Below are 144,179 nucleotides of genomic sequence, written 5' to 3'. Positions count from 1 at the left end.
GAGAAACAACTAAAATCGCTCAAAAGAGGAAAGGCCGCTGGACCTGATGGGATACCAGTTCGATTTTACACAGAGTACGCGAAGAAACTTGCCCCCCTTCTTGCAGCGGTGTACCGTAGGTCTCTAGAAGAGCGTAGCGTTCCAAAGGATTGGAAAAGGGTACAGGTCATCCACGTTTTCAAGAAGGGACGTCGAACAGATGTGCAGAACTATAGACCTATATCTCTAACGTCGATCAGTTGTAGAATTTTGGAACACGTATTATGTTCGAGTATAATGACTTTTCTGGAGACTAGAAATCTACTCTGTAGGAATCAGCATGGGTTTCGAAAAAGAAGGTCATGTGAAACCCAGCTCGCGCTATTCGTCCACGAGACTCAGAGGGCCATAGACACGGGTTCACAGGTAGATGCCGTGTTTCTTGATTTCCGCAAGGCGTTCGATACAGTTCCCCACAGTCGTTTAATGAACAAAGTAAGAGCATATGGACTATCAGACTAACTGTGTGACTGGATTGAAGAGTTCCTAGATAACAGAACGCAGCACGTCATTGTCAGTGGAGAGAAGTCTTCCGAAGTGAGAGTGTTTTCAGGTGTGCTGCAGGGGAGTGTCATAGGACCGTTGCTATTCACAGTATACATAAATGACCTTGTGGATGACATCGGAAGTTCACTGAGGCTTTTTGCAGATGATGCTGTGGTGTATCGACAGGTTGTAACAATGGAAAATTGTACTGAAATGCAGGAGGATCTGCAACGAATTGACGCATGGTGCAGGGAATGGCAATTGAATCTCAATGTAGAAAAGTGTGATGTGCTGCGAATACACAGAAAGATAGACCCCTTATCATTTAGCTACAAAATAGCAGGTCAGCAACTGGAAGCAGTTAATTCCATAAATTATCTGGGAGTAGGCATTAGGAGTGATTTAAAATGGAATGATCATATAAAGATGATCGTCGGTAAAGCAGATGCCAGACTGAGATTCATTGGAAGAATCCTAAGGAAATGCAATCCGAAAACAGAGGAAGTAGGTTACAGTACGCTTGTTCGCCCACTGCTTGAATACTGCTCAGCAGTGTGGGATCCGTACCAGATAGGGTTGATAGAAGAGATAGAGAAGATCCAACGGAGAGCAGCGCGCTTCGTTACAGGATCATTTAATAATCGCGAAAGCGTTACGGAGATGATAGATAAACTCCAGTGGAAGATTCTGCAGGAGAGACGCTCTGTAGCTCGGTACGGGCTTATGTTAAAGTTTCGAGAACATACCTTCACCGAAGAGTCAAGCAGTATATTGCTCCCTCCTACGTATATCTCGCGAAGAAACCATGAGGATAAAATCAGAGAGATTAGAGCCCACACAGAAGCATACCGACAATCCTTCTTTCCACGAACAATACGAGACTGGAATAGAAGGGAGAACTGATAGAGGTACTCAAGGTACCCTCCGCCACACACCGTCAGGTGGCTTGCGGAGTATGGATGTAGATGTAGATGTAGATGTAGATGTTCGGAGACTGCAGTTTCCAGATTGGGCTTATATCCAACACCTAAAAGACAGATATGAGTGAAAAGTCAGCATGTGCATTTCACGTCGCAGCAGATAGGGAACGTGGTAAGGTCTTACTGCAAAAGGAAGGGGATTTGAGGGTGGTCAGAAAGATCAGGCGCGTATTCGTAAATTAATGGGAACTTGTTCCAGGACTGTACTAAGTAACTCGCGGCTCACTAATAACTCAGGCGTTCTTGGTTTCGGCATGTGACGTCCTTTACCCAACAGCAGATCGAAGCAATCATGTACCTATCAGAATCGCGTATTTGTTTGGTTGTCCGACAAACTATGAATCAGTAATCTGCTCCTCCTTTTAGCCAACACCTTCAGGCTTTGTCGCGTCTTATTACGTCTTTTAATCGTTGTGTGTTATAATTCCTTCAGATTATCCGGAGTTAATGTTTTGCCACTATCAAAATCATGTTTTTGTCCTTAAGTGATCTCAGGCTAATAATAAACCTGGGTTACTTTGGAACAGTCTTTAATTTCAATAGCTAGACGAACCCCCTGTACTCTCTTAGCCACGCTGATTTTTTTAAAGACCACACCCCATGCTTACTTGTTACTATTTTTTTCATTATGTGTCATCAATCATGCTTTTATTGTGTTTCGATTGGGTGGCAGCTTCTTGATTTCACGTCTGACTGTTGGGGAACTATGTGCACTTCAATAGGGTTCTGTTGATGTAGACTGTAGATTAAAACTGAAGAAACTGAAAAAAGGTGGGAATTTGAGGAGATGGGACTTGAATAAACTGAAAGAACCAGAGGTTGTAGAGCGCTTCAGGGAGAGCATTAGGGAACGATTGACAAGAATGGGGGAAAGAAATACAGTAGAAGAAGAATGGGTAGCTTTGAGAGATGAAATAGTGAAGGTAGCAGAGGATCAAGTAGGTAGAAAGACGAGGGCTAATAGAAATCCTTGGGTAACAGAACATATATTTAATTTAATAGATGAAAGGAGAAAATATAAAAATGCAGTAAATGAAGCAGGGGAAAAGGAATACAAACGTCTCAAAAATGAGATCGACAGGAAGTGCAAAATGGCTAAGCAGGGATGGCTAGAGAACAAATGTATGGCTGTAGAGGCGCTTATCACTAGGGGTAAGATAGATACTGCCTACAGGAAAATTAATGAGACCTGTGGAGAAAAGAGAACCACTTGCATGAATATCAAGAGCTCAGATGGAAACCCAGTTCTAAGCAAAGAAGGGAAAGCAGGAAGGTGGAAGGAGTATATAGGGGGTCTATACAAGGGCGATATTCTTGAGGACAATATTATAGAAATGGAAGAGAATGTAGATGAAGATGAAATAGGGGATATGATACTGCGTGAAGAGTTGGACAGAGTACTGAAACACCTAAGTCGAAACAAGGCCCCGGGAGTAGACAACATTCCATTAGAACTACTGACGGCCTTGGGAGAGCCAGTCCTAACAAAACTCTACCATCTAGTGAGCAAGATGTATGAGACAGGCGAAATACCCTCAGACTTCAAGAATAATATAATAATTCCAATCCCAAAGAAAGCAGGTGTCGACAGATGTCAAAATTACCGAACTATCAGTTTAATAAGCCACGGCTGCAAAATACTAACACTAATTCATTACAGACGAATGGAAAAACTAGTAGAAGTCGACCTCGGGGAAGATCAGTTTGGATTCCGTAGAAATATTGGAACACGTGAGGCAGTACTGACCCTACGACTTATCTTATAAAAAAATTAAGGAAAGGCAACCCTACGTTTCTAGCATTTGTAGACTTAGAGAAAGCTTTTGACAACGTTGACTGGAATACTCTCTTTCAAATTGTAAAGGTGACAGGGGTAAAATACAGGGAGCGAAAGGCTATTTACAATTTGTACAGAAACCAGATGGCAGTTATAAGAATCGAGGGGCATGAAAGGGAAGCAGTGGTGGGTAAGGGAGTGAGCCTATCCCCGATGTTATTCAATCTGTATATTGAGCAAGCAGTAAAGGAAACACCAAAAGAAAAATTCGGGGTAGGAATTAAAATCCATGGAGAAGAAATAAAAAATTTGAGGTTCGCCGATGACATTGTAATTCTGTCAGAGACAGCAAAGGACTTTGAAGAGCAGCTGAACGGAATGGACAGTGTCTTGAAAGGAGGATATGAGATGAACATCAACAGAAGCAAAACGAGGATAATGGAATGTAGTCGAATTAAATCGGGTGATGCTGCGGGAATTAGATTAGGAAATCAGAGGCTTAAAGTAGTAAATGAGTTTTGCTATTTGGGGAGAAAAATAACTTATGATGGTCGAAGTAGAGAGGAAATAAAATGTAGACTGGCAATGGCAAGGAAAGCGTTTCTGAAGAAGAGAAATTTGTTAACATCGAGTATATATTTAAGTGCCGGGAAGTCGTTTCTGAAAGTATTTGTATGGAGTGTAGCCATGTATGAAAGTGAAATGTGGACGATAAATAGTTTAGACAAGAAGAGAATAGAAGCTTTCGAAATGTGGTGCTACAGAAGAATGCTGAAGATTACATGGGTATATCACATAACTAATGAGGAGGTATTGAATAGAGTTGGAGAGAAGAGAAATTTGTGGCACAGCTTGACAAGAAGAAGGGACCGGTTGGTATGACATGTTGTGAGGCATCAAGGGATCACAAATTTAGCATTGGAGGGCAGCGTGGAGGGTAAAAATCGTAGAGGGAGACCAAGAGATGAATACACTAAACAGATTCAGAAGGATGTAGGTTGCAGTAGGTACTGGGAGATGAAGAAGCTTGCACAGGATAGAGTAGCATGGAGAGCTGCATCAAACCAGTCTCTGGACTGAAGCCGGCCGGAGTGGCCGTGCGGTTCTAGGCACTACAGTCTGGAGCCGAGCGACCGCTCCGGTCGCAGGTTCGAATCCTGCCTCGGGCATGGATGTGTGTGATGTCCTAGGTTAGTTAGGTTTAATTAGTTCTAAGTTCTAGGCGACTGATGACCTTAGAAGTTAAGTCGCATAGTGCTCAGAGAAGAGCCTGGACTGAAGACCACAACAACAAACAACGATGTAGACCGCAATGGCATGTACGAAAGAGGCCACGAGATTGTTAGGATCTTACAACTTTAATACACACTCGGCTCACAGCCGCGCAAGCTCTTACCACTTTATCCGACCAGAAACAGCAAAGAAAAGACCACGCTACCTTACCAAATACAGCGATCCAAAGACCTCAATAGTTCCCCTGCCTGTTTCCTCCTCAATGATAAGGAGGTCAAATGAGTTTCTGCACGCCTGACTACCACTCCAAACACAAATTTATGCAAGTTTCAAGTATTACAACTATGTACAAAACGGATGTTTCAACAGTATTAACTAAATGTTATTTTCTTTTAGTCAGACGATGTTAAAATATTAACATAACAATACCCATTATATTCTACATAAATCAGAATAGCGGTTTCTAGTCAGCAGCCTGTCATTTATTCTTCCTGCTTGTGTACTACATTACTCATATATCGTCTTTATAGTTGTTATTCCATAAATTTCTTATTAAATGAATATATCATTAAAAATCGTAATAATGAATTGACATGAAGACTGTCTTTTCGTGTAACTGAGGAGAACTATTTCTTTTGGCACTCAGCAATCCTACCATACACTTTGTAAAGGGAAACGGGTCTTGAAACGAGCGATGAAATGCCAGGACAGTAATTAGACCACTTGCTGGAGTCAAGTAGGCGCTGTTCAGTGACCCTCAAGATGAGTGGACTTCAACTACTTCTACGTCACAAAACTAGGCTGGTCGCCAGGGAGAACTGCAGCTCTACCTGCTGCCTACTACGACAGCTGGTCATTGCCTTCATTCCAGGCAATTCAGTGCGGCACGCTAATTCTGTGTCTCCCGCAAAATCAGATATCTGTAGCAGTATTTAAGCCCACCCGAATCAGCCCATCAGCATTCAGCCAGCTGGGTAGTGTGTGATAACCAGTCTTTGTCAACCAGAGCCGCCACCATTGTCACTGCCACTGCTTGGCCATGTCCCACAGAACTCCTTCCGTCTGCTCATTGGGCAACCAACACTCCACTAGCTGCCCGCCCTTGCTCTTCAGCGACAGTCCAGACTGCGACTGTGGGCAACGCCATCGCCGTGTAGCTGGGACACGGCGATCTTCTGCTTCCCTCGACACTACCAGCAGAGCAAACCTCATCTTCCGTTGCAGGGGAACTGCTGACGATTAAGATGACGATGGACAACCAGAAGACAGCTGCCAGCACCACAGCTCCGTAGCAGCGCCTTTCCGAAGGGGGAAAAGAAGTGGATGGATAGAAGACAGAGGATTCGACAGGAACTGCAAGTTATACAAGTAGAAGCCTGAACTTTAATTTCACTCATTGCTTTCTCTACACCTTTTGGTTTTACCTTTCTCTTGTTTCCCATACTGTCGGGGTTAGATACTATTGTAGTGTTCGGTAATGGACTAAGTGCCAAACAATAAATGCCAATAACATGCTTCCAGTGTAATACACCAGAGCACACTGCCCCATAAACTGAGTCACGTTCTGTAGTGTGTGGGATTTGCTATAAACAGGGCATTACGCCGGCCAATGCAGAGAATGGGCATGGCTCAGGCATGGAAAACGGTGGGTACCCCGAAAATTTCGGTAATTTCGCAACGATAATCCAGAAGAGGCACTAGGTATTTTGCTGTAAATGGTAACTGTATAAAGTAAATGCTTAAGGATGAGAAAGAACTTAGGAGTAACATGTACATTAGTAATTAAAGATAGGCATTATGCATGGTTTAAGATCATGGCTAAGCCAAGAGTATTAGAAAGTGTACTATGGGAGATGCTGACACTCAGAGAGAATAGTTATTTAGTTAAAGTAGATGAAAGCCGATAAATTAGAACAAGAGTAGAAAGCCGCAACGGTATTGTGTGGTTAGGTTTGACTGTCTTCACATCATGCGGCATTGTCTCAAAACAGCAAAAGCGTTGAGATACGACACACATGGTAGATGGTCGTTAGACATAACATCATCAATTAAAACGCTCCAGGTCCGTCGAGAATCGACGTTCGTGATAGTGGTAGACTCACCAGCGATATCCGACCAAACGAAAGAAGTGACAAACTGAAGTGTATAACATGTTGCAAGACATGTGATGGTAAAGTAATTAGAGAGATTTTTTTATGCCCGTCATAGTGGCTGTAGTTGAGGAATAATTAAGGACAGCAGAGATGCGGCTCTTATAGTATCTGTAGCTTATACAGTGATAGGATTAATGTACAGCACAGGTGGAGCTGGGAGGATTATAGGATTATTGTACAGCACAGGTGGTCCGGGTATAGCGCCAGTAGCTGTGTCAGTGATATCAGAGCGCTCATGCAGTAGGGATATTGGAAAATTCTCTCGTACTGAGAGGTACTCTTGAAATTAAAAGAGTAATAGTTGTTGGAAGTCTGAATACCTTCCCCAGTTATGGTGTCGTGAGACATGGATCTCCTACTGTTGTCAACAAAGCTTTCCGAATTATAAGCTGTACGAATTTGGAGCAAAAGTACAGTGCACAAACCATAGATTTCAAGCAAGTCAGTATCATCAAACAATAGGACAGGACACATACCATTCTGCTTGTATAGGTCATTTCTGTTCAACATAGGTTAAGGCAGTATTGAGCCAACAGTTAATGTATTCTCCTTGTCAGTCAACAATGATAAGTGGTAAGCTATTAGCATAAACATGTAGAAGATGATACGAGGAGGAACAGAAGAGAGAAAGTCAGATTGTAATGCTAGGAAGCCCTTCTGATACCTCTTCCCTCCCACACATTGGAGCTAAGAGCTGCTCTCCAATGAGAAATAATTTGACGAAGGACAAGTAAACTGTTTACAAAGACATCTGTGTAGGACCAGGTGCTGGTGAAGTTGGACAGAGGGTGTACATTGTAGAAAGGACAATTTGACAGCACGAGAGGAAGTGGGAATGTGAAGTGTAAGTAATTGTAAATAAAATAGTATCTGTGTTTCAGGTAAATCAGAGAGCGACTATTCTTCGTATAAGGGGTGAAATATAAAGGGAAACGGAACTTGAAGCCAGCAACAGGTGACAGGCCATGTACTACACACAGCTAGGCATTTTCCAGCGACTCTTGAGTTGAGTGGACTTCTAATATTCACTCGCCTCAACTGTCTGTGAAACGAAAACAGGCCGGTCAACAGGAAGAACTGCAGCTCGAACCACTGTCAATTACGACAACTGGTCATTGCCTTCATTTCAACTAACTCGCCGTGGCACATTAACACCGTTCCTCCCGCAAAGTCATTGAGCTGTAACAGCGTTTAAACCCACCTAAAAGCAGCCCATCAGCATTTGCCCCGCTCCACAGTATATAATACCCTGCTCCTGAGTGTCAGTGAAGACTTTTAGACTGGGCAACACCATCATCATGTAACTGGGGCACCAAGACCTGCTATGCCAGCCACCAACACCTGCTGTACAGCACCACAGAAAGCCACAAGTGGTGCTTGACTGCTGCTGCCAGTTCTGCATCAGCATACCAGAGATGCCAACTCAGCAGTGTCGCCAAAGCAGCACATGTTTACCATACTCTTCACTATGTTGCCTGCTGCTGCATCACCAGAAAATTACGTGAAGACGGAAATGCACTCAGATGACTGTATGAGTTGCTGGATTGATTAAAAACTTAATGAGTTCACCCTCATGCCTGTCTACAGCAATTTCGGATCAGTCACATGATTTGAGTCCAAGCTGTATAAATTAGTAAAGAAGTAATAGAGAAACTATTATACTCCCACCAGAAGGTTCTTCTGCTGCTCCACACACCCATCACATCTACACTGGAAAATCACATGCCCATCACGTACAACAAATTTTTTTCAATAACGATTTCATTTATAATGAACAGTTTCAGTATTACAGCAATATAGAAATGCACTCGTTGTCTCATCTTGACGTTTGCCCATTGGGTTTCCTACACGCAGGGACAGGGGCTTGTCTACATGCAGGAGCAATGATGTCACAAACTACACTCCCTTTTCTGTCATGTGACAAGCCGCATACACCCTTACTTATCACATGACAAATCACGTCCCCTCTCATCCCCTTCCTTCTAACCTCCCCCTATCTCCAGCTAATCAAAATTCAAGATTGTAAAAATAACTCAGTTGAAACTTCCTAGCAGATTAAAACTGTGTGCCCGACCGAGACTCGAACTCGGGACCTTTGCCTTTCGCAGGCAAGTGCTCTACCATCTGAGCTACCGAAGCACGACTCACGCCCGGTCTCATAGCTTTACTTCTGCCAGTATCTCGTCTCCTACCTTCCAAACTTTACAGAAGCTCTCCTGCGAACCTCAGTTGTCCTAATAGGGAATTAAAAATCCAAGATGGCAGAAGTAGCACAATTATGCTTCATACCCCAACCACTACCCTCTCCAGCATACTACGTAATATCAGTATGACCTTATTGTAAAGTTGTCTTTGTAATGTCATTTAGCCTGAAGACGTGGTTTAACCCTCGAAACATGTCGCTAAATAAATAAGTAATATACTAGTTGACAAAGTTTGTGACTGGTAGCGGTAATTTAAAAAACGCTTTACATATTTTTTTGAGACAGTCTCGGTCGAAAAATAGTGAAAATGGCTTCAAATTCTTTAATACCAAGAAACCAAGATGTTCGAGTATTTCAGGCATACAAACACATTAAAATAACAATACTGAAAACTAACCTAAGCATAAAGTTCAACAAAGTCTGTTTGAAAGAGGATTTGACCCCAAATACGTTAAACTAAAAACAAACAACAATTCTTTCCTTGCCAAATTGGCTCAAAAGAAAGGTGAGAAAATATGGTTGAAACCTGAGGTGAAACAACAGTACAAAAAGAAAGACCACTTAAATATGTTAGCATATAAATTGCACTTAGAATTACTACTACTCACACACCCACCTCAAGTACCTTACTTCCAAGATGACATAAATGAAGCTCTAAACGAAAATTACAACAGAATTAAAGCAACACATATGAAGAAACTAGGTCAACTCAGACAATAAAACACTTACCTCATCCACAACACCAAAAGTCAGACTTCCCATAAATTTTTCCCACGAGTAGTCAATTCCACAAACATTCACTCTAACAACAACGAACTCTCTGTACTAAACAATGGCCTTAAACATTACCTTAAATCTGAACTCAATCAGCAGAACATTAAAGACATAATTTGCTCAGTCAAAATGGCAGCAGATATAGCCAAACTAAATAAAAATAAACAATCAGTAATAGGACATAAAACTACCAAATTAATATAGAAACACAGTTTTAATCTGCCAGGAAGTTTCATATCAGCGCACACTCCGCTGCAGAGTGAAAATCTCATTCTGGTAATATAGAAACACCTTAACACTAATCCACTAAGAGGAGCTAAAGAAGAGAACCAGTTACTTAAAAACATTAACAAGTACGTCAATGAGGGTAATGTACTAGCAGTAAAATCCGACAAAGTCAATACAGTAGTTATCATGGACAAACGTGAATATATTAATAAAACACTTGAGTTCTTTCAGAATAACCATATACAAGAAATCTCTCAAGACCCCACACAGAAATTCAACAGTAAACTAAAGAAACAGCTGAATAAAACATGCTTCTAATTAACAAGGGATGAAACACAGAGATTAACAATTATGAACCCAACAGCCCCAAAGTTAAGAGCCCAGTATAAGATCCATAAACCTAACATCCCTATCAGACCAATTGTCAATGCTGTAAATCATCCAGGCTACAAAGTTATGCGTAAGCTGCATTCAATTTTACAAAAATATATAAATTTAAAACCTTGTTTTCAATGAAAAATGCTACCAAGCAATTCAAAGTATTAAAGATCTTCATATCCCATCCAATGCAAAGCTCATCTTCCTTGGCATAGTAAACCTATATAGCAGCATACCCATCAAACAATCCATAGGTATAATCTAAAATAATTTATTAAAAGATCAGACTATGTCCACAGCTGAAGTAGTTGAATTAATAGAATTGCTAGGGCTTGTTCTTTCACACAATTATTTCACATTCAATGGCAAAATGAACAAACAAGATGTAGGCCTAGCAATGGGAAGTCCTCTAAGTGGAATCATTGGAGAAATTTTCATTGACTGCCTTGAAAATAAACTTCTCAACAACAAAGACATAATAACCCAGAAAATATTACACTCGTTCAGATATGTTGATGGTACATTTATTGTATAGAATTGAACTGATGAAGAAATAGAAACTCTATTAAACAGATTCAATAATTTACACGACAACATCCTGTTCACCATAGAACATGAGAAAGATAACAAAATTAATTTTCTAGACATGACAATAAGTAACACAGACCAAACCCTAAATATCAATGTATACAGAAAACCAACATACACAGACACAGTCATTAATAAATCTTCCACACATCCCAACTCACATAAACAAGCTGCATACAGATCCTTCTTGAACAGAGCACAGAAATTCCCACTTAATGCTACCGATTGTGAGGCGGAAATGAACACTATCAAATACTTGCACATAATAATAGCTATCATGAACATGAAATAGAGACACTATCACAACGCCCAAATAAAAATAACAACAAACATTGTGACAGAGATTCCTCACACAACATCCAAAAACCCAAGTACATTAAGTTACCATATTTAGGCGTCATATCAGACCAAATAGCTAAGCTGTTCAAAAAACAGACATCAGGATCACCTTTGCCACCAACAAAAACTTAAAGAAGAAACTGATACATGACATCTCACATCCCACAGAGAAACTTAACAAATCAGGAATTTATAAAATTACATGCAGTCATTGCAACAAATATTACATTGGCCAAATGGGAAGAAATTTTAAAACCCACTTTAATGAACACATTGACTGTTTCAGACTTGGCAAACCAAATAAATCAGCTATAGCGAAACATATAAATGCATCAGGACACAGTGTTACAATAGACAATGATCTCAAAGTACTACATAATTTAGAAAAGAGCTGAAAAATGGACATCATGGAAGAAATGAAAATATTCATCCCTGGCCACAGGGGGAATAACGAGATCCTGAATGAAATAACAGACTGCAAAAATTCACGTTTTTTCCAGTTTCACTACAGTACTCCTAGAATAAAAGATACATAACATGACAGTCGGTTGACTCTGGCCCAAGCAATAGCTTAGAAATATGTAAAATTAAATAGTTTATATCATGATGTGTTCAATAATATTGCAACAGGTGCTCAACTTGTAATGTATTTCGTCAACCTACATCTGTAATACGATAACAAGACGTGCAGACGACATGTAAACATCTGACACCACATAGATCGACAAATCGTTAGTAAAATCGAAACCAGCTGTATTTCGACTGCCATCTTGTCCACTGCCATACAGAACTGTTTGTGATCGTGTTTTCAAGTTACTGCTATATTAGTGACAATTTATGAACGGTGACCAAGAGAGCCACGGAAATGGATACAACGTAACACATCACAATGAGACTGGCACGCCAGAAGAACAAAGTGAGTGACCGTTACACAGCATTTTCGTGCAAACATCAGTCCTGCTTCCAAAGTGACATCGCCTCTTACTAAGTTTTCTCTTCTTCCACAGGATGACCACAGCATTTACAAAAAGACTATGTAATATCAGTATGACCTTATTGTAAAGTTGTTTTTGTGATGCCATTTAGCCTGAAGATGAGGTTTAACCCTCGAAACATGTCGCTAAATAAATAAGTACTATAATAGTTGACAAAGTTTATGACTGGTAGCGGTAATATAAAAAAAAGACAAAAAAAGAACATGGATCATGTCACCAGTTGTATCTGTAAATTTCATTGAAAACTGTATAACATTTGCTATGGAATTTTAGAATGAGTATAAAATACACTCGCATAAATAGTTAAAAGCCAGCATCTGCTTACGCAGTGTAATTAATGGATTAGTAATATGTAGTTGATAAATATGAGTTTTGTTTTAAATTCTGTTCTGAAAAACTTCAAAATACGAAATAAAATCAACTACTGATTTATGTTCTCACTGGTTGTCATTGTCAACTGATGGTTGCACTTGCAAGCCTTCTAAATTCCGTTAATGTACCATAGTGTAAGGTACAATAGAACCTCAAGCAACTATTTTCCATAGCTATGATATTTTTGAAATGTCACAGTGTTCTAAAGTGTCTGCAAAAGTATGTGAGTGTTGCAACAAAACGTAATTTTTACATCAAGTATTACAGTGTTATTTATCACATACACTTACATATCTGTCAAACTGATATCTGAAGCATATCTGTGGACTCTCGAATTAAGTGCCTCAATCCCATTTTCATAATGACACACATATGGTAGGCCCAAAAGATCGGAAATAACCTGACCAGGCCAAAAATAAATGTTTCCTAAAATACCAAGCAAACATACAGACATATAGGCATCCGAATGTAATTATTTAGGCCTGCCCTTGGTGTAAGCTGACCTCAAATTAAATATTTCAGTTTTACAATGATATCTAAATGTATAAGGTGTGTTCGATCTCATGCTGAGTAGTGTCATCACTTAACATTATTCAGTGAAAGTGTGTAGCCAGTTGACTTTGAAGAGCAGCCATAAGTATAGCATACTCATTTCTTACCTATATAAACACTTTCTTCTTTTTGAAGTGTATGATAGGTAGTTTGTATTTATGACACTGAACTGTTTCTGTTCCCATGCAGGAAGCTGGTTGATGTTTACATTTAGGATAGACTATTCATATCGTGTGTAGTTTGCCTGCAAAAGAAAGTTCAGTGCTACTTCGATTTTCTGAAGCCAGATGTAGAAGTGAAAACTTCGTTGTCTAATAAAAATGTCTCAAATATTTACTCGGCTTGTAACAACGTACTGTTTGCAATTGCTATATTATTCATATCACATGTAGCTTGCCTGAAAAATGTAGTTCAGTGCTAGTTCGATTTTGTTAAAGCAGATATAGAAGTGAAAAATTGGCTATCTTGTAGAGATGTCTCAAGTATTTACATGGATTATAATAACCTATTGTTTGCAATTTATTTCTAAAAACTTGTGAAATATGAAGTAGACCTTGAATTAAATGTTAATTTTTCCACTGTGTGTTACACCTTTAAAAGTCAAAGTTAGTTCTGAAATTTTTACTATAACATTTATATCTAATATTTTTCCTTTCATTCACTCTGCAATATCTTATAATAATGAGGCTGACGGAGAATTATTTTCTGCTCACACACATGTGAGATAAAATTTAATGAGGCAGAGGTGGGAAGAGAGAAAATATTTTCTGCAATGAAATGTTAGTGACGAGACAGTACAGAGAGCAATTTATTGTAACATCATTTGTAACATAGGTCAATTTGTCGTACGGAAGGCAATTTTTTGCAGTTTTGAATGCAATTTGTTACAGTTTTGAGGACATTTATTACAGATTTGTTGTAAGATGGATTAAATTGTTTCATAGAAGGCATTTTGTTACAGTTTTTGGTGTAACATGGATGGAAATTTGTTGCAGTTTTGCTGTATCATAGGTTAATTTCTTATATGGAGGGCAATGTTTGCAATTTCGCTGAAACATGGAGGAAAATTTGTTACAGTTTTTAGAATAATTCTTAATACCTTGGGACCAATTTCTAACAGTTTTGTATGAAGTTGATACATTTCTGGGATAAATTGATACAATGTGGGTGGAGGGAGGACGTTAATTCAGTTAGGAGCAAGTTGATACAGGTAAGAGGAAAGTTGACAGGTTTTTGGGGGCATGGTAATACAGGTTTGGGCAAGCTGATACAGTTTCAGGGCAAATTGATGGAGTTTTGGGGCAATTTATTACAGTTTTGAGGGCAGTAACTTCTAGTTTTGAGGGAAACCATTTAACTATTTAAAATTGTAGATCTGCAACATGTTGCACATAACTTTTTCTTTATTTTTAGACGTTACACTTAACCATTGTGTCTGTGTTGATGATTTATGTAGCAGAGGGCTAATGCTGTGCTGTGCATATTATTGCCCTCAGACATAAAATGTTTATATGTGATGGCAGTGCTATACACAGTCCAATATTTGTAACATGTAGCCCTCCGTTAAATAATTTCTGACGATGCTTACATTGTTCAAGTGAAACATGTAAAAAGTTACATGTGGTTTGTAACTTCTCAGCAGTTTAATTTCTAATGGTCGCTGTTCCCCAGCAGGCAAATGTCTGTGCTCACTACATTTAACTATTTACCACTTAAGATTTACTATTTACTGCTTGTCGTTCATCATTTGTCATTTACCATCTACTGTTTGTCATTCATGATTTGCCATATAACAATTTTCTGTTTAACTGTTTACCATTTACCATTTCGTGTTTAACTGTTTTATTTTTTCTGTGTGTGTGTGTGTGTGTATGTATGTGTGTGTGTGTGTGTGTGTGTGTGTGTGTGTGTGTGTGTGCACATTTCGAAGGCAAATGTCTTTAACTTCCAAGGAAATAATGCAACCTGGTGCCATTTATATGCATCAGTTTAATATTATGCTGATTAAATAAAGAGATATGTTTGTGCATTGGAATATCACAGAAATAATGAGTGTCTTTGAATTTGGTGCCACTTTTATTTTAATATTACGCTGATGAAACACACAGGTATGTATGTGTACATAAATATCTTTACACCATTTCTACAGCTCATGTTAGTTCTAAACTCATGAATTACAAAGGTTTATATGTGTACACAGACTTTAACAGAAATAATGCTTATCTCTGCCCTTCAACTGAAGGTTTACATAATTTTATACTTCTTCTCTGGCCCCATTTTTAGAAATAATTTTAATACTTTGCTTTGTTTGGCTGGAGAGGATGCAAGACAGGAACAAGACCGAATTGGGCTCTTTGGATTTTTTGAATTTATTTCATTTTTTTATGTAGTGGAACTATATTTTGACAGGCTGCTTCATTTTAATACTATACTGTAACTGGCTGGAGAGGAGCGGGAGGGTCATGGCGAGCTCAACTAGATTAGTTCCGCCATATTGTATTTTTTTTTAATTTCCCACTATCACAATTGAGTTAATAGCGCCATCTTGGATTTCGATTGGCTAGAGATCAGGGGAAATTAGAGAGACAGAAGCTGGTGTAGCTTGTCACATGATAGGTAAGAGGAAGGTGTTGTTTGTTACGTGATGCTTAAGGGGGTGGTGGCATGGCTGCTGCCATCCTGAACTGAAGGGCCAGTGACCTGGATCACGTGTTTGTAATTTGCTTATAGACCAATCTGATACAAATGAGATTTCGAGAATATTTCTCGCTTAAGTCGGTATCATAAAATCGTATTGCTACGAGTATTTATCGGCACATGGGGAATGAATGATACATTAAGTACCTACTCAAATGCGAAAGTTATGTACACATTTATATACCTTTTCTGAATCACCTGTTGGCCGCGCGGGATTAGCCGAGCGGTCTCAGGCACTGCAGTCATGGACTGTGTGGCTGGTCCCGGTGGAGGTTCGAGTCCTCCCTCGGGCATGGGCGTGTGTGTTTGTCGTTAGGATAATTTAGGTTAAGTAGTGTGTAAGCTAAGGGACTGATGACCTTAGCAGTTAAGTCTCATAAGATTTCACAGACATTTGAACATTTTTTTGAATCACCTGTTCATTTATCGTCAACCACAGAGACAATGAATCAAGGCATTAAGCAAAGCACTATGAAGAATCTCGGAAACTTCAGCGTGCGCTGCGTGCTATATTGAATAAAACTTCAGATGTTCATCAGCTATATTGTGGATTACATTCAAGTTACTTGCAATTTCAGGAATTGTGCATTACATGAATCTAGGCCAACAGCTGTTAAAGGTAAAGGTAAATCACGACGGGGGGGGGGGGGGGGGGGGGGGAGCAATGATGAATGGTCAGTCAGGAAAGAAACGCGAACTTTACACCAAAACCGAAGAAATAACACACAAGCATCATGCGACACTTTCGACACTTTTCGATACTTTTCTACTGGTTTTCAATTTTCAGCCTCCTATTTTTGCCATCATAAATCTTAAAGTCAAATTGTGGTTCTGGCGTATCTCTCCAGCCTAATCCTTATAGTTTTTTTGTCCGGACTCGACAAGTAGTCTCTTCATCCTCTTTACAGCCAAAGTACATTACACGATTTTTTGTGCTCAGGACTCGAACTCTTCCCTGGAGGACACAGGCTTGTCAAAGGCACTTCATTACGAAGAAGGGATGGGAAGAGACGCCCCCGTCCTCCAATAAACCTGAGTGCCTCGCCAGCGGCGGCGCAGCTGCTGCAGACAGCGGCAACCATCCTTTGGAGGAGAGACGGAGGAAGTCGTCGTGGGATTAGTGCTGCGCCGTAGCGCAGACGCACAGCAGACGGAAACCTAAAAATAAATAGCGCCAAGTCGCTGTCGCCCGCAGCACCCGTAACTACAGGCACTTCCCTTTCTGACGGATTACATAGCCTGGCTGGTGGCGTAATAATGACGTAACTCCTAAGGTAGCTAACGACTAACGAACTGTAATAATAAGAAGTAAACTAGTTTCCAATGACCGTCTCACCCGGAAGGGAAGTACAGTGTTTATAACCGTAGTGTAAAGGTGAGAAACAGTTCAATGTTAGTTTCGACAATGAGGGAAAAAATATTACACATTTTTGAACACAGCTGTTTAAATATATATTTCATAATCACGAGCTCACCAGCTCAACTCAAATACAGTAACTATAATTAAAATGTCACTGAGAATGTAAAAGTGAGATATGTATGGGTATTGAACATAGGCAAACGTCGAGCTGATTTATGTAACATGTTTTAATGAAACCAATGTAAGAGCGTGTACTTCTGAAGAAGATACTCATATCGAAAGCCAGGTCACGTTATAAATAAGCAAACTTCTGGCGACTGGTTGGGTGTTTTTTTTATCAATTGGAGATAATATTATCAAAGAAATGATTGTTATTACATAGCGCGTCTCCTTTACAGCATAAATTGACGTAACACGATTGTGTTTAGACAATTGTTGCGCTCCAGGATAGCTGGCGTATACGAGACGTGTTCAGAACTTAAGTGTACTGTGACCATAACGGGATGTAGTTTTGTCTTATTCGAGGATTGGCAGCAAGCAGTAACACGGAAGTAGAAAACTCACGTTGTAGTGTCCAGCTACGTGAAAGAGGTGGGTAAGAAATCCCGCCAAGTGCGAGTCACGTCCTGTTGTCAGCTTCCTACTCGCGGAAGAAATTGCATCCAAGGAAATTTTTACGCGAATCAAAATGACTCATGCAGATTCGTTATGAACAGAAAGATTATGTTTAAGTAGTATAGGGAGTTTAATGAAAGCAGAACAAATGTTCATTACGAACACAGTAGTGGAACACCTTAAAAAATCGAGGAACCTGTTCGTGAAGACCGCCGATTGCCAGTGGATGAAATTCCCGCGTAAGTTGGGTCCCAAAACAGCTGAGGCAGCAGCACAAGAAAAATAAGGTCAATTGCGCCCGTTAGTTCAAATATTTCAAATGGTTCTGAGCACTATGGGACTTCCTTCTGAGGTCATCAGTCCCCCAGAACTTAGAACTACTTAAACCTAATGATATCACACACATCCATGCCCGAGGCAGGAAGCGCGTAGAACCGCTCGGCCATCCTGGCCGGCCATTGCGCCCGTTAGTTTCTTGTGTGACTTGAATTGGGATGTGATGATTTTCTGAGCTCTTTTGTGATTGGAGATTAAACGTGGTTGGTTCTTTACACGCCTGAGAGAAAACGACAGTCGTCACAGTGGCGTCACACCAAATGTACACGTGTCCAAAAAGTCAAAACAACAATTTCGACGAAAAAAATCATGTTCTCACGCTTTTAGGGGCGAAAACGCATCATTTTGGTCGAAGTGCTGCCTCAGGGGGAGACCATCAATGCACAACGATGTTGTGAGATACTAAAAAAGCCCAAAAGAAGCACTCAGAACAAAAGGAGGGAAATGGTGACGAGAGGAGTGTGTTTGTTGCACGACAATGCCCGTCCTCACACAGATAAAGCCGCCAAAAGCTCTTGGACCCATTTGGTTCTGATATTTTGAGCCACCACCAAAATTCCCCCGACTCGGGGTCCTCAGATTATCTCCTCACTTCGCTGAAGGTGTATATCACTGGATTTATTTTTTCAACAGACGATCAGATACAGAAAGAGGTTCTAAAGTGGGGGAAGGAGTTGGCGGGGAAGTTCATCGTAGAGGGCGTAAAGAAGTTCTAACACAGCTCACTACAAGCATTGAACGTAAAAATCTAATACACTTACTTTCTGAATACACCTCGTATAAGTCTTATTATCTCTGCATAACTACCATAGCCTACATCATTTTCAACCTGCTTACTCTAGTCAAGCCTTGGTCTACCTATGAAAATTTCACCACCTACATTACTAAATAGATGGTTCAAATGGCTCTGAGCACTATGGGACTTAACATCTGTTGTGAACAGTCCCCTAGAACTTAGAACTACTTAAACCTAACTAACCTAAGGACATCACACACATCCATGCCCGAGGCAGGTTTCGAACCTGCGACCGTAGCGACTTCTTTTAGTCACATTGTGTCACAGATTTTTTCCTCTCCGATTAGCTAATGTACCTCTTCTATTAGATTAGATTATACATAATTTTTTTCAACAAATTTACTGTGAGGTGATTCTTAAGGATGAAGCATGTGTCATAAAACAATACTACATGAGAGGGCTAATATTAAAGTTTCCATTATCGTCTCGAAATTTAGAAATTGAGAGATTAATTTCATGTTTGTTCGCAAATTCGTGTTTGCAGTTCTGGTTCACACTGAAAGCCCTGTGCCACAGTATCGTTGCATGCTGGTAGAGGAGCAGAAGTAACATGGCGCAGAGTATTGATACGCTGTAGATTCGATAACTGATATTATTTCTTCGATTGCAATAAGAGGGTCATTTTCATATTACTGAATATATTTGCAATCGCTGGTCTGAGATATTTTCCAGCCACACACCACCATCTTTTCAGTAACAGTTATTAAATGCTTGTTAAAAATGGGGCTACAGTAGCAGAGTATTACCGAAGGCCCGCTCTCAAAATCCAAAGAAATTCTTGTCATATGAAGAGTGGGAATGGATAAACGTTCTCAGTACCATTTTTAAACGTGTTTCCAGTGCTATTAAGTTTTCAGTCATGTACTGCATGTCCCTACACTTGTTTCAAGTGTCAAATCATGGAGAAAGTATTTCAAACATTCATTACTGTTTGTGCTTCGCTCAGGAATACCAAATGCCATTACAGCGCATACAGCTGACCTATGTGATTGCAAAGTTCCTGCTAAAACACAGTTGTCAATGCAGGTGTGCAACATCTCCAACAATATAATCAAAGTGTCTCATACTTATCTCTCAAACTGCTACTAAAAATTCTTACTCTGAAGCAGAACAAACGCAAAAATGTTAGTATATTCAAAACAGAGAATACTATAGCTGTATGGTGTGGCAGGTGGCAGTTGACGCTAAATAACGAAAGGTTGAGGTGATCCAGATGAGTTCCAAAATAAATCCGTTGGAATTCGATTACTCGATAAATAGTACAATTCTCAAGGCTGTCAATTCAACTAAGTACCTGGGTTAAAATTACGAACAACTTCAGTTGGAAAGACCATATAGATAATATTGTGGGGAAGGCGAGCCAAAGGCTGCGTTTCATTGGCAGGACACTTAGAAGATGCAACAAGAGACAGCTTACACTACACTCGTTCGTCCTCTGTTAGAATATTGCTGCGCGGTGTGGGATCCTTGCCAGGTGGGATTGACGGAGGACATCGAAAGGGTGCAAATAAGGGCAGCTCGTTTTGTATTATCACGTAATAGGGGAGAGAGTGTGGCGGATATGATACGCGAGTTGGGATGGAAGTCATTAAAGCATAGACATTTTTCGTCGCGGCGAGATCTATTTACGAAATTTCAGTCACAAACAATCTCTTCCGAATGCGAAAATATTTTGCTGAGCCCAACCTACATAGGTAGGAATGATCATCAAAATAAAATAAGAGAAATCAGAGCTCGAACAGAAAGGTTTAGGTGTTCGTTTTTCCCGCGCGCGGTTAGGGAGTGGAACCCTCTGCCAAGCACTTAAATGTGAATTGCAGAGTAATCATGTAGATGTAGATGTAGATAGCAGATGCATGCGATGCAGTACTTCATCTGAAAGACGAGCCATGATTATCACAGCAAGACAGAGAGACCTGCTGAGGGTGCTGCCATTTCTTTCTCAACGGCATAGGGAGTTTTACAGTGAATTCTTCAGCATCTCGTCCCAAAAATGGAGTTATGTAAGAAACACAAGTCAATAGTGAGAGTTTTTTTCATAAATTTAATTTCAATGGTCTCTTCTAAAAATGTAAAAGGAATGAGAAATAGTTTTTGTTGACTACAATTCAACTAGTTAAAATATATTTGCTTTATTTCTGCAGTTGTATTACCACAAAAAAATATAGTGCCTCGGTATTAACGGAATTTGGACAAAAATTTTCTCATTGGCAGATTCGTGGTACAGCACTTTGAACGTTTTTAATAAATTATTTATTTTCTAATTTGTCTCACTTTTTGCAGCGATGAAGTGGGTAGCATAATTCTGCGGTATCAGAATAATTTCTCTACTTCGTTGCATGCAAATAACTTATGTACAAAAAGAAATACTTTTTTTTCATTCTACTGGCAAGTGTGAGATTCGACAGTTACAGCGTTTTCCTGCTCCACTCTTCGTCTGTAAAGGCTGTTAGTGGTACCAAAATTAGTGTCCAAGGACTTATGCACATCACAGGGACTAAACTAAGGGTACCAAATCAACAGCGGAAACAGTGAACTCGGTTTTTAAATGTTCCTTTACAAATGAAACTCCAAGGGTATAGCCTCATTTTAATTCTCACGCCATTCCGAATATAAGTGATACAGATAATAATGTCGGTGGTGCTTAGAAACAGATGAAATCGCTAAAACTGAACAAAGCTTCAGCAGGCAATGGAATTTTTGTCAGATTATAGATCCAGTCACGGCTGAGTCAGCCCTTCTGTTCAATGGAACCTACCGTAGATTCCTCGTGCAAGAAATTGCAACCAGTAGTTGGGAGAAAGCATAGGACATACCTTTCTACAGGAAGCATAGAAGAAATGTTCCATAAAACTGCCGTCCAAAATCGTTGACATCAATTTGTTGTGGGACTTTGAACATATTCTCAGATCAAACTTAATAAGGCATTTCGAACAGAATGGAATACTTCATGCCAACCAGCACGGATTCCGAAAACATCGATCATGACGTACTGAAAGCCATGGATCAAGGCATTCATGTAGTTGTAGTATTTCCCGATCTCTGAAAAGCTTTTGACTTAGTGCGACACACACGCCTATTATCAAAAGTACGATCGTATGGCGTGTCAAGCGAAATTCGTGACTGGATTTCGGTGTTCTTGGTGTGGAGGACACTCCGTGACACCTTGGATGGAGAATCACCAATAAAACCAAAGTGTACCCAAGGAGAGTGATCTGGGGCTTTTGCTGTTCATGTTGTGTGTTAATGACCTTGCTGACAATTTGAGTAGTGACCTCAGACATTTCGCTGATGATGCAGTTATATATATATTGAAGTGCTGTCTGAGAAACACTGCAAGAATAAATACTCAGTTTGTTCTCGGTGACATTTGACACTGGTGCAAAGATTGGTAATTTGCTTTAAATTTTCAAAGCTGTAAAGATGCGTACTTCACAAAACGAAAATGGTGGTATCCTATGATTATACTAACAAGAAGTCACAGTTGTAATCTGAGAACACATACAAACGGTTGGATGTATTAGTTTGTAGGAATACGAAAAGTATCGATGACATACATTCAGTTGTAGGTAAAGCAAGGGGCGGCCTTCGTTTTGTTGGTAAAATACTAGTTTCAAGGATAGGGTTTACATTATGGTTCTAGTAATATACTACAGTCTCCTGCGCTCGCTCCAATGGGGCTCGTGAGGACAAGATCAGATTAATTTCCAGCGAGCAAACAGCCATTTAAACGGTCCTCCTCCTTCCTGCGGCCCATATGTGACTGGAATGGGAGGCAGTCTTCAAAATAGTTACAGTGGGATGTCCTCTGTTCCATGCACCTCACAGCGGATTGCATAGTATGGATGTACATGTGAGTGGATGCCAAAATGACACATCTGACTGGGTAGAGGATTTCTCCGTGTGCGTGTGTTTAATGGGGGAGGGGGGGGGGAGCGTGTGTTAGTGTGTGTTTTTTTTTTGTATGTGTGTGTGTAATGGGGAGGGGGGGGGGAGCATGATGTGTCGAATTTTCCAGTAATCGCCAGATGTAGAAGTCATGTGTTTAACAGGTTGTTGTTCATGTAGCACGTTAATCACCTTACAGACAACATTAATAGTAATCTCACTCTTTTCGCAGCCGATACAAGTGTCTATAGTGAAGTTCTGTCTGAACAAATGTCCACAAACCGAGCAAGGTAGGACAGTGGTTAGCACACTGGACTCGTATTCGGGAGGACGACGGTTCAAACCCGCGTGAGGCCTTCCTGATTTAGGTTTTCCGTAGTTTCGATAATCGCTTAAGGCAAATGCGGGGATGGTTCTTTCGAAAAGGCGCGGCCTCTTGTAACCTCCCCACAAAATTGTTTCTCATTTAATGTAACCTCCAAACAGAAAAAAATTCCTAAACCTCTCAACAGTAAAAATTATAATTATGTCGTTCACATTCACTGTAACGTCCCAATAAAAAAATAAATTCAGTAACCTGGTAGTAATACAATGTAACTAACCTCTCAACTAAATTGTCGCTCACTTATGACTTTTCAATAATTCACTGTGAATTTAACCTGGTAAATTTTGGACGACAGCAGTGCTGCGTCATGGCCCTGAAACATCATTCTGAATTAAAAAAGGAAAAATTCTTACCTCAATGAAGTCGCCGGGTAACGCATATATATCTGCTCTTACAATAAATTTTTCTGGCACAGCCCTGTGCAATGCTGGCCGATAGATCTGTCATTTATGAAAGGAAGCAACTGATTTTTTTCTTTTGCAACAATCGGGATGATCATGGATGGGAGAAATTAGTAAATTCTTTAAATTGCAATGAATGGTTGTTAAAAGTTACTTTTTATGAGGAAGATTATTATTACGAGATTTTTAAAACATTTACATGGGACTTGAGATAACATTACTACATATGCGCGAGGCTGCTTTTTACCTTATACAATAATACTCAGGCTCCGGCATCTCTGCACCACGACCGGGCCAGCCAACACGATACACCAGACCAGACCAGAGCAGACTGCAGACTAGCAACAACTTACTGCTACAGCTACACAGTTCCTACTGCAGTCAACACTGCTCTCTGGTCAGAGATTCTCTTATACCTCGCATATCGCAGGCAGCGCATGAGCAATACATCGAAATTACATATGTTCGGACAATACATCGAAATTACATCTGCTCGGACCTCTTACATAAACCTCCACTGGGGGGGGGGGGGGGGGGGGGACAAAAATTTGGCAGCGATGGTGAGTCAATTGGACTTGCCATGAGCAACAAATTTTTCTATAATCTACTTAATTAACTAAGTTTACAGTCACAGAGTATATACATATATATAAATGCAGAACATAAAATGAAATAGAGTGCACATGCACTGAGTACAGAACATATCAAGAAATGACAAAATGTATATGTAATGAGTACAAAACATATTAATAAATGACATAAAGTGCACACGCACTGTATATATTTTTTTTACCATTTTACAAGAACTAGGAAAGGAAAGGGAAGGATTGCATCATGGTTGTAGCACAGTAGGTTGCACGTAGCTGCACTGAAAGTCCATATCTTTCTACAGAAGCACAACACCAAGAGAGACAATCTGAAGTTCTCTTCCCTGAAGTATTAATCAGTGTAGCCAAGACACTGAAATGTTGTATCAATATTCATTGTTATCATTTTGGTAGTATGTTAGGTACACCCAACTGCGGGACCATAATAACATCTCCATCGTTCAAGATGGTGGACAGCATGATGTGTCAACACCACATCCTTGTAGAATCCATACTCTTTCACCAACGTAGAAATAGTGCAAAATCCAAATATAGTGCTCCATGATCTTGAGGATGGACAGGACAAACGGATATTGCAGTAATTTCTGGTAATTAGGTCAGAAGGTGAAGGACATTAAGTCTTATGCTAGTCATCATTGAGAGTTACACTAGTCTATCAACCGATTTGAGTAATTGTTGGCACTCATTGCCTAGTTACTAAACATTTCTGTACTATGTATGGAGTATTACAGAACATTATTTATAAGTCATCTAATTACAGTAAATATTGGCACTCATTGGCCAGTTACAAACCATTTCCATGCATCACTCCGAAGTGGTCATTCAAAGCAAGAGTTAATTAATGGCATAGCATTTACATAATTCATCTAGTTATAGTAATCATTGGCACTCATTGGCCAGTTACAAACCATTTTTACGCATTATTCAGAAGTCATCATTCAAAACAGGAGCTAATAAGTGTAGCATCAAGCTACTGGTATTCATATATAATAGCATGTAAGTGACATAAGACAAATTTAAAATATAAGAAACAGTGGCATTCATTGGCCAGTTACAAAACATTCATATAGTTTTATAAAATATTATTCAGTATTATTCAGAAGTCATCATTCAAGTGATATAAGACATATTTAAAATGTAACACACTACAACTATTACTCAAGGTCTGTGGTTAGAAAACATCATTCAGTATTACTCAGAACTCATCATTCAAGTGGCATAGAACATATTTAAAATGTAACACATTGTAACAATTACTCAAGGTCTGTGGTTGGAAAACATCATTCAGTATTACTCAGAACTCACCATTCAAGTGACATAGGACATATTTAAAATGTAACACACTGTAACTGTTACTCAAGGTCTGTGGTCCAATAATACATAAATATAATGGATTCAATACATCTGAGAAATCTGCATTATATTTAGTACTAGAAATATCTCTTAACTAGTAGCATTATTTGGGACTGGTAATACATTTTTTTGTGCTAGCAATGCATTGCGTTGGGATCGATAATTAATTGCTGGAGCATGAAAATATTTGCTTTTGACTTATTGCTGCAAATAACGATTAATAACGTCATTCGTCATGAGTCAGCTGTAGCAAGGTTATGAACAAGTAGAGTATATGTGATCACATTCATGAATGACACACACAAATGGGTAAAAAAAAATGCAAGTACTAGAACAGGTTTAATGACTAACTGCTTATAGCACATTAATTTCATGAATAGCTTCTCCTGGAAAAAATACAAAATGGATTATTCAGCTGAAAGAAGAAACGCATATTATGCTGAAAAGTAGTGAACTTCGAAATAACAGGTAATGAAACGTGTACTCAATATGTATGTACTCTAGCTGTCCTTTCCAAAACATTCAGCCATTATACCATGCGATATAAGACATACTGTCAAAACGAACTGCAACAAATACTTAAATAACTACATAGCATTTCTTAACTAACAGTAAATATAAAAACTTCATAATTATCCTCATCTGCAAAGAAAAACTTCATTATTCATATTAGCATTATCTTCATATAACTATTCATCATCATTCATTATCATCTGCAAAAAAGACACTTCATTATTCATTATTCATATTACCATTTACTATTCATAGTATAGAGTTTCTTATTTCTAGCATATTTCATCACTAAAATTAAGATGTGTAGTTCTGTCTGACAGCCTGCATCAATCGCCTCGTATTCTGAAAGAAAAATAATTAGTTAAGACTGCTATCATACGATGTGTATAGTATATTCTTGTTAATGCTTGTTAATTCTGATCCATTTACTCTTCATGACGAGGTATTGCATTTTCTTTCGTTCATTCCGAAGGTGAAATTCCCATTTCATAGTAATCCACTGTGGTTTGTTTAAGTTATTTCTTTTACACGTTATTGCTTTCTGAAAATGATGAAAATGGATTAATATCTTGCATTTAAATCATATACCCATTAAATAAAAACTTGTTTCTAGTGATATAATTAAGCATACACCATAGCATGACAGAAAACGTATTATGTCAAAAACATAGAGAGTGTTCAAGTGCAAAAAATGTACACACAGTATCATAATGTAGTGGCAAAAACTGTAGAATAGTCAAGATATTGAGATATCATAAGGAAAAATGTCAAAGTCAACTGGTGTTTGTTATATCTTAAAGATTTCGTAGTGCATACAAACAAAACAGGAAAACAATTATACATACACGAAAAACGGAAAATGTGCACGGTCTGATATATAACGACAAGAAAAGCGACCTGCTAACCTTACCTTGCCGGGCACTTGCCAAGAAAAAATATGATAATCATCAGTAAGTAGTCATATAAATATAATTTCATAAGTGGTCATATAAAAATCAGGAAATGGCATTACAGTGTGATAAATCATAAAGTATGTTCATTCAATAAAGGGTTTAATATTGGAGACATGGTGATTGCCCCTGCTTTTTCTGGTTCTCAAAGTTTCGACGTATACTACATTGGGGTGAGGAATGCTGCGAATTCGATATGGACCTGCGTATAAAACCTCAAATTTACTGCATCTACTCTTTCCTCTGTTGGATAAATAATGTGTGCGTACTAATATCTTCTTTCCAATGCGAAAGTCACGGCGTGTACAAACCTGTTTTTGCTGTCTTCTCCGGCGCTCTGCGGCACGTTTGATGTTGTTCAGCGCAATGTCAATTATTTCATGGTGTCGTAGTCGACGAGATGTAGGAAAAGATACTAAGTCTTTAATTTTGTTAGGTGGTTCAACATTTCTCAGTATAACAGTCCGAGATAACGTAGTAGATTCATTTGGTATCGAGTTAATTACATCCTGGAATGACAGTATGTGTGTATCCCAATCAATATGTTTTTTTATGGCAGTATATTCTACATAGTTTACCAATTTCTTGCATTAGTCGTTCACAAGGGTTCGAAGAAGCGTGATACCTGGATATATAGATCCCAGAAATGTTTCCTGCTCGTAACATACGTGTCCATATAGCAGATCGAAACTGTGGTCAATTGTAGGAAATTACTTTCAATACATGCCCTACATGGAATAAAAAATGTTTTACAAATGCATTCGAAACAGATTTAGTAGTAGCTTTGCGTAACGGAGTGAACGTAACAAATTTCGAAGTGAGTTCAACAGCGAAAAGGTGTAACAAAAACCCCTATTAGATCTGGGAATCGGACCAAAAATGTCTACAGCGCCCATGTGTCTCAATTTAACGTGTACAATGGGATGTAACGGAGGAATATGTGAAGTCGTGTCTGACTTAGCTTTCTGGTAGATTTTACATGACGCTAAAACTCGTCGAATACGTTTCTCCATGTTGGCAAAATAACAGTTCTGTATCAGTATAAGAAAACATTTTTCTGGCTCCGTAATGTGCGTAACTTAAATGAGTATACCAAATTAATTTGTTAACAAGTTGTTGCTGTCAGGGTGAGAGCGGCGAAACAGAATGTTATTGAGTACAATGTAATGGTTTCTGATGGTAACATTATTCCTATCTTGCCAAAGGTGTTTAATTTCTTTCCATACGTTGTCTTTACTCTGCTCTTGTGCTATATCTCGTAATGACGCCGAAATGAAATTTTCAAATGCAACTTGTTGAATATACATGACGCTAAAATTTGCTTGGCAGAAGTTGGTTGCGATGTCTTGCTGATTGTTGCTGAGAGAACGAGATAGTGCGTCTGCTACAACATTTTGTGCACCGGGAATGTGAACAATTGTAAAATTAAATTCCTGTAAATAAATTTTCCATCTGCTTAACCTGTCATGTATAAATTTTGCTGAAAGTAAAAACTGGATAGCTGTATGATCTGTGTAAACGGTCGTATGTCTTCCATAAAGAAAATGCCGAAATCTCTTAAATGCCCATACAACACATAATGTTTCAAGTTCTGTAACAGAATAATTGAGTTCAGCAGGTGACAGAATGCGACTCGCAAAGGCGATGTTTTTAATTACTGTAGAACCATCTTCTTCATTTTCCTGAAAAATGTGTATGTCTAAAGCGGTGTTAGAACTGTCGGTGGCAATTGAAAATTTTCTAGTTAGATCTGGGTGTGATAAAAGTGGTGCATTCAACAAAGCTTGTTTCAGATTGACAAATTCAGACTGCGCTTGGCTATCCCATGACCAAATAGTGTTTTTACCCGTCAATTGACATAATCTAGGGGTGTATAAAGCAGAGTAATGAATAAATTTACGAAAAAAGTTAATTAAACCCAAAAAGCTGCGTAGTTGTTTCTTCGTCGTAGGAACAGTAATGTCACGTAAAGCTTGAAGTTTTTCCGGGTCAGGCGCAATGCCTTCTGCTGAAATTACATGTCCAAGAAATTTTATAGAAGTTTTTGCAATGTGCTATTTACTGAGATTAACTGTGAGTCCTTGTGCACGAAAAGTTCGTAACAGTTGTTCAAGAATCAAATTGTGTTCAGACCAGTTAGCTTCTGCAATAAGAATGTCGTCTACATACGTTGTGATTCTGTCTTTTAATTCTGTCGGAAGTATAGTGTTCAAACTGCGAATAAATGCTGCTGAAGAAATAGTTAAACCGAACGGTAATTTACAAAATTGATAACAGTCACCAAAACAGAGAAAAGCTGTGTGCTTTCTGCAGATCGGATTGAGCTGGATTTGCCAAAATCCCGATTTCAAATCTAACGTGGAATAAATAGCAGTACCATGAAATTTCTGTAGAAGTTCTTCTAGTGTTTGAGGGCGATCTGTTTCATTAATAATAATGTCATTGATGTGACGGGAATCAAGTACGAGGCGAAGTGAACCATCCTTTTTCTTACGAATATGGAGCGGGTTTATGTACGGACTAACTGCCGGTTCAATAATTCCTTGGTCAAGCATAGCTTGCAATTCTTTCTTAACTTGTTCTCTGTGAATATACGGAATGGGATAATGTTTGGCTTTAAATGTATGGTGCTGTTTAACTTGAAATTCATACATAAAACCGGGCATAGTACCAGGGACGTTGTCAAAAACAGGAGCTTGCTGTAAAAGAATATTGCGTTGTTGAGTACGTTCGTCGTCTGTATTTGCACTGCTTTGTTTCACTTTATCAGAAATCATCTGTATAACGTCATAGTCGGCTTCGTCTGGAGTATTATAGTTGTGTACGTACATATCTGTGAACAATGTGGAATGACAGTCTATGTTACGTGATGCAGAAATGACCTCTGTTCGATTAATTGTTTGTTCTTCTGCAGATAAAGAGTGCTGAAATTCTAATGCCAGTTGTATATTTTCATCCTTTAACATTAAATACGAATTTTGAAAGTCAATAATTGCGTCATGTTGTACCAGAAAATTCGTACTTAAAATAACGTCTGTTGTCAATAAGGGAACAATCCAAAAATTTGAGTGAAACATATGACCTGCAATACAAAATGATAAGTGTGTCTGTAACTTTACATCTACTCCTTTACCAGATACTGCTCCTTTTACTTTAGTTTTGCCTAATGGTAACGTAGGATAGGTATTCTCTTTGTTACATTCATTGAAAGTTTCCTCATTTATAACTGACATAGGGGATCCAGAATTGATTACTGCTGAAAATTTGGATGATCCAATCTTTACTTCAATGACAGGGTGTGAAACGGTTTTTTGAATAACTGGTTTTTCCTGCAAAAGAGTGTCTCGGATGTCGTCAAAAGTAATAACATTTTCGTGAACAAGATTCTGTGTGTCAAAAGTATTGCTTGAGTTGCTGCAAGATGCAACCTGTACTGTATCTAGTCAAATTCTTTCTGACGTGCGGTTATTCGCGGGAGGATGCTGTGGTATTTCAACTGTTTGTAGTATTCTGTTATTTCTTCCTGACGTATTAGGTTCGGGATGATACCGACTGTCTGGTTCATTCATGATAATCTGTTGTTGCGGATGATTTTGCTGCTGGTAAGACCGACAGTTACGCTGAAAATTGTGCTTATTACTTTTACGTCTGTCATAATAATCGTTGCTATACGGCGCATTGCGATATGAGTTGAAATGGTGTGTTTGTTGTACGTAGTGATTTCCTTGCTGCTGTGCGTTACATTTGGTGTGGCCGACTCTATACGTGCAGGCAGCGCAACACTAAAGCTTGGTTGACCTTGCAAACCACATTGTTGGGTAGGTATGCTAACCGGCTGGCTTTGATGCTGTTGCGGAGAAAAGCCTCTATTGTTACCAAAATGCTGTTGCTGATAATTTTGACGATTGCTGAAAATTTTGTACATACTGATGATTACAATTTTATCTGTTATTAAAATTACGCTGGTAGTCTTGTCGCTTCAGGGGTGGTTAAAGAAAACTGTCACTTTCGCTAAAATTTGTCACATCAGGTTTTCTTTACTCTTTCATAATTGTAGATAGATCGATAGTTGAAGAGCTGTTTTGATAGATATAAAGGATAGTAAAAGAGGAAGCAGCGGTGCAGAAAACTAAAGATGAAATAGCACTACTACGGCTCGGGGCCCTGTGCACGCTACGGCACATATTCATTGAAGTGTAATGAATCCCCTGAGGTCACTTACGCGCTACAAATGAATTTTAGTTTCTGCGTTACAGGCAATGCCGGTAAAAATTCAAAAGCAAATTGTCGTATCCAGTCCAAAGCGTGACTCTGTGTTCTGTCATTTTTAAATACTTTAAATTTTCTCACGGATAGAAAGTGCTTATAATCAAAATTGTCGTCTCTGTATGTTTGAACAGGTTCAGGATTGTATGATAATCTGTTTGTCTGTGTCTCTTCGGATTCTAAGTCACGTGGTCTCTGTAAATTACTTAAGTTATACTGGCTGTGCGAGTGTGACAAATGTTCGGAACGTGGCGTATGCTATGACGTGTTAGTGACTGAAACATTTTTCATTTCTGTCACTTTAAAACGTACGTCAATTTGGCTGATCTGTTGTTCAAATTTCTTATTGACTTCCGCATCCAGCGTGTGTGAAAATTCTGCTGACATTAATTTAAACTCGTCGCGTAACTGTGAAGCATTTTCAGAACATTGTTCATTGACTGCACTACTTTCATCTCTAAGTGATTCTGTTATGGCTGCATGTGTATTACTTAATTCTTGTGCAACAGATCTAATTTCTTCACTACTGTTACTAGCACAAGCCTTAATTTCCTCACATAATTGTTCTTTAGTATCATGGCGTTGCACGACAACGGCTGTGATCTGTTCACTAAGTTGTTTGTTCTGTTCATTAAGATTGTCGTGTCTTTTATTCGTCTGTTTGAAACTTTCATTAAGTTGTTTGAAATTGTTGTTTAGTTTTTCATTCCACTGTTTGAGATTTTCATTACATTGTTTGAAATAGTTGTCTAGTATTTCACTCTGCTGTTTGAGATTTTCATTAAGTAGTTGTTTGACATTTTCATTAAATTTTAGCAATAATGCCATAACTCGATCCATGCCAAAATTAGCTGCTGTATTTTCTGTGCTGTGTGATGGCGTATGTGCATTTGTCACGTTTTGTGTAACCATTAGGTCATCCTCTGATTCTTGAAAAGGTTTGCTAATCGGATGTGCACTATTGGTCACTAAATCGGAATCAAACACATCTGACGTATTCTGACTACATTGTTCATCTTCGTGAGAAAAATTTATCTGTTCACAATTCAAATTTTGCAAATCAGGTGTGTCACTCTGGCCAGCGTTCATTGTATCGGAACGTGCCACGTCGTCAATTGTCGTTAAATTAACAGAGGACACAATTGAATTTGTTTGCTCATCATTAGCATTAAAATCATTACTAGTGGTCGGTACGCACTGATTGTCTGTAAATGTAGGATTATCGCTATTACACTGAGTGTCGCAAGTATTATCGGTCAAAGTATTCGAGTCGGCTATTTCACTCATTGCACATCGCGATGTACTGTTAACAGTTTTTCGCGGCATTTTTCACAAATCAAAATTGAGCACAAAATGAAACAAAGACGAAGCAAAAATGGAACAAACACAATTACAACAAGGAGCAATAAATTGCCGATGATCTGTGAAAGAAAGAGTGACAAATTAGTAAATGCGTTGCACCAGATGCAAACTACATTTAAGTAAATAAGAGCAGATATATGACTATTTCTCAGGAATTCACAAAGAAAATACGATCCCGGCCGGTTGTCGCCAAGTGTAACCTCCCCACAAAATTGTTTCTCATTTAATGTAACCTCCAAACAGAAAAAATTTCTAAACCTCTCAACAGTAAAAATTATAATTATGTCGTTCACATTCACTGTAACGTCCCAATAAAAAAATAAATTCAGTAACCTGGTAGTAATACAATGTAACTAACCTCTCAACTAAATTGTCGCTCACTTATGACTTTTCAATAATTCACTGTGAATTTAACCTGGTAAATTTTGGACGACAGCAGTGCTGCGTCATGGCCCTGAAACATCATTCTGAATAAAAAAAAAGGAAAAATTCTTACCTCAATGAAGTCGCCGGATAACGCATATATATCTGCTCTTAGAGTAAATTTTTCTGACACAGCCCTGTGCAATGCTGGCCGATAGATCTGTCATTTATGAAAGGAAGCAACTGATTTTTTTCTTTTGCAACAATCGGGATGATCATGGATGGGAGAAATTAGTAAATTCCTTAAATTGATTTTTAGATTAAAGATGACTGAACTCTAATCTAAATATAACAATTAATTGATCACTGTATTCCAGAAATGTTTACCAAAATTCCTTAAATTGAAATGAATGGTTGTTAAAAGTTACTTTTTATGGGGAAGATTATTATTACAAGATTTTTAAAACATTTACATGGGACTTGAGATAACATTACTACATATGCGCGAGGCTGCTTTTTACCTTATACAATAATACTCAGGCTCCGGCATCTCTGCACCACGACCGGGCCAGCCAACACGATACACCAGACCAGACCAGAGCAGACTGCAGACTAGCAACAACTTACTGCTACAGCTACACAGTTCCTACTGCAGTCAACACTGCTCTCTGGTCAGAGATTCTCTTATACCTTGCATATCGCAGGCAGCGCATGAGCAATACATTGAAATTACATCTGCTCGGACAATACATCGAAATTACATCTGCTCGGACCTCTTACACTCTTTCTTTCTCTAGGCTCCCCTGATCCGAGGTCATTAGACCTCGTTGTTGACGGGACTTTAAACACTAATCTCTTGCTCCTCAGATGAGCACAAATAATGCAACGAGAAGTTGATAAAATTTCGAAGTAGTGCAAAGATCCGTAGCATGCATGTTTAGGATTTTAAAATTTTGCAGTGCACCAAGGGGGGAAAATCTTAGTACCCTATAATCAAAATCAATGTGCGACAACTGGAGTCAGTCAGCTCACACAAATACTTTGGTGTAACAATTTGTGGCGACGTGAAGTGACGCCATCAGACAGAATCAGTCGTAGTCAAAGCATGTAGCAGTCTTCGGTTCCTTGTGGGGGGGGGGGGGGGGGGGGGAACTGGGGAAATGAAGTCCATCTGCAAAGAAGATTGCTTGCAAAACACTCACACAACTCATTCTAGACTATTGGCGTACGTGGGATCTGTACCAAATGGGGCTAACAGGTGACGTTAAATATATACGAATGACAGCAGCACGAATAGTCAGAGGATTTAATGAGTCACGGGAAAGCGTCGTGGAAATACTGAAACACTAGAACCGGCAGACGCTTGAAGACAGGTCACAACTGCTTGGGAGAAGAAGAACTTATTAGCCGAGATCGCTGTACAAAACTTTATTGTAGGTAACTGGCTTCGGTAAAACTAAGTTACCACCTTCGGGTATGTAATAAAATTGCAAGAAGTGCTAGAAACTATTATTCAGATAATGCAACATTAACCCACAGAAGGTCATTACCAACATCTGGTGCCAGTTACACGCAAAATCTTTCCATTGAATCTCCAGGTACGTAAACGTGAAATGAGCGAAGCGCTGGCACGTCATAATTAAAAATGAGTATGTACATCACAGTTCGTCAGATCAGGTTCCCATAACATAACACGGCATGCCTACCAGGGAGGCAATAGCAAATGCATGAGACGAACTGACAACAAACATAGTAGGTGTCACTGCATACATAGATTTTGTCACTAAAAGTCAAATACGTAATTTAAAAGCTACCATGATCTCAAATATACATATAAGAAATTCTCAAATGTTTATAAGATATTGTTGATAGTTTCTTCATTGCAGAATACTGCTAAGAAACCCTTTACACAAGCATTAAGTCATTACAAAGCTGCAAATGCCTTTTTTTGACAGCATCGCTAGGTAAGTGACAAACGTAGTTACAAAGGAAAAATAAAATTATTTAAAACTTATTATAAGAAACAGAAGTTAGGCTGTTTGTTAAAAAAATTTTTTTAGTAAGTTGTTAAAATCAACATACAGCGGTGTTGATCCCAATATCTGAAACTAGCACAACCAATCTGAAACTTGTACCATTATGGCGCAGCACATCATATTTAGTGCACTATAAAAAAAATCGTGACATGATAACCTATGTCAAGGCCATGAATACTACATTGCTGTACAAATGACATTGCAGAATACCTCCGAACACCTTTCTACAGCTCATATTGTAGATAGAAGTTAATTTCCTAATGCATGCTGTTTCTACACAGTCGGGAATCTCTTATTTCGTTATTACTCCCCCCGTGTTTGTTGTACAAAAATAATGAGGTACAATATATTTGATAGGTAGACATCGAGCAAAGATCTGGCTGTCTTCAGATAGAGGATGATGTTGCATACGGGTGCTAGGTACCTAGTGGGATTTGATAGTAGACCTCGGGCTAGATAGTGGTGCATATGTCGTGAAGGTATTGATGTATTTCGTATGTTGATATATAGTGAAGCTTTGGCCGTCTGCTCTTCAGATAGAGGGTGGTATTCAGCTGCTAGGAAGTTTAAATGTCTCAGAGCCTAACCTTTAATCCTTCAGGAACTATCAGACAGTGGTTTGACACAGACTTTGAGCTACGCTAGTGTGTTAATGATGGTCTACTGTATACCTTTTAGACAGAGGACTATCGCATACATATGCTAGGTTGTCACTGTATTTTAGATTCAGTTTGTCTATTCTGTAATACTTCCAATTGTACGTTTGTAACATAGGCCTAGATCTGCGCTGCTGTATAAACGAAAGATTATTGAATATCTCTTAATATCCTGTTTAATCTCATTGTGTAGGTAGAAGGTAACACACACTGCTGTTTCAGCAGTTTGATGTCTCATATTTTGCTAATACTTCTTCAGTATTTTTTTGTTCAATGGTTTGAATGTAGACATCAAGCTACGTAGCGGTATATACACTGCTGGCCACCGTAAATGCAACACCAAGAAAGTCAAGAGGTAGCACAACAAAATTTATTTTGTAGATAACATGTTGACCAAGTATCAAATGATTACGTTTACAGACGTCTGTGACATGTGGTTCCTGCCAGAATCAGTAGCCAGAGAAGCCGCCATTGTTGGAGATCACCGCTGCCACACGTCTGGGCATTGAGTCAAAGAGACGTTGGATGTGTTCCTGGGGTACAGCAGCCCAAGCAGCTTCCACACGTTGCCAAAGATCATCTGGTGTGGCAGCTGGGGATGTAATCTGGGTCACTCGTTCAGCAACCATGGACCACATGTTTTCTATCGGCGAAAGATCCGGAGAGCGAGCCGGCCAGGGAAGCAATTCAATCTGGTTATTGACGAAGAACCTTTGGACAATGCGTGCCACGTGTGGTCGCGCATTATCCTGTTGAAATATGGCTGTGGCCGAGCCCTGAAGGTAAGGAAGGACAACTGGCCTCTAGCACCTCGGATATGTAGCGACGGCTATTTAAAGTACCGGCAATGCGTACTAGAGGCGTGCGAGAGTAATATCCAATACCGCCCCATACCATAATACCCTGTGCAAGACTAGTGTGGCGGTGCATAATGCAGCTGTCCAGCATCCTCTCTCCACGGTGTCTCCACACTCGAATCCGACCATCGTGGTGCTGCAGACAGAAGCGTGCCTCGTCAGTAAAGACAACGTCATTCCATTCTGCCGTCCACATCCGTCTGTCATCACACCATTGGCGACGGAGACGTCTGTGGTTCTGCGTCAATGGTAGACGAAGCAATGGACGTCTTGCGGACAGACCACTCTGCTGTAAACCGCGTCGAATGGTACGCGCAGACACTGGATGATGCATTACAGACGCAATGTGCTGTGCTATGGTTCGGGATGTCACTGAGCGATCCGTCACTGCCATGCGCACAATTTGCCTATCAGCACGTGCAGTGGTGCACCGAGGTGAATGCGATCGACCACGTCGGTCTGTCGTACCCTCCTGCATCCAACGGTCACATATCCGCATTACAGTTGTTTGGTTTCGTCCAACACGACTAGCGATTTCTCTGTATGATAATCCACAATCTCGGTAAGCCACTATCCTTCCTCTGTCGAACTCGGATACTTGATCAAACGATGTTCGCTGTTGTCTACGAGGCATAACTGATCGTCTTGTGAAACAACCACAAGGTAAACACACGTGCCGAACGTACACTCGTCGAAATCGCCAAGACTTAAATGGCGTTATGAGGTGGCGCCACAGGCGCGCGTGATGTGCGTCTGCGCTGAAATTCTAATCAGTTGCATATCACTTCGCTGCAAACCCATGGTGTAAATTTCACTTGATTCGGATGCTTCCTTCAGGGTGTTGCATTTACGGTGGCCAGCAGTGTATGTCGCGTAAGTGATGATATATCTCATATGTAGATATCTAGTAGAACTATGGCCTTCTACTCTTCAAATAGAAGGCGTTATTACCCTAATTCACCCTCCTCCTCCTCCTCCTCCTCCTCTCTTGGCAGGTCCCCGGACTCGCACACGCATCGTGAACATTCGCGCGCCGGAGATCGTCGCCCTCGGTTTAGTGTTTGTGCCGTCGTGTCTGTGCATCAGTGTTTTTCGCCGTCCACGCTCCTTCGTTCACGTGCGTCGTCTTCCTCGTCAGTGTTTGTGCCCAGTGCCGCCGTTTTTCTTGTTGTTTCGTCGAGTGTGAACGGCTTCATGTTTTTTTAACTATTGTATCTCCTGTTTTTTAAACCGCCATTCTGTTACTTGTCTGTCTCCCTTTCTTTTTTATTGTACTGCCTATGGCTGAAGAGCGGAGTACACTGTTCCGCTGCCAGCCCACCTTTGTATGGGGTGTTCAAATTACAATAAAGAAAAAAAAATACCCTAATTCAAGCAGGTGCTGGGTGTCTAGTGTTGTCAGTACTGTAGTACTTTCAGCTGTGTGCTGCTGCACGTAGGCCGCGAGCTACGGTGCTGTAATAAAACTGTTTATTAAGGGAAGCCTCTAAGTATTCCAGTATTGATTGTTATGGCGTTTGCCGTGTCTGTGGCGTATCTTATGATTATTCAAGTTTCCATCCACATTGGACAACCATTTTGTAGGTTGATGTGGGAAGACAGATGGGTGCATACATTACTATATTCTTAGACATTAAGTTATATATTAGTGCGTAACTTATATTAATACAATGCAATGAATGAGCTTTCGTAGTTTTTTTACACAATATTATTCACTGTAATGGTATAACTTACAGATTGCGCTAGATTCAGATATTGGATTGAACACCGATGTATTTTGAGTTTAATAATTTACTAAAAAATATTTTTAGCAAAAAGCCTAACATCTGTTTCTTACAAAAAGTTTTAAATAATTGTATTTTTCTTTTGTAACTACGTTTGTCGCTTGCTTAGCGGTACTGTCAAGAAAAAGTACTTGCAGTTTTGAATGACATAATGTAAGGATTGTAAATATTGTGTATAGGGTTTCTTAGCAGTATTCTGTAATGAAGAAATCATCAAAAACATTTTATAAATATTTCAGTATATTTATATGTCTGTTTGAAATCATGGTTGTTTTTGAATTACGTATTTGACTTTTAGTGATAGAATCTATGCACTGCAGCGACACCTGTTATGCTTGTGGCCAGTTCGTCTCATACATTGACTATTGGCACCCTGGCAGGCATGACATTTTATGTTATGGGAACAGTGTTGTGGTGAATTGTGAAGTACATAGTAATTTTTAATTTTGATGTGATATTGCATCGCTCATTTCATGTTTATGTATCTGGAAAATCAATGGAAAGGTTTTGTACGTAGCCAGCACAAGATTTTTGTAATAACCCTTGTAAAGGATTGGCTCTTCTACGGCTTAATGTTGCATTGTTTGAATAACAGTTTCTAGCACTCTTTGTAATTATTGCAGGTCTGAAGGTGGTAACTTAGCCGATCTCGGCTAAGTTCTTCTTCTTCTAAGTCATCGCCACAGATCGCCCCTTCGAGCTCAACATGAGTAAGCTAACTGATGTCAACTTCGCCGTCAAAATCTACTACAGAAGTTTCAAGAAGTAGCTTTGTGTGAGAGAGCTAGAAATAAGCGAGGTGTGTAACATATTAGTGAGACTGTTTTTTTTTATCTAGCAAAGCTTTTATTTGTTTTATTCAAACAACAATATAGTCACTTTCAAAATTCCTCTTCGCCAGCTATACACCAACGGAGTCGTTGTTCCCAGTCTTGGTAGCAGCGCTGAAGGGCTTCAACTGGAAAGGTCTTTTAACATGTCGGTCACATTCCTTTGAATGCTCTCCAGAGTCCCAAAATGATGTCCTTTCAAGACTTTTTCAATTTCAATAAAAGAAAAAAGTCACAAGGACTCAGATCCGGCGTAAAGGGATTGGAGGTGTAGGGGGGGGGGGGCGGGGGAGGAGGTTTTGGAACAACAGCAACGCCTTCTGAGGGCAAAGATTCCGTGGATGGAATGGGGCATCATCATGATGCAGCATCCACTTCTCCACAATGTCCGGTCTCACACGATTCACTATTTTCTGTGCCTTTCAAGACCATCCTTGTAAAACACTTGGTTGACAGTTTGCCCTGAATTAACAAAGTCCTTATGCACGATACCGCTAGAGTCAAAAAAGCAAATCAGCGTTGGTTTGATCTGTGACCTGCTCATTAGAATTTTTTTTAGTTCTTCGCTTTGCCTTTTTGTCTCAAGACCGTGCCCAAAAACCTGTAATCACACGACCGAACCATTCGTTGTCACTGACAATCCTCCGAAAAAAAGTCAACGCACACGTTTCCTCGCTTGTCCTTCTGCTCTGGTGCAAGGTTTTTCGTCACCATTTTGGCACAGACCTTTCGTATATGTAATAATTCTGTCAAAATTTGATGTACGTTGAAAATGTTAACACGTCACCCATCATACAGATTGTTAAACGCCGGTATGATCTCACAATAAAGTACGGTAACGTGGGCCTAGAACTGCACTGCTGTACAAACGAAAGATTATTGAATATCTCTTAATAGCCTGTTTAATCTCATTGTGTAGATAGAAAGTAACATACACTGCTGTTTCGGCAGTTTGTTGTCATATATTTTGCTAATACTGCTTCAATATTTTTTTGTACAATGGTTTGAACGTAGACAGTAAGCTACGTAGCGGTTTATATGTCGCGTAAGTGATGATACATCTCATATGTAGATATCTAGCAGAACCATGGCCTTCTACTCTTCAAATAGAAGGCGTTATTACCCTATTTCAAGCAGGTGCTGGGTGTCTAGTGCTATCAGTACTTTAGTACTTTCAAGTGTGTGCTGTTGCACGCAGACCGCGAGCTACGGTGGTGTGATAAAACTGTGTACTAAGGGAAGCCTCTAAGTACTCTTTTACTGATTTTTATGGCTTTTGTAGGGTCTGTGGCGTATCCTATGGGTTATTCAAGTTTCCATCCACATTGGATAGACTTTTCGTAGGTTGATGTGTGAAGACAGATGGGTGAATATGGTAATGTATGCACCCATCTGTCTTCATACATCAACCTATGAAAAAGGCTATCCATTGTGGGCGGAAACTTGAATAACCCATAGGATACATTGCTATATTCCTAGGCATTAAGTTATATATTGGTCTATAACTTATATTAATGTAATGCAATGAATGAGTTTTAGTAGGTTTGCATTAAATGTAATGCACTGTAATGATAATGGCACAAGTTCGATATTTTCATCTGTTTTTGAAGTTTCAGATCTCCCTGAGCGGGGTTCATCCTCAGCGTGTTCTCAGCCTTTCAAAATTGATTTGTACCAGTGAAAAACTCTTGATGAGGAATGTTCCCCATAGGCTTGTTCCATCTTTTCAAAGGTGTTGTCAGACTCATTACTTTTCTCAAGCACATCGCACTACAGGTTCCTACATATGATGCCCAATGAGGTAGCGTAGACAAGATGAAAGTAGCTGCAGTGTGCACATAGGCGTTTAAGCAGTAATTCTCCCCACGTTAATACGCGAATGGTGCGGGAAGAATACCTTACACGTGGTACCATGCTGAGTACCTTCTGCCATGCGATCGACACTGATGTGCAGAGTGTGTATGAAGATGTACATGCAGACGTAGATGTAGTGTTAACACCACAATCCTGTGAGCTCACCCACTGCAGAGCTTTGCCTCTGAGTGTGACTGCAGCTGTTCCGCAGCTCACGAGATCACGTGTGACGCGCCAGCGCTCCCACTAGTGGCCCGTGAGTCAGCTCCGCTTTCAGAAGTGCTGAGTGGAGGGAATAATGAACGCACGTCTCTCCTTCTGGTGGCCTGTCACGAGAACTGTGAGGTTACGGCGTCGTATTAATTGTTTCTGTTTCAGAAGCAAATGGGTATCTGATTAATATCTTCAGATCCCTTTATGCTCTGTCAAAAGGAGGCAATTAGCTACAGACTGCCTTCTGGAACTTAAGGTGGCGCTTATTCCACACCAGAAAAGAAATGTGCTTCGTTTCATTTTGCTATACTGCTTCTGTAGTTTACCATTTTAGGTGACGTTTCATTACAGCAAAGAGACATTAGCATTGTCACAAAGACGTGAAAAATAAGTACATGCGTCTACAACAGAATATTTAAATAAGTATTTGTTGCTATAGAATCGAAATGCAGAACGCTTCAACAGTCATACATCACAGAAAATTTATAGTTCAATATTTTAGCAACGAGATATAACGGTGGAATGGAGGGACGAAACCAGAAAGGGTGTCATTTGTCACACATATGCATTGCGTGTCCCTGCTGAATTAAGTATCGCAGATATTTCATTTGGTAACCCAGATGATCGTATTTGTACGCTGCCCGAGGATGATTTTCAGAACAAGTTCGAAAGGCGACATGTACGGTTCACCTACAGGTCGAGATAATAGCTCGATAGTTGCCGAGACACTGCTCTGCGTATGCACTCCGTCATCATTCTTCCGGGAAAGAAAGTCCGCTATATGAACGATGCCGTCGTTGTTTTCCAATACAATCACAAATAAGGAACCAACAGACGATGGAAATACATATTATGATATATTTCAAAATGATCATCACGTGACTAGTGTCCGCCCCCGGTAGCTGAGTGGTCAGCGCCACAGAATGTCACTCCTACGGGCCCGGGTTCCATTCCCGACTGGGTCGCAGATTTTCTCTGCTCAGAGACTGGGGGTTGTGTTGTCCTGATCGTCATCATTTCATCTCCATCGACGAGCAAGTCGCCGAAGTGGCGTCAAATCGAAAGACTTGCACCCGGCGAACAGTCAACCCGACGGGAAGCCCTAGTCATACGACATTTACATTTTACGTTCCTAGTCGGACACACAAGGTATCCACCACCAGGGGAAACCTTGGGTAAACTGTGGGCAATAATAAACGGCATTGCGCAGCTGTTTATGTCGACCACACTCAAATGCATCCCTAAAAATGTTACTATTAAGATGTTAAGGCGGCGAATGTAACAAATGCTGGGAGGAAAATTTCCTATAAGCTGTGGTTCTACACAGCCCAACGTTGGCCTGCTTCCGTGCACTATCGGATCAAAAGTTACCAGACACTGTTATGTAATGCAGAACTGACGACTACATGTCACTGGAGGCGGACCCGGCAATATAAAAGCAAATGTTGTCAGCTGACATGTAGCAACAGCACGAAGGGTCGTTCAGGAGAGCTACGTGCTTAGTGAATTAATCATTGGATGTCATCTGAATAACATATCGGTCAGTGATATTTTAACCCTTTTAAAGCTGCCAGAGTCAGTTGACGGCGATATGACTGAAATGGCAACACGAAGGAACATTCACAGCTAAATCAATACCAAACAGACGTCATGCACTTACGGGAAGAGACCATCGAGCATTGGCAGAAATTTGTTGTAAAATAGCATAAATCAGTGGGAGCAATGAGTCGTGAGTTCCAGAGTGCTACCAGTATTACGGCTAGAACAACGATTCTGCGCAGGAAATTAAAAAGAATGGGATACAAAGGTCGAGCAACTTCTCACAAGCCACACATTTCTGTAAGGCAGCGCTAAGCGACGCCTGAGATGGTGTAAAGAAAGACATCACTGGACAGTGGATGACTGGAAATACCCACTATAACCTATGGCAATCAGATGGAACAGTTTGGGTTTGGCGAATACCTGGAGAACGTTACTTGCCATAAATGTGTAGTATCAACAGTGAAGTATGAAGAAGGTAATGTTCAAGCGTGTGTGTGTGTGTGTGTGTGTGTGTGTGTGTGTGGTTTTCATGGGTGTGGTCCGCTCATCGCGCTTAAGAAAACGCTGAAAGGGAAAGGACATGAAAACATTTTGCAGCATTGTTGATCCTATACTGTCTACAGAGGAGGAACAGTTCGGAGACACTAATTGTTTGTATCAGCACACAACACACAGTCACAAAGCAGCATAGGCGAACCAATGATTTGTGTACAGGAACATTCCTAAAATGGACTGGACTGTCCAGAGTACCGACGTGAACCCAACGGAAGACCTTTGAGATGAGTTTAAAATGTCGACTTCTCTCCAGACGCCAGCGCCCAATACAACTATCTTCTCTGCTTTCTACTCTTGAGGAGGAATGGTCTGCCATTCCTCCACAGACATTCAGACGCCTTACTGAATGTGTCCCTAGCAGAAATCAAGCCGTCTTATACGCGTGATCGGGCGACACATGAATGTAAAGGTCTACTAACTGGTCTCCGGATGCTTTTGGTCAGCTGGTGTATGACGCACCGTCTGCTTGGATGATGGGCCGTGGCCCGCAGTCGGTACTTAGTGATCAGCGCGACAATCTTCCCGTATGGAATCTTCCAGTTCCACGTAACTATTATTCGCTAAATGCATCGTCAAAAGGGGACAAGAGACTTCAGATCAAAGTCGTTGAAACAGTTGTGGGAGGCGTTTTGGTGGGATAGTGTGTTCTCAGTTGAACTCGCTGTGGAAGAAATCCCTAATAAAATTCCACCATTGTTTGTGTTGTCGCTTTTTAAGGCGTCTCTTACGGTTTCCCCATTGCACCAGTATTCACATTAATGTAACAAACGACACAATTATCTACAGCGATTTTGTTTGTCAAAATCCTCTGCCGTCGCTCAGTCTGTTTCCTACCGATTTCTTACACCATTTGTTAATTCTTGTTTATGAAATACACTGGTCTTTAGCGCATTGTAAATTCCTCTTCACTATGACGTGAACGTTGCACAATACGAAAAGGAATGTGTCGCAAGTTTGGCCTGGAAATCTTTCGTTGTTTAGTTACTAGTGATAGAGCACTGTAAAGGGTAGCCAAACATACTTGTCCCAGAAAGTGTTTTCTGTCTTTAATGACGAGATAAAGTAGAGAAGGGAGGTATCATTGTAAAGCTATATCAAAGGGGTCCAGCACTAGAGAACGATTATCACCTCATAGATGGCCTGCAGGGAAGCCCAGCAAAATGATTACGTTCATCGTCCCTGAAGATTATCAAATAGTATCTGCTTCTATATCACTACAAATTTACTGTTGTGCATGAATTAGAGTTCCCGACAAGTTACAGAAGTGGTATCTAAACGAATTGTTATCGGTAGGTCCTTCCGTTTTTAATTTTTCCGATGTGTTGTTGTTGTGGTCTTCAGTCCTGAGACTGGTTTGATGCAGCTCTCCATGCTACTCTATCCTGTGCAAGCTTCTTCATCTCCCAGTACCTACTGCAGCCTACATCTTTCTGAATCTGCTTAGTGTATTCATCTCTAGGTCTCCCTCTATGATTTTTACCCTCCACGCTGCCCTATAGTACTAAATTGGTGATCCCTTGATGCCTCAGAACATGTCCTACCAACCGATCCCTTCTTCTAGTCAAGTTGTGCCACAAATTCCTCTTCTCCCCAATTTTATTCAATACCTCCTCATTCTTTGCCATTGCCAGTCTACATTTTATATCCTCTCTACTTCGACCATCATCAGTTGTTTTGCTCCCCAAAAAGCAAAACTACTTTACTACTTTAAGTGTCTCATTTCCTAATCCAATTCCCTCAGCATCACACGATTTAATTTGACTACATTCCATTATTCTCGTCTTGCTTTTGTTGATGTTCATCTTATACCATCCTTTCAAGACACTGTCCATTCCGTTCAACTGCTTTTCCAAGTCCTTTGCTGTCTCTGACAGAATTACAATGTCATCGGCGAACCTCAAAGGTTTTATTTATTCTCGATGGATTTTAATATCTACTCCGAATTTTTCTTTTGTTTCCTTTACTGCTTGCTCAATATACAGATTGAATAGCATCTGGGAGAGGCTACAACTCTGTCTCACTCCCTTTCCAACCACTGCTTCCCTTTCATGTCCCTCGACTCTTATAACTGCCATCAGCTTTCTGTACAAATTGTAAATAGCTTTTCGCTCCCTGTATTTTACCCCTGCCACCTTTAGAATTTGAAAGAGAGTATTATAGTCAACATTGTCAAAAGCTTTCTCTAAGTCTATAAATGCTAGAAACGTAGGTTTGCCCTTTCCTTAATCTTGCGTCTAAGATAAGTCGTAGAGTCAGTATTGCCTCACGTGTTCCAACATTTGTACGGAATCCAAACTGATCTTCCCCGAGGTCCGCTTCTACCAGTTTTTCCATTCGTCTGTAAAGAATTCGCGTTAATATTTTGCAGCTGTGACTTATTAAACTGATATTTCGGCAATTTTCACATCTGTCAACACCTGCTTTCTTTGGGATTGGAATTATTATATTCTTCTTGACGTCTGTGGGTATTTCGCCTGTCGCATGCATCTTGCTCACCAGATGGTAGAGTTTTGTCATGGCTGGCTCTCCCAAAGCCATCAGTAGTTCTAATGGAATGTTGTCTACTCCCGGGGCCTTGTTTCGACTCAGGTCTTTCAGTGCTCTGTCAAACTCTTCACGCAGTATCTTATCTCCCATTTCATCTTCATCCTCTTCCATTTCCATAATATTGTCCTCAAGTACATCGCCCTTGTATAAAACCTCTATATACTCCTTCCACCTTTCTGCCTTTCCTTCTTTGCTTAGAACTGGGTTGCCATCTGAGCTCTTGATATTCATACAAGTGGTTCTCTTCCCTCCAAAGGTCTCTTTAATTTTCCTGTAGGCAGTATCTATCTTACCCCTAGTGATATGCGCCTCTACAGCCTTACATTTGTCCTTCCTGTCGATCTCATTTTTGAGACGTTTGTATTCCTTTTTGCCTGCTTCATTTACTGCATTTTTATATTTTCTCCTTTCATCAATTAAATTCAATATTTCTTCTGTTACCCAAGGATTTCTATTAGCCCTCGTCTTTTTACCTACTTGATCCTCTGCTGCCTTCACTACTTCATCCCTCAGAGCTACCCATTCTTCTTCTACTGTATTTCTTTCCCCCATTCATGTCAATTGTTCCCTTATGCTCTCCCTGAAACTGTGTACAACCTCTGGTTTAGTCAGTTTATCCAGGTCCCATCTCCTTAAACTCCCACCTAGTATCTCCAGGGTTCCTCCATGTATACAACCTTCTTTCATGATTCTTGAACCAAGTGTTGGCTATGATTAAGTTATGCTCTGTGCAAAATTCTACCAGGCGGCTTCCTCTTTCATTTCTTAGCCCCAATCCATATTCACCTACTATGTTTCCTTCTCTTCCTTTTCCTACTGTCGATTTCCAGTCACCCATGACTATTAAATTTTCGTCTCCCTTCACTACCTGAATAATTTCTTTTGTCTCATCATACATTTCATCAATTTCTTCATCATCTGCAGAGCTAGTTGGCATATAAACTTGTACTACTGTAGTAGGCGTGGGCTTCGTGTCTACCTTGGCCACAATAATGCGTTCACTATGCTGTTTGTAGTAGCTTACCCGCACTCCTATTTTTTTATTCATTATTAAACCTACTCCTGCATTACCCCTATTTGATTTTGTATTTATATCCCTGTATTCACCTGACAAAAAGTCTTGTTCCTCCTGCCACCGAACTGCACTAATTCCCACTATATCTAACTTTAACCTATCCATTTCCCTTTTTAAATTTTCTAACCTGCCTGCCCGATTAAGGGGTCTGACATTCCACGCTCCGATCCGTAGAACGCCAGTTTTCTTTCTCCTGATAACGTCGTCCTCTGGAGTAGTCCCCGCCCGGAGATCAGTATGGGGGACTACTTTACCTCCGGAATATTTTACCCAAGAGGACGCCATCATCATTTAATCATACAGTAAAGCTGCATGCCGTCGGGAAAAATTACGGCTGTAGTTTCCCCTTGCTTTCAGCCGTTCGCAGTACCACAATAGCAAGGCCGTTTTGGTTAGTGTTACAGGGCCAGATGAGTCAATCATCCAGACTGTTGCCTCAGCAACTACTGAAGAGGTTGCTGCCCCTCTTCAGGAACCACACGTTTGTCTGGCCTCTCAACAGATACCCCTCCGCTTTGGTTGCACCTACGGTACGGCTATCTGTATCGCTGAGACACGCAAGCCTCCCAACCAACGGCAAGGTCCATGGTTCAGGGGGAGGGGGCGAGGGTGGGGAATTCTTCCGATATGGCTCATTTTTCCTGGATATGTAACTAACAGAACACTCACCATTATCACCACTACGTTGAACAGCCGTGCAATAGGAATAAGGTTGCTATTTGGTTCATGATTTGTGTACAAATTTTAGTTTGGTCATCCTGCACAATGGTATATTATCCATTTTCAAGTTTTAGCTCATCGGAATTTTTCACAAGTGATTGATAAACGGTTTATGTTTTCAGGGGGCTGACCTGCCCGGGACCCCAGCGCCCTATGTTCACAATTCTGTCATCTTGCAATAACTAACGAAAGTTTCAAAGGCATCGTCTCTTGTTTTTATCCATATATGAACCCATCGACAAACTTTGTCCATTATTATTGACAGCAATGAGTACGAGAGGTACAAAGAAATCATTCGGTCGTCTCGATATCCAGAGAACGGCAAAATTCGTTTCAATGACTTTTATGACTCCTGGGTTGGTTGGTTGGTTTTGGGGAAGGAGACCAGACAGCGTGGTCATCGGTCTCATCGGATTAGGGAAGGATGGGGAAGGAAGTCGGCCGTGCCCTTTCAGAGGAACCATCCCGGCATTTGCCTGGAGTGATTTAGGGAAATCACCGACTCCTGGGAAAAAGAATCACAGAAACATCGTTGGTCGTTATTAATCAATAAGTGAACTCATGACTACAGAAATGCTAGTAGACGACAAGCCATTGGTCCGTTTGTGCTACAACCATGAATGTAGACATCGAAGGCTTGCCTTCACCAAAGTATCAAATACGAAGCAATATTTTGTGACTTCATCACAAAGGATTTCCTTTGACAGATGACGGATATAAATGCACTCGATAATCTAGTGAAAGCGTAGAACACAACTGCAACACAAATGGGTATGATTTGAATACGCAACAGTGGAAACGAGTTGAGGAGAACGAAGGCTCGTGGCATGACACTTTCTTCAGAAGAATGCCGGCAGCACTCTGCAGCTGGTGGCACTCATCTGGAGAACTCTCAGAACTGCAGTTGTTACGAGACTGCGCCACAGCCGGAGGCGTCTTCTCGTGGCAAATCTCTTTCTGAGTGCAAACGGCAATTTATGGCCAGGTAAGAGGCCCTCCAAGATTTGAATCGTGGAACGGGTGCTTAAAAATTACTGTAAATATTTTGGGAAGAGTACATTAGTTTCAATAATTTTTTCCACATTGCTGACGTCATCATACTGTAATACTGAACAATTCAGTCATTTTTGTCAGAAATTCTTCGGATTATGCTACGTTCACCCGAAATAGGTCCTTCGTAGAGCCTTCCTGATCTGCATGCAAGAGACGTTCGACCTGTCACACACTTAGAGTCTTCATATGTGGATACAGTACATTGTATCCCAGTTCAAGTGAAAAGATCTCCATCTCAACAATCTCACTCACTTTTAACTCCTTGCACTTAATCTTACTGGCAGTTGTCTTAAGCAATAACGTCAGTCCAAAATCAAAAGCATGGCACATTTGCATGCCTCTGGCGGTCGTATTTAAGTTAGTTTAGACAGTAGCAAATATTGTTGAACACTGGTGCAGAGTCCCCAAGAACTTCAAAAAAAAATGGCTCTGAGCACTATGGGACTTAACATCTATGGTCATCAGTCCCCTAGAACTTAGAACTACTTAAACCTAACTAACCTAAGGACATCACACAACACCCAGTCATCACGAGGCAGAGAAAATCCCTGACCCCGCCGCCCAAGAACTTCCTTCAAGTCACTATGCAACTGGGACTCTGCCCGCTTTTTTAATATAAGTATGTCTAATAATTGCACTATATTCGTCTGTATCCATTCCTACGAAACGAATGACACTGATCACCTGAACTGGTTGTCAGGTGACGAAGATGTCTTAAACAACGCGAAATACGATCACAAAATCGTAATCTGTCTTTCATTCACGTTCATTCGCATATAATTTTTATCATTCAGGCTGTAACACCTTCTTAAAAATGTATATAATAACCAATAGAAAGTTAACGTAACAACATAGAAGAAGGTCGAACCACATTCGTTTAGACGTCTGATATCTCTCATTACCAGCACCCCCGTCTTTCATAGATGAAAGTTGGTGACCCATATTTCAGCCATCTCAATTTAGTCAGTCTGGTTAGGACCCGGTCTTTCCAAATCACTCATTTTCTTTGCAGCATCTCTGCCCAGACAGTTCTACACCGTATTTCCCGTGTAGAACTCTTTCTGATCCACTTGGTCCACGAACATAAAATGATCAATTTCCTCATATACCGAGAGTACATAAATAGGTGGTAGTGGCATACCTCTGTCAATTACCGTCAGCAGAGGATGAGGATAGACCCAGCAACAATTGGTACTGTAATCGTAAACTGTCGTAGCTGCGTTGGGAAAGAATCAGAGCTCCACGAGCTACTGGAAAGCTCAAATCGTTATAGGTACGGAAAGCTGGCTAACACCCCAGATAAATTCAGTCGATATTTCTATTAAGGGCTTAAAGGCGCTTAGAAAGGACAGATTAAATGCAGTTAGTGGTGGAGTGCTTACTGATGTCAGAAGTAGTTCACCTTGTAGTGAAATTTAAGCAGGAAGTTCCTTTGAGTTACTATGGGTATAGATTTTACTTGACAACGAGTATAAATGGGCGATGTTTTACTGAAGCTCTAAACTTAGTGCGGACATCAGTACGAAATGCTTTTAATAGTTTCCGCAACCAAACTCTGTCTCGCAATCTCGGAGGAAATACAAAGGGAGATTGGTCGTATGTGAAATACACCAAGCGCTAAGACACAATTAATAATTTCACTGTGCAATGCCAGTAGTAATGCTACTGATGGCATGCACTAAAGCAAACTTGCCAAACACAGTTTTGAGAAATTCATTCACCAAAGAAGATGACAAAAAATATTGCAGAATTCAACCCAAGCACAACTGCCAACATGAGAAACTTAGAAGTCGATATTCTCGGTGTAGCGTAGCAGCTTAAATCACTTAACGAAGACAAGGCCTCCGGTCCAGATTGTACGTTAGTTACGTTTCTTTCAAAATATGCTGATACAACAGTTCAAAACTTAGCAATTGCATGCAACCGTTCGCTCGACCAAAGATCCGTATCTAAAGATTGTGAAGTCAAGAACGGAAACAGGAGTAATCCGCTAAATTGCAGACCCACGTCATCAACATCGTTTTCCAGTAGGATTTTGGAACATTATGAATTACCTCGAATGAAATAATTTATTGACAAATAGTCAATACGGACTCAGAAAATATCGTTCTTGAGAAATACGCCTTTTTTTCAGACGAAATAGTGAGTGCTGTCGACAAGGGATCTCAAACTAATTCTGTATTTTTAAGCTTTTGACACCGTTCCTCACAAGCGAGTTCTAATCAGATAGCTTGCTATGGAGTATCGCTTGAGTTGTGCGAGTGGATTTTCTGTCAGAAAAGTCACAGTTCGTAGTAACTGACAGAAAGTCAATGAGTGAAACGTAACTGAAATTTGGCGTTCCCAGAGGAAGTGTTTTAGCCCTTCTACAGTTTCTAATTTATATAAACGATTTAGGAGGCAATCTGAGCAGCTCTCTTACATTATTTGCAAATGATGCTGTGATTTATCGTCTCGTAAAGTCATAAAATGGTCAAAAACAATTGCAAAATAATTTAGACAAGATTATGCAAAAAGTGGGCATTGACACTACATAACGAAAAGTGTGAAGCCAACCATACGAGTACTAAAAGGAATTCGCTAGATTTTAGTTGCATGATAAATCACACAAATCTAATACCGGCTGCCTATTCAACTAAATACCTAGGAATAACAATTAAGAGCAACTTCAACTGGAACGATAATGTTGTGGGGAAGCGAGCCAAGGACTGCGATTTATTGGCAGTACACTTAGAACGTGCAACGGGTCTGCTAAAGAGACTGCTTACACTACGCTTGTCCATCGTCCCCTGGAGGGATTCGCGTCAGGTAGGATTAACAGAGAACATCAGAAAAGTTCAAAGAAGGGCAGTTCGTTTTGTATTATCTCGAAGTAGGGGAGAGAGTGCCGCCGATGTGATACGCGAATTGGGGTGGCAATGAAACCTCCTGGCAGATTAAAACTGTGCGCCGGTCCGAAACACTAACTCGGGACCATTGCTTTTCTGGGCAAGTACTCTACCAACTGAGCTACTCAAGTACGACTCACGACTAATCCTCACAACTTTACTTCCACCAGTTCCTCATCACGGCTTTACCCTGCCAGGAAATTCCGTATCAGCACACACTCCACTGCAGAGTGAAAATTCATTCAATTTAAAGGTGGTTCAATGAACCCTCTGTCAGACACATAATTGTCGGTTGCAGAGAAGTGATGTTGATGTAAATCTTGGTCTTTTGTTATTCACTTTCTCTTTTAACTCTATCCAATAGTTCCTTGACTTTTACTTGTGATACAGCGCCCGGTGTAGTGTTACTAGCGAATCTCAAATTACTGACACCAGTTAGAATATCCGCAGTCCAACCATGAAGATTTTCTCATAACAACTGTATAGATGCTCGGTAGAACTGGTGATAAAATGCACTCTTTGCTAATTCCTTTACATGGTTCAAAAGGACTTGAAATTGTCTATCTAGTCTGATTAGTTCGTTGCTGTCGGAGTAGAGAGTTCTGAAAAGATAATAAGGTGATCACGAACACCCTTTCCGCTTAGCACTTACCACGGTTCTTTACATCTAACACAATAAAAGCCCTTCTTATATCTCAAGAAACAAAGAACTAAAGTGGTATTGAATTCCCAACATTCCTCAATTAGCTGACATTGAGTATCGTGTTCGCTTGTTACACAGAAACCCAGCTTGTTCTGGTGGTATTTGTTTATCTATGTAGGCGCTCAGGCGTTCATGAATGATATGCCGAAGAATCTTATTGGTATGTGAAATCAATGAAATAGTTCTGTAGTTCACACAATGCCGTGAGTATCCTGCATCTACGTAAGTACTTTCCAAGCCACTTGACAGTGAATGACGGGAGGTTGAAATGAAAGGTCTCTGTTGGATTCCGTTCGTGTTAATTTCTTAACTCTGTTGTCATTTACGGCATAAATTCCTCTTCTAAATTTACTGTGGTGTTTCTGACTATCTGGGAGGAGACTGAGCAGTGAAACGTGTTACTTTTACACATAAACAAGAACGATCTGTCACACTACTACACTTTAAAACACAGTTTATATGTCATTCACGTCACAGTCTCATACGGAACCTACATCCGCTTTCTTTTATATACTGCATATGATAAGATACTGTCATCCCCCTTCCCTTCTGTGTGAGGGGATGAATGAGCAAATGTATTTCTAGTTGCATGCTTGATGGTAGCAGACAAGCCTGTATGCTAGAGAACAGTAGGACAACGTCGGAACAGGTAGCTACGCTTTCTAAAAGCAGAGAGGTTTCTATTCTTAGTATGGTCCCGTGCGTCCCTTGTCATGTTGGTATAGGAAGCTGCCTCTCTGGTCACTTCCGTTTGTATCTGTTAAGCACGCTCAGTAGGAGCCCAGGTCAGTCTGTCTGCGGTGAGCGTCTGAAGTGGTAAGATCTCCGGCTAAGCGCGTGTCTGCTAAGTCCGTAGGACAATGGATTTCTTAATTTCAGCCTAACTGAAAATTTAATCACCTTTATTTCAGGTTTAGCTCTAAAATATCTAATGTTATCTTAAATTGCAACGCAGTGTAATTCGAGTGTGAAGTTCAGAATATCTTCCATTAGTTGCTTTGTCACTACTTTGTGAGTAAAGTGGAACCACGTGTTGATCAGTAACTCTAACTAAGATCATCAATCTTAAATGCGAATGTGCGTGAGATTATAACGTCTCGTCTTGACAATATTTTTCAATATAGCAAGTTTTCTTTATGTTCAACCCACGTGGGGTGTACTTTGTGAGACCAGTACCACGTGCTTATACAATTGTTTGATCCATCAAGTTAATAGTAAGACGATAGTAACCAGTTCGAGGTTTTTATTTTGTTAATGGCGTTTCGATCTAATTTGTTTTAATTATCAAAATTATTGTGGAGTTACACTCTTTGTGTAAACCAAGTTGACCACATGAAGCATGTGGCGTAATCATCAAAGTAGCCCTCAGCTATTCTTTTCGGGAAGATTTCACAGAGAGTTAGTATGAATTTAGTATACCAGTGTGTGGTAATTTCATGACGGACAGGATTGCGCTACGAACGTAACTTCTTGGGTGAAAATTGAATCGGTTGGTTGTGGTTAATTTCCTCTTAGATATGTTTCAACGTTCTTCGTGTGTTATTTTATGAATGCAGTGTTGTATGTAGCCTCCCAATCTTGGCTCCCTATTTGATGTGTTCCGTAAGATTACAAACACACATTTTCACAATCCTAAATAAGGCACCAGTTTAACTATGAATCAAGTTTGATATGGTGAAATTTTAACGGAACAATGATCAATGTTAAGATAAATGTCCAAATATAAACTGATTTATTTCTTTTTATTTAAATTGTCTTTTTATATATATATATATATATCACCGGTTATCGTAAGATAAATACTAAAAGATTATAATTAATGTTAGTCTGGTTTGGAATATGGTAAGCTAGACTGGATACCTGGTGAAACAGTTGCGCAATAATGCAAGGTTAACTTCCTCACATAGCTCACAGCTTTTAACCCACTTTTATGGTCTTGAATATCAGCACCGCTTACACCTCAAATTAATGCAACAACATTACAAGGTACATCCTGTTGATAATATAATCAGTTTCCGTCCATACTCCATTCGAGTATTCAGCGACGGAAAAATGACTAAGTGCCTCCGTGCATATCCTAGTCTCTCGTGTTTCTGATGACGCCTATCCGAGATATACGTAGTTGGCCCCATAATCATCGCACAGTCATCTTCGAACTGAGGTTCACTAAAGTTACTCAACAGGATTTCGCAAACTCTACGTTTTTCTTCCAGTTATTCCCGTTTATGTTTCGCAGAGTATTTCTGTGACACTTTCCTAAGGGCTACACCGATCTATTACAAACCTACCAGTGCCTATCCGAATTCGATTGATGTGTATTGTTATAATTACTTGACAAGCACCCCAAATGCTGGAAAAATATTCTAGACGTGGTGAGACGAGTGTGTTACGTATGACTGAATTGCGTTTCTCCAGAATCCCTCCAACAAATCTAAGTCTGCCATTCGCGGATACGGATACGGATTTGATGTGATTGTCCCACCTCACACGGCTACGACTAACGACAGAGCTGCAAGCAAAATAACTTCTGTTACCTTGAAGGTAAAATCTTCTGGGCTGTTAGGCCGCGTCATATTTCTTCTACATTATCGACGTTTCGATCCCTCTGCTGGGTTGTTCGTCAGGATCTCCTGGTATTCATGGTTACCTGAACGATTACCTGAACGCTTATGGTGCCCAATAAATGCACTTCTTCAGCACAAAGGCGGGAAAACACCCTTTTATAAGAGAACGCTACGCTGGTTTTTGACAGTTTTCAGATAACTGATAACACCATAAGATCCTGAAGAACATCCCAGCAGAGGGGTCGAAACGTGAATCGTGTACAAGACCCGAACAGGCTCAGAAAGCCAACTGATAACTTGTTAGCGCTATTGATCGTCCGATTTATGCGACTGCCAAATCATTAGTCACTCTCCTATAATTATTTACAGGAAAAACTCATACTTGTATTAAAGACTTTGGTCATTTTATGGAAAGATTAAAATCCTTCAGGCTGCGTACAAGCGACATTATGATCAGTTTTGATGTTGTATCACTGTTTACTATGGTTCCTATTAATGGAGTGATGTCATAGTTGGGGAGTATTTTCGCGAAGGATATGGTAGATGTCTTTGAACATTGTCTTACATCAAGTTACTTTTAATGGGACAGCAAATTCTACGAAGACGAAGTCCTCACACTGGCTTCGGTACGTGAATGACAAGAAAAAGAACTCTTTGAATTTCTAAGGCCGGCCGGGGTGGCCGAGCGGTTCTAGGCGCTTCAGTTTGGAACCGCGTGACCGCTACGGCCGCAGGTTCGAATCCTGCCTCGGTCATGGATGTGTGTGATGTCCTTAGGTTAGTTAGGTTTAAGTAGTTCTAAGTTCTAGGGGACTGATGACCTCAGATGTTAAGTCCCATAGTGCTCAGAGCCATTTGAACCATTTGAACATAAGACCTCCTTTCGAGAGAACAGAAGTTTCTTCCCTGGATAACTCTTTTCCGGACAAATTTATAACCGTTCGAGAATTGTCCGGAAAAGAGTTATCCAGGGAAGAAACTTCTGTTCTCTCGAAAGGAGGTAATTTTGCAATTACTCCACTGAAGATTCCAACGGAGGATATTGTAGCTAATATAGAGGCGGGGATTCGGCTGTTACCATCACACACTGCTGATGAAGTTAGGATGGAAACAGCCAGGATATTGCGTAAAGCTAAGCCACCTAGCAGTAATCTGTCTCAAGGAGAAAAGAAAGCATTACTGGAGATTAATGCGGACAAGAGTATTATTGTACTTTCTGCTGACAAGGGAAATGCTACCGTGGTGATGAAGAGTGAAAACTACCACAAGAAGATCAGTAACCTTTTGGATCTTACCACTTATAAAAAGTTGAAAAAGGATCCTACAACGAAAGTGTTGACAGTTACCAATCAATTAATAAAAAAGTCTATTCCTTCTGAGGATAAAAAAGATCTTTGCAAAACGGAAGCTCATCCTCCTAGATTATATGGGCTACCTAAGGTGCATAAACCTAATGTCCCACTTAGGCCGATGGTAAGTGCTATTGGATCCCCTACTCAAGAGCTGGCTAGACATCTTGCCACCTTGTTACAACCGTTTATTGGAAAAACTGATCATCATATTAAAAACTCTATGCACTTCATCGAAAAATTGAAGGAGATTACCGTCAGCTCTTGAGTAGGGGATCCAATAGCACTTACCATCGGCCTAAGTGGGACATTAGGTTTATGCACCTTAGGTAGCCCATATAATCTAGGAGGATGAGCTTCCGTTTTGCAAAGATCTTTTTTATCCTCAGAAGGAATAGACTTTTTTATTAATTGATTGGTAACTGTCAACACTTTCGTTGTAGGATCCTTTTTCAACTTTTTATAAGTGGTAAGATCCAAAAGGTTACTTGTCAGCTTTGATGTGGTGTGTCCGTTCACCATGGTTCCTGTCAACGAAGCTCTTGCTTGCATATCTGACAAAATTCCGACTGATATAGAAGCTTTGTTTAGACATTGCCTTCCCACGACTTATTTTCACTACAATAATGATTTCTATGAACAAATTAATGGAGTGGCAATGGGTAGCCCTCTAAGTCCAGCCGTTGCTAATATTTTTATGGAATTTTTTGAACAGCAAGCACTGCAGTCAGCCAGAAAAAGGCCCTTGAAGTGGTATCGGTATGTGGACGACACTTTTGTCATATGGAATCACGGTGAAGAAGAACTGAACCGTTTTTTGAAGCATTTGAATAGCATCAATTCAAAAATACAATTCACTATGGAGACAGAAAGTAATGGACAGATAAATTTTTTGGACGTCTCAGTAATTAAACGAGCAGATGGGACTCTGGGTCACAAAGTCTACAGAAAAGATACGCATGGCAGAAGAGAGACATTATCAAGACATTGGTGGACAGGGCTAATAAAATCTGTGAGCCAGCTTATTTGGAAGAGGAACTAAACCACTTGCGAACTGCTTTCCAGAAAAATGGGTACGCTGGCAAGGAGATAGACAGAGCACTCCATCCCAGAAGAAAAATGTCCGAAAACGTGCAACAACAACAACCATCGGTGGGGAAAGTTTTTCTTCCATTCATCCACAATATTACGGACCGTATCGGGAAAGTGCTGGCCAAGTTCAGAGTTGAAACAATCTTCAGACCTACCAAGAAGATTAGTGAATGCTTAAGATCGGTGAAAGATGCACGACACCCTCTAGCTACTCCTGGTGTCTATAAGATTCCGTGCAGTTGTGGGGAGGTTTACATTGGAACCACAAAAAGAAGTATCAATACTCGCCTAACTGAACATAAAAGGAACTGTTGACTGGGACACACGGACAAATCGGCTGTAGCGGAACATGTTTTTGAAACGGGTGACCATGAAATAAAATTAAGTGAGACGAGCGTGCTAGCTAAGACATCGCATTATTATGCACGTATGTATAGAGAGGCTGTGGAGATTTTTAAACACCACAGTAATTTTAACAGGAAAGAAGAAGGCTTGAAGCTAGATAAGAAATGGCGATCGACTCTGTACCAAAGATGTGACAATCGATTACCTTCGATCGAGAGTAATGACGCCAGCCAGAGATAGTTTTACTGTTGACAACACGTGACGAGTGGTGGCGCCCTCTACGCGCTCTATATAAACAGGACCTCCACGGCCTAGCAGCCAGTCGTAGACTCACCTCAGATGATGTTGCCCGCAGCTGGCAACGAAACGTCAGGGAGAAGTATTTCTACTATTGGACCACTTCACAAAAGAACGTATCTACAAGGCTCGGTTTCTCCCGTTCTTCTTTCCAATAACTTTATTACTTGTGGGATATAAATCTGGAGAGCCGTACTCACTTCCATCAGTTTACGTCCGTTCGTTTTGTGGCAATAGCGTGGCCCCGTGAAAACACATCTGGCCCGGAAATGTGTTGCCGCGTAACGGTGGCCGCTATCTTGTTGTACACGTGGCTGCAAGTTGCGTAGCCGCAGTGTTGCCCGACAACATTTTCGAGAGGTACTATCGACAGTATGCAATTTTTATGGCCCATCTAAATGTATCTTAAGAAGATAAGAGGAGGAAAGGATAACAGTATTTGCAGATACAGAGATAGATCTGACAATATTGACTGGAGTGCTGACATTTTGACGGTAGCAGGGATACAATACAGAGAGCAAAAGGTTATTTGCAACTTATACAGAAACCAGAATACAGTTATAAGAATCGATGGACATGAAAAGGAAGCAGCAGTTCCGAAGAGAGTGAGATAGGGTTGTAGGTCATGCCCTATGTTAATCAATCAGTACATTGAGGAACCAGTAAAGGTATCCAAGGAAAACAATTGAAAAAGAAATTAAAGTTCAGAGAGAAGAAATAAAAATGTTAAGGTACTTCCAAATGTACTTTTACGTTCGTCTATTTGGTCCCGCTAAGATCAAAGAGATATATCTGCTAGAAAGTCCGGTATCTAGCCACAAATTTAGTCCAATAATCGGTGAGCTTGTTATTCGTTCACACTCTGTATGGAACACCTTCCGGAAGTCTTGGAATATGGGTGGATACGCCTTCGGAGTTGTGGATTTTACTGACAAAGAGAAGGGGTCTGTCTTCAGATGGCCAGAATCCACAGGCATATTTGAAAGGCATTATCCATAGAATGAGTAAGGCACAAACTGATACTTCAAGTGTCAAGACAAACTTATATAACCTGTGTTAACGATCACTACAATACGATAAAGGAATGAATGAGTTAAAGTATCCAGTGAGGGGCTAGGAGTAGGGATCGAACTCTGCGTGTGGTAGCAGCTCAGAGTCGATGTACTCTCGAGATAAGCGGTCACAGAGACGCATCACTCCGGAGAGACCTCGGTAATATGCTGTTTGGCCACCGCCACAGACTGTCCGTCGGAGAGCAGCTGCGCGGCCTAGCGGACTCGGCTATGTAGGGCGGTCGCGCGCGCGCACTGTGGAGGATGCGCCGCTGACACACTGGCTGCCGTGGTGTACAGTATGTAGGTAGCGGGGGCGGCGGAGGCGGGCGGGCCGCACCTGCCTGCTGACGAGAGGCGCAGCTGGCGGCGAGGTGCTCAGCAACCGCTCAAACTGTGGTTGCTTACGGCCCACTGCTTAGTCCGGCACGCTTCCGCTAAGAGCGGGAAGTTTCGTGAACCGGCAAGAGTCTAGCTCAGGTCAGACATAGACAAACTTTCGTAACACGAGGGCCTGATTCACATACTAAGTTAAGCTCGCGGACCACCTTGTGACGAGACAGCACCGTTCCTAGCGCATAAAGTCAAAACTATTGCGTCGGTGACAATGTGCATCAACGGACGCGTCCGATTCCACCCGTGTGCTTTCAACCATGGCGTAAGGGTGTTATGGTGTGTGACTTCATTAAGGCGCGGAGTTTATGAGTTGGTTGTGTTTGTAGATGTCGTCTTGTTGTGTTTGATGGCGCTCTCTTTCTCTCTCTCTCTCACTCTCTCTCTCTCACTCTCTGCGTGTGTGTGTGTGTGTGTGTGTGTGTGTGTGCGTGTGTGTGTGAGGTGTTGTGATTTTGTTTTTGTTTTTCGTAGTCATAGGTGTTGGTTTCTTCGTATCAATAGCTATGATTGACCTATCTACATCTACATCTACATTTATACTCCGCAAGACACCCAACGGTGTGTGGCGGAGGGTACTTTACGTGCCACTGTCATTACCTCCCTTTCCTGTTCCAGTCGCGTATGGTTCGCGGGAAGAACGACTGTCTGAAAGCCTCCGTGCGCGCTCTAATCTCTCTAATTTTACATTCGTGATCTCCTCGGGAGGTATACCTCATCCAGAAACGCACCCTCTCGAAACCTGGCGAGCAAGCTACACGGCGATGCAGAGCGCCTCTCTTGCAGAGTCTGCCACTTGAGTTTATTAAACATCTCCGTAACGCTATCACGGTTACCAAATAACCCTGTGACGAAACGCGCCGCTCTTCTTTGGATCTTCTCTATCTCCTCCGTCAACCCGATCTGGTACGGATCCCACACTGATGAGCAATACTCAAGTATAGGTCGAACGAGTGTATTGTAAGCCACCTCCTTTGTTGATGGACTACATTTTCTAAGCACTCTCCCAATGAATCTCAACCTGGTAGCCGCCTAACCAACAATTAATTTTATATGATCATTCCACTTCAAATCGTTCCGCACGCATACTCCCAGATATTTTACAGAAGTAACTGCTACCAGTGTTTGTTCCGCTATCATATAGTCATACAATAAAGGATCCTTCTTTCTATGTATTCGCAATACATTACATTTGTCTATGTTAAGGGACAGTTGCCACTCCCTGCACCAAGTGCCTATCCGCTGCAGATCTTCCTGCATTTCGCTACAATTTTCTAATGCTGCAACTTCTCTGTATACTACAGCATCATCCGCGAAAAGCCGCATGGAACTTCCGACACTATCTACTAGGTCATTTATATATTGTGAAAAGCAATGGTCCCATAACACTCCCCTGTGTCACGCCAGAGGTTACTTTAACGTCTGTAGACGTCTCTCCATTGATAACAACATGCTGTGTTCTGTTTACTAAAAACTCTTCAATCCAGCCACACTGCTGGTCTGATATTCCGTAGGCTCTTACTTTGTTTATCAGGCGACAGTGCGGAACTGTATCGAACGCCTTCCGGAAGTCAAGAAAAATAGCATCTACCTGGGAGCCTGTATCTAATATTTTCTGGGTCTCATGAACAAATAAAGCGAGTTGGGTCTCACACGATCGCTGTTTCCGGAATCCATGTTGATTCCTACATAGTAGATTCTGGGTTTCCAAAAAAGACATGATACTCGAGCAAAAAACATGTTCTAAAATTCTACAACAGATCGACGTCAGAGATATAGGTCTATAGTTTTGCGCATCTGCTCGACGACCCTTCTTGAAGACTGGGACTACCTGTGCTCTTTTCCAATCATTTGGAACCCTCCGTTCCTCTAGAGACTTGCGGTACACGGCTGTTAGAAGGGGGGCATGTTCTTTCGCGTACTCTGTGTAGAATCGAATTGGTATCCCGTCAGGTCCAGTGGACTTTCCTCTGTTGTGTGATTCCAGTTGCTTTTCTATTCCTTGGACACTTATTTCGATGTCAGCCATTTTTTCGTTTGTGCGAGGATTTAGAGAAGGAACTGCAGTGCGGTCTTCCTCTGTGAAACAGCTTTGGAAAAAGGTGTTTAGTATTTCAGCTTTACGCGTGTCATCCTCTGTTTCAATGCCATCATCATCCCGGAGTGTCGGGATATGCTGTTTCGAGCCACGTACTGATTTAACGTAAGACCAGAACTTCCTAGGATTTTCTGTCAAGTCGGTACATAGAATTTTACTTTCGAATTCACTGAACGCTTCACGCATAGCCCTCCTTACGCTAACTTTGACATCGTTTAGCTTCTGTTTGTCTGAGAGGTTTTGGCTGCGTTTAAACTTGGAGTGAAGCTCTCTTTGCTTTCGCAGTAGTTTCCTAACTTTGTTGTTGTACCACGGTGGGTTTTTCCCGTCCCTCACAGTTTTACTCGGCACGTACCTGTCTAAAACGCATTTTACGATTGCCTTGAACTTTTTCCATAAACACTCAACATTGTCAGTGTCGGAACAGAAATTTTCGTTTTGATCTGTTAGGTAGTCTGAAATCTGCCTTCTATTACTCTTGCTAAACAGATAAACCTTCCTCCCTTTTTTTGTATTCCTACTAACTTCCATATTCAGGGATGCTGCAACCGCCTTATGATCACTGATTCCCTGTTCTGCACATACAGAGTCGAAAAGTTCGGGTCTGTTTGTTATCAGTAGGTCCAAGATGTTATCTCCACGAGTCGGTTCTCTGTTTAATTGCTCGAGGTAATTTTCGGATAATGGACTCAGTATAATGTCACTTGATGCTCTGTCCCTACCACCCGTCCTAAACATCTGAGTGTCCCAGTCTATATCTGGTAAATTGAAATCTCCACCTAAGACTATAACATGCTGAGAAAATTTATGTGAAATGTATTCCAAATTTTCTCTCAGTTGTTCTGCCACTAATGCTGCTGAGTCGGGAGGTTGGTAAAAGGAGCCAATTATTAACCTAGCTCGGTTGTTGAGTGTAATCTCCACCCATAATAATTCACAGGAACTATCCACTTCTACTTCACTACAGGATAAACTACTACTAACAGCGACGAACACTCCACCACCGGTTGCATGCAATCTATCCTTTCTAAACACCGTCTGTACCTTTATAAAAATTTCGGCAGAATTTATCTCTGGCTTCAGCCAGCATTCTGTACCTATAACGATTTCAGCTTCGGTGCTTTCTATCAGCGCTTGAAGTTCCGGTACTTTACCAACGCAGCTTCGACAGTCGACAATTACAATACCGATTGCTGCTTGGTCCCCGCATGTCCTGACTTTGCCCCGCACCCGTTGAGGCTGTTGCCCTTTCTGTACTTGCCCAAGGCCATCTAACCTAAAAAACCGCCCAGCCCACGCCACACAACCCCTGCTACCCGTGTAGCCGCTTGTTGCGTGTAGTGGACTCCTGACCTATCCAGCAGAACCCGAAACCCCACCACCCTATGGCGCAAGTCGAGGAATCTGCAGCCCACATGGTCGCAGAACCGTCTCAGCCTCTGATTCAGACCCTCCACTCGGCTCTGTACCAAAGGTCCGCAGTCAGTCCTGTCGACGATGCTGCAGATGGTGAGCTCTGCTTTCATCCCGCTAGCGAGACTGGCAGTCTTCACCAAATCACCTATACAGGGTGTTACAAAAAGGTACGGCCAAATTTTCAGGAAACATTCCTCACACACAAATAAAGAAAAGATGGTATGTGGACATGTGTCCGGAAACGCTTAATTTCCATGTCAGAGCTCATTTTAGTTTCGTCAGTATGTACTGTACTTCCTCGATTCTGATGATCAAATTGTAAATTTTCACAATCAACATGTGTGGGCTGACGAGAATCCGCACGCAATTGTGCAATCACGTCATCAACACAGATTTTCTGTGAACGTTTGGGCAGGCATTGTTGGTGATGTCTTGATTGGGCCCCATGTTCTTCCATCTAAGCTCAATGGAGCACGTTATCATGATTTCATACGGGATACTCTACCTGTGCTGCTAGAACATGTGCCTTTACAAGTACGACACAACATGTGGTTCATGCATGATGGAGCTCCTGCACATTTCAGTCGAAGTGTTCGTACGCTTCTCAACAACAGATTCGGTGACCGATGGATTGGTAGAGGCGGACCAATTCCATGGCCTCCACGCTCTTCGACCTCAACCCTCTTGACTTTCATTTATTGAAAGCTCTTGTCTACGCAATCCCTGTACCAAATGTAGAGACTCTTCGTGCTCGTGTTGTGGACGGCTGTGATACAATACGCCATGCTGTATCAGCGCATCAGGGATTCCATGTGACGGAGGGTGGATGCATGTATCCTCGCTAACGGAGGACATTTTGAACATTTCCTGTAACAAAGTGTTTGAAGTGACGCTGGTACGTTCTGTTGCTGTGTGTTTCCATTCCATGATTAATGTGATTTGAAGAGAAGTAATAAAATGAGCTGTAATATGGAAAGTAAGCGTTTCCGGACACATGTCCACTTAACATATTTTCTTTCTTTGTGTGTGAGGAATGTTTCCTGAAAGTTTGGCCATACCTTTCTGTAACACCCTGTATAGGTCAATGGAAATGACCGATTCTAATTTTCGTAGTTTTATGTGTAGGTATCGGTGATTTGGTACCGTCAGCTGTGGTCAAGGGAAATGTCTGATTCCAATTTCCGTATTTTTCCTGTTGGCGTTGGTGTTTTGGTATCGTCAGCTATGGTTGACATATATAGGTGAAGGGAAGTGTCCGATACCTACAGAATTTGTAATTACTTTTTTTTTTGTTCTCCATTTTGTGTGTTTTGGGATTGTGGTGTTTGTTGCCGTGTGTATGTAGTGACATCATTGGCGCCATATTAGAGACACTTTAAATAGCCATTTCCGCCATAATGGCGACGTCATGGGTCATAGCAGACGGGTGGAATCGGACACTTCCGTAATCCCGACAATGTTTTTATGGGGTTATGCACCGACATGAATGGCAGCCTTTTCCAGACACGCCATGTCAAATTGTGCATCAGGACATGTGCTTTTGAGGAAATGTTCATTTTAGAATCAACCGTGCGACGCCCGTTGGCCACCCGTGTTCTAGGAGTTAGTGTGGTGATAGGACACAGTGCAGTTAACCGTCGCCTCTCTCTGTGGTAAGAGCAACTGCCTTTGCTAGTGCGCAGCAGTCATTCCGTACAGATTACTTTTCTGTGGATTTCAACCATTTTTATTTTATTTTCAAAGAAGATGGCATATGTACTCGTAACTCTGCAGGCTTTCATGGCCGTTGCAATTGAAAGTAAAATCTAGTGGATATTGCTGATGTTTGTTTTATGGGCATAAAACCGTGGGACAAGACACAGCGCTCTGCCTAACGGCGTCTTCCAATGTTGGAGACGCAGTCAGAGGCTTTAACGACTCAGAGAGCAGTTACATACTCGAACAAGCTCAGCGATTTGAACTTCTTATGTGTATTTATATTTACTCTCATACATACTTCGCAACCCGCTTTAGGGTGCGTGGTGGAGGGTAGCATGTACCACTACCAGTCATTTCCTTTCCTGTTATACTCGCCAACAGACCGAGGAGAAACGACTATCCACATGCCTCTGTACGAGCTCTAATTTCTCTTATGTTCGTGGGCCTAGCGCGAAATGTAGGTTGGCGGCAGTAGTTTCGTTCTGCAGTCAGCTTCAAATACTGGTTCTCTAAATTTTCTCAGTAGTGTTCTGCGGAAAGAACGTCGCCTTCCCTCTAGGTATTCACATTTGTGTTCCCGAAGCATCTCCGTAACACTGCAGTATTATTCGAACCTACCAGGAACAACTCTAGCAGCCCGCCTCTGAACTGCTTCGATGTCTTCCTTTAACCGACCTGGTGCGGATCCCAAACCACCAAGCAATGCTTGACAGTGGGTCCCACCAGCGTCCTATATGCTGTCTCCTTTACAGATCAACCACACTTTCCTAAATTTTTACCTATAACCCAAAGTCGACCGTTCGCCTTTCCTGCTACAATCCTTACAAGCTTGTTCCATTTAATATCGCTTTTCGACGTTACACGTAGATATTTAATCAACGTGACAACGTCAAGCAGCATACTACTAAACCTGTATTCGAAAATTCCGAGTTCATTTCTCCAACTCATCTGCATTTACGTATATTTTCCTGCATTTAGAACTAACTGCCATTCATCGCACAAACAAAAAAATTGTCTAAGTAATGTTGCATCCCGTAACCAGTGGTCTAGGGGCGCCGGGACTGTGGTTCAGCGTGCTCGGTCAGAGAGCTGTTTGGTCTCTGTAATAAAAAAAATGAGTAAAGGGATCAACAACGAATTTCAACGGATGTCATGTAACGTCCACCACGACCAATAACAACGAACAATAATGAACAAAATTGCAAAAAAAAAAAAGGTAGCGTCTTTGATTCATAATCAAAACGTCCTCGCTCACGGGTTCTAAACACACCACCGCTTAAATTTTGATTAATAGTCAACACTGGCGGCCGAAGACTGCCTGCATAAGAAGTCTTCCTCATTCTGGCAACAACCTGCGGAGGAGCGCACAGAGAAAATGGTTCAAATGGCTCTGAGCACTATGGGACTTAACTTCTGAGGTCATCAGTCCCCTAGACTTAGAACTACTTAAACCTAACTAACCTAAGGACATCACACACATCCATGCCCGAGGCAGGATTCGAACCTGCGACCGTAGCGGGGAGCGCACAGAGGTTCAGAGCTCTTTCTTCCCTTGGGGTGGAAACTGACCCTAAAGGTGGAAGAATCAGCAATGATCAATGGTATGAGGATGCAGAAGGTAATGGAAACCACTGCATTAAAGACACATAACGTGTACCAAAAATGTTCAAATGTGTGTGAATTCCTAAGGGACCAAACTGCTGAGGGTATCGGTGGCTAAACTTATACATTACTTAAACTAACTTATGTTAAGAACAACACAAACACACATTCATGGCCGAGGGAGGACTCGAACCTCCGGCGTGAGGGGCCGCGCATTTCGTAACATGGCACCTCTAATCGCGCGGCCACGCCGCGTGGCTAATGTGTATCCACAGGACGTGTGGTCTGTAACTGAGAGTGTCATGATGATCTCTCCATTGGCAAACGATTCTGGAATATTCCCCCATTCGGATCTCCGTGAGGTTACTACCAAAGGGGTGGTGACCATGAGAAAAAAATGATTAATCAACGAAAGAACAACGTTCTACGAGTCGGGGCGTGGAATTTCAGAAGTTTGAACGTGGTAGGGAAGCTATAAATTCTGGAAAGGGAAATGCAAAGGCTCAATCTAGATATAGAAGGGGTCAGTGAAGTGAAATGGACGGAAGACAAGGATTTATGGTCAGACGAGTATAGGTTAAAATCAACAGCAGCAGAAAATGGAATAACGGGAGTAGGATTCGTTATGAATACTAAGGTAGGACGGAGACTGTATTACTATCAACAATTCAGTGATAGGGTTACTCTCATCGGAATCGACAGCAAAATAAAACCGACAACCATAGTTCGGGTATACATGCCGACGTCGCAAGCTGAAGATGAAGACATAGAGAAAGTATATGAGGACATTGAAAGGGTAATACAGTACCCAAAGGGAGATGAAAATGTAATAGTCATGACTGGAATGCAGTTGCAGGGAAGGATTAGAAGATAAGGTTACAGAACATGGGGTGGCGACAAGAAATGAGAGAGGAGAAAGACTAATTGATTTCTGTAATAAATTTCAATAGCGAATACTCTGTTCAAGAATCACAAGATGAAAAGGTATACTTGGAAAAGGCCAGGTGACGGAAAGATTTCAGTGAGATTACATCATCGTCAGGCAGAAACTCTGAAAACTGATTCTGGATGTAAGGCGTACCCAGGAGCAGATACAGACTCAGATCACAATGTAGTAGTGACTAAGAGTTGCCTGAAGTTTAAGAGGTCAATCAGCAAGAACCAGTACGCAAAGAAGTGGGATACGTAAGTACTAAGGGATAACGAGATAAACTTGAAGTTCTCTATGGCTGTAGATACAGCAATAAACAATAGTCCAGTACGCAGTACAAAAAAATGGCTCTGAGCACTATGAGACATAACATCTGAGGTCATCAGTCCCCTAGAACTTAGAACTACTTAAACCTAACTAACCTAAGGACGACACACATATCCATGCCCGAGGCAGGATTCGAACCTGCGACCGTAGCGGTCGCGCGGTTCTAGACTGAAGAGCCTAGAACCGCTTGGCCACTCCGGCCTGCTACGGAGTACAGTTGAAGAGGAATGGACATCTCTAAAAATGACAATCACAGAAACTGGAAAGAAAAACATAGGTATAAAGAAGGCAACTGCAAAGAGACCATGGGTAACAAAAGAAATACTTCAGCTGATCGATGGAAGAAGGAAGTACAAAAATGTTCAGGGAAATTCAAGAACACAGAAATACAAGTCACAGAGAAATGAAATAAGTAGGAAGTGCAGGGAAGTTAAGACAAAATGGCTGCTTGAAAAATGTTAAGAAATCGAAAAAGAAATGGTAGCCGGAAGGACTGATTCAGCATATAGGAAAGTCAAATTAACCACCGGTGAAATTAAAAGCAAGGGTAGCAACAGTAAGAGTGCAACCGGAATTCCATTGTTAAATGCAGAGGAGAGAGCGGATGGATGGAAACAGTACACTGAAGGCCTCTATGAGGGCGCGTTATGTCTGATATGATAGAAGAAGGAACAGGAGTCGATTTAGAAAAGATAGGGGATTCAGTATTAGAATCAGAATTTAAGAGAGCTTTGGAGGACTTAAGATCAAATAAGACAGAAGGGATGGATAACATTCCATCAGAATTTCTAAAACCATTGTGGGAAATAGCAACAAATCGACTACTCACGTTGGTGTGTTGAATGTATAAGTGTGGCGGTATACCATCTGACTTCCGGAAAAATCACACTCTGCTGCCGACCGGTGTTAGTCGAGCAGCGGTCATGTACCAAGTAGTTTTATCTTGTGACTTCGGTTTTACATGCCTTATGGAAAAGAATGACCATGAGAACAGTTGTTTTTCATTTTTTGTGACAAAGATTTTATATCAGCTGGTCTGCCTCATGTATCGTTATATCCAAATGGCTTATAAATATTAATCTACATTCAGATCCGATGATGACAACTTTAATGTGTTGAAACCGGTTATCCAGTAAACAGTATTTAAGCGATCTTGGCTTTTAAATTATTTCTCTTTTCTTTTTTGATGGCTTCAAGTTGTTTTCTGTTGTGTAGAGGATTGCTGGTTTTATGACAGTATTGTAGTGTCGAATTTTTGCCCCTCTTAACATTTATTTTTTGTTGTAGAGGTTTTGCGTTAACCCTAATCCTTTTTTAATTTTTTGGAGGCCATGTTGCGGTGAGATTTTTTCAATATTTGCTGTTCGATGAATTCTCCAAGATATTTAAAGTATGGGACCCTGTTAATTTTACAACGTTTTGTTTTGAAGCTTGCAGTTTCGGTTTTTGAACTAAATAATTCAGTTTTCTCAAATGAAATTCATAAACCTACTTTCTCCGCACATTCATCGTGTATTTCCAGCTGTTTGACTGCAATCTGCTCACCCTCTGTTAGTATCGCCAGGTCGTCCGCAAATGCAAGATATGGTATGTAGAGGTTGTTTTTGGCAACGCCCAGTCGGATTGGCTTCCAAACCCCATATTTCTTGAGTTCTTTCTCCCATTTGTCTATAACCGTCTATAACCTTGTCTCAAACCTGTTTGAATGTCGGAGGCTTCTGAGATCTCCCCCATAAATTTTACTTTAGATTTCATGACAATTTGTGTTTGCTTGTGATTTCTCGTATTTTGGGATCTACTCCCCTCTCTTCTAAAATTTGGACTTGTCTATTCAATCGTATGCTTTCTTGAACTCTACAAATGTGCATTCTACAGGATTTTGTCCTAGAGCTCGCATTTTGAATATGGTTTTGAGATTGAAAATTTGCTCTGGACACGATCAGTTCGGTCTGAATCCTGCTTGATGTTCTGCAACTTCGGGTTCTAATTGCTATTGTATTCTATTCAAGAGACAAGCTGATAAAATTTTGTAGGTGACCGGTAATACAGAGGTTTCCATATAATTGTCTGCATCTGATTTATTTTTTTACATAGTGAATAAATCAGTGCAATCTTCCACTCATCCGGGATTTTTTCGGTTTACCAGATGTTTTGGATTATTTGAGTAATTTCTTTGAATTCGGGCCTAAATTTTTCAAGAGTTCTGCTACATCTCCATCCTTCTTGATGTGCGCATAATTTCCTCTTGTGTTGGTGGTGACTTGAGTTCTGTAGTGTGATTTCTAGCTGCACTTTCGGGAATCTCTCTTTTTGTAGGTAAAATTTGAGATCAGCTATGTTTTTCTTTTGAATTTCCTCTTGGGTGTGAATTTAATTTTTATTCTGGTAATGATCCGAACCGATATTTGCACCTGTGCGTACTTGCACATCGTGAATTTATTTTTGATATTCATATGATATTGCAACATGATCACTCTGAAATTCTCCCAAATGATGGATGGGTGATCGCTACGTTTTTTGTTTTTTGGGATGTTTCCAAAGTTTGGTTGACATAATTTTAGGTTGTTTTGTTGGCATAATTCAATGAGTCATATGCCATTTCTACTGATCAATTTGTGTGCTGAATAGCTTCCTACTGTTTTCTTGTATCTGAGTTCTCTGTCAAATTGTGCATTGAAGTCACCGAGTAGGATTTTCACATCTTTTGGAATTTAGGCCATCTCTGTTTCAAGTTCTTCCTAGAATCTTTCTGTTTTTTCAGACACTTTTTTATTATCACCATTTGTTGGTGTATGTGCATTAACAAAGGTGTAGTTTTTGTTTGTGTGTTTGATTCTCAGGGGCATTAGTCGATTATTGATTGGTCTCACATCTGTTACTGAATCCAGCACTTTTTTTGTCTACAATAAAGGCCATTCCAAGTAGTGCCACTCCTTTGCCAATTCAATTTCCTTGTTTGTTCCACTTTTGAAGATTCTGTAACTTCATTATTATTATTATTATTATTAATGAATGTCCCCACTGGAGAACGACAAGCAGGTGATTTTCAGTCTTTCTTAGGGTACTTATTTTCCCAATATGTCTTCATTTTCTCCCCGAAGGTATCTCTTTCTTCACTTCACTTTAGTCAGTATGGTTTTGGTTCCATCTCTGGAATAAACTTCCACTTATCAGTTTTGCTTCTGAATGCATCCCTGTTTGATGTGTTTGTTACGTCATTTTTTGCTTTTGTCAAATCCTTCTTAACTTCAGTTACCCAACATATTGATGCTTTAAGGGATGTCACGTAGTCTATTAGACGTTTAGTTAGTCTGTTTCCTGGTAATCTGTCTAGGTGTCCATAGAACTTCATTCGTCTCCTTCTGATGTGACTTTTTTATTTTAGATATTCTTTCTGTTGTCTCGATGGCTTGCAGTCTGTATCCATCTTGTGTGTATCGTGGTCCCAGAATGTTTCTAATAATCTTTCTACTTTCTGAATTTCTTGTAACTCTAATTTTCGATCCAATGAAAGTGTTTCACTTGCATATGTGACTGTCTCTTTGATTACAGTGCTGTAGTGTCTGATTTTACTGTCTTTTGATAAGCGTTTTTTGTTCTACAAATATGAAACAAGTCCAGACGCTTTCTTAATTTTCTGAAATCTGTTTTTTGTGCTATTTTTTCAAGTCCTGTTGGTTCAATGATTTCACCGTGATACTTCAAAGTGTTTGAGTCTATTGATTTCACCATAATTTGTTTTAAGTTTCGGAATATCTAACTTGGAACACATGAATTCAGTTTTCTCAAAGGAGATTTGCAGGCTAATCTTTTCTGTACATTCTTTGAGGGTCTCAATTTGTTTTACTGCTATTTCCTCACTGCGTGTTAGAATCGCCAAGTCATCTGCAAACGCCAAGTATGGAATGTTCAATTTTCCTTGACTTCTTTCTGCCGGCCGTTGTGGGTGAGCGGTTCTAGGAGATTCAATCCGGAACAGCGCTACTCCTACGGTCGCAGGTTCGAATCCTGCCTCGGGCATGGCTGTGTGTGATGTCCTTAGGTTAGTTAGGTTTAAGTAGTTCTAAGTCTAGGAGACTGATGGTGTCAGATGTTAAGTCCCATATTTAGAGCCATTTGAACCATTTTTTGACCTCTTCCTAACTCGATTGGCTTCCAGCAGTTTCGTTTTCTTAGTTCAATTTCCCATTCTTTCATTATTTTGTCTAAAACTACGTGGCGAGATACCATCTCCCTGTATTATTCCTGTTTGAACTAATTTCGTCTATGAATTTAATTTTTGATTTGGTTTCTAGCAGTTTTGGTGTCTAGTCCGCGTTTTTCTAGAATATTGCATTCTAGAATATTGCATTCAAGTACATTGCATTGTTTACCTATAGAATCGTATGCTTTTTTAAACTCAACAAATGGTTTCAACCTGATTCATTTAATTTTTAAATTTCCGAGCACTATCTATTAGGTCGAAATCCTGCTTGGTAATCTGAAATTGTTTGTTCTAGTTGTTCTTGTGGTCTCTTTAGGAGACACAAGGATAAAATTTTGTAAGTGACCGGCAAAAGTGAAATTCCTCTGTAATTGCTTACATTTGATCTATCTCCCTTTTTGTGTTTTGAGATTTTAATATGACTACAAATTTCTGCTTGAGTTGGCGGTAGTGAATTTTCATTCATGTGTTCTGCTTCTAATCTGGGGAATCTCTTACTTGGTCGTGAACAATTTAGAAGTTGTGAGAATTATTTTACTAATTCTTGACTATTTTCTTTGTTAGTTAGTGCCAATTCTCCATTTTGGTTTCGGAAACAGAGGTTTCGGAAGTGTATCATTTGATTTGATTTGCAAACGTTTTGTAAAAGTCATGTTTTTTGTGGTTCCTAAAGTCTTCTTCAGTTGAGTTTAGTTGTTCTTTAAGATATTTTCTTTCAGGTTGTCTAAATATTTTAGCTGTTTGTTCTCGACTTCAAAAAATGTCTCATGTGTGGCTTCAGATTCGTCACAGTTATAGTTTAAGAAGGCTCGTTGTCTCTCTTCTGTAGCATGATCACAATTTGAATTCCACCATCGGTGCTTGGATTTTTTTCTTTAATGGGATCAGTTCTCTTGCTTTCTGTATACTTTTTGTTTGGAAATCTTTCCAGTTGTTTGTAGTTTGTCTTTCCCATACTTCTGTAATGTTTGATTCTTGGACTTCTTTCAAATCAAATTTTGGAATTAGTCGTGTTTTCTTTCGGTATTTCCTTTATGGTGTGAATTTAATTTTGACTCTGGTAAGGTAGTGGTGAGAATCTATGTTTGCCCTTCTGCGGACTTCAACGTCGTGTATTTCTTTTTGATAATCGCAGGAGATGGCAGCATGGTTTATTTGAAATTCACCTAACTGAAAGACAGGGGATCTCCACGTTTTTTGCTTCTTTGTGTTCTTTCGACGTGGTGTTGATATGATCTTTAGGTTGTTTTGTTGGCATAAGTTGATAAGCCTGACGGCATTCTTGTTCGTAAATTTGTGTGCAGGGTAACTGCCAAATGTTTTTTTTTTTTTTTCTTTTTCATGTATTTCGTCTCTTTGCCAATTTGTACCTTGAAATCACCGAGCAGAATTTTTACATTCTTCTTCGGTATTTTGGACATTTCAGTTTCAAGTTTTTCCCAATATTTTCCTGTCTTCTCAGGTTCTTTTTTGTTGTCAGTGTTAGTAGGTGCGTGAACATTAATAACTGTATATCTTTTGTTGGTGTGCTTAATTCGCATGGTCATTAGCCTGTTGCTGTTTGATTTAGTTCTGTAACAGAAGCAAGGGTGTCCTTATCCACAATAAATGCCATACCAAATAATGCAGCTCCTTTGCATATTTACTTGTCTGTTTTGTTTTTAAAGATGCGGTAGTTGTTGTAGTCTGTTGTTTCCGAATCGGTGAATCTAGTCTCTTGAAGTGCGAGGACTTGAATTTTCTGTCTGTTCAGTTCTGTAGTAATATTGTGTAATTTTCCAGTCTGAACGAGTGTTTGGATGTTGAAAGTGCCAATATACGTGCAAGATTTTCCAACCAGCATTAGCTGGGACCTAATTACAAGCAGAATGATTTGTGCAAGTAATATTAAAATTACCTCATGTGGTCAATCCACTCGCCCTGTGGCGACAACCAAGCTATAGGATTCTCGGGAGCTTGGGCACGTACGACAGAGAAAACCTCGTTATCTATTATCGCTCCTGTTGTTGCAGATTTATTAGCCAGTAGTGTGCTTGTGGGAGAGAGATCCAGCGAGGTCTGTGAGGCGCTGGAACCTGTGCCGCAGCACACACCCAGAATCCAGTGAGTGACGGTGGCCGGAGGCGCAGCGGGAAGCCGAGCTGCCGGCAATATTGCCCGACACAATTGGCGCCGGGGCGGCGTCTGACAAAGGGGACGCGCCGCTGCGCGGAAAGGCTCGCAAACACGGCTGCCCTCCTCACCTCTCCGCCTCGCACCTTAACCCTCTGCGGGGGCGGCAACACGGCCGCCTGCGCCCTCCCGCGGCGCCCCGAGCAAAAGGCGGGAAGCGTGGTGGGGGTGGCAGGGGGGCAATCGCAGACCGCCCTGAAAGCGGGCTGATAAATGAGTTTCCCCAACTGTGTTGCAGGCCAGCTGCGCAGGGCCGCGCACCCTGCTCCTTCATTTGTCCGCTCCGGCCTGCAAAGTGCTCGTTCCGCCGACGCAGCTGACTTCCCCGACTACTACGTGTTTGACTCTTCGCCTGCCGAGGCTACAGTTGGGCAGATTCGTTCATCTTCGGGAACCACTTCACTGATAGTACGACTTTTTAAGACCTGCTCAGTTTTACACCTTCACCGTTTCCTTTTTTATCTAATCATGTAATACTTATTGATTGTTTAAAATCACAATCATTTTCATAGGACTAATAAATAAAAATAGAAAGACGTTGTTGTTGTAAAATATAATTCTATATTTGTTAATTAACATTTTCATTCGTTAATATGTATGGAATTTAAATAAGAAAAGCACTTTCCTCGACAGATTCGAACCAACGGCCTCATGTTTACAAACCTACTGCCTCACACACCGAGCTACTCGCAACTACGTTAACAGTTTTGAATTGTTCAAAGCCGATGTATCGAGTATTTTGAGAATTGGGTCGTATTGCTTTAGAAAATTAATGTCTGCGCACTCAACTTCAGCTCCTACAAGTAGAAGAAAATGGAAGAGAGCTACCCATAAGGTCGGTCCCCGTGTTAGGTAAATAGTGTGTGTATGTCAAACTCCAGTGGAATCAGAAACTATCGAAATTCGAAGTAAAAACGTTAGTGACGTGAGCGAACGAAACAGATTACAATGGTCTCCTGGTAATCCGACCGCGTTCAACCCGTTCAGTGGACTATCAGCTGTGCCTCAGAAATGAAAATGCTGCAGGAAGCGGTTTTCATACATTCAGCCAAGTTCATTTTAAAATTTTATTTTTTGACAATTCGTACAAGATATTTCTTGCCACTGCTAAATATCTTTCTCTAAATCTCGGGACTTAGTGTGCTAATTTTAATATATTATTATACATCATTGTCTAAGGTGGATCCACGATGTATGTAACATGTCACGCAAACATGAACAGATATACAAATGGGCATTTTACTGGATATCGTGCATTTTAAGAATTAACAAGCCTCTGTGAGTGCTACGTATGCGAACATGCCTATGCCCACAAGGACCTTTAGAACTGCAAATCGTTTTACTGTCGGCAGACCTTTGTACAACGTTCTGTGTTTTATCCACCATAATGACAACATTGCTTGAGGTACTAACTCACAATGGAACACGTTCTATAACAAAACACATTTTTTACGTATGTAAATGTGCAGTTTCCAGTTCCGTATCTGTAATGTCAAACAAAACAAAAAAGTCAACATGTATCAAACAAAGAAATGTCTATTTTATATATATATATAAATCATGATCGGAGACACACTATGTGATCAAATGTATCCGGACACCCCCAAAAACATACAATTTTCATATTAGGTGCATTGTGCTACCACCTACTGCCAGGTACTCCATGTCAGCAACCTCAGTAGTCATCGTAAGAGGGCAGAATGGGGCGCTCCACGAAACTCACAGACTTCGAACGTGGCAAGGTGATTGGGTGTCATTTGTGTCATACGTCTGTACGCTAGATTTCCACACTCCTAAACACCCCGAGGTCCACTGTTTACGATGTGATAGTGAAGTAGAAACGTGAAGGGACACGTACAGCACAAAAGCGTACAGGCCGACCTCGTCTGTTGACTGACATAGACCGCCGACAGTTGAAGAGGGTCGTAATGTGTAATAGGCACACATCTATCCAGACCATCACACAGGAATTTCAAACTGCATCAGAATCCACTGAAAGTACTATGACAGTTAGGCGGGAGGAGAGAAAACAGATTTCATGGTTGAGCGGCTGCTCATAAGCCACACATCAAGCCGATAAAAGCCAGTCCGCAGCTCGTGGTCGTGCGGTAGCGTTCTCGCTTCCCGCGCCCGGGTTCCCGTGTTCGATTCCCGGCGGGGTCAGGGATTTTCTCTGCCTCGTGATGACTGGGTGTTGTGTGATGTCCTTAGGTTAGTTAGGTTTAACTAGTTCTAAGTTCTAGGGGACTGATGACCATAGATGTTAAGTCCCATAGTACTCAGAGCCATTTGAACCATTTGATAGAAGCCAAACGACGCCTCGCTCGGTGTAAGGAGCGTGAACATTGGACGATTGAAAAGTGGAAAAACGTTGTGTGGAGTGACGAATCACGATACAAGTGGTGATCCGATGGCAGGGTGTGGGTATCTTATGAATAAATGCCCGGTAAACGTCATCTGCCATCGTGTGTAGTGACAACATTAAAATTCGGAGGTGGTGGTGTTATGGGGTGGTCGTATGTTTCATGGAGAGGGCTTGCACCTGTTATTGGTTTGCGTGACACTATCATAGTATAGGCCTACATTGATGTTTTAAAAACCTTCTTGGTTCCCACTGTTGAAGAGCAATTCGGGGATGGCGATTGCATCTTTCAACACGATCGAGCACTTGTTCATAATGCACTGCCTGTGACGAAGAGGTTACACGATAGTAACATCCCTGTAATGGACTGGCCTGCACAGTGTCCTCACCTGAATGCTTTAGAACACCTTTGGGATGTTTTGGAACGCCGACTTCGTGCCAGGCCTCACCGACCGACATCGATACCTCTGCTCACTGCAGCACTCCGTGAAGAATGGGTTGCCATTCCCTAAGAAACCTTCCAGCACCTGAGTGAACGTATGGCTGCGAGAGTGGAAGCTGTCATCAAGGCTAAGGGTGGGTCAACACCACATTGAATTTCAGCATTACCGATGGAGGGTGCCACGAACTTGTGGCCAGGTGTCCGGATACTTTTGATCACATAGTGTATGATCCATGTACGTGTATCATGTTACAGACCAGAGGATGGCAGTTACAATTGTCGAAACCGGTTGTCAACAATAAAGATTAATTTATGCGATATTGGCTATTGAAAGTTTTTTCTCAAGCAAAACATAGATTGGTCCATCTAAGTTCTCAGTGTGAGAAAACTCATTTATGTAATTGTAACAAAGCTATGAATTACCATTCGAGGACGCACAACTACAAAGACAAACTACAGGGTGCGCGAAAACATTTCAGCATTTCACGGTTTTGAAAATAAAACTACAATTCTGGGGGAAGTGTCGATATTTATTGTATGATAAAGATACATTCTGGTTTTTTTTTTTTTTTTTTGAGAATTAGTGTGTAAAGCTATTTCTTAAAAATAATATTTCGGAAGTGTCCAACATGCTGAATAACACATTCATGTAGTCTGTCTGGAGTATATAAAATAATTCGCATCAACTCGACGTTTGGAATCTCCCGAATGCACTAACGAATTTTATGTTTTAGCTATTCGATACTGGCTGCTCGTTGGTCGTAAACTTTCTGTTTAAGATGCACCCCTCCTAATTGCGTGAATCTATGTGTGATGCCTGTCACTGTCGTGTTCGTAGCGGTGTGGCCACACCTAAAAAGTAAATTAAATTATCCCTGCCACTGACAACCTGCGACGGGGAATAACGTGTGAGTTAATTGCCCATGTTGTGACAATACTCCACACTAACTTGATCAGAATCTGTACTTCGAGTCTAATTCTAAGAGGAGTAGAACAACTGGGCACTGATAATATGTTTATGGTAAAAATAACTCTCAAAGAAACATATGAAAAGTGAAAAAGTATAGATGGACAACGTTAACTCCTGCTCATTAATCTAAATTTGAGATTGGCAAAACGTATATGGTGGGACTCGAAATCGGGCCCGGTTATACGACGGAAGCACTAAGCGGTTGATACTGATTAGCGTCGATGTTAAGAAGCCTCCACCCTGACTGGCACTGACGGCAAAGGGCTCTGCGACCCAACAAATGGACTTTAGCACATTTTCTGTTAAAGATTCCCTATCTGGCGAGACGTGGTGCGTATATCACGGAATTCAGTGCTGCGAAGACTAATTCTGCAGTGATGGCCCGCTCGGTGTTGCCGGCGGTTGTGAAGACGAACTGCACTACGTAGCTGAAAAAAAAAAAAAAAAAAAAAAAAAATCTGACTACGCAGAGGAGGGAAACAGCGTCCGCAAACTCCTAGGGTCGAAGCTACTTCCATACACTGTCGGACAGGAATCAAAAATTGTTCTTGCTCGTAAGCCAGGAATAGAGACTTGAAGTGTGTGGTAGTAATGTTTCGCTCTCCACAAATAAGCACAGGCTAGATCTCTGCTCACAGAGGAACCAATGGTGCCGTTTCTATTTGCGAAATCAGCACTTTGGAATCTAATGATGAGACCGTTTACTGACGCCTTGCCAGAAATGTCTCAAATAAAGTTTTCCAGCGAAGCATGTCGTACAAATTCTCGCCAGACAGTCCCTCTGCTACGAAGAGCTCGGTCTAGAGCAAACGTCGCCTCGTTAGCGTGAGGTTTCCTTGCAGCCAGTCGCCGCCCCGTTACAAACAGAATACTTCCATTCTACGCGTAATGAAACTGTCAGTCAGCTGCCTTCAGCTCATACTCCGTTCGGTAGAAACTTCTAGAACAAATTATGACCTTTCCTCCGTCTACGATTCAGCCATCCAGATATGTTTCTGTGTCGTTTAGTGGGAATATGCCTTGGTGTCTGGCATGAGAACTTCTGCAACCGTTGGCCCAGACCTGAGGCAATCCCACGTCCATTTCCCGTGTTAAAAGAGGTTCGTCATGGCGCTTGTAAGATGCTATCTAGACTATCTTAGCTTTCAGCATCATCTCGCCCCCGCCTCCTTAGCGGTCACAGGTGTAACATGAGAAGCCCCTTTCTATAGACCACACTACTGCACGGCGGTCTTAGGCAGTAAACGCCAGTCGTTCTCTTTCAGGGTCTCTGCGGTCCTTGTTCCGTGTCGATCATGGGGACTGCGAAGGTCTACTTTCGTCTTCCTGTCAGAGCCACTGCCTGATTTCACTCAAAGCGTGCAATTCTACAGAAATGTTAGTATGAGACTACCCGGTATCGACCAATAAGCATTAATAATTCGGTAACTTCACCTAAAAACGCGACCCTATACTAAGTAAATAAAATATGAATTGTCAAAATTATTCATGTATGGTAGCAAAATCTTGGCGTCTAACATCGATAGCCCACAAAAAAGCTAGCGAGTGGGCCAGTTGATGTCTCCAAAGCGAGAAACAACTCTGTCTGCAGACATTTTACTCAGGACTCGCATGGAAATATGTGTGGTGTATGCTGTTGCTCCGACTTGCTGGAACCACAGGTCACAACGGGAATTCACTTCATGACACAGATATGCTGGCAACATGGCTGTGTAGTGCTCAGAGCTTTCTGTCACTTTACGGTCCTCATTTTCAAAAAAAAAAAATACAGGCTGATAATGAGCTCGGAGGGAATGGTATACAATACTGTCACTCTTGTACTGTGCATAGGATGCTCCAGCAGTTCACACATGGTGTGTGCAGTTCTGTTGGTCTACATACCCAGGCAATTGTAAATAGGCCTCATCTGACTTCAGTAACCCAGTCACAATGTACTCTTCAACTTGCAGACGCTCCAAGAACACTTCACAAAACTGAAGTCTGATCGTCTTGTCCTTTTCAGTGAGCTTATGGACAACTTGGATCTTGTATGCATGGTAGTGAAGATCTTTGTCCGGGATATGGCGAAGGCTGGTATTCACCAACCGAAGTGCGTTAGCTTGCCGCTGCTGAGATGACCATTGAAGACTGCGCAAGATCGCGTCCCTACCGATTCGCGTTTTGTACCGAATGAGGACGTTCTGCGGATTTACAGCCCTCCACAGTTCCATCTTGATGTCAATGCGATACCCATAACAGCAGAGTATTGCGACTAGAGGCATCAAGGAGACCAAAACCCACGTCGTAAGCTGCGGCTTACAGCTCTTATAGACTGTCCCTACAAACTCCTCTGCTGTCGCAATGCGGTGTTCGCAGACCAGCGCTCTGTCTCAACTAAACTCTAGAGAACAGTACCCAACATGTCAGGTAGTGTTAAGCGCCGCGTTGTGGCTCTCCTGCGAATGAAAGTTTAGAAATCTGCATCTGTATCCACACGATTATTCTGCAAATCACAATTAAGTGGTTGGTAAAGGGTTCATCGAACGACCTTCAGGCTGTTTCTCTACCATCAGGAAAAGTGCTGCAGGCGATGTCGTGCTGTTAGCAAAGGTACTCGCGTCGATCGTCTTCTGTCACAGCCCATTAACGCCAGAGTTCGCCAGAGAATCCTAACGGATACGTCCGTCGCACGTCTCACATTGATTTCTGCTGTTATTTCACACAGTGTTGCTTGTCTGTTAGCACTGACAACTCTGCGCAAACCTCACTGCTCTCGGTCGTTAAGTGAAGACCATCTATCACTGCGTTGTCCGTGGTGAGAGGTAATGCCTGCAATTTGACGTTATGAGAACAATCTTGACACTGCGGCTTTCAGAATATTGAATTTCCTATCGATTTTCGAAACGGAATTTCCTATGTGCCTAGCTCCAACAGTCATTCCCCGTTCTAAGTCTGTTGTTTCCCGTCGTGCGGCCATAATCACGATGGAAACGTTTTCACGTACATCATCTGAGTGAAATGGCACTTCCGCCAATGCACTGTCCTTTTATACCTTGTGTATGTGATACTACCACAATCTGTACACGTGAATATCGCTATCCCACGACTTTTGTGTTAGGATGTTGAGAGGCACCCACTTGCCTTTCTCATACTGTGGCATCAAGCAGTCAGGCCTGCAAGATGAGTGGTTTGCCAAGCGAGTGGATTCTTCCTTAATTTATCGAGCAACATGAATTCTCGTATCTTACTATTTAGTTACAAATTATCCTCCTGCATGAATAATACGCAACGGAAACACGCATCTGACTATCAGTGATTTATAGAACTCTGACTGCACACTATGCACTGGCAATACCACATTTACTTTTTGCCTTTGATTTAACGGCTTTTATATAAATTCGGGACATTATGACAACATACAATTTAATGAAAAAGGCCACCAATCTCTTTCTATTCACTATCTAATTTATTCCTAAACACACAAATTCTACAACCTACAACAAAATCACATGAGAAATTCCGCCCAGTGGGCATGGCTTTACGTTAGTGAATCTCTATACTATGGTCTCGTAATCTATTTACCGCAACAGTGCACTCCCTGGATCGGATGGTGGATCTTTTATTATACCTCACACTTCGCCTCTCACAATCATCCTCACGAAACTTTCCTCCAGATCGAGCGATACAGAAGGAACAGGCATACCCACAAATCTTTCGAAACTACCTTGCTACCCCGATGCAAAACACACATACCCAAATTACATGACATATACAACACAACAATATGAGATACAACACAAAGAACTGTTACAACATCATCATTTTCCGCTTTCCCACTTCAATCAATATCTATCCCAGTTTCACACGACACTGCCCCACTTTGTAATTCTACTTTCCTACTGTGAACTCTGGAGATAAACGCACGTCTTCCTGTGCAATGCAAGCCAAGTGGCGTTGCTGGAAAAACGGCCGACTCACCTTGATTCTCTCTCAGAGTTTAAATTTAGCGTTACACGGAATGATATTTCTTAAATACTTCAACTTATGATACACACGCAATTTCTTAAATATTTCAGCTTATTGTACACACGCTATTAATTCTTAAATATTCAGCTTATTGTACACACGCTATTAATTCTTAAATATTTCAGCTTATTGTACACACGCTAGTATCTCAACTTATAACTACACGTGGGCTCATTGTGACCGTTGGTTTACTACAGTCCCCTTAAAATTACCTGCCTCACTTTGTAATTTTCCCCACAAAAGTTCCTGGGAAAGAGAAATGATTAGTTCTAACTACTCTTAAATATTCCACATCCATACCATGCCTCCACACTTTCATTACGGAGCACAACAAAAAAACAGGTCTTTACAGCAGAAGGTTCAGCGCCAGAGTGCCGAAAACATGGCCGTATTCCGGTTCTCTCGCACCTCTGTCGAAGTGGGAGAAGCACCTTGCTACCTTATTGGTCAGCCACCTTTCAGACGCTCAAAGCTCTGGTAACTTCCATCTCTTTGGTCCCACCAAAGGTGGCGAAAGGATCGACTCAAAGATGATCATATATTCCGATTCACTATCTGTGTTTAGCAGACGACCATACATTCATTCATTTCACAGATCTCACCAAACTGGATGTAGGGATTTATTTTGAGGGCGTGCACATGTGATCAATTAAATAAATAAATTGTCATTCTTTCCCACACTGGTATCCGGCTTCGCTGTATTAATTGAAATTGAGTTACTTTTACACAAAAAAATGTGTTGTTCTGACAAGAATTTCGTACCTATTTTCAATGTTGGGCGGTACTGTACCCTTTCAATGTAACCGGCGGCTCGCCCTGGACGAAGTGAAGGGCCGAGTGGCAAGCCAACACTTCCACCGGCGGCCGTTTCGCGTTTCGCCCTCAATGAACCCACATGCGGGCGAGCTGCAGCCGTGGCCGTAGCTAGCTGCCAGCTGCTAGCTGTTGCGTCTCCCTGCAACCCTGACGCATGCGCGCTCACCGGTCAGCTGCAGAGCCGGGCCTGTGAATCACGACAGGGGCAGCTCGCCGGCGGCCGACACGGAAGCAGTGTTGGCTTCTGTAAGTTACAGCAGCTTCGTCTAACGTGCAGTAACCACTGATTGTGATACCGGTTTGAAATCGCTTACACTGACATGGCAAGTCAAAATCATTAGCGAACGAGAACTAAACTGACTAATATGCCTTTCAGACGACTTACAAAATCCAAATTTCGGGAGGAGGTCATCAGACGAAAGATTTCATTACTGCTGATTTGTAATTACCTAAGAGAAGAAGTAAGGTATAACTCCTGTATTAATCCCTAAAACACTCTCCTTTTTGCAAGATTTGACCCGTGAATGAACAAATAAAGTTATCTGACCACTGGTAACGGCCAACGGCCTCGCCGCAGTGGTAACACCGGCTCCCGTCAGATCACCGAAGCGCTGTCGGGCTGGGCTAGCACTTGGATGGGTGACCATCCGGTCTGCCGAGCATTGATGGCAAGTGGGGTGCACCCAGCCTTTGTGAGGCAAACTGAGGAGCTACTTGATTGAGAAGTAGCGGCTTCGGTCTCGGAAACTGACATACGGCTGGGAGAGCGGTGTGCTGACCAAACGCCCCTCCATAGCCGCATCCAGTGACGCCTATGAGCTGAGGATGACGCGGCGGCCAGTCGGTACCTTTGGGCCTTCATGGCCTGTGCGGGAGGAGACTACTGGTAACAAAATATATGGTTGTCCGCGAACTTTATAGTTTAACGGAATATGATGGGGCCCTTAACATGTATTAAAGAAGGACAAAATCAGATTCAAGTTCTTCTACCATCCTGGCTTTTGTATGGTCAAACAAAAAAGAATGAATTGTTGGAACGTAATGTCTCGAAATATTCATAGCTGATACCCGTGTCTAACAATTGTCTGCAACCTGCGAAAATCGTCTAGAGAACACTACTATGTATTTCACCTGCTGAAGGCATATCGATCATAGTATATTGTACTCGCACCTGCTACCACTCAGGACAAAGACTAAATAAACACGTGGGCCACTATTTCTAGTAGTTCGTAATCTTAAAGAGTGATTTCAGGAGAAAATAGTGCATGAAGGATTTTAAATCAGTTTCAATTATTATTGAAAATGACAATTGAATTTCCAGAACGATAAATACAACTTTCCACAAGTCGAGTACGTGTTTGTAAAAATACCACACATTAACAAAAACGGAAAAGATTCAAGTATACTTTCAAATCCAAATAACATTATTAAGTGAATGAGAAAGTTATGTGGTAGGCTTTAAGCACTATGGGACTTAACTTCTGAGGTCATCAGTCCCCTAGACTTAGAACTACTTAAACCTAACTAACCTAAGGACATCACACACATCCATGCCCGAGGCGAGATTCGAACCTGCGATCGTAGCAGCACCGCGGTTCCGGACTGAAGCGCCTAGAACCGCTCGGTCACAGCGGCCGGCTACGCTGTATGCAGGGATGACTTAATCAGAGCGATATCGATCCATGCATGTTCGGACAAACCTCGATCGGAAAAAGAAACATAACCTTACCCTTGTGGGCTGACAACTACTCCTCAAATACCATATAAAATGTGATCACGCAAATGCGGCACAAGCGTGCATCATTCTCACCAAAATTGCAGGAAGCCGCAGTTGAGTAATGTCCATCTCAAATCATTCATTACTAAGGCATCGACGTGCAGTGTGATGTAAACAGCATCTCCAGCTCCGAGCGTAGCGAGAAAGGTCGAAGTAGTGAGACTGCTTTGTCCGCGTATGCCACGGGAAAATGAACTCTAATCCAACAGGCTAGAGGCCTGATTGGAAGCAACGATCGGCCTTCAAAGTATTGCTTGCATAACCAAAGACGAGACTGTGCCAGCAGGCGAAAGTATGAACATAGCAGTCTTTGCATCAGCCAAATGCCTTACGACCACTGAGTATACGGTGTATGGGTCGTTTGTAACAGATGACTTTGAAGCTCAACAGCGAACAGCAAAGTAACTGTTCTTGAATTGAATAACCGCAAAATGGGATATCCAAACTAGAATCATCATAGACCAACAATTACAATAACTCAGAATAAGCATTGCATATTGCTCTTGCCATCCAGAAAACGTTACAGAAGAGGTAATGGAGAGGACGTGAAAGACTCATAGAAATACTGATTCAGAATCACATCTTCAAATTTTACACACCGCTCCTAAAGGACAACTCATGAACATCCTGGAATATCTTGAAATCTATGGATATCGGCCGCTAGAACCAACTAAAACACTCAGTCTCCAGTGTGATTTAAGAATTCTGCATACTTCAAGAATTCGGACGACGTACTCAGACGCCCCGCTGAGCAGCAGCACTCCAGATTTACCACGGCTCCACTCTGCGAAAGACGACAACGCCGCACTAGCATGCAGCTAGGGAGGGCGGTTCAGGCAGACTTAGCACAGTGTACTCAATTAGAAACACGAACTTCGAGCGGCCTCTGCCCGAAACAGCGTGCACTCGTTGTTTAAAAACAATATATTAATTTTATTTTTATTTATTATTTTTTTAAAAAATGATATCTCATGTACGAATATTATCTACATTTATCCAAATAGTTCTTTACTTTTAATTAATTTTGGTACATGTTTTAAACAATATCTTTGTTACGTTTTAATACTGCAAATTGTCATAATCTACCTACTCCCCCTCCCAACTTCCCCACTACCCATCAACACTGACATATGATCCATATTCACTGAGTTAATCTGGTAAGATAAAGACCATGAGGTCCTCTGCTGCATCTAACCAGGCATTCTACTTATTTTCCATTATATTAATTACATTAAGCATAAGTTACTCTAGCGCACAACATTATTGAATATTTATTAATTATTATGATGCACAAAGAGAAAAAAATAAACAGAGGTTACATTCGTTCATGAGTACAAGAACAGAGAAAGTTACATACCAAGCGAGGTGGCGCAGTGGCTAGCACACTGGACTCGCATTCGGGAGGACGACGATTCAATCCCGCGTCCGACCATCCTGATTTAGGTTTTCCGTGATTTCCCTAAATAGCTCAAGGCAAATGCCGGGATCGTTCCTTTCAAATGGCGCGACCGACTTCCTTCCCTAATCCCATGAGACCGATGACCTCGCTGTCTGATCTCCTCCCCCAAAACAACACCCCAACCCCAACAAGTTACAGGGAGGCAGTTTTAAACTATGGGGACTAGCAGCAATAGGCATCAGAGAACGGGTGGAAGAGAAGATAGGGGAACATGATAAAAACACAATTAATGGAGGTGGCAGAGAGGGAAGTGCGGTGACTCATAAAAAGAGAAAGTAGCGAAAGTGGGGGAACATAGGAGAGTTTGCTTCATTGCTCGAATGAGGGAAAAACTGGACATACGCGTTAATTTTCGGGAAATAGTTATGAGCATTTCAGATTCTCCTTAAAAGTGACAGGACATTTAATTGTGCACAGAGTACAAAGTACTTTGTTCCAAAGACGGACAGCAGCAATAGGAAAGAAGTTTGCGAATGTTTTTATTTTATGGAAGGGCACTGCTAGGAGACTAGATATGCGAGACGCTGCGATTCGATTATAACGAAATGACAGATACTTTTGTCTAGGATACAAGGTAGTGGGTTCATGCGCACTGAGAAGCCGACGAAGTAAATATGACGTTTGGTAGTGACGTAACTTGTATGGACGCAACAAACGTAAATAGGTGCGTGAATCGCTGTCATGGTTATAAGTAGAAGGTGAAAGCCAGTATTGGCTTAGGTAGCCAAGATGATTTAAGCAAAAGTGGCTGCTGTGTAAGAGCACAACAGCACGTGAACGCCCTAAGTTTCGACACCATGCAGATTTATGTTATTTTTCTTTGAACTCTGTTAAACGTAACATAGATGCTGCAATCTGAAGATAAGGCACTTAAATATACCCCGCTACTGTTCCTTTAGACTCTGTGAAACTTGCCATCGGGGTCGCGAGCGCACCTTCAGTTGTGCACGTTTTAAGAAGTTTTTGCGCATGCGCAACTCTCGTGATGTAATTGACTTACAGGCCAAATTCAAGCGGATCTGATGAACAACGTGCATGTTTCACGATGTGCACAGCTACTCCTGGCCACTCAGCTAGAAGTTTACGTCAGTGCCACCAGGTGGTAGCACGCAGTGGCAGACTTTTATCCCCATTCGCTCTGCATAAATCTTGCAAGATGATAGCACACTCGTCAGACATGCTAATTCATTCACCATATACTGTAGCAAAATTATATCGGACATCAGTACATGTGTAAAGTTGTACTGACAATAAACCTATTTTGTGGGTTTCTGAATGAGTTACAATATACTGAATTATAAATTTTATCATACAGTAATCCACTTGAGGCACTGAGAATCATATGGTCCTACAGCACGTCACCGTCGATTGTGAGGTTGTAGCATTTACTCATGCTTCTGGAACCTGTTGATCTTATTGTGAGTCAGGTTCATCTGTGCTGTAGGCGCGCACTGACCATATGAAAATTTACGAAAAGCTTTACTACTGATTTCTCTGATAGTCACTTAAATGTCGGATCGACGGCGATGTGCTTTAGACCGTTATGGATCTCAGCGTCTCGTCAAGTAAGTATGTTGGTAGACATTACTACTCGAGTTTAATCATTTCTACAAACGGCACTTTGTGTTTGGGAATGGTTGTTTACTGTGCGGGAATCGGGTTTCGTGTGCAGTGTAAACATGGCCTATCCTGAATTTATTTTAAATGCTAACAGAAAAGTGAAGCTGTAAGGACGGCTCGTGAGTTGTGCTTAGGTAGCTCAGTCGGTAGCGTACTTGCCTGCGAAAGGTAAAGGTCCCGAGTTCGAGTCTCGCTTTGCACACAAGTTTAATCTGGTGAGAAGTTTCATATCAGCGCATACTCCGTTGGAGAGTGAAAATTTCGCCCTGTGAACAGAACAGTAAATTACCAGGAAAAGATAGCTGCAAAGGAACTTGGGCATCCGATGACAGATCCTTTGATGGAGAGAGTGACGAAATCAAATAAGCGTGACTACAAGCGAACATTTAATAAGGAAGTTTACAGTTAGTGCAAGTTGTAGTGTGGGTGCAGAGTAAGAATATCTGATTTTCAGCCCAGAAATAAATTCGTGAACTAGTACATCTATTACAGATCTTGCACATTTGTCCGAAAAATGGGAAACCACGAAAACTCTCACTTACACAAAAATTCGAAATGCAGAGTTGCGAAAGTTTACACATTATTTCGTTATTGCCCTGAACTACATTTAATTATATACAAAAGAACAAAATTCCACAAAAACAATTCTTTCTTTTGTCATATAATCTATGCATCTTATTATTATTATTATTATTATTATTATTATTATTATTATTGGCACTGGCTGTAGCTGTGTACAGTTATTATACAGCAGATGCTATTAATTTCACATTCTCAAATATATCTGAATCTAAAAATTTGAGAACACTCGAAAATGTATACTCAAGAGCCGCCACTGTCGTAAAGTTCAGGGTGACCTCCTTATCTCTGAATCAATACAGGGTCAATGTGCTCAGACAGCTGTCCTCCATGTCTTCAACATCATGGGTCAATGTTCTCCGGAGACAACAGTGTCTATTGGTCTCTACAAGCCAACCACTTAGCTTAGCCTTCTTGTCTCATATAAAAACAAGTCAGTCATAATTATTAATTGTATGTCACTCTTATCACTAATATTTATTGGTTAAGTAATGACCTGTCATAATTTGTTACTCAATTATAATGATTCATTATCAAAAAATACGGATATTCCTCTAACATTGCTCTTGTATTACTAACTATCAGACTAACTTCTCACTTGTGTTCAGAACACTGTAGTGAAAGCATCAGTCAAAATAAGAAAAAAGTGAGAAAAACGGATTTTTTTCGTTCCAGTTTATTTCATCAGCTTTAAACTCATTTCCTGTACAAATGACTTGTCTTTTTATACATTCATTTGCAGAACAACTGCTACGACTTTTTATATGCAGTACAACTACGAATGTGGTTGGGTTTTGAGAATTGAAGGTATCATTTCGTAAATAATAACAAGGAAATAGAGTAACAAATTTTCTGCATTTATTCATCCGCAGTTTGTATTTAATGTTGTTCACAATGGCATCGTTACTACAATAATAATACATTTTCACCACACAGGCAGTTTAGGTACAAGCTATAGCGTTTCCGAAAGTTTCCTCAACCTTAACTTCGATGATTAGCACTTTATGGGAAGTCATTTTCTTTACCTGTGGAACCATTTAATAAAGCATGTTGTGCCAGCTGATTACCTCCTTCTTTACCAGCTATGGAGGCGCCTTTCGAATGGTATATTATGTCATAAGTTACGTCCTACAGATGCTACATTAGTTACAATTATGTGACTGGCATTAGTTTAACGGCGCTTTACTTGCTGCCAGCCATAAAACGGAGGAAGAGCCGCGCAGTGTAGCCGCGCGATCTGAGGCACCTTGACACGGTGCGCGCGGCTTATTACGTCGGAGGTTCGAGTCCTCCCTCGGCATGGGTGTTTGTGTTGTCCTTAGCGTAAGTTAGTTTAAGTTAGATCAAGTAGTGTGTGAGCTTAGGAACCGATGACTGGAGCAGTTTGGTCCCATAAGATCTTACCACAAATTTTCAAAAAGAAAAAAAGAAGTGAGGTCAAGTACGTGCTCTTATAGTCCACCATGAGCGACTCTCGTATGGTGGCCAAGCCTGAGCTGCGATATTTCTTAAGACGGCGCAGCCGTCACCAGACAAAAATGTTCAAATGTGTTTGAAATCTTATGGGACTTAACTGCTAAGGTCATCAGTCCCTACGCTTACATACTACTTAACCTAAATTATCCTAAGGACAAACACACACACCCATGCCCGAGGGAGGACTCGAACCTCCACCGGGACCAGCCGCACAGTCCGTGACTGCAGCGCCTAAGAGCGCTCGGCTAATCCCGTCACCAGACAGGCTGCTGGGCTGTTAACGTGTTACACCGGCAGACGTCTCTCTTCAACAGCCACCTCGCCTGCACTTTGACACACAGACACACACACACACTTTGTTAGCGGCGGAACACAACTATGACGGAAAAAAAAACCAGTAACTGATTCGGCGTGGTTTGCGCCACTTTGTTTCGACCGTACCAGTTTACGAGGTGGGTTCAAATAATTACTGTAATTTTTGTGTTTTGGAAACAATTTTATTTGGCTAAAAGGGTTCAAATGGCTCTGAGCACTATGGGACTCAACTGCTGAGGTCATTAGTCCCCTAGAACTTAGAACTAGTTAAACCTAACTAACCTAAGGACATCACAAACATCCATGCCCGAGGCAGGATTCGAACCTGCGACCGTAGCGGTCTTGCGGTTCCAGACTGCAGCGCCTTTAACCGCACGGCCACTTCGGCCGGCAATTTTATTTATTAGGGTGCATCAAATCATAATCTTCAAAACAGTTCACATTAGAGATTGTACAGCGATGAAAGCACTTTTCACTCCCCGAAACATTTCTGGAACTTCTGGAACGCTGTCGTTGAGGATAACATTTAGCTGTTTTAGCGATGCGTTTTTAATCTCATTTACGTTTGTGAAACGTTTTAAGCAGGCTTGTTTCGACTGCGTCGAAGGTCGCGGCGTCCTCAAAAGTTACGGAAATTTTTGAGGTATTCAACCTAGTCCCTACTGCCCTCTAGACGGCGTTCCAGCTATATCACGATGGGCGGTAGACGGTGAGCATTTTAAAAACATTTCAATTAGGTTTTCATAAAACTTTTACATAAAGAATTTCGTAATAAATTATTAAATGCCTTAACTTGCTGTAGCTCTGCTTTATACACTTCATAAAATAACTTCCTACTTCATGTATCACCATTACTGGGAAACCAGAGGATGCTTAGAGAATTTTACTTCCAACAGGAATTAGAAAAAGCGGGCGATAGGTAACAAAGGTTGACTATACCTGTTCTACCTCAACATTAGTAACCTCAAAACAGTCGCCGTTAGAGATTATACACGTATGAAAGCGCGTTCCCAGTCACCTAACACGTCTGCAACTCGACTTTTGGGATAACTTTTAACTGTTCCAACAATGAGTTTTAAATCTCGTCTAAGATTATAGAACGACGTCCTTAAAGGTTTTACCTATTTCTCGGAACAAGCAAAATCACATGGGACCATGTCTGGCGAATATGGAGGATGGGGCATCATTGCAACACTGTTTATGGCCAAAAATACACGAACAAGTAACGAAGCGTAGCCGGTACATTATCGTGGTGCAAAAGCCATTAATTGTTTCACCTCAAATCCAGGTTTTCTGAGTATTTCTTCAGGCAGTCGGCACTAAAATTGTAACTAGTTTTCTAATCCGCGAAGTAGAGTACGTGTGTGGTGTGCGGAGCGAGAGGACCGGGGGCGCGAGATGTTTGGAGTTCTGGATGGTACACGAGACAACGAATAGCCCCCTGTGAAGGGACCGAGCCTGGTTTCAACTATCGGTTATCGCCTGCCCTGCGAAGCGGTTCCCGTGAGTGCGCATGATATTTTGGAAAACACACCAGCGACTTGGAGGTTATTTGGCCGGTTCGCCGACAGTGAAGGCGGTCTGATCTCTTGCAAGTTTAAGCAGTGAAAGGACAGCGGCCATCCTCTCAAAGTTAAGTAACCTCCTTGCATGTCCTTACCTCTCACCCTTATCTCCCCCTCCGCACTCCCCACTTGCCCCCTTTCCCACTGTGCGTTATGCAACCAACACTCATAATTAATAACTGTTGTTTAAAAGTCACTTGGTTGAAAACTGTTCAGCGAAATTTGGCCAACAGTAGCTGCCTTCAAAGTGACTTAATGGTTTTGAAAATTCTGTTTTCCTCCCTACTGAACTGCAGTGGGCTCACAATTGATAGCAGCCGTTTAAAAATCATTTGCTTAAAACCTGATCAGTGAATTCTGCTTAACTGTATCTGCCTGTTGAGTGTCTGTTAACTGTTTCTATAATTTTGCACTTTGTATGTGTATTGAATGACAGCTGTTTAAAGGCCATTTAGTTAACAAAACTACTCAATTTCTATAACTGAAGTTAATCGTTTTTAAAATTCTGTACATTTGGTGTATACTTAATGGCTATTGGCTCATAATTACTGGCGCCTGTTTAAAATTCATTTTTCTGATATGGTTAGTCAGTTTTACTGTCGACTGTTTTAAAACTCGTTTGACTTTAACGGAGGCAAGTTATGTATTGAAGATGATGAACCCTGAAGCAATAATGTGGCAACCATTAGGGTGACCCGGTCCCAAATCTTACCACCCGAATCCCTAGTTGTCATACTCCTTATTGATCGTTCTACCTTGTAGCAGGAACTCATGGTGCACTACGCCATTAAAATCGAAGAACAAAGTGAGCCTGGCTTTCACATTTGACCGCCCTTGTCGGGCTGTTATCGGTCTTCGGGATCCAAAATGCCTGCCGTGTGGCCGAGCGGTTCTAGGCGCTTCAGTCTGGAACCGAACGACCGCTACGGTCGCAGGTTCGAATCTTGCCTCGGGTATGGATGTGTGTGATGTCCTTAGATTAGTTAGATTTAAGTAGTTCTAAGTTCTAGGGGACTGATGACCTCAGATGTTAAGTCCCATAGTGCTCAGAGCCACTTGAACCATTTTAGGATCCAGAATGCTTACAATACGGTGACTGAGCTTAGGTTTCGATGTAAACCCATGTTTCATAGCCCGTTTTGATACGTTTATTTTTCAACGAAGGAAAAATAGTGGAAAAATCGTTTGCAAATTTTCGGGCCGGTGTGGTGTGATCGTTGTGAGCCAGTGGCTTTTAAGGTAACTTTTTTATGTTTATCTCCAATAACTCGAAAACCACAGCTTTTAGTGAAAATTTTTCGCAGTACAAATTTTACATAGTAGTTTAATTAACCATTGGAAATAAGTACTCACTTGATAAACTGAAAATAACTCTACTACGTAAGCACGAGTCCACTGAAGTTATCTTGTCTACTTGTATAAGAAAACTGGACAGGAAATTCTTGGAAGGTATAGTCTGACTGTAAACTGAAAAGCGAGCAGCATTCATTCTGGGGGAAGTTTTTTTCCCGGATGAACACTACGACTGCCGTACAGGATAACTAAGAATCAATTTCTCATTTAGTAGGGTAGAAGATGAAAGGTCTCTGTTGGATTCCTTTCATGTTAATTTCTTAAATCTGTTGTCATTTACGGTATAAATTCCTCTTCTAAAGTTACTGTGGTGTTTCTGACTATCTGGGAGGAGACTGAGCAGTGAAACGTGTTACTTTTACACATAAACAAGAACGATCTGTCACACTACTACACTTTGAAACACAGTTTATATGTCATTCATGTCACACAGTCACATACGGAACCTACATCCGCTTTCTTTTATATACTGTATATGATAAGATACTGTCATCCCCCTTCCCTTCTGTGTGAGAGGATGAATGAGCAAATGTATTTCTAGTTGCATGCTTGAGGATAGCAGACAAGCATGTCTGCTAGAGAACAGTAGGACCAACGTCGGAACAGGTAACTGCGCTTTCTAAAAGCAGAGTGGTTTCTATTCTTAATATGGTCCCGTCCGTCCCTTGTCATGTTGGTATAGAAAGCTGCCTCTCTGGTCACTTCCGTTTGTATCTATTAAGCACGCTCAGTAGGGGCCCAGGTCAGTCTGTCCGCAGCGAGTGTCTGAAGTGGTAAGATCTCCGGCTAAGCGCGTGTCTGCTAAGTCTGTAGGACAATGGATTTCTTAAGTACAGCCTAACTGAAAATTTAATCACCTTTATTTCAGGTTTAGCTCTAAAATATGTAATGTAATCTTAAATTGCAACGCAGTGTAATTCGAGTGTGAAGTTCAGAATATCTTCCGGTAGCTGCTTTGTCACTACTTTGTGAGTAAAGTGGAACCACGTGTTGATCAGTAACTCTAACTAAGATCATCAATCTTAAATGCGAATGTGCGTGAGATTATAACGTCTCGTCTTGACAATATTTTTCAATATAGCAAGTTTTCTTTATGTTCAACCCACGTTGGCTGTACTTTGTGAGACCAGTACCACGTGTTTATACAATTGTTTGATCCATCAGGTTAATAGTAAGACGATAGTAACCAATTCGAGGTTTTTCTTTTGTAAATGGCGTTTCGATGTAATTTGTTTTAATTATCAAAATTATTGTGGAGTTACACTCTTTGTGTAAACCAAGTTGACCACGTGAAGCATGTGGTGTAAGCATCAAAGTAGCCCTCAGCTATTCTTTTCGGGAAGATTTCACAGAGAGTTAGTATGAATTTAGTATACCAGTGTGTGGTAATTTCATGATGGACAGGATTGCGCTACGAACGTAACTTCTTTGGGTGAAAATTGAATCGGTTGGTTGTGGTTAATTTCTTCTTGGATATGTTTCAACGTTCTTCGTGTGTTTTTTATGAATGCAGTGTTGTATGTAGTCTCCCAATCTTGGCTCCCTATTTGATGTGTTCCGTAAGATTACAAACTCACATTTTCACAATCCTAAATAAGGCACCAGTTTAGTTATGAATCAAGTTTGATATGCTGAAATTTTAACGGAACAATGATCAATGTTAAAATGAATGTCCGAATATAAACTGATTTATTTCTTTTTATTTAAATTGTCTTATATATATATATATATATATATATATATATATATATATATATATATAATCACCGGTTATCGTAAGATCAGTACTAAAAGACTATAATTAATGTTAGTCTGGTTGGGAATTTGGTAAGCTAGGCTGGATACCTGGTGAAACAGTTGCGTAGTAATGCTAGGTTAACTTTCTCAGATATCTCACAGCTTTTAACCCACTTTTATGGTCTTGAATATCAGCACCGCTTTCAGAACAAATTAAATGCAACAACATTACAAAGACAGTGCAGATATTTACGTAGATTCTGTCCATATGCATTTTTGCTTTAGTCTTATTAGTAACTCATATCTGCATTCTGTGTAGTGTCAACGCATTTTGTTAAAAAAGAAAAAATGAAACACTTCCCGGCGTGTCTGCGAATTGTGTCGCCAATGATTCATAAGACGTTCTGTGGAGGGCCCATATAACTTTGTGAAACACCCTGTAGTTTCAACTCGTGGCATAGTGAGGTAAAAAGGGTGGGGAATCGCCTGCTCGACCTTCAGTTTGCAGACCAGGAAGAAGGGAAGTGCACGAACACAATCCGGTAACCTATATAGCCTCTCGGTTCTAGCCCACGCCTCTCCCTTCACCCTCTAGCCTCTTACACCTACTGAACACAATTTAATACTTAATGTAGCTGTTCTGCACGTCTTTCTAACCCTCTTCATTTTAAAATAAATATTAATTTTATACAGTTGGAATAATATTTTTATTAATCTGCGGTACTTTCGTCCTCTGAACGCTGTAATTATTACTCCTAGAGAAAGGAATGAAGAGGACTTTTATAGTAGAAAACGTAATGTAGTTTAATATTGTACTGAGAAACATTTTCGATGGAAGCCGGTGGTTTTCGAGGTATTCGAGAAAAGCACTCTCACCCCAAAGCTCATATCCCACTGGTCAGGATTTTTAGTATGTTGTTTAAGACACTCTCTCTTAGCAATGCGGAAAAATTTTCAAGTACACAATCTCTTCCCCCCCCCCCCCCCCCACTCGAACTTTTTTGGTCTTTGTTGCATCTTTGTTGACTTCAGTTTGCTTCGCCTGAGAAACTTGTAATTCACAGTTGTTTTCATTTGAAATTCTATAATTTTGGAACAAATTTTGCTGTCATGCATTTAGTACCCAAATATCCTAAGAAACTTCGTCACATGAGCCAGCTGATAGGCCGACACCGGCGACGAGTACTCCGACTGTGGTTCTTAAGCATTTCGTTCACTTTTCACACGATTTCATCGGTTGATAATGTGGTGGGGCGTCCAGGGTGATTGTCATCTCCAGAGTCCTCACAGTCTCTCTTCAAACGCTTTAACTTCAGACGGAAAGCGCTATCCTATTTGCTACTTTGCAGTTTCTCTTACCCTTCTCTCAACTATTCTAAATGTCAAGCGATGCCGAGTATTTCAACTGGGAAACTTTTCCGCATACAATCGTGCACAAGTTCAACTATTGATATCTATTTTGTCACATATACTGATAAATTCGTTACCTGTGTAATGGTGCGTATCATATAACTACCCAGTTATGATGACAACAAAAGATTGAAAAATGCACGAAAATTATAACATACTAAAGAGTACTTGTTACTCTTTGTACGGCTTGTTTACTTGTCTGTAAGGCACAAAACACGGAGGGTTGTTTTTACACTAACGAAGTAACATAGAAGCAGATGACGTAAAAATAATAATAATGACGCTACACACAAGGTAATCACTGCGGCGATAAACAGTCCTACTTAGAATAGATTTTATAAGATTATCGGAATGTCTTTCAAGGACATTTTGCTGTTTCTCAAGGAAGGCAGTAGTCCGCTTTGAAGAAATTGAAGAACGTGCTTTCATAGTTACACGGGGGTCTTCAGAAAGAAATGCCTCCAATATTTTTTTTTAGTTTTAAAGAACGGAGATTGCTACATGCATAACGTACATAGGATACCAGCTACAACAACCAGATACACCAACTTTGTCCACAGCTTTTATCCACAAGAAACAAGAATGTGTATGCCTGTGCAGTAACTCAGCCATGTTCAAAAAATGAATCAGAGTCTTGTCTCCAATCGCCATAATCGCCAAAAACTTCCCACCTTCCTCACTGAAGCGCTGCTACAGATTATGTGCAATTGTTTTTCCATTTTTGTTCTGGTCAGACATTATTTTCGGTACCCTGCGGGCACAAATCTCGGAATAGCCGAGTTGTACAGTAACGCCGGCCGAAGTGGCCGTGCGGTTCTAGGCGCTGTAGTCTGGAACCGCGAGACCGCTACGGTCGCAGGTTCGAATCCTGCCTCGGGCATGGATGTGTGTGATGTCCTTAGGTTAGTGGACCTCGGAAGTTGAGTACCATAGTGCTCAGAGCCATTTGAACCATTTGTACAGTAACAGCCATAACACTCACTTTACCGAAGGGTAACTGGCGGCAAAATTCATCTGTTGTTACCTTGCGGTCGTGACGCTCACGGGTGATCGGGTTGTGACGGATGCGTGACGTCACTGCAGTGCCTGGCGGCCGCTCCTCGTTGCATCAGCCGACTGTGTTTGCCTTTCAGCTTCTCTACAGAGATGGACCCACGATCTCTCGGTGCCGACGTCCACACACCTTATTCAGCCTTTAACGAATGCGATTGGACATTTCACCTTCTGCAGTAACGAATTCCGTCACAGAACACTGCCTTATGCGTACTTCAAAGCTGGCCATTTTCGAAACTTATACACTGGTGTCGTCTGTTGATGTAGGACGCTGTTACTGAAGTAGGGTGTAGAAGAAGCTTTGAAGAAGTACGCCGAATTCGTGATTACTACATTATCAACTTAATAAAAGATAAAAAAGTAGGAAACGTTACATTTTGAGTAATACTGTTAGTACACTTCTATGTGAATTCATGTCATTCGATAATTTTGGAGTCCGAGAATGGCGCTAGCCACGGATTTCAGGTGACATCTTTATCGTGTAAACTGAACTCTATGTTGACGATAGTTGTCCACAAAAAAGGAATTTCATGAATGACAGAACTACAAGATGGAAGATTTCCCTCTTCTGAATTCCCCAATCGTTTGTCCAACGTAAACTAGAATTATGTGTCATGCCATTAATGAGTCAAATGCAGTGAACTTAAGTACGTAGAGATAATATCGACGAAGACGTAAATTGATAGCTTGAACTGATACTATCAGTCCTGCTGCAGATTAGTTGTATATTGGCGCCGACTTACAGTGGACTGTACAAAAAGATAATAATTGTCTCTGTCTCTGCGGTTGCTCGTGAACGACTTTGCTCTTGACTGTTTTGAGTACCACTTGAATCCACACTCAGCGCTCAGAGACACTTGCTACTTCCTGCTGTGGCCGACGACCTGCTACCACAACAACTGCTCGGCATGCCCCTAATTATTGTATATCCCTTATATTCCTTTGGTCAGAGCTTAGAAGTGAGAGCAGGCACCAAACGCTGACTGCTAGTGGAGTTCCAGTAACTGAACTCTCCTCCCCATGCCGCGCCGCCTTCAGATTCCTACTCATGCACTCAGCAAAGGGCGGCTGAGGGTAGTAAAGAGTAATTGTAACATTTCCAATACCGTGATCGAAACAAAATCTTCGGAATACCCTTGATGTTACTAGGGGCCTCGGTGGTCCAAAGACGGCAGAAATTTTGATAAGATGCAGTACCGATCGGCCACTAGTGATCCCGCGCCTGGGAAGTAACACCAGCTAAAATGGGAAAACCTGTCCACCACCACCAACACCACCAAGATGCAATGGTCCCCCCCCCCCCCCAAAGTGGGATACTTGGAAGGGGTCGTACGTAGTCCACAAATATACGATCCGTGGGTCTGCTATGACGTTTAGATTCAAGAAGATCCTTGCATGAGTTAGAATCGGGTTTCTCTTATTTGCGTAACTGACACCCCCCCCCCCTTCCCCACACTAATGGATGTATGTCCTTACACACAGTTGCCCAAACCGCATGTTTTCTAATTTTGGCCAAGGTCTTATGGCAACCGGTGCTGGTATTGCACATTCCAAAAATGCTTGCACTCCAACTCATGCCTGGTCCGGGGTGACTTCTTCAGTTGAATATATATTATCAGTCTGATGCAAGATCAAACATAATTTGTTTAGTTTTTTAATCCACCTGTAATATCGAAAAGTTCCAGAAACATTTCCGCCAAACAGCTCGTGGCTGCGTCAGGATCAGAACAGTTTCCGCTCGAGGGTTTCCTCGCCCCACAGCAGCTACCGGCGACATACCGCCGTCAGCGTAAGATGCCTTTGTTATTTGAATTTCTCGTATTTACCTCGTAGCTACAATTTGCAGTTTGCATGACTGACACTTATGAACGTTGTCCAAAAGTGGTAAAATACAGTTGCCAGTGGGAAAAGATCTAACATACGCTACATGTTTTTAGTTTTGGGTTTACTAGAGGTATGAAGGCGCCACAGGCAGCTCTGAAACTTTGTATTCTGTGTGAGGCGAGCGCTGTTGGACAAAAAAGGCCAGAAAAAGATTTTTTGCATCAAAACAGATCGTTCTGGAACGAATGATTTTACAAATTCATGGAGCCTCGATTGCAGACATGTGCGATGAAGTGCTATCCTTGATGCGTCGTGCAACTTCTACGCTCAATAGACATGGTTCAAAAGTCGGGAGCAATAGTACTGCATGCTCTAATTTTAAAACAAAAAAAAAGGAGTGACTATTATTGCATTTTTGCTTGATCGTCATCACTTGGCTCATTGATAATTCCAATGCAATATTCCTACCGGCGACTAGTTACGATGTCTTTGTACTAATTTCTGGAGAAGAAATTCTGGATGAGCCATAACGAACGACAGCCTGCCGAGGTGGCCGAGCGGTTCTAGGCGCTACAGTCAGAAACGGCGCGACCGCTACGGTCGCAGGTTCGAATCCTGCCTCGGGCATGGATGTGTGTGATGTCCTTAGGTTAGTGCGGTTTAAGTAGTTCTAAGTTCTAGGGGACTGATGACCTCCTCAGAAGTTAAGTCCCGTAGTGCTCAGAGCCATTTTTGAACGAACGACATACTCAAGCAAAGGGCAGTGTTAAAATAATATTTTGCCTCCGATGGCTGAAAAAGGGTGTTGTGCATTATGAAAACTTCGCTGGAGAAAGTGGACTGCAGCTAATGTTTTTTGCCAACAACCACGATACATTTCGGTCGTAGAGTAAGAAAAACGACCAAAACCCATCATCATGTGTTGCTGTTACACAATAACACACTCTGCCCATTCTCTAACAAATTTATCCAGGAGCCTGAGAAGTCTTTCCGCACACACTTATTTTCCTGATCTTAAGCCTTCAAATGTTTATCTGCAAGCTCCTTATCGGAAAACAGTCAAGGAAGCTCCTCTCTGGACGAAAATGCGCTTCAAGCCTGGTTTGACGACATATTCAACTCAGATCCAGAAGGTTTCTACTAGCTTGGTGTCGGTAAACTACCTGAGCATTGTCACACTGTTATAGATAATGTGAGATAGTATACCATTGATGATTAATTTCTCTCTGATATTTGCTGTTGTGTTCAATGGAATAGTAGTCAATTCTATTAATATATGCAATGTCCTAATTCAAATGTAATTTAAATTACCACACAATCCTTATGATGAAGGCCCATCTGAATATAGCATCAAGTATCTGTAACACGAGCGTACCGATATCAACACGAATTAGTAAGATGTTACTCATTCTGAAGAACGGTGTTTACTTGCTGTCCTGCATCACAGTGAAGCAGTATGAAAATGTGGCATTTCATAAATAAATCTGACTGCCTGTAGCTCTCTAGTGAAATGGTTAAAAAACGTACTCAGTCCTCCTTTTACAAGTGAAGACATTTCCTCACAGCTAACGGATTACTGCAGCATTGTGCTCTCCCTTATTCTCCAGTGCCGACTAGGACACATAAACTCGCAGTTTAAAAGACGAGATGAAGTAGAATTTCAATGTCGAATGACTTTCCCGGACTCAGAACTGTAAACTGATAACTTTATTTCACACCTCATGTGAAAATCACTCATATTATTTTATGGAAATAATACGAATACGTCAAGTGAATATTATAGGCTAATTCTGTGTCACCAAGGAAGTAACTCGTAGGTCACAGGGTTGCAAAACATATCTTGCGTTGTTCCCATGCTTCATTTATACTTCTAGCAGGAAAAACACCACCCTTGAGAGGTCTAGGAAGTGACTACAGTTTGTGTCTCAAAGATATGGCGGCCGGGGGCCAAAATACCCAACGTATATGTCAATGAGCCTTATTTGCATTTCTGTAACCTGGTTTAGGAACTACGGCGTCATCTCTAATAATACTCACATTCGCTGACTGCGAACTAAACGACACAAATCATTAACTGTCACAATTTTGTTTTTCTGTCTTAAGTGTACTGAAACTAACACTAGACATGATTCACATTACAGAACATCTCTAGTAGTTATACTGTAAACGTTAAGAGTAGGCAAAACATCTTTTTTTGTAACAATAGACTCTGAAAATACTCTTCTTGAGTTCGACGTCATTGGCACACAAATGAAGAGACAACAACACAGCATCGATCGCAAAAAGTAACATCCACAGGAAGTTCCAAATCAAGAAAGGCTACTATGCAGAAAACCATAAGAAATGCCAGAAAATGCAGGTTCAAAATTCTTCTGAAGATTAAACTGGTGAATATATTCAGCGCAACTTCGACTGCAGCGTATGCTAACGCGAAAGGAGAAGCAGTTATCAGAAAGTGGTACAAGGAACACAAAACACTGACAGTAATGTCTAGAATAAGTCATCCGTGAGTAAAACTGTCATTCATTTGTTAAATACTAAAAGAAATATACGTATCACCTATTCGTTATGATTAAAATGCATCTGTTGCTTGTGCCATGTCAATAAAAGAGAAAAGCGCTTATGTAAGAGAGCTTCCAAACGTGCAGTATGTTGAAGGCAGAGAGAACTCGGAATAACAGGTTCACCAAGATGGGCGTGGCGGTGATATTATATGCGTCGCTTGATTTAGCCAGTTTTAATATTAACGACGCCTCTATCCTACTACAATAGTTGTATGCGAGTCATCGAGATCTATTGTGGCTGCAAAGTTCGTCAGACGGCTCTAGAATCTGCAGAGACTATCCTTATGCTGTTTAATCATAAAGACAAACTACCTCTACCTAAGATGATAGGATATACTTAATTTCTATCCGTAAAATAATTGCTCAGCAGTGGGTGAATAGCATCAGTTTTGCAGTTTTGCATCAGTGACTGTGGTGCAGTATCATGTGATACACTTTTTATATGTCAGTTGTTGACGCACGAATTAAGCTTGCCAAATTTCATCTGCTTTTTGGCACTCCGGAAGAGATTTATTGTGAAGTTATATTGTTGCATTGCTTAATCTGACATTGATTTGGACGTAATTATTCCACAGACTCCTTGTTCCTAAACTTAGCAAACTTGGCAGCGATTAGTGAAGAAAGAAGTACGTTTTCCACAAATCAATTGACAAGAGACATAATTTTCCCGATAGATAACCTTCTTGCAGTCCTCAAGTTGAAATTTCCAACCCATTTCATTGTTGCATTGCTTAATCTGACATTGATTTGGACGTAATTATTCCACAGACTCCTTGTTCCTAAACTTAGCAAATTTGGCAGCGATTAAAGAAGAAAGAAGTACGTTTTCCACAAAGCAATTGACGAGAGACATAATTTTCCCGATAGATAACCTTCTTGCGGTCCTCAAGTTGAAATTTCCAACCCATATTACGCACAAATCGTTAAGAAAGATCGCAAAACATCAGCAGAAACTTCTTTGGTCTGCAGTTTGATGTACGTGAGGCTGCTCATGATGGAGAAGTGAATTACTACAACATATTGATGTACAAGATGAAGTTCGTCATGTATGAACTGTTCCACTTCATGCACTCAAGGTTGTACCTGTTCCGCTTGAAAGGTGATCTTCATAGACACACCGCGGTAGGATAACTCCATTGCAGGGAAGAACTTGAAGGAAGGTAGCGACATAGTACCGCTCGCTAACGTATAAACAAAACCACCTCAACGAAGCGCTGCTCGGTGTGTAGAGCAAGTCGCCTCGTGTCACAGCTACGAGCCGACTACCATCTATCAGAGATCACTGGAACGGCGGAAAGTTCCACAGGACTGGAAGAAGGCCCAGGTCATAGCAATCTATAAAAAGGGTAGAAAATCGAATGCACATAATTACCGGCCAATTTCACTGACATCGATTTGTTGTAGAATCATGGAACATATTTTGTGTTCAGACATAATAACCTTTCTAAACTCTGAGAAGCTCATCTTGCAGAAACCGGCACAGTTTTAGGAAACAGCGGTCATGTGAGACACAGCTGGCCCTCTTTGTGCATGATATACAACAGGCTTTAGATACCGGCTCCCAGGTTGAAGCCATATTTCTCGACTTTCGAAAGGCGTTCGATTCTTGCGCACTGTCGATTGCTACAAAACGTGCGCGCTTACGGTCTATCCAATGACATATGCGGTTGGATAGAAAGTTTTGTAACAGACAGGGAGCAGTATGTCGTCCTGAACGGGGTAACTTCAACAGAAACAAGAGTAACTTCAGGTGTGCCACAGGGCAGCGTAATAGCTCCTCTGCTTTTTAAGATTTACATAAACGATCTGGTTGATGGTATTGACAGCGGCCTTAGACTGTTTGCCGTTGAAACTGTAGTCTACAGGAAAGTAGTATCACACGAAAGTTGTGAACAAATCAATGAGGATTTGCAGAAAATAAATGCGTGGTGTAATGACTGGCAGTTATCTCTCAATATTAGTAAGTGTGATCTACTACGTATAACAAGGCGAAAATCCCCATTAATGTTTGAGTACAAAATAAATGATCAGTCTTTGGAAGCGGTAACATCAGTCAAGAATTTGGGTGTGACTATCCGAAATGATCTCAAATTGAATGATCAGATTACACAAGTAACGGGTAAGGCGAGCTCTAGATTGCGGTTTATTGGTAGAATCCTGAAGCGATGTAATCCTTCAACAAAGGCAATAGCTTACAATACTTTAGTTCGTCCAGTCTTAGAGTATTGTTCGTCTGTATGGGACCCTTACCAGTTGGGTCTGATTCAAGAGATTGAGAAGGTCCAAAGAAGAGCGGCAAGATTCGTGACTGGTACATTTGGCCATCCCGAGAGCATTACAAATCTCATAGAAAGTTTGAAGTGGGACACACTTGCAGATAGACGACGCGCTAAACAGAAGGGGCTGCTCTCTAAATTCCGAAAACCAATCTTCACCGAGGATGTAGAGCAGATATTATTACCACCACTTTCAAATCGCGTGATGATAAGGAAATAAGAGCTCGTACTGAGGCGTTCAGACAGTCTTTTTTTCCCTCGCGCGATCCGCCACACACCGCTTGGTGGATAGCGGAGTATATATGTAGATGTAGATGTAGACCACGAGCTGCAGACACTGCTCCCATTGTAACTAGACGAATGAACAGTTGCGAGAGAGGAGACACAATGTGGATATCACGAGCTTGGTGGCGGTATTGTAGTTGAGTTGTAAAGGGACTTGTCATCTGAATGTTATAACAGTTAGAAATTATCAAAGTACCGAGTTTAAAGAGTTGGTAACGAAGACTTGATCTACGAAGAAAACATAGAGACAAATATAATAAATGCTTCCTAGTGAGGAACAAGAAGCTTCAAGACAATTTAAGTGCATGGTGCAGAAGAGATGGTGCATGTCCATTTTCTGTAGCTGGCCACTATATTCGGCTGTCCCAGTAAGTGGGGTTGACCAGCTCAGCAACGTAGGCGCTACATAGACATCCTGGACGGTACCCTTGTGCGTAGTGTTCATTTCTTCTTGAGTCTGTATCATCGGTCTGCAGCCGTGATGCCTGAGGTAGTCTACAGCCCCCACAGTCAATGTAGCCTGATCGGGATCTACATTGACTAGACAGATCGCCACAGTAAGAAGCTCTTTGACGAACTTAATCTCGCGCTCAGCAAATAACAGATCAGTAGTGGCCCAAAACCAAGACTTTTACTACAGACCTATAAAGTTTAGCAACATCTGGTTTATTGTTAAGGTAAGCCACCCGTTGCATAGACGAAGGTTAGGTAACCATACTATGACCACCAGCTTAATAGTGTGTTGCTCCCTCTTCGGAATGCAATACAGCAGCGATGCTTCGTGGTATGGATTCGACTTGCCTTCGGTAGGCATCTGAAGGTATGTCAACAGACAAGTCACGCATTTCTCTTCCGTCGAGTTCAGGTCAAAGAATTTGATGGCGAAGACATCATCGAGGGTTCGCCATAGCACGGTTCTGGCCTTGTGGCACGGACAGTTATCCTGCTGGAAGATTCCATTTCTGCCGGGAAGACACTATGCCTGCAGGGATGCACGTATTCAGCAATAATTTTCATGTAATTCACAGCTGTCATGGTGCCTCCAATTACCGCCCAAGGCCCTATGGAAGCTTAGACGAACATCCCCCATAGCATAATGCTGCCCCAACGGCCTGCGTCCATCAAGCGTAGCACGTGTTACTAGCAGCCATTCACATGGGTGACGGCGTATACGGACACGACCACCGACAAGGTGTAACAAGATACGTGATTATCCCATCAGGCAACTCGGTTCCATTAAAGCAGAGTCCAATTATGATGATCCTGGGTCCACTGCAGCAGTAACTGACGATGTCGTTGGGTCAGCGAGGGAACACGTTGAACATATTCAGCTACGCGTGCTGTACAATGTACTGCGAAACACTTGTACCTGCACCAGCAGTGGTATTATCTGCCACACATTGCCGCCTGTCCAGCTTCACAGAGTGGACAAACCTCTCAACTGCACGTCCTGTGATGAGGCACGGAGTTACAACTTCATATTGCCCACTCGTCGTTCCACTGTCCTTCAGCCACTTTCCATAGATGCTCACGAGAGCAGCACACGAACAGCGAATCAGCTTCGCCATTTCCGAGAAGTTCATTCACAGGCGCTGGACCGTGACAATCAGCCCTACGTCAAAGCCACCTGCGTCAGTAAATTTTCCCATTCGCGGCGATTATAATCGCCCGTTCCTTTCTGCTCCATCAAAATACTTTTCCTAACTTGTCACGTGCCAGCAATACCGCCAGATGGCCTTCACTATCGCGGTGGGCAGCAGCCATAATTTTTTGGTTGATCAATGTGCATCGTTGTGTTCCCGAAACGCAGATAGTCGCCCTGAAGAAAGCTGCTTGCTGCGGCAGTGGGAATGTTGGTTTCCATTGTAAGTCGTTGCTCCGGCACACTCTGACAGTTGTTTGATTGATACGGATTTGTCTTTTTTTGTCTATTTTCCTTCTTCGTCTGCCGAACGTGTGACACTGTGTGCATCTTTTACGACTTTGGCGTTTTGTTACCGAACCGTACCCTTCAATCGTTTGTCCTCATTACAGAAAATTCGAGAGAGTTTTGATGCTTTCCTCCATTTTCTTCATATTTCTGAGTCGGTATCTACACAAGTCTTCCCTTCGCGATTTATCAGTTTACTAATATGGGTCCCATTATATTTCGCTTTTTATGTTATCATTATGTTACATATTTTCCACAGTCCGCATTGCACCGTTTCTTCCAGAATGCTCTCACTTTAGCGGCCACCAATGAAAAAGTGAATTCGTTCCAAACGGTAGTCGCTCCATCCCGCCCACCAGCCCCAACCATCTGAAATACTCTTCACACACGGTATTCATTTTTAGGTATTTATAGTTACATTTTTGCTGAGATTTATCTGAAACTTTCCTACAAAATGAGCTGCCTAACATATTAAAACTATGTGCCGGTATAAGATTTAAATACAGACCATTAATATTGCGGCAGCTTTCTACATAGATGAATCATTCCAGCGTTCCTAAAGTTATGACGCAAAGATTAAGCCTGCCAGTGTTTCTAGTACACAGGCGCCAGCTGCACAGAGACCCTAAATAACCCCTTTTTCGCTTCTTGGCGCTGTCCTGCTATCGTCATCGAATCTGAATACGTCGCTGGTGTTACATCTACGTTTACATCTACATCCATACTCCGCAAGCCACCTGACGGTGTGTGGCGGAGGGTTTTTGCTGTTAGATGTCCGTGGCTCGATGCCTTCCCTGCCGCCACCATATCTAAGAGGAGAAACACTAACAACTGCATCCGTCGAACAGTGTGAATTTAATCATGTGTACTTTAGTAGCGTAACTACTTATATGTGATTTTTCTGAATAAAGAATGTGGAACTATCCCAGCGTTCATTTAAATAGCCATGAAGAACATCCTAAATCCTGTGTTAAAGGATAAATGAACGACCGAACAAACGCCCCAGATTGCAGTTTGTTAAAATTCCGGGAGTATAAAGTGACCAGTAAGTACGTAGACTATTGGAAGGTTTCCTATGCCAATGAACCATTTAAGCTGGTCCACCGTCTTTAAAACCTACAATGAACCGTGATTTTCATTTATTTACATTAATTATGTTGTTATTTAACGTTGTCAAAGAGGGAGACAAGTGACCTTGACTAAGGATCTTTCTCCCATATCTTTTCATTAATTACTCTCTCGTGCTTCTAAAGAAACGAGTCGACATTTATTGAATTCATTATTGGACATTAACATGCTCTTTAATGCAGCTAAATATTATTTAAAACCATCTTTATAGTGTTTTGTGTTATTCCCTTACTTTCCAAATAAGGATTTTTCTATAAAAATGGAAGGCATAGGAGAAGGGACAGTGTCGAAGTGATGGGATGTGGTGTGCCTAGAGTTGTAAAACTAACGTAGGCTGCCGTAGACTATAAGTAGGCACAGACTACGGTAGTTTTCCCAATAGCTTCAGTCAATTACCTTTACGTTAGGTGCTGCATTACCTCATTTGTCTATGTGATCATCGTCTTACTAGATTCGCCAAGAAACCGGAAGCGACGAACCGTCTAGAAACTGAGAATATGTCAAGGGACGGGTAACCCACTGAACATAGTTATCCTACCGCCTGTTATTTAAAAATAAACAGTATTCATAGCGAAACTTAAATTTTCAATGTTTATTTAACGTTTTTTTCGAATATCTTTTATTTGTAATGTTAAATAGAGCTATGTTGCAGCAAAAGAAAGAAAAAATACAGATTGATCAAATAGCGCTAGAAACCGTAATTTCCTCAATAAAAAGGTAAAATAAAAAACCACAAAACAAAAATATACCAAACATCGCTTCAATACATCGTCAAAACAAATTTCTGTTATTCATACACAAATTTCGCATTTATCAATAACAATAGGAAACCCTCGCCTCTGATCATGAAGAACATTATACTGCGTACGAAATAACAAGAATAATTATACACATTTTTATGTTTGTGCATGTCAACTGCACTTGCACCAAAATTAGCTGCTTTGATTACATAAATGCGCAGAAGTTACATGATCAACTAACTTTATTGCTTATCAAATGCAATTTGTACTTTGTGAGGACTTAGAATACACAATGAACTAACACTGAACGACATGTGCTTCTAATTATGTCCAAAACAAACAAACAAATAGACAAAAAACAGGTTGTTGACTTTCAGTTTCCTGTTTCACATTCATTTATGTTTCTTTCACCTCAATACTATCAATACTACTAGTAATCTTGCCAACTACTACATCATTATACACTCCTGGAAATTGAAATAAGATCACCGTGAATTCATTGTCCCAGGAAGGGGAAACTTTATTGACACATTCCTGGGGTCAGATACATCACATGATCACACTGACAGAACCACAGGCACATAGACACAGGCAACAGAGCATGCACAATGTCGGCACTAGTACAGTGTATATCCACCTTTCGCAGCAATGCAGGCTGCTATTCTCCCATGGAGACGGTCGTAGAGATGCTGGATGTAGTCCTGTGGAACCGCTTGCCATGCCATTTCCACCTGGCGCCTCAGTTGGACCAGCGTTCGTGCTGGACGTGCAGACCGCGTGAGACGACGCTTCATCCAGTCCCAAACATGCTCAAAGGGGGACAGATCCGGAGATCTTGCTGGCCAGGGTAGTTGACGTACACCTTCTAGAGCACGTTGGGTGGCACGGGATACATGCGGACGTGCATTGTCCTGTTGGAACAGCAAGTTCCCTCGCCGGTCTAGGAATGGTAGAACGATGGGTTGTGTAGGAGATCGCTCCCCACACCATGATGCCAGGTGTTGGCCCTGTGTGCCTCGGTCGTATGCAGTCCTGATTGTGGCGCTCACCTGCACGGCGCCAAACACGCATACGACCATCATTGGCACCAAGGCAGAAGCGACTCTCATCGCTGAAGACGACACGTCTCCATTCGTTCCTCCATTCACGCCTGTCGCGACACCACTGGAGGCGGGCTGCACGATGTTGGGGCGTGAGCGGAAGACGGCCTAACGGTGTGCGGGATCGTAGCCCAGCTTCATGGAGACGGTTGCGAATGGTCCTCGCCGATACCCCAGGAGCAACAGTGTCCCTAATTTGCTGGGAAGTGGCGGTGCGGTCCCCTACGGCACTGCGTAGGATCCTACGGTCTTGGCGTGCATCCGTGCGTCGCTGCGGTCCGGTCCCAGGTCGACGGGCACGTGCACCTTCCGCCGACCACTGGCGACAACGTCGATGTACTGTGGAGACCTCACGCCCCACGTGTTGAGCAATTCGGCGGTACGTCCACCCGGCCTCCCGCATGCCCACTATACGCCCTCGCTCAAAGTCCGTCAACTGCACATACGGTTCACGTCTTCGCTGTCGCGGCATGCTACCAGTGTTAAAGACTGCGATGGAGCTCCGTATGCCACGGCAAACTGGCTGACACTGACGGCGGCGGTGCACAAATGCTGCGCAGCTAGCGCCATTCGACGGCCAACACCGCGGTTCCTGGTGTGTCCGCTGTGCCGTGCGTGTGATCATTGCTTGTACAGCCCTCTCGCAGTGTCCGGAGCAAGTATGGTGGGTCTGACACACCGGTGTCAATGTGTTCTTTTTTCGATTTCCAGGAGTGTATATTGCACAAAAGGGACTGAACCATAGTTTTGGTAGAGGTCAACTCTAGGTGCGCCACTAGACATTACTGCCTGACGGTTCACTCGTCAGTTGACGCTACAACTATAATGTTGGAATTTACTATTGATTTAACCTGTTTAATCAAATCTGTTGCAGTGAGTGCATCGGACTTCCCAGCGCCGTGTTACAGCGATATTGTTGTAAGCACACACCTTTGCGTGTGTTCTCAGAATTTTAAAATTGGAATTTCAAGGACAAAATAAACATTGACGATAACTGGAGCGTCTGATGGAGGTATTGCTAATAATGTAGTACTCAGTGTCCGAGCGATTTGCACGGCATCCCCCGTCGGAGCTTCGAGTCCTCCCTCGGGCATGGGTGTATGAGTTGTCCTTAGCGCAAGTTAATTCAAGTTAGCATAGATAGTGTGTAAGCCTAGAGGCCGATGACCTCAGCAGTTTGGTCCCGTAGGAACTTGCAGTAAATTTCTAAAAAGTACACTGTGGCATTGATTCACATTATAATAGGGGTTTGTAATACTAATAAAACAAACTAATCATGAACTTAGCAAAGTAAATATTGTTGCATATAACTTCGTACACAAGAGAGGTGGGCTACAGAATTATGCGGCAACTGTCGTCGCAGAAACGCTGAACAGGAGCAGAAATGATTAACGAACAAGATAACAGAGTAAACAAAAGATTTACTTTACTTGTATATCCCCTGTTGTACGAAGACTCACTACAAACAGTGCGGCAGGAAATTGAGTCCAACTCTCAATGTCAACAGAGCTGAGTTCTCTGCGCTAAAGCACGAAAGATGGATTGGAGCAGCAACTAGGCGGCATCTGCGTAGCGTAACGTTGCGAAGAGGCTCCAAGTGCGAGTGGGATGTGTGGCTGAGGCCAGTTGTCCTATATTGTGGCGGCAGAGGGCGCTCATGGTGCAGAACCGCTGGAAGCGTGGCTCAGTGGGCGTGCACCATTGGATCCCCCATAGAGTATAAATATCTATGGACGAGCATTCGGATGCGCAGAACGAGAAATTTGTCCGCAACATGTCTTGCTGCTCAAGTCACGTGGTATTTGGGTGGCGCATGTTAGTCCTTCATCATAAAAGAAGGTTGTATACCTGGAAGAATCCTGGAGATACTAATAGGTATCAGATAGATTATATAATGGTAAGACAGAGATTTAGGAACCAGGTTTTAAATTGTAAGACATTTCCAGGGGCAGATGTGGATTCTGACCACAATCTATTGGTTATGAACTGCAGATTGAAACTGAAGAAACTTCAAAAAGGTGGGAATTTAAGGAGATGGGACCTGGATAAACTGAAAGAACCAGAGGTTGTAGAGAGTTTCAGGGAGAGCATAAGGGAACAATTGACAGGAATGGGGGAAAGAAATACAGTAGAAGAAGAATGGGTAGCTCTGAGGGATGAAGTAGTGAAGGCAGCAGAGGATCAAGTAGGTAAAAAGACGAGGGCTAATAGAAATCCTTGGGTAACAGAAGAAATATTGAATTTAATTGATGAAAGGAGAAAATACAAAAATGCAGTAAATGAAGCAGGCAAAAGGGAATACAAACGTCTCAAAAATGAGATCGACAGAAAGTGCAAAATGGCTAAGCAGGGATGGCTAGAGGACAAATGTAAGGATGTAGAGGCTTGTCTCACTAGGGGTAAGATAGATACTGCCTACAGGAAAATTAAAGAGACCTTTGGAGAGAAGAGAACCACTTGTATGAATATCAAGAGCTCAGATGGAAACCCAGTTCTAAGCAAAGAAGGGAAGGCAGAAAGGTGGAAGGAGTATATAGAGGGTTTATACAAGGGTGATGTACTTGAGGACAATATTATGGAAATGGAAGAGGATGTAGATGAAGATGAAATGGGAGCTAAGATACTGCGTGAAGAGTTTGACAGAGCACTGAAAGACCTGAGTCGAAACAAGGCCCCGGGAGTAGACAACATTCCATTAGAACTACTGATGGCCTTGGGAGAGCCAGTCATGACAAAACTCTACCATCTGGTGAGCAAGATGTATGAGACAGGCGAAATACCCACAGACTTCAAGAAGAATATAATAATTCCAATCCCAAAGAAGGCAGGTGTTGACAGATGTGAAAATTACCGAACTATCAGTTTAATAAGTCACAGCTGCAAAATACTAACGCGAATTCTTTACAGACGAATGGAAAAACTGGTAGAAGCGGACCTCGGGGAAGATCAGTTTGGATTCCGTAGAAATGTTGGAACACGAGAGGCAATACTAACCTTACGACTTATCTTAGAAGAAAGATTAAGAAAAGGCAAACCTACATTTCTAGCATTTGTAGACTTAGAGAAAGCTTTTGACAACGTTAACTGGAATACTCTCTTTCAAATTCTGAAGGTGGCAGGGGTAAAATACAGGGAGCGAAAGGCTATTTACAATTTGTACAGAAACCAGATGGCAGTTATAAGAGTCGAGGGACATGAGAGGGAAGCAGTGGTTGGGAAAGGAGTGAGACAGGGTTGTAGTCTCTCCCCGATGTTATTCAATCTGTATATTGAGCAAGCAGTAAAGGAAACAAAAGAAAAATTCGGAGTAGGTATTAAAATTCATGGAGAAGAAGTAAAAACTTTGAGGTTCGCCGATGACATTGTAATTCTGTCAGAGACAGCAAAGGACTTGGAAGAGCAGTTGAACGGAATGGACAGTGTCTTGAAAGGAGGATATAAGATGAATATCAACAAAAGCAAAACGAGGATAATGGAATGTAGTCAAATTAAATCGGGTGATGCTGAGGGGATTAGATTAGGAAATGAGACACTTAAAGTAGTAAAGGAGTTTTGCTATTTAGGGAGTAAAATAACTGATGATGGTCGAAGTAGAGAGGATATAAAATGTAGACTGGCAATGGCAAGGAAATCGTTTCTGAAGAAGAGAAATTTGTTAACATCGAGTATTGATTTAAGTGTCAGGAAGTCGTTTCTAAAAATATTTGTATGGTGTGTAGCCATGTATGGAAGTGAAACATGGACGATAACCAGTTTGGACAAGAAGAGAATAGAAGCTTTCGAAATGTGGTGCTACAGAAGAATGCTGAAGATAAGGTGGGTAGATCACGTAACTAATGAGGAGGTATTGAATAGGATTGGGGAGAAGAGAAGTTTGTGGCACAACTTGACTAGAAGAAGGGATCGGTTGGTAGGACATGTTTTAAGGCATCAAGGGATCACAAATTTAGCATTGGAGGGCAGCGTGGAGGGTAAAAATCGTAGAGGGAGACCAAGAGATCAATACACTAAGCAGATTCAGAAGGATGTAGGTTGCAGTAGGTACTGGGAGATGAAGAAGCTTGCACAGGATAGAGTAACATGGAGAGCTGCATCAAACCAGTCTCAGGACTGAAGACCACAACAACAACAAACAATGTTAGTCCTTATAGCGCTTAGCGTTTTTTGAGTGTTATTAGTTCGCTAGGACAGATAGATCACCTACATAAGTATCCTGAAACCTCGTGAATGCGTTTTGTAGACATATTAACTATTTTATACTTGGGACTGAAATAGTTTTAAAGCTGTGAAGAGCAAGGGTTTTGTGCTTTTTCGCCACAGTATTGCAGCTCAGTTCCACTTTACTTTTTTTTGTGCGGGAAAGAAGTGACAGCCAACAATACCTTTTTAGGTTTTCTATTGCACTTATTAATATTGTCGAATCTCCGTTCTAATTAATTACGTCACAATGATACTGAATTGGTCGCCGATGTAGCACAGGAAGGGGAGGAACGCATTTGTAGCAATGAAATTGTTACTGTAAATAAGCATTTACAGCACCTGCTACAATACAAAACTTGTATAATGCAGGAAACTGTCTCATGCAGAAGCACTTACATAAACACAACAGTTTGAGGACCTGAATAAACTGGAGGAAATTAATCACACTGCTTTATATAAATTTTATCTGCAGATGAACATAACACGAATACGTAAACACTGACTGGCAGCTTAAAAGCACTTGCAAATTTATCTACCATTTCTCTCGCAAACACAAGGGGGGGAAAATCGCATAAATTTGCTCGACAGTACAAGACGTTATAATACCTCGTCTCGACATTTTAAAACATATACAGCCCCTCACATCAGTATGATGCTCACTATTAGAGATGAGCTGGTGCGCTGCTGGCGACAGGAGCCATCGATTGTCATCCCGATCGTTGTGAGTCGATTTTCGATGCCTGCTTGTCTTCTTCGCATCTTTGGCGGATGTCTATTTAACTGCGGCGCGCGCGCTCTGCTGGGGCGAAAGTTCGGGTATCGGCTGTGTGAGCGACAGGTACGTGTGGCGCTGTGGATATATGCAGCGTGGCGAGTGGCCGAGTCGGTACGACGGAGGAGCGTGGCCAGCTGCTGCGGCGTCTTTAGCCGTTGGAATGCAGATCCGCTGCCGACGGTGATTGGGATTTCCCTGAGATTTGAGAGACAGATTTCCTTCGCGTCTGTTACATGTTACTCAAAGTGAATGGAGTCGTCGAATTGTTCCGTAGTGAGTTCTGTTCACGTTAATTGAGCACCCGAGTGCACTGAAAACTATCTTGATTGTTTCAGTTACTTGTCACTATATTTGTTCTGGCCGTCTGATACGTTGACGGCATTTAAGGGAATGCTAGCTACGCACAACAAATAGACATGAAGCCGTGCTTAATGCGTAACTGGAGGTCATACCAAGTAGTGCGTAAGTCTGTGCCTGGCGTTCAAGAGCGTGCCGAAATAATTTTCTCTGCTTCCTTTTCTGTTTTTTTAAGAGCCGTTACTGGGCATGTGGTCACGTGGGTTAGTTCTGCTTGGGTTCATTTTGTGCCGTGTATAAGTAAAGGTTTATTTATAACCAGTTGGGCAGATATATTCTGTGTATCTGATGCGCCAGAATGTTGTCTGCCGCTGATGTGTTTATGTTTCAGATATTTGTCAGTGGTCGTCGTGACCAAACTCCGATCGGGGTATCACGGTGGAAGAGGGAAATTTAAGGATCTGGATCGGTGTCTATGTTTACGTTGTTAGTGTCCTGAGATTCCATCTTTCCGGTGGAGCGTTGTGATTTTACGGGAGCTTAATTGTAGCTCAAAGTTGAGTATAGTTCTACTTCACCTTCTGGTCCGTGAATCTCCTGTATCTGTTAGAACCTTTCGGTCTGCTCGCGTCCATCACTAATTTTCAACGTAAAATTGAAACAGCCCCATTTTAAGACTATTTAATATGCTATTATTCTGGGGATGAAAGTATGTGAAAGTCGTACTGCAAGTAATATTAAAGAGAAGCCTATTTGAGTGTATTACTCTAATAATACTTTTAATTTGTTAGAATTGCTTAAGATCAGTCCATGGAAGATGTCTTAGTTGTTGGAAGCAGTTTTAGAATTTGATATGAGTTATGTGAATGCCAGTTTCTATGTAAGTCATGAAGCATGTTCAAAAGGTTTGGGTGATTCAGATATGTCAGTTAAATTTGATTAATGGTGGTTTTATGAACATTGTTTTAATTAGTGAAAATTAGTTGAGTAAATTTTGAAAGATATGTGCCTATTGTACTTAATGGATTAATGTTTTAATCTCAGTCCTGCTGGTGGTTCTGTAGGGCAGGTACCTTTTATTATAATCTTTGTTACTGTTAATTTCATTAAGAGTATGTGTTTGTTGTAAAGAAGTGTATGGCAACTACAAACTGGTTATATGTTTAATTTCGATGTGTCGAAAGGAATAACACATAAAGAGATTTGTTGTACGTATCTATGAAAAGTAACTGGTTCTCCTTTCACGTACTTCTCTTTACATTCGTAGCAACAACAATACTGAACCATGGCTGTTATTACTACTAAAACGGTAGAAACGTATGTAAAAACAGGTGAATAAGTGTAATATTAGAGTTGCGCTGTTACCACAAATTGTAGACAAGCAGCGACGTCCCACTACCACGTGAGTAGCTCGGTTTGATGTTGAGAACATGTGCAGTAGGCTATGCTCACCCGATAGATATTTATACTCTATGGATCCACCGAATCCCGCACTACCACTATTGGCGTCTGACAGAAATTTGCAGTTCTGTTACCAATCTCGCGATGACCGGAAGTGGTATCGATACAGGATACCACAAATACTAATACAGCGACTACCTCCCAGCCAATGAAATCTACTAATTCTACTTTCGTAAATCTAGTTGCTACAGCTTTAAGTGCAAAATTGACTACTGCTTTACTGTGATAGGTTGTGCAATAGAAGGGATCGAGTTCACTGCACTGTCTTAAATTTGAGTTTACGATGAAAGAAACACAAACAATCATTGAGAAGCTGAACTTGACAGTATTTCGAGACAGATGGTTCCATGCATTGTTGACGTGGAAATTGGGTTATCTTATTGGATCTCTGTGGTACATTGACAATAAATTAATATATCGTCTCTGCAGTTATGACAAGCCACGCATTTTTCAGATAATACGTTTTCATTCCACTGGAATTCAAGCAGCATACACCACCACATTGGCAAACGGTCACAGACTACTGCTAGGTAATACAATAAATAAATAAAGTCTCTGCGAAACCTTGTTTCTTTTTCCAACACATTCTATTGTTCCTGTTTTTTAACTTCTTAGACACTGCATCGCAAAAAAAAATTGCATTTACTAGAATGCTCAAAATAAAAGTGGCAACATATATGCAAACAGTTGCCTACGCTACTAACAAATGGCCTTACTTGTTGAATTCACAGAACACTGGCGCATAGTCGAAGTACCTCAAACTGAATTATTAAATGAAATTAGTAAATGAACGAACGAAAATCATGCTGTGAATTTTTTATTTGAATGTGAGCGTCTTAAATGTGTGGTAATGTCGTGACTTAACTGTGTCATCACGACACTTACAATTCCTTTTACTCGTTCTGCTGTCACGACAAACCCACACTCAGTCCGGTCCATCAGAGAGGCGTGTTCAGTGTGGCACTCGTTTTTAATCCGCGTGCCACTCATATCCTTACCACTAACATACTAGGTTTACTCTTACCATAAAACTAAGATATATGGGACGTAGCCCACTCTACCATTTTCCCCAAGGTTCTTAGTCTCGCAGCATTGTTACTTTCACTTTTGGTTCGATAAGAATAACTTCCGGCTACTCAAACCGTGCGCTGCCGCCGCAAAAGAATCCGAACAGTGAAGTAAATATGAGAGCAGCGCTTTGTTACCCGCGAAGTGACAATACATTCTTTATCTTCGGAATTAGATGCGCAACACTTCTCAGGGTGTCAGTTTTCCGGTGGGTGACACATATTATTACATAAAGCAAAAAATTTCCGATACAAATACGCTTTAATCTTAATGGTTTCGAAGATAAAACACAGTTTTCGTAAATTATTTGTATCGTTAGCGGAGCGAGGTTTCCATTTTTCAAATGGTTCAAATGGCTCTGAGCACTATGCGACTTAACTTCTGAGGTCATCAGTCACCTAGAACTTAGAACTAATTAAACCTAACTAATCTAAGGAGATCACACACATCCATGCCCGAGGCAGGATTCGAACCTGCGACCGTAGCGGTCGCTCGTTTCCAGACTGTAGCGCCCAGTACCGCACGGCCACTCCGGCCGGCTTTCCATTTTTGCCAAGTAGCGTAGGTGGTCTGAATTTCTGTTAATTGTTTCTTCAGAGGATATTCCGTTCGCCACACTTCTATTTCGATGCAACTCCTCGAAGTCCACCCATACTTGTGAGGCAACACTGCAGTCAGACATTTCATAATGAGTAGATTGCTCGTGATTTCACCATTGTCTCCTTACAAAAGTCTCCAGCTCATGGTCCAGTGGTCTCTGGCAGGGTAGCTTCAGCCAGGGTAGTAGCAAGCCTTTGTAATAATAGTAATAATAAAAGCAACTGTGTTAAGTTTTCAAACATGGAATTTGAAACATGTCATTCGACATCCACACAGAACTACTGACTATAAGCGATGCAATAACAGATGGAAAGAAAGAAAACCGAAAAAGAAAAATGTAGTTAGGTTGGTTGGTTGGTTTGGGGAAGGAGACCAGACAGCGAGGTCATCGGTCTCATCGGATTAGGGAAGGATGGGGAAGGAAGTCGGCCGTGCCCTTTGAAAGGAACCATCCCGGCATTTGCCTGGAGCGATTTAGGATGTAGTTAGGGATACTGCCTTTAGGTCATGGGGTTCCGTGTTCGATTCGCGGCCCCTTTAGATTTTGTCCGCTCGGTAACAAGGTGTAGAGTTGTCCTCATCATGTCATCATAAACGACGCGCAACTCGCCGAAGTGAAGTCAAATAAAAAGACTTGCTCTAGGCGGCTGGACATCTTCAGATGGCGTCTCCTGGCCAATAACGACATATGATCATTCCATTTTTGTTCCTTATCGACATCCCTAGATAGAACACCGCTACATTTCTGTTTATGAGCTTGGTTGAAGGCAGAAGTTAATTCAAGAAAGGTGCATACGTCAGATGAACTGTGAGATGAACGCTGCACTCATTGATTAAAGTAGAGATACGCCAAAATAAGCAAGCCAGGCCGTCCTGAAAGTTTTAAAGAAGACTGAATGTGACTGTGGACTTCGTGTAAAGTTTTCGTGCACTGGCATGATATTTTCACTCTGCAGCGAAGTGTGCGCTGATATGAAACTTCCTGGCAGATTAAAGCTGTGTGCCGGACGGAGACTCGAACTCGGGACCTTTGCCTTTCGCGGACAAGTCATCTACCAGCTGAGCTACCCAAGCACGACTCACGCCCCGTCCTCACAGATTTACTTCTGCCAATATCTCGTCTCCTACCTTCCAAACTTTACAGAAGCTCTCCTGCGAATCTTGCAGGAGAGCTTCTGTAAAGTTTGGAAGGTAGGAGACGAGATACTGGCAGAAGTAAATCTGTGAGGACGGGGTGTGAGTCGTGCTTGGGTAGCTCAGTTGGTAGATGACTTGTCCGCGAAAGGCAAAGGTCCCGAGTTCGAGTCTCCGTCCGGCACACAGCTTTAATCTGCCAGGAAGTTTCGTTTTCGTGAACTGTTTAAAAACTGATGGCGAACTGTTTTAATTTTATTATGTGATGACGAAAATGTATTGTGAAAATCTATAGTACCAAGTGACTATCACAGAACTCAATACTAGTTACAGCCTGCCTATCTAGCTGCTTCCAGGGGCAACAAAACGTGACTTTGAAGATTTCGCGTGATTACGGACCGAATTCAAAGAAATTCAAATGCTGTCATCATTTTCTCTTAAGAGGTATAATCTTACGTTAAAAATTTAACAAAATAAGACAGTTATTACGGTTAGAAACTGCGTGTGTTGAGGCAGGGTAACAGACGGCGCGCAAATGCCCGGACTTCATTCATCCAGCATTTGAGAATGAGAGCTCTTAACGACCTTAGACAGACTTCACTCTTAATTTAAAATTTTTACGAACATTTTCCTCACTGATACTTTCCACAAAGAAAAAAAAAAAACCTGTTTATTGCATTTTCGCTGATCATGTGGTAAGACTTCATCTTAGGCACGACGTTTTACTTTATTACTTCTTTACTACCGACTCTGTTCGCAATTCAGTTTGCATGTAGTATCCACACATACCACTGAAAGCACCTGCAAAATTATATCGCTGTACGACACGTAGTTCAGGAGATATGAAGTCGTAAACATCGAGAAGCTTCAAAAAGCTGCTTTTGCTTAAAATGATGCGCAAACTACCCATACTAAATTCATCCAGTGTTTCAGCTTTTGAGTCATCAGTCTTCTGACCGGTTTCATGCGGCCCGCCACAGATTCCTGTCCTGTACTAACCTATCTATCTTAGAGTAGCACTTGCAACCTATGTCCTCAATTATTTGCTAGATGTATTCCACTCTGCCTTCCTCTGAAGTCTTTGCCCTCTACAGCGCCCTCTAGTACCATGGAAGTCATTGCCTGATGCCTTAACAGATGTCGTAGCATTTTGTTCCTTCTTATTATCAGTGTTTTCCACATATCCCTTTCCTCTCCGATTCTGCGCAGAACCTCCTCATTCCTTCCCTTACCAGTCCACCTAATTTTCAACATTCATCTGTAGAACTACATCTCAAATGCTTAGATTCTCTTCTGTACCAGTTTTCCCACAATCCATGTTTCACTACCATACAATGCTGTGCTCCAAACGTACATTCTTAGATATTTCTTCCTCAAATCAAGGCCTATGTTTGATACTAATAGATTTCTCTTGGCCAAAAATGCCCTATTTTGCTCAGAATTTTGAACACCTTGCACCATTTTACATTGTCAAACGCTTTTTTCTGATCGACAGATTCTATGAAGTTGTCTGGACTTTTCTTTAGTCTTGTTTCCATTATCAACCGCAGTGTCACGATTTCCTCCCTTGTACCTTTACCTGTCCTAAAGCCAAACCGATTGTCATCTAACGCATTGTCGATTTTCTTTTCCAATCTTCTATATATTATTCTTGTAAGTAACTTTGATGCATTAGCTGTTAAGAAGATTGTGGGATAATTCTCGCACTTGTCAGCTCTTTCAGTCTTCGGAACTGTGTCAATGATATTCATGAATTTCTGAATTTTTCTGAAAGTCAGATGGTATGTCACCAGGCTTATACACTGTACATACTTACGTGAATAGTCATTTTGTTGCCATTTCCTCCAACGATTTTAGAAATTCTCATGGAATGTTATCTATCCCTTCTGCCTTATTTGAAGTCCTCCAAAGCCCACTGAAATTCTGGTTCTAGTTATAGATACCCTATCTCTTCGAAATCGAGTCATATCTCTTCTTCTATATCATCAAATTTTTCACCTCATAGAAACCTTCAGTGTACCCTTTCCAACTATCCGCTCCCTCCTCTGAATTTAAGAGTGGCATTCCCGTTGCAATCTTAATGAAACCACCTCTGCTTTTAATTTCACCGAAGGTTGGCTTGACTTTGTTATATGCTGAATCACTTCTTCCGACGAACATGTTTTTTCGATTTCTTCACATTTTTCATGCAGATATTTGGTCTAGTTTCCCTGCACTTGCTATTTATTTCATTCCTCGACGAATTGTATTTTTGTATTCCTGAATTTCCTTGAACATTTATGTACTTCCTTCTTTCTTCCATCAGCTGAAGTATTTCTTCTGTTACCCATGGTTTATTTTCAGTTACCTTGTATCTATGCATTTCTTTCCAGCGTCTGTGATTTCCATTTTCAGAGATGTCCATTCCTCTTCAACTGTGCTGTCTACTGAGCTACTCCCTATTACTGTATCATTAGCCTTAGAGAAGTTCAAGCTTATCTCGTTATTGCTTAGTGCTTCCGTATCCCACATCTTCGTATATTGATTCTTAGTGAGTAATCTGTTAAACATCAGCTACTCTTCATCACTACTACATTGTGATGTGGGCCTTCATCTGCTCATGGGAACGCCTTACAATCTAGTAGGTAATTACGAAATCCTTGCCTCACCATTATATAATCTAACTGAAATCTTCCCGTAGCACACGGCCTTTACCAAGTACACCTCTTGTTGTGATTCTTGAATAGTGTTTGCTATTAGTAACTGAAATTTATTACAGAACTCAATTAGTCTTTCTCCTCTCCCATTCCTTGTCCCAAGCCCATATTCTCCTGTGACCGTTTCTTCTACTCCTTGCCCTATAACTGCGTTCCAGTCCCCCATGACTATTAAGATTTTCATCTCCCTGTACGTACTGTATTACCCTTTCAATATCCTCGTGTACTTTCTCTATGTCTTCATCTTCAGTTTGCGATGTCGGCATGTATACATGAACTATCGTTCCCGGTGTGTCGGTGTTCCATAATAGCACTGAACGACTTCGAACAAAGTTTATGCATAATTTCAAACATTTCCTAAACTTTTTCCCCCTTATATGAATAACGTCAAATATTAAAAGCATTACCTCATTTGTAATCAGACGTTTGCGGCCGTTTCATACATCTTGTTGTTGTTGTTGTTGTTGTGGTCTTCAGTCCTCAGACTAGTTTGATGCAGTTCTCCATGCTGCTCTATCCTGTGCAAGCCTCTTCATCTCCCAATACTTACTGCAACCTACATTCTTCTGAATCTGCTTAGTGTATTCATCTCTTGGTCTCCCTCTACGATTTTTACCCTCCACGCTGCCCTCCAATGCTGAATTTGTGATCCCTTGATGCCTCAGAACATGTCCTACTAACCGGTCCTTTCTTCTTGTCAAGTTGTGTCACAAACTCCTCCTCTCCCCAATTCTAGTCAATACCTCCTCATTAGTTATGTGATCTACGCATCTAATCTTCAGCATTCTTCGGTAGCACCACATTTCGAAAGCTTCTAGTCTCTTCTTGTCCAAACTATTTATCGTCCATGTTTTACTTCCATACATGGCTACACTCCATACAAATACTTTCAGAAACGACTTCCTGACACTTAAATCTATACTCGATGTTAACAAATTTCTCTTCTTCAGAAATGCTTTTCTTGCCATTGCCAGTCTACATTTTATATCCTCTCTACTTCGACCATAATCAGTTATTTTGCTCCCCAAGGAGCAAAACTTCTTTACTACTTTAAGTGTCTCATTTCCTAATATAATTCCCTCTGCGTCACCCCACTTAATTTCGTACATACATTTCATACATAGGAGTTCCATTCTTTAAAGGACTGGGGTATAGCTGGTCGTAAATATGATGGAAATAGTTGAAAACGTACGATTAACAGTTGTAAATTACAAACTATTGAAACTGCATTAGGAATTGCATTGAAATATTTTCTTTGGCGAATAAATGATAGCAGCTTAACGCACGGAAAAACGAAAAAGTAAAACCTTTTCAGGATGGCAATAAACACTCATACCAATTAGAAACAAACATTTGTATCATTTATCGTGAGAAGTTTCTAAGGGAGCACGAAGAGCACGAACCTGTCTTGCCTCTGACAAACGTCTCTTCACCCCTCGGGTCACTGATGTTTCGTCCTGGGACAGGCTGTGTGAGCCGGTCTGGATGTTCCGTCTTTTAAAGTGAAGCCCCGGGCCAGTAGGCGCGGCGAGACACCATTAGCAGAGGCTGAGGACCCGCCGGTAACGAGCAGACCTCTGGAGACGGCGGGGCTGATCACCCCGCCGTGGAGTGGGGGAAGGTGGGGGGGGGGGGGGGCGGGAGGGCAGGGGAAGTGTCGATCGTCTCCTCGGAGCCCCGAGTTCCAGTGGACGAGCCTCTGGAGACATTTACTGAGCTCTGGACACAGTCTGGCCAACAGCCGCCAAAGGTATCACTCCGGGGTGCGAATCTCACCATCGAAGAGCTTTGTTGGCCACACCCTGACACCTGTATCATATGCGACCTTTATCTGACTGAGGAGTAATGTTCACTGTTGTTATCTAGGTCACGCTGCAGATTCTGAATTAACAATCCAGATGTCACTTGCAGTGCTTCCCGGGAATGTGAGATGTAAAAATCATTTGTAAATATTCACTAACGCTCAGAACTTTCTTCTGCTTTTTTAAAAAAAATATCATGCTGTACTATTGTGAACTGCAATAAACACTCATAGCAATCAGAAGCAAACATTTGTATCATTTATCGTGAGAAGTTTCTAAGGGAGCACGAAGAGCACGAACCTCTCTTACCTCTGACAAACGTCTCTTCACCCATCTGCAGTCTTCCGTGAGACGCCTTCCTGCTGTTGTTGCAACACTCAGTTCCAGTACAGCTGCACTCACGTCTTTCCCACTTCCTGTGGATGAATAATGCAAACTCACTTAATGCAACAAACGCTGTGTTGGAGGATAAAACTCTAGCAAGTCGAGTGAACCACTGCGTGCGCTATGTGGTGTAGTCGATACGCGTAGCGCTGCCGCCTTCTATCGACACCAAAAAGATGCTCCTCGCTATCGGAGCATCGCAGGCCACACCAGTGAGATGGAAGTAGAAAGGCACGTTCACAGAAGATCTCCGCGCCACCATCGGTGGCTGTCTTGAAATAGCCCGACACACGGACACGAGGTCACTTCCAGACTAGGATTCAGTCAACGCATAGTCCGTAGCAAACAGCGAGAAGAGTACGGTTCGTGGCGACAACAGAGTTAGAGACAACAACTTAGACTCTTCAAGTTAATCTGCAAGTCCTTGCATGTATTTGCGAACTTTGCCTTTGAACAGTGCTATAAGAAATACTTTCTATCGAACAGTGCTTCAATGATAGTCTGTTTCATCCCAAGGGTTAGACTGTTTATATCAATCTATGTAATTCTACCTACACTCTGATCCACAGTAACAGCAAAGAAGACGTTGTATAACAATAGATAAGTTCGTTTTGACAGTAAATATATTTCAGTTTTTGCAATAATCTAGTCATTTGTCGATTGTTTTGAAACCAGTTCATATGAGACAACCCGTCACAACACGCTCAGTACCAATTTGGAACCGAATCTTACAGAACTGTAATTGTAGGAATGGGTCCACCTGTTGTGTAAACTACAAACTCTCGATTATATATCTCAAAATATTACATATTTGAACAATATGTCTTCTGTTTCCCCTTCTGCCTTTCCTCGTTTCTCTGTGGGGTCGGTTTTGGAAGTGTTAATGGCATTCTGTGGCCAGATGCCATCACTCCAACCGGGAAAACCTCTGTGTGCGCCACCTGTCAGCGTGTAGGGTAGATCTCATGTGTTAATGTGACAATGTTGTCGTGTATTTATCGAAGGTGGACGTCGGTACCAGCCCGGTATGCACCTAACTGAAGTGGGAAATCGCCTGCGAAACCCCATCCAGGCTGCCAGTTCACCAGCTGTCGTCGTTAATCCGAGAGGCGGATCCAATCTAGGGTCGGCCCCCCTGAACGTGTCCCAGCAGCGTGAGCTTTAGTGCTCTGGGCTATCCGGATGGGTTGTTGTAAGAAAAGCAGTATTGACTCAAAATTAGGTCTAGCAGTTTCTGTATTTAGAATCGTGACTTCGGTTTTTCACTTCATATGATAGCTTATTTCGTTCGTAGAACATCATTTCTTTTTGGATGGATTGTAACTACTCACGTAGTTATTTCAGATTCATAAAATCACCGTACTAATAATAAGAATTTATAAGTCCGATTTTCGATCGTCCCTTGGACTAATCAAGTATTTTCAGATTTCTGTAGTTACGCTGCAATCCCATTCTGCGACAGAGAAAAAGAGACGCATGGGGAAGATGAACCCATAAATGAAATACAAACGAAAGTTCACTCAATCAGTTACGCGTACATGCAGGGCCAGTAACATTCCTATACAGAGATGTATGAAATGCTACCACTGACTAATACGAATTCAAAATTGAATCTACTGCAAGATCGGAACCTCCTGGATAGCTGCGCGCGTTACCATCCGGCTTTGGGGATTCGGGGAGGTGCATCGGCCCTGGATCGAATGCACCGGAAAGATTAACGACGTGGGCCGGTGCGTCTGCCAGCTTGGATGCAGTTCTTATGCGCTTTTCCATGTCGGACTAGGTGAATACCCGACTATTCCCCACGTCCCGCCTCACTTACATTACTCGCAAACATTGCGAAAACGTTCTCGCACTTCCACACGGGATAACACTCTATGCAGACAGTGAGGGTACACATATTCCGTCCGAGGGATGAAATGAGCGTCCGGCTACCCTCTCGTACTAGTACTGCCAAATCGTGATTAACATAGCGATCACGTGAAGATACGGCCTGAGACCCGGAAAAAGAAGAAGGTTCTGTAGCAAGATTTAAACAAGACGGTGAACGTCTGGAGATGTCACGCTGGCCTTTTGGACTCACAAGGAAGCAACAGCTACGGCAAGAAAGGAAGAATGAATTGACTGTTGGTATTAATAACGATCATCCTCCTTTACCTCCTCTGCATTACTGCGGATGACGTGTCACTGAGCACGTTTGTACTGTGCATGCAGTACACGTGAGGTGCGTAGTTGTTTCCACTGCACTGTGTGGAATACGAAGGTTCTGTTATAGTTCACTAACCTGCTGTCTTCAAGTTGATGTCCCCAGCGCAGAAAACAGCACACGCAGGTCGTAGGTTCTGTATCTTGAGGCTAAAACTGACTTTTAGCGAGGTTCTATTCTGAAATAATATATCACTTCTTTGGGTTGCCACTCGGGTATTTTAATATAGCCACACGAGAAGACTACATGATCTTAATACAACACCTTCTGATGCAGCAAAGTACATGATCAAACACAATGTTTACGAAAATGTATCTTTACACTATTTGTGGCGTGTGTCTGTGCCTCATGACTACCGGATGGAATCTTTTAATACTGAATACTGGCAAACACATCCTGCCACAAACAACCTGACTGTATATCTCGACTGCCTAATCCAGAGTGACGAACAGCCCGAAACACTTCGCACGCCATACCAGAAAAGACGTAACTCGAACGCTTCCGAAGTGCTTCGTCTGCAATTTCGTCAGTCTTTTGTTTTTTATTTAAATTGTTTTTAATAATTCTAAAATGACTTATTGATAGTCAGCTGTTGAGAGATATTTATATTAAAAAGTGAAGTCATTCCAATGAGTAGTTTAGCTAATGATAATAACTATACTTTAACGTTTTGGCGCCCTTGCTCCGAACGCAGCAGCCAATCACAGAGCAGTAGCATTATGCAGGAGGTCTTTCTCACGGGAGTGGTACCGAATCTAACATCTGTCACAGGTACCTCACACCACATTTCGTCATCTATATACTTCTTGCATCTCCACTGCTCTGGGAACAGCTTCTTGGAGCCTAATATGATGGCTGACTTAGCCAGAAATATTACACAGCTCACTTGTAAAATATCAGTCCCAGTTTTAAATTTCGCGAGCACCTGTTGTCTGTCCCTCGTTCCGTCCCGCTGTAGCCGCCTAATGCCAGAACGTGAAGTCTTGTGCAGCAGAGCGACGAGCGAAGGCCTTCTAGTAGCAGGATGTTGAAGGCGAGAGAAGAGGAGAGGGGAAGTGACCTGCCAAACGTGTTTTGAAATCTTGTTTGAGAACAGATGTTATTCCGCGCGATAAATATGTAAGTAATGTACGGTACATAATACGTCAACATCACATACCCTGAAGAACCAAAACATTACGATTGCTGCCCACCGCAACGGTGGATGCTACCTGGTGGCGTTACGAGCACGTGATGTGGTAACAAAAGTTTGTAAGCGGAACAGACACTGACGGGGTATAACCCCAGCAAAGATATGAGCTGCAAATAGGGAAGTCCATTGTTATAAGCGGCTTTGACAAAGGGCAGATTGTTATTACGCTCAACCAGTGAACGAGTATCTCAAAAACGGCGAAGTCGTTCGAATGTTTGCGTAGTACTGTCGTGAGCATCTACTGAAAGGGGTAGGATAGTGAAACTACCACTAGGGGCTAAATGGTAGGACGTTCAAGATTCACAGAGTGTTGGGTTAGGAGGTTGTCTGCCCTGTAAAGTAGAATAGATGGTGACCTGCGTCATCTCCGCCGAAAGAGCACAGTGTTGTGTACGCACAAGTGTTTCGGAGCACGCTCTTTATCGTACATTGTTGTTGGAGCTCTACAGTACCCCACCCCTACGTATTCATAAATTCACCCAACGACTTCCTCAATTACGATTGCAGTAGGGACGGAATCATCGGCATTCGACTATCGATCAATAGAAATCTGTCCACTCTTCGGGTGAATCATATTTTGCTTCACTAAGTCGATGGTCGACTCGACAAACGCAGTCATCGAGGTGAACGGCGGCTCGAAACGTGCAGCATGCCACGGGTGCAATCTGGCGGCAGTAGCGTAATGCTATAGGAGAGATTCTCCTACGCTTGTATGGGACCTGTGGTAGTAATCGAAGACACGCTAGCATCTGCGAACCATCTGCATCCCTTCTTGCTTGATGTCTTCCCCGACGGCGATGTCATCTTTCAGCAGTTAGTTATCCGTGTCTCGGAGCCAGAACCGAACTACAGTGGTTTGAGGCGCATTATAATGAACTCAAAATGCTGCCTCGGCGACCGATTTCGCATGATGTAAATCCTATGGAACCAGTCTGGGTCGCTATCGTGGGCCATCACCGCGTACGCAAATCAGCGGCCCGTTATTTACTCGAATTACATTATCTTTGGGTAGACATATAAAACCACATACCTCCACAAACCTATGTACAAAGTTTCGGATCCCTGATACACAGAAACATATCTTTTTTTTTCAAAAACGGAGAAATAAACTATTAATCTGACGGTCATAATGTTTTTACTGATTAGTGTGCATTCAATATTATTTAACAGCATTCTTGTATTAATATTCTGCCTCTATAGGCATCAGTATTCAAATACAAAGATACGTTAACAGGCGGAATACGGCGCCGCTCGCAGCGGCACTTATGTAAAACAACAAGTGTATGGCGCGGTTGTTAGATCGGTTTCTACTGCTACGGTGGCAGGTTCTCAAGATTTCAGAGAGTTTGAACATGGTGTTATAGTCGGCGCACGAGCGATGGGACACACCATCTCCAAGGTAGCAATGAAGTGGATATTTTCCAGTACGATCATTTCACGAGTGTACGTGAACATCAGGAAGCCAATAAAACATAAAAATCTCCGACATCGCTGCTGCCAGAAAAAGATCCTGCAGGAACGGGACCAACGACGACTGAAGAGAATCGTTTAGCGTGACAGAAGTGCAACCCTTCTACAAATTGCTGCAGATATCAATACTGGGCTGTCAACAAGTGTCAGCGTGCGAACCATTCAACGAAACATCATCGATATGGGTTTTCGGAATCGAAGGCCCACTTATGTACCTTTGATCACTGCACGACAAAGCTTTACGCTTCGTCTTGCTCGTCAACACCGACATTGGACTGTTGATGATTGAAAACGTGCCGCGCGGGATTAGTCGAGCGGTCTGTGGCGCTGCAGCCATGGACTGTGCGGCTGGTCCCGGCGGAGGTTCGAGTCCTCCCTCGGGCATGGGTGAGTGTGTTTGTCCTTAGGATAATTTAGGTTAAGTAGTGTGTAATCTTAGGGACTGATGACCTTAGCAGTTAAGTCCCATAAGATCTCACACACACACACACACACACACACACACACACACACACACACACACACACACACATTGGAAACATGTTAATGGTCGGACGAGTCTCGTTTCAAATTTTACCTAGCGGATGGACTTGTACGGCTATGGAGACAACCTCATGAATCCATGGACCCTGCATGTCAGCAGGGGGCTGTTCAGCCTGGTAGAGGCTCTGTAATGCTGTGGAGGGTGTGCAATTGGAGTGATATGGGACCCCTGATACGCCTAGATACGACTCTGACAGGTGACACATATGCATATTGACTGATTACCTGCATTCATTCATGTCTATTGTGCATTACGACGGACTACAGCAATTCCATCAGGACAATGTGACACTCCACGCGTCCAGAATTGCTACAGAGTGGCTCCAGGAACACTCTTCTGAGTTCACACTTCCGCTGGCCACCAAAATCCCCAGCCACGAACATTATTGAGCATATCTGCGATGCCTTGTAACGTGCTGTTCGGAAGAGATCTCCACCCCCTCGTATTCTTACGGATTTATGAACAGGATTCATGGCGTCAATTCCCTCCAACACTCATTCAGACATTAGTCGAGTCCATGCCACGTCGTGTTGCGGCACTCCTGCGTGCTCTCGTGGGTCCTACATGATAGGCAGGTGTACCAGTTTCTTTGGCTCTTCAGTGTATTACGAAATCAAGTTAATTAATTTCATCTTACTATTTAATCAAACCAGTCACGTTGAAGAATAGCGTGTCTGCTCCATATGTTTTTCCCTTTGATTGTCAGTTTTAACATTCAAAGAAAACAACGCGCAGCACAGATGTTAATAATGAAACAGCGTCCAGCTACTTCTGTCATGACGCACTCATTCCTTGCATTCATTTACAATCATTGCGAATCGCAACATAAAGATGTTCAAAGGAAAGAGATCTCTGACGTAAACTGCAGGTTCGCAGCCGCCTGCTTTGACATAAATGAACAAACCACGTCATCAGCGCCACTGCACTAACTCTAGCAAGATGTAATACAGTGAATACTTTTCAGAACTAGCCGAGGTGGAGAAGTTCAAGATAATATCCTTTAAATAATATACGGCTCTGATATCTCACATGAAGAAAATGACCACAGAACTGCTTCACAAACCTCTTTCACACTTCTCTGTAGAGTAATTCGCGTTGGGAAATTAAGCAGCTGCAGTTGTGCGGAGCGAGTAACAGCCAGTGCACGCGAAATATAAAACCTGTACATTGGTCACGAGTGTGTACTGTTATAATAATAGCCCAAATTTTCACGTGACATCGATTATTCGGACTGTTATCTTCAAAGTGTGTGTTTGTTCCCTTTGAAGTATGAGGTCGAGTTGGTGATGTTTCCTTGTGAAAAGTGGATAGCCGTGGTGGCAGCCACTGTTCACAAATGCTGGCAACAGAGGCTGCAGTGCGGGAGGCACGACCGGAACTGCAGGTTTCGGCCACCGGGAAGCGGGGATACACGCCTCGATTGGCTCCACAGTGGACTCACCGCGGTGGACTATGTACGCGCCTCACACGCCTGCGACCGTAAAATGAGGATATGTCCTGCTGCAGACTCCATTCTCTGGAAAATGACGTCCTCTTCCTTCCATCGACAGTGACTCTTTTATCTTCAACAGGAGAAGAAAAGATGACAGGAACGTTGTAAGAGGTCCGAGCAGATGTAATTTCGATGTATTGCTCATGCGCTGCCTGCGATATGCAAGGTATAAGAGAATCTCTGACCAGAGAGCAGTGTTGACTGCAGTAGGAAGTGTGTAGCTGTAGCAGTAAGTTGTTGCTAGTGAGCAGTCTGCTCTGGTCTACCCTGGTGTATCTTGTTGGGTGGGCCAGTCGCGGTGCAGCGATGTCGGAGCCTGAGGATTATTGTATAAGAAAGCAATAACGTGTAAAAGAAATAACTTAAACAAACCACAGTGGATTACTATGAAATGGGAATTTCACCATCAGAATGAACGAAAGAAAATGCAATACCTTGTCATGAAGAGTAAATGGATCAGAATTAACAAGCATTAACAAGAATATACTATACAACCAGAAATTACTGCAATATCCGTTTGTCCCGTCCATCCTCATGATCATGGAGCACTATATTTGGATTTTGCACTAATTCTACGTTGGTGAAAGAGTATGGATTCTTCAAGAATGTGGTGTTGACACATCATGCTGTCCACCACCTTGAACGATGGAGATGTTATTATGGTCCTACTGTTTGGTGTACCTAATGTACTACCAAAATGATAACATTGAATATTAATACAACATTTCAGTGTCTTGGCTACACTGATTAATACTTCAGGGAAGAGAACTTCAGATTGTCTCACTTGGTGTTGTGCTTCTGTAGAAAGATATGGACTTTCAGTAAAGCTACGTGCAACCTACTGTGCTACAGCCATGATGCAATCCTTCCCTTTCCTTTCCTAGTTCTTGTAAAATGGTAAAAATATATACAGTGCGTGTGCACTTTATGTCATTTGTTAATATGTTTTGTACTCATTGCGTATACATTTTGTCATTTCTTGATATGTTCTGTACTCAGTGCATGTGCACTCTATTTCATTTCATGTTCTGCACTTATATATATATGTATATACTCTGTGACTGTAGACTTAGATAATTAAGTAGGTTATAGAAAAATTTGTTCCTCATGGCAAGTCCAATTGACTCACCATCGCTGCCAAATTTTTGCTCCCCCAGTGGAGGGTTATGTAAGAGGTCCGAGCAGATGTAATTTCGATGTATTGCTCATGCGCTGCCTGCGATATGCAAGGTATAAGAGAATCTCTGACCAGAGAGCAGTGTTGACTGCAGTAGGAACTGTGTAGCTGTAGCAGTAAGTTGTTGCTAGTCTGCAGTCTGCTCTGGTGTGGTCTGGTGTATCGTGTTGGCTGGGCCGGTCGCGGTGCAGCGATGCCGGAGCCTGAGCATTATTGTATAAGGTAAAAAGCAGCCTCGCGCATATGTAGTAATGTTATCTCAAGTCCCATGTAAACGTTTTAAAAATCTCGTAATAATAATCTTTCTCATAAAAAAATAACTTTTAACAACCATTCATTTCAATTTAAAGAATTTACTAATTTTTCCAATCCATGATCATCCCGATTATTGCAAAAGAAAAATCAGTTGTTTCCTTTCATAAATGACAAATCTATCGGCCAGCATTGCACAGGGCTGTACCCCAAAAATTTATTGTGAGAGCAGATATATATGCGTTATCCGGCGACTTCATTGAGGTAAGAATTTTTCTCTTTTTTATTCAGAATGATCTTTCAGGGTCATGACGCAGCACTGCTGACGTCCAAAATTTACCAGGTTAAATTCACAGTCAATTATTGAAAAGTCATAAGTGAGCGACAATTTAATTGAGAGGTTAGTTACATTGTATTATTACCAGGTTACTGAATTTATTTTTAGTTGGGACGTTACAGTGAATGTGAACGACATAATTATATTTCTTACTGTTGAGAGGTTTAGGAATTTTTATGTTTTGAGGTTACACTAAAATGTGAATGAATTTTGTGGGGAGGTTAAATGTGAACGAATTTTGTAGGGAGGTTACAAATGAGAATTTTTGTGGGGAGGTTACGTTTACTGCCTGATGAAGTGAAGGTCTTCTGAATACCTTCTTCATTGGAGTGAACGATGTAAGCACTTCTTAGATAATGTAAATTTATAGATCATGTAATTTATAGATCACGTAAATTTTAGATCTTGTAAATTTAGATGATGTAACTTTTTCACCTCGCTGTAGCCGCAATACTATAAAACTACGTAATGCGTCATCAGTAATTTGGAAGCCTTAACCTTCACGGAGGAATAAACATAAGGGCCCATTTTATCGGAAAGTGAAAAATGAAAATAATGATCTGCTTTCCCCATTGGGCAGCTGTACCTCTAAGTTCAGCATTCTCCAGTCCGCCTGGTGGTTTTCAGTTACCACCTAGGTCGCTGCATGTAATGCATTTACCTCGACCGTCAATTAGCTTGTACCTTTTTCTTCTCAGTAATCACCCTCGATTTAATGATGTTTACTTTGATCATGTTATCTGTTGAGTTTTCGAAGCCACTACATGCTGCCAACAAGAAGTTCCATACATGCCGCTGGAAAACACTGTCTGTTATATAAACTGTTTTCTATTATTTTACTTGTGCTCTTGCCTTTGGATTCAACCAGACATACATCACGCAGTATCGCAAATTATGCTCTTGTGGTTGAGCATTTTTCCCCACAGAGTCCTTCGGTTTTTTCCAGTATTTATCTTTGCTCATTCACCGTGCGTAACACGACGCCATTCCTCATTTTATCTGTCCATTTCACACCTTTCATTCTTCTCCAGATCTAATCTCAACAGCCTCTCAGCAAATCTTCTCTCTCCGTCGCAGTGTCCATGTTTTGAGAGCATACAAGGCAACAACCAGTATTTGACACTTGACTTCTTTTTATTAATTGTTCGTTTAGTGAATCACAGAAAATACTCCATCTACTGTAAAACATTTCTTTTGCAATAGCTATCCTTACTTTAATTTCTTGATTACAGGTAATGTTACTGGTTATTTTGCATCCTAGATTCCTGAAGTTAACAACTTCTTCCGCTAACTTATTAGGAATTTTCACTTTTATCTTCACTGGTTGCCTTGTAAATGTCACTGTCTTCTCCTTATTTGTTTTCATTCTATATTTCTCATTGTGGTGTTAAGTTCTTTTCAGATAGTGCTAATTATCATTTCATTTTCGCTTAGTAAAACCGTGTAATTAGAAAATCTTATACATATGATTGTCATTCCTCCGAGTGTCACGCCACTTTTTTGTTGGCAGCAGTTTCAGCAAAGCCATGTAAGTGGATATTAAACAGCGTAGGTGAAACAACAGCGTTGTTTACCCGTTTTCTTAATTACAATTCTGTCATTTCATCTACTATTCTTTCTTTTAACCATACAGAGTGCTTATTAGTCTCATTTCCTTCCACTTGCCTTCAGTCTTGTTCAGGATATGTATGTCTTTAGTCTACTGTCTCTCAAGGGGCTTACTCCATATAAGAAAGACTACACAGACAAGGTATCTCTCCAATTATTCGTAACAATCTTATTGTATTGCCCTTCTGACTCCCAACTATCTAATTTCCTCTCCACTTTCGGCTGCAATCGTCCATTAATTGTTCTGAGTAGAATTTTTGCCGCATGAAATATGAAACAACATTTCTTTTACTTTACGTCTACGGTCACAGTTTTTTTGTCATCAGACTACCGATACGGTCTATAATGACTATCCTCAGATCTGTTTTTATAAAAACATGTCCTAATATACTGGAGCCATAGTGGTATTGTCAAATGTTAAACACAAAATCCAATAATATTTGTTCTATATTCGGGTCACTGTTCAATTCTCGACCATGTCGTAGCTTGTAAGACATCATATTCCTTCCGTATTGGCCTCATCACCGTTTCTGTGACGTAATCTGCCCACCCTCGTGTTTCATATATGTTGTTCCACAAATACAGTACTCCAGTCTTTCTTTGGCATAAAAATTTGATAAGTACAATTGGAATACGACCTCAGGCAGTTGCTATGTTATGTAAATAAAATTCTTTTTACCAAAATACTTGACAATGTTATTTTATCATTGAATTGTGGCGTTGCTGGGTAAATTGGTAGGCACATTTTTCTTAGATCTGTCGTACTCCAACATTGCGTATGAAGTACCTCTTGTCGTAGTCGCCCACTCATAGATATTTTCCAAGCAGAAGCGATGCTCTGCACTGTTGAAGAAACGAAGACAACGCAAACTTGGGGTGGATATGAGTTAGTGTGGAAATTTAGACAAACTTCTAATTATAATGATTACATCACCACTGCAGGAGGAAAGTCTTCACTGGATCTCTACGTTTTACGATCTTGAGTTTTACACGTACAAGTGTGTACTATCTGTTTCCAAAGGTCACCCAGCAATCTTCCAATAGGTCTTCACTCACATCCTTTCTTATCACAATGTACCAATGTTCTGGCTACACGCTATGCCTCTTCGACATCGAGGACACTAAGGACGGTTCAATAGTAAGAAAAAGAACAACTTACGAAGTATTCATTTTGTGTACTGAATATCAGTTCTCTTTAAGTGTAGATGAAATGCGTTATAATAGGCATAAACTAGAAAAAAAACCTGTAGTGTCAGATAGCGACGTTGGTGGTAAATTTTGAAACAGGCCGCATCGAATAAATATCCTGCGGTGGAACTACGAAGCTGTACGAAACAGGATGCTTGCGTGATACCACTCACAATGCATTAAGATACTAGTGTAACCTACTCTAACTCACAAATACGATATCTGCAGACTTGTCAGCGGATGTCGAAGAAACTTGGAGATGGGCTATTAGGACCATATCAGGACGGTACAGTTATTACGAAAGCTTAACAGATACCCTCAGAGAACTTAATTAGGTGTCATTAGAAGAAAGGTGGCGTTTTTTCTCGTGAAATTGTATTTTAAACTTAAATAATCGGTATCCGAAATAGACTAGGTTACTTCTATATATGTCCCGCAGGGATCAATGTGATAAGAGAGAATATGCTTCAATAAGTGAAGGGAATAGGACAGAGAATGGTAATTTTCGACACAATATCCAACTTTAGTCTTAAACGGCTAGTGGGCTGAAACTTCCTGGCAGATTAAAACTTTGTGCCGGACCGAGACTCGAACTCGGGACCTTTGCCTTTCGCGGGCAAGTGCTCTACCACCTGAGCTGCACAAGCACGACTCACGACTCGTCCTTACAGCTTCAATTCTGCCAGTACCTCGTCTCCTACCTTTCAAACTTCACAGAAGCTCTTCTGCGAAACTTGTAGAACTAACACTCCTGGAACTCATGTTCAGAAAAAAACGAAATACGTTGAACGACTAGAGACAGGACGTTTGTATTCACAGGACATGTACATTAGCATGTTCTGCAGAAATGTTTAGCCTTTGAACTACGCTGGCCCATGGGTTCAAGGCCAACATAGATATCGCGGCCGACACCACCTATCGTAAAATGTGGCTGCGGCTGTCGCTGTTGCTATAAACGAAACGCAATGGATCAGTGTGACTTGAGTTTGTAAGAGGACGTGTTATTGTCATGAGAGAATGTGCTGCATCCATCCAGAAAATTGCTGCCCATGTGGGAGGACGAGGTGTTTCGGCAGTTTAACGGATGTGTGCAGAATGGTTCACGGAAAGACGTAGAATACGACGAGATGGGTTAGGCCACACCAGCCAGACCACCCTCCGAGAAGATCGACACTCATTCGAACAGTATTGCGGGACAGATCTACGTTCTCCTCGGCTCTGACGCAACAGTGAAACAATGTAACACATTATACACTATCACTGCTAACAGTCCGTCGCCGTTTATTACGTCAAGGGTTCCGTGCGCGTCGTCCACTTCTCCACCTACTTTCGAAGAATGTGCAGAAACGTGTTAGACGGTAACAGAGTATGGAACGACGTCACTGGGGACAGGAATGGCATCAGATAGACGAATCCGCATTTCTGTTCGTTCAGACAGGGGAAGCGGCAGTAGTGACTGCATTCGCCCAAGATATGCAGCACCAACTCAAGGCCTTACGATGTGGGGAGCTATTGAATAGAACCACAAATCACAGTTGGTGCGCGTCCAGGGCACTGTGATCTGTGTGAGCTACGCGAATAACATCCGGCGACCCATAGCCATACCCTTTCTGCACAATCCCCAGACGAGGTTTTTCAACAAGACAATCCACGAACACATGTTGTTGCACGAACACTTGGCTTACTGGTGTCAAAGGATGTCAGGCCTTTTGTCCCGGCCTACCAGATCATCAGACTTGTCACCAATCGAGACTGTGTGGAGTATGGTGAAACGACGGTTGCAGCACTGTGACCCGGTGACAGTCACCACAGATGAACTTTGGAACCAGGTGAATGCAGCGTGGATGGCTGTACCATAGGGTGCCATTCGCGCCTTGTACGCGTCGATGCCATCACGCATGGAATAAGTTATCACTGTCCATGGCGGACCCTATGCCTACTAGGCAACAGGACACATGCTGAACCGAGGTAATAATCATTTTTGCTGCTCATACTAGTGTACATGTTCTGTGAATATGAACGTCCTATACCTAGTCGCTCAAGCTGATCTGTTCTTTTCTGAACATGAGTGTATATAGAATACCCAAAATCACTAGACAGGTTATGAAATGCATCTTATTTGATACATTGATTAGGCATTTAAAAGAATGCCGGTTACTTTTAAGGCAAAGTGTGAAAGAAAGTTGAAGTATTTTAACATATACAAGGGCCACAGACACCACTGTTGTAGCAGTTTCAGTCTAGTTAGTTGGAGTTCAGTTGTGTCAGAGCGTCAATTTCGCTAAAATGCAGGCTCCACCTGATGGCTGTGAAAATGTTGTAGCTGATGATCGTTCAAATGCAATTAAACAAAGATTTTATAGGAAGTTACAGATAATGAGGAGTAACTCTTCAATAAATGGTTCAAATGGCTCTGAGCACTTTGGGACTTAACTTCTGAGGTCATCAGTACACTAGAACTTAGAACTACTTAAACCTTACTAATCTAAGGACAGCACACACAACCATGCCCGAGGCAGGATTCGAACCTGCGACCGTAGCGCCTCTTCAATAAATATTGCTTTTCTAACAGACGGTCATTACAACGAAATAATAAGGCGACTGAACAGCAATGTTTATTGGCAGAGCCAGACAAGTCCATAGAGGTCTACATACATCGATAGTTGCTAGCAACTTAAAATTACTAAGCTGTGTGTCATCCGCTGCGGTAAGTACATGTGACTATCATGTAAACATATAGAACATCTGTTACATCAGTTGTTAAGACGTCTCTTTGTGCTATGAATCTGTTCACATCGTTAACGCCGATTTTATTTTTGAGACGAATGAGTACACTACCTACAACAGCTTTTATAGACTGATGATGTATTTTACATTACGATGTGATCACAGGTAACTCTGTTCAAAAGTGAACTATTTATGTGTTTATAATTTGTGTTTTTTGTAATGAGTCACACCACTGTGTCATGGTACACTTTTATTTTTCAGTGTATAGTTCACGATTTTATCGTCTGAACGTGACGCTGTGAGTACCTTCATGTGTGTGCATAAAATTCCATTGTGTGTGTGTCGTTGCTAACATTTGCATCAGCTAAAAGATTCGTGACAGTTTAATTCTGTAATGTTAATTATGCATTATTTTACTTTGTTTATAGGGACCCGATGACAGTGACACGCCTGAAACTGGTTGTGAAAATAAAGTAGTTTGCTAGCAGCGCAAGGCGGTAATACGACACTTTTCAGATAGCAGAAAAACCTACTCGTACTGACAATAGTCATAGGAGTCTATAAAATAATGAAAGAGAATTTTTGATTATAACGATAACGACAATCTCCATAATAACAAAGATAGTGTGAAAATATCCTCGGACCTAAAGAATATAAGATGCAACTCACGAGTCATTAGCAAGCTTTTACAGGCCGTATGCTTTCGGCTCTCAGTAATACAGTTGGTAGACAAAAATATGGAAACACCGAAAACGCAACACATTACCGTGCCTAAAACGCTGTAGGAAACCTGTTGGCATTCAAAACAGCTTCCAGATGCCTCGGAATGGATAAATACAAGTGCTGTGTGGTTTTCAAGGACATGGCTCACCTAAAGATTACTGGAAGGTACCAAGTCGAGATATCGTGCGATGAATTGAACGACGACGCTCTGCAAGCCCGAAGTTTGTTTAAACATTCAATTCACGAGGAAAATTTTAAAATTAACTATCTCATACCACTCTCCCTGCAATAGTGGCAAGTCCAAGTAACGATGATGGAGGTGAATGGCAAGCAAGCACTGTTCTCTCCAAAGTAAATCACAAAGAATCGATAATACTGAGAGATGCCACAGTTCATCCTCGTGTTCATAAAACAACCCAGCTGCTTGAACAGGGGCCCTGTCGTCTTGGAACATAACACCACCATCAGGGAAGAAACATGGTACCATGACATGGAACTGATCAGTCAAAATGCTCATATAATCTTTGGCATTAATGCGACCTTGCAGAGCATCCTTGCGGGTGTGGACTACCGCGATACGGCTGCCCAAATCATCACTGAAACTCGACCAAAAGTTGGAAACAACGCGATACAAGACCCATCCGACGAAATGTCTATCTTCCATAGGTACATAGTCCATGTTTTATGGTTTCGGCACCACGTTCCAGCTCGCCCGTGCGGCTCCGCCCGTCGGAGGTTCGTGCCATGTTGCATTGCTTCACTTTGTCTGGCGAAAGGTGGTCCGATATGATATTAGGAGGTATAACATGAGCTTTGTCATCTCAGCGTGTTATTAGGCCATGTTGATAGCCATCACTTAAACTTTCAAATGTATATTGTCTTCTTAAAGTACAGTTCTTTGGAAGTGGATCACGAGTTATGTGCCTAAACCGGCTACTAGTGAGAGTATGCGCAGTTTGATTGAACAGAATATTACACATTTTAATCCGTTATTTGTTTCTACGTCAGGGACTGTGTATTAGGGCATAATTGGTAGCAGCATTTGTATTGTAGCTTATGTACTGTGCTAGTAAGTAAAGTGAAGTCGTATGGCGTAATTGGCTGGAAGAAACCAAAGGACAGTTTCAGCCACCTAACTGGAAACATTTTTCCTCTCCTTCGGTCCCGCAGGCATCTTTGCTTCGAGGACCAAGAATACTGCGTGCTTAAGTGGATTGTTAAGTGTAGGTACTTTAATTGGCGTGTGTGTGTAATGTAGAGTCATGTTCGCGTTGGATATTACGAGGGAAGCGAGAGGATGAAACCCGGTGCCGGCACATAGTCTACTCTTCCCGAAGAGCATGAAGCCCCCCCCTCCCCCCCCTCCCCACGAGCTTAACGTCCCCATCCGACGGATGAGTCATCATCAACAGAGTCACATGCCGTCACTGCATGAGACACTGCGTGAAGGTTTGTTATTTAATGCAGGCCATTGGTTTAAAGACTGGTGATCAGAAACTTTACGCCACCATTTCTCCTCCCCTTGTCGAGCAAATTCTGGCAGCGGAAATCTCATCCAGTACTAGGATTCGAACCGCCTCACCTCTAAGTCGAGAGCCCCGCGGGGTAGCCGTGCGCGGTTCTTCCCGTCGGAGCTTCGAGTCTTCCCTCTGGAATGTGGGTGTGTGTTGTCCTTAGTGTAAGTCAGTTTTTAAGTTAGATTAAGTGAATGAATGGTTTGAATGTCTCTGAGCACTATGGGACTTAACTTCTGAGGTCATAAGTCCCCTATAACTTAGAACTACTTAAAGCTAACTAACCTAAGGACATCACACACATCCATGCCCGAGGCAGGATTCGAACCTGAGACCGTAGAGGTCGCGGGGTTCCAGACTGAAGCGCCTAGAGCCGCTCGGCCACAACGGCCGGCCACCTAATTTAATTTTGTTAAATACAGACATGGTTGGAGACCGTGGCTGTTATATGAAATAAATTGTTGATGGTATACAGCAATTAGACATAAATTGGTCTTAGGTTACTTTATTCAAAAAGTGCCGTTATCTGTTTCGAATTTTCCACAATTCATCATCAGACGGATTTTTCATACTTTCATAAAAACAAATTATATATTGGTTTCCTGCGAGTTGCCGTAGGATACAATAATTCACAATTACAAACGTGTAAGCAAAATGGTTGCGCAAAGATCTGTGTTGGAATGCAACTCACGTGAAATGGCCATCTGGCGCATTTGTTATTGCGTTTTCTTGAAATGAAATACATTCTCAAGGATGTTTGCATTTTCACAATCACAAACTTTGCACTGTATATTCAATGTCCACCACATGTTTTGATTTTCAACACACCAAGACGAAAACAGAGGTTACAACCTACATGATTCTCAAAGATGCTACAGTCCAATGACACAAAGATACGGCTTTTTTTTTTTTTTTTTGGGAACAGAACTTTAAATTACTATTGTTTGGATTGAAAAAGAATTTTACATTAAAAGTAAGGCACTAAATGTAGTCAGAAATGATAAATGCATGGGATGTTTTACATAACGATACAGATACGAATGTGACTAAGAAGTGTGCGAAATCCTCATGTGCTATTAGGACATCGATGATGATAATAAATTAAAATTTATTAGTATTTGGTAACATAAATAATACTGAATGTTCTAGGTGCGTACAATATTATAAGATCCGTTATGTGATCTGCAGATAGGTGAACAAACATTGTTTATATCGGAGTATGGAAAGTACTTTGCTGGAAGATCTTCATTTCAGAGGCATCGTAAACCGAATACAAAAAGTACCTATGAGTCACACAGATCAATAAAATGAAATCAGTTTAATTAAAACAGTTGGTCATGATAATGCCTACTATCGTATAATAATAGACAAATCTACAACAAGATAAAAACAATAGCCACAGTTTATTAAGTATTACAGCGTATTTTCTAAAACAAGTCTAATGCTATCTAAATGCCACAAGACGAATGAGCTTCTATTTATCTTTGAGATACTATGGTTATATTTCACTACGTTAGTAATAATGCTGTTTTATAAGAACTACAACACATTGGTGTCTATTTGCTGTTATTTAGTAAGTTCAAACTTATTTCGGTGAGTAAGGATAGGCGCACGACCTCTGTGTTTTTAAGAATAAGTTTGTAAAAGGGAATCAGAGTCAAATGACAAGACTCAAATAAGTATCTACGTGCAGTTTTTTTTGTAATTGATGGTTAATTGATGGGCAGGTAAACAAATGTGTACGCAATGTACCCAGAGATGTGAATGAATGAATGAGCTACGCAGTCACAAACACATCTGTAAACAGAAATTTAACTCTGCTAAGTAAACGGAGCACGATTCCTTATGAATAAAAAGCTAGGAGAGCGTTACCCTGAACAGTTCAGTGATGGCAATATTCTTACCAAAATCGACAGCAAAACAACACCGCTTACGATAGTTCATATACACATGGCATCGACGCAAGCCGATGGTGAAGGACATAGAGAAACTACATAAGGATACTGAAAGGATAATACACTACGTAAAGGGCGATGAAAATCTATTAGTCATGGGGGGCTGGAATGTAGTTGTAGACGAAAGAGCAGAAGAAATGGTTACAGGAGAATATGGGCTTGGGACAAGCAGTGAGAGAGGAGAAAGACTAAGTTGCGTAATAAGTTTTAGCTAATTACACAGAATACTGTTCCAGAACCACAAGACAAGGAGATATACTTGGAAAAGGCCGGGTGATATGAAAAGATTTCAGTTAGACTACGTCATGGTCAGGCAGAGATTCTGAAATCAGATACTGGATTGTAAGGCGTACCCAGGAGCAGATATAGACTCAGATCACAATGTAGTAGTGATGAAGAGTAGCCTGAGGTTTAAGTGATTTGTCAGGAAGAATCAGTACTCATAGAAGTGGGATACGGAAGGACTAAGGAATGACGAGTTGGACTTTAAGTTCTCTAATGCTGTAGATACAGCAATTAAGAATAGCTCAGTTGGCTGTAAAGTTGAGGAGGAATGGAGATCTCTAAAAAGGGCAATCACAAGTTGGAAAGAAAAACGTGGGAAAAAAGAAGGTAACTGCGAAGAAACCATGGTTAACAGAATAAATAATGGTTCAAATGGCTCTGAGCACTATGGGAGTTAACTTCTGAGGTCATCAGTCCCCTAGAACTTAGAACTACGTGAACCTAACTAACCTAAGGACGTGACACACATCCATGCCTGAGGCAGGATTCGAACCTGCGACCGTAGCGGTCGCGCGGTTCCAGACTGTAGCACCCAGAACCGCTCGGCCACCCTGGCCGGCCAGAATAAATACTTCAGTTGATCGATGAAAGCAGGAAGTACAAAAATATTCAGGGAAATTCAGGAATAAAGAAATAAAAGGCGATGAGGAATGAAATAAATACGAAGTATCGGGAAACTAAGACGACATGGCTGCATGAAAACTGTAAAGAAATTGACAAAGAAATAATTGTTGTAAGGATTGACTCAGCACACAGTAAAGTCAAAACAGCCTTCGGTGAAATTAAGAGCATGGACGGTAAAATTAAGAGTGCAACGGGAATTCCGCTGTTAAACGCAAAGCAGAGAGCCGGTAAGAGGAAAGAGTGTATAGATGGCCTCTAAAAAGGCGGAATATTTGTCTGATGAGATAGAAAAAGAAACAGGAGTAAAATTAGAAGAGATAAAGGATCCAGTACTAGAATCAGAATTTAAGATAGCTATGGAGGACTGAAGATGAAATAAGGCGGAAGGGATAAATAATATTTCCTCAGAATTTCTAAAATCATTGGGGGAAGTGTCAAAAAAACGACTATTCACGTTGGTGTGTAGAATGTACGAGTCTGGAGACGTACCATCTGAATTTCGGAAAAAGATCGACACATTTCCGAAGACTGCAAGAACTGACAGGTGGGAGAACTAACGCACAGTCAGCTTAACAGCTCATGCATCCGAGTTGCTTACAAGAATAATATATGAAGAATGGAAAAGAAAATTGAAGATGTTACATGATGACCAGTTTAGCTTTAGGACAGGTAAAGGCATCAGAAAGGCAGTTCTAACGTTGGGGTTGATGATGAAAGCAAGACTAAAGGAACAATCAAAGCGTTCGACAATGTCAAATGGTGCAAGATGTTCGAAACTCTGAGAAAAATAGGAGTAAGCTATAGGGAGAAACGAATAATGTATAATGTATACAAGGGCCAAGAGAGAATAATAAGAGTGGACGACAAAGAATGAAGTGCTCGGATTAAAAAGGGTGTAAGACAGTGATGTAGTCTTTCGCCCCCTGCTGTCCAGTCTGTACTTCGAAGAAGCAATGATGGTATTAAGAGAAAGATTCAGGAATGGTATTAAAATTCAAGATGAAAGGATATCAATGATGCGATTCGGTGATGACATTGCTATTCTTAATGAAAGTGAAGAAGAGTTACTTGATCTTCTCGTGGGATGAACAGTGTAATGAGTAGAGAATGTGGAATGAGAGTAAATCGAAGGAAGGCGAAAGTAATGAGAAGCAGCAGAAATGAGAACAGCTGGTTAGTTAACAGCAGGATTGATGGTCACGGAATAGATGAAGTTACGGAATTTTGCTATGTAGGGAGCAAAACAACCAGTGACCGGCGGAGCAAGGTAGACGTCAAAGATAGACTAGCACTGATCAAGAGAAGTCTACTAGTATAGGCCTTAATTTGAGGAAGAAATTTCTGAGAATGTATGTCTGAAGCACAGCATTGTATGGTAGTGAAACATGGGCTCTGGAAAAATCGGAACAGAAGAGAATCGAAGCATTTGAATGTGGAGCTATAGACGGATGTTGAAAATTAGGTGGACTGATAATATGAGGAATGAGGAGGTTCTGCGCAGAATCGGAGAGGAAAGTAATATGTGGAAAACTCTGACAACGAGAAAGGACAGGCCGGCCGTTGTGGCCGTGCGGTTCTAGGCGCTTCAGTCTGGAACCGCGTGACCGCTACTGTCGCAGGTTCGAATACTGCCTCGGGCAGGGATGTGTGTGATGTCCTTAGGTTAGTTAGGTTTAAGTAGTTCTAAGTTCTAGGGGACTGATGACCACAGATGTTAAGTCCCATAGTGCTCAGAGCGATTTGAACCATTTTTTTGAGAAAGTACAGGATGATAGGACATCTGTTAAGACATGAGGGAACGACTCCCATGGTAATAGAGGGAGCTGTAGAGGAGGACA

This window comes from Schistocerca nitens, chromosome 2, assembly GCF_023898315.1.
Source record: "Schistocerca nitens isolate TAMUIC-IGC-003100 chromosome 2, iqSchNite1.1, whole genome shotgun sequence".
NCBI classification, from domain to species: Eukaryota; Metazoa; Arthropoda; class Insecta; order Orthoptera; family Acrididae; genus Schistocerca; species Schistocerca nitens.
The sequence above is the reverse complement of the archived record's forward strand: the minus strand, read 5'-3'. Positions refer to the sequence as shown.